Source organism: Poromitra crassiceps (assembly GCF_964638095.1).
Source record: "Poromitra crassiceps genome assembly, chromosome: 15".
NCBI lineage: Eukaryota > Metazoa > Chordata > Actinopteri > Beryciformes > Melamphaidae > Poromitra > Poromitra crassiceps.
Window position 1 is genome coordinate 13,426,633 of NC_139634.1, and position 112,500 is coordinate 13,539,132.

Below are 112,500 nucleotides of genomic sequence, written 5' to 3' on the forward strand. Positions count from 1 at the left end.
TTGCCTTAAATGGACATGCATGTGAAGCTAAGCTCAATGATGTACGAGTTGAGTTCTATTTAAAATTGTTCACCTTAATTGGTATGAACATTATCTCACACACGCATGCACGCACGCACACACACACACACACACGCGCACACACACACACACACACACACACACACACACACACACACACACACACACACACACACACACACACACAGTATGGTGTTGCTGTTACATACAGTGAGGTACAGCTGAATGAATAGCTTGAGCCCAGGGGAGATGATAAAAGAGAGACATATGAAGACGGGAGAGGGACTGATAAAGGGGGATCTATCAGAAGAGGAGAAGTTGTGGAGAGAGACTGGAGGGAGTGGAAGAGAGAGAGTATGTTCTAGTCAAAGCTAGTCAAAGCCCAGAGACACTGAAGCAAGCGAAATAAAATCTCAGCAGAGCTTGTTGAGATCACGGGGCACGGTGGCTCAGTGGTAGCGCTGTCGCCTCACAGTCAGAAGGTCCTGAGTTCGATTCTCGCCTGGGACACTGTGGGCGCTGTGGTTGTGTTCCCCCCCATATCTTCAGTGCCTACTGCCCAGGTGGGGTATCTCGTCGTAAGGGCCTTTCTCTCTGTGTGGAGTTTGCATGTTCTCCCCGTGCTCCCCCAGGGGGTTCCTCCGTATATAACCCCCCCACTAAAAACATGCAGAAGATCAGATCGTCATTGTCATCCGACCAGTGACGACAACATCCGAAGTGGGTCCCCGGGCGCTGTACGAGAAAGCGACCACTGCTCCTGGCCTGCCACCCGGAGGAAAGGACATGCCTGGATGGGTTAAATGCAGAGGACACTTTTCACCGGCCACCGTCAGCATGAGTGTGTTGTGGCCGCATGCATGTGTTGTGGTGTTCGTGTGACAATAAAAGACGGGGCTTGTCCCGTTACGAGAGAGAGTTTATCATTGCGTCCAGAAGAGAAACGGACAGAGTTTGACTCCTGTTCTTTCCTTTTATAGGCCCTTCTCAGATCCTCTCCTCCTCTCCCATCAGTATAATCATATGGGATATGTTCATATAAGAACAACAAAAACAAATGCACCCTTACATAGAGATCATTTGAGGGCCTCCAGATCACAACCTATCCATTAGAATACTGTATTACTGACAGAAGTGAGTTCTACAGTAAACGTATTGACGTAGTTATAATCAAGTACATGGTATCCGCGTGGTCTTGAAAAGTATTAATAGTTGATCAATCAATTTAGGGAAAGTAAGTGAAAAGAAACACATGACATTTCAAGCTTTTCTCTCTGCCAAAGCATTTCTATGTTGACCAGCCCACTACTACTGATGTCCCCGGGGTCCTAGTGCCAGCCTACAAATCCCATATTTTTTGTATTATTATTTTTGTTGGGGTGGGGGGAGGGGGTGGATATCCGAATTCCAAAAATAGAATCCCAAAATAGAAAACGGAATACCTCCCCAATGATGAGAATATTCGAGGCCAGTCCTAAACATCACACATAGAGGGAAACACAGTCAAACCTCCAATAATGTCAGAAGCCTGTATTTACACCATCACTGGGCATTGATAAGCCTTATTGTTGACACGGAGATCTGAATTAATTAGTTGACTAAGCTTATTGAATGCTATTTAACTCAGCAGTGTTGCCACTGTCAATTCTGTGGTGCTTTGGGTTCATTGTTTAGTTTTGGTTCCTCATCAGTCCATGTTTTGAACCCAAATATGGTTATAATACACATGGCAGTACTAAAAATGTTTATCTTAGGTTACTTTATCATATTTAAACATTCAATATTACACAGAGAAAACACTGTGACAGGTTCTCAGTGACCGCAGGTGGACCTTCAGACTTTGGTCAAATGTAGAGACAGTCACTGATAAACTGATGTTACAGTTTAGCCTCATTACAATTGAACTAAACATCATTCAAACGTGGACTGCATCATCACTCAGTATTAAACACTCTTTGATACACAGGCTGGAAGTGACCAGTCAACCCTGATTCCTTCCTGGAACAAAGGTCATAATGGGGCAACCTGCCTGCCAGCCTTTTTCCAGGCAGGCACCTCGAATGCATGGTCCCACACAGCACACTGTAATACAAGCTCTGTCAACCTCCTTCTCTCTTCTGCTTTAGCACAGGTGCTTTCATCCAGACGCTTCAGGTCATGTTTACGTCTCTATTTGCAAAGTTAACGTGTTTTTGTTTTGGTGTGTGTTTCTCTAGTATAATTGAACGGACCATCAGAGCTGCAGTGGAGCAGCACTTCTTTGACTTTAAGACCTCCATCGACCAAGACCTCAGCAACTACGACAGCCAGGGGTGAGAGTACACACATATAAACTACGACAGCCAGGGGTGAGAGTACACACACATAAACTACGACAGCCAGGGGTGAGAGTACACACATATAAACTACCACAGCCAGGGGTGAGAGTACACACATATAAACTACAACAGCCAGGGGTGAGAGTACACACATATAAACTACCACAGCCAGGGGTGAGAGTACACACATATAAACTACGACAGCCAGGGGTGAGAGTACACACATATAAACTACGACAGCCAGGGGTGAGAGTACACACATATAAACTACAACAGCCAGGGGTGAGAGTACACACATATAAACTACAACAGCCAGGGGTGAGAGTACACACATATAAACTACCACAGCCAGGGGTGAGAGTACACACATATAAACTACAACAGCCAGGGGTGAGAGTACACACATATAAACTACCACAGCCAGGGGTGAGAGTACACACATATAAACTACGACAGCCAGGGGTGAGAGTACACACATATAAACTACGACAGCCAGGGGTGAGAGTACACACATATAAACTACAACAGCCAGGGGTGAGAGTACACACATATAAACTACCACAGCCAGGGGTGAGAGTACACACGTATAAACTACGACAGCCAGGGGTGAGAGTACACACATATAAACTACGACAGCCAGGGGTGAGAGTACACACATATAAACTACAACAGCCAGGGGTGAGAGTACACACATATAAACTACGACAGCCAGGGGTGAGAGTACACACATATAAACTACCACAGCCAGGGGTGAGAGTACACACATATAAACTACGACAGCCAGGGGTGAGAGTACACACATATAAACTACGACAGCCAGGGGTGAGAGTACACACATATAAACTACCACAGCCAGGGGTGAGAGTACACACGTATAAACTACGACAGCCAGGGGTGAGAGTACACACATATAAACTACAACAGCCAGGGGTGAGAGTACACACATATAAACTACGACAGCCAGGGGTGAGAGTACACACATATAAACTACGACAGCCAGGGGTGAGAGTACACACACATAAACTATGACAGCCAGGGGTGAGAGTACACACATATAAACTACAACAGCCAGGGGTGAGAGTACACACATATAAACTACGACAGCCAGGGGTGAGAGTACACACATATAAACTACAACAGCCAGGGGTGAGAGTACACACACATAAACTACGACAGCCAGGGGTGAGAGTACACACATATAAACTACCACAGCCAGGGGTGAGAGTACACACGTATAAACTACGACAGCCAGGGGTGAGAGTACACACATATAAACTACCACAGCCAGGGGTGAGAGTACCCACATAGAACCTCTCAGCATGACTTTTATACCCTCTGCAAAACTTTACAATCGCAAAAACAAGCCGTTGCATTCCACTTTTCCTCCGTGTGTGCGCCTCCTGGTAGAAACATGCGATGCAAATTCCTTCGTGGTCAAAGCGGCGTTGGATATTTTTAAAAGAAACATATTTGCCATAGTGAACATTGTGCACAAAGCCATGTGTCCAGCCAGACGATTCAGGTTCCCAGTAAACATGATGACAGCGGCCATGTTAACGAGCATACATGTCGAGGAGGCAACAGCTGCTCTTGCGGGTCGTGAATACAAGCGCGTCGCTCCCCACAGGGACGCCACCTTGACTAAATAAGATCTCCAGGTGCTGGCTGACATTTGTGGGTGTCAGACTTTGAGGAGCCATTACACAATAACACATTTTATACGACATGTATAATGCTAAAATGGGAAGCTTTATGGACGCTCTATGCTTGAGCGGTTGTACTGGGCAGATTCCAGCCAGCTTTAAATGTGCGTAACTTTGTCGGTGTGAAAGCAAGGCGGTGCTGGAAAACATATGTGCTCAGTCAACTTTCCCTGGATTTAAATTAGAAATGTTGGAAAGCTAACTTTTGGCACTCTGAGAAAAGGGATTGTGAACAAGAAGACCAGTAATCTATAATCAGTACGGTTACAAACACCCTAAATTTGAAGCAGACAATCTGTACTTTAACTTGATAGAAATTGTGTTACCGTAAAACTTCAAATAAATGCCCGGGCGTTAAGTTGCCAAAAATCGTTTCCAGACCCGGCATTTATACGAGACCGGCGTTTAATTCTTTTTGCCCAGCAAAGATTGGAAAGTATCAAACTGCTTATTTAAACCAGTATCATAGTACTTAGTACACACAAGAAGGTAGGTACAGGCAGTTTTGAACATGCCTAGTATTGTGGAGTACAGATTGGAACAAACTACAACAATTGTCCTTCATCATCATCAACACCATCATCGTCGTCGTCCAACTAATAGTACGCTACCAGTTCATTGCTCTCGTCTTCTCCCTCTGCCAAACAGCCATACTGTATTTCAAACGAGTAACATTAGCCTACCGCTCACATTCAGTTGTTTGTGTTTCATTGTAAAGAAGCAGTTTGATTATAGCAACGTTATACCGGTAGTAACGTTAACATTTGCAGGCAGCAGCTAACGTTAGCTAACCAAGCTAACCAAGCAGCACTATCAGACAATACAGTGTTGTGTATTTGTTTTCTGCACTGTAACTGTTTAAGTTAAATGTAGTTATGTGTGTGTTTTCTCAGGGTTGATCCCAGTGACCCTCCAGCCCAAGGTTGCCATGGAGACGAGGAGCAACAAACAGACCCTGATGACAGCCCCTGCTCCACGGACGGAGAGACCCCACTCACACAGCTTGAACAGCATACACAGCCCAGCCAGAAAGACACACAGGTCAGTGTGAGACACACACACACACACACACACACACACACACACACACACACACACACACACACACACACACACACCAGTTATTGTGTGGACTAGCAGCATATTTCCCATAGCTGACCTCCTTCCTGTCTCAGTGTATCAGTCCATTGGAGGCTGAATGTGTGATATTATCAGCACAGTCTATCATTGTTCTGCTCTGATTGCTACAATAGCTGGAATTCTACTGGGGTATGAAGGAGAGACAATGACCTGCCTGTTTCTCTTTCTCTCTCTCTCTCACACACACACACACACACTGACACACACACTGACACACACACACACACACATGTGCGCGCACACCCATGCTTATGCACCCAGACCTACAAATGCGGCCATGCAGAGAAACACTCATAAGGACACAAACAACTGTCAGTGAACACACTGACACACACGCTGCCATTTGCTGTCAATAACGTATGGTGATAAAAAAAGATGACTTCATGCATCCCACACTATCACTTCCTTGCAGATTAGATTATTGGACTAACAAACTGTTTTATTATCATTATTGTTATTATGATTATTATGATTATTATTATTATTGCTTTGGTGTTTTACTCAACGTACACAAACCGCAATATTAAAGACACTCAATATAGACTGCGGCTTATAATGCGGCCTATAATCAAACCTACCAGTCCAAAAGAAGAAGAGCCACATCTGTGTCCCTTCTCAGTTCCTGTTGCACTTGGACATTCATTTATCTAAAATATTTGATAATTTAAAAGGAAGAAAAACGTAAGAACCACAAACCACAAAAAAAACACACACATAACATACAAAATACATACACAAACAGATTCAGTCAGAACATAACCCCCCTCCCTCTATATGAATATTGTGAATAAAATATAGTTTGTTTATACCTCATTCTGTTCTTTATAGGTCTACTTAGTGTTAGACCAACAGATGGGCCACACTGTTTGAAAGGAGGGAGGATTGTAGTGGGAGCACTGGGGTCTCAGGTGTGATAGTGTGGCACTGACAAATGTTTCACATGGCTCACGGGTCATGTAGGAGGGGCCCTTAGCAGAACTTTGCTTCGGGCCCCAGGGAGGTTCAGTACCGACTCAGTGGGGGTGTCTGGGGGGAAGAGGGGACCCTCTCTGTCACCTCCTAACAAAATCAAACTGGGTCAATGTCTTGAAATAGATTACCCAGGGTCTGAAGAAGGACAGCAGCACCTGTGCACCACCACAACACACACACACAAAATCAGCGGACCGTGTAGGGACACCATGTCTTTTCTGTGTTGACTGAAATCAGCAGATCATGTAGGGACACCATGTCTTTTCTGTGTTGTCAGCTGAAAGGTGCTGATCCATAGAGAAAGGGTGGCCATGTCACGTAGGGTGGTGATGTGTTGTTGCTATGCGTACGTTGTATGTTCACACTGACCTATTTACACATAGTCATCATAGCCCCTCCCCTCCCTGTGGATGACTGCAGCAGTAGAATCATTACACCTGGAGTCTAACAACCTTGAAGCCCGCTCACCTTTAGTGTCAAGCCTAGACTGTGAGCTTCTTATCTGAGACCAGGAGATCCACTCATAGTAGATCAATGCAGAATAGGTAGAATAGCTGCAGGATAAAGCTTTGTAGATATGGGAGTGATCTGACTACGATCAGGCATTCTTTTCTTTTTCTTTTACACAGAATGAGTGATAATGCCAGACGATGAACTGTCATTGTACATACTTTTCTCTAGCTTGACAGTTGTGTGAGTGTGTCATGTGACCATCTACCATGGCTACTACTATAGCCCTACTGCACCATTAGTGCTACCACTAGAAGCCAAGCGAATGTTTAGGCAATGTTTAAAAAAGACAAAGAAAACAAATCCTTAATTCACGTAGGAACTAAAAACTTTGTAAAGTATATATTAACAAGGAGAAAACTGAACTCTATTCTTTCTTTTGAAGGCCATCCTTTGTATAATGTATTTAATGCCCTGCGCAGTTTGTTTAGTAATATGCTTTTGATGCCTCGGTGCTCTACTGAGCGATTTAGAAGATCTTTTGTTCCTGCTTCTGTCAAATTCTTTAATGAACACTGCTAGCTCTGCATTGTGAGGCTCTCTCTCTTTCTACTGTATTATTGTTATTGTGCTGTATGTTACTGTTTCTTGTTTGTAATGTATCTGTACTCGCTCTGGTGGCAAACCATGTTTCCCCTCGGGGATTAAGAATAAACACCATACCATACCATACCATACCATATTTTATCTTTGCAAAGAGAGTAAGGATGCACCCTTCACACCAGATTCCATATTTAGGGATGCATTTCATTCTAGTCGGCTGCTAGACTGCCTTGCTTTAGTCTGTTTTGTTTTATTGTTTCTTATTCTCATTCATTAGAAACAGGAAAACTGACTTTGAGATGTTGGTATGCTTTCTCCCAGGATGCAGTGGGCTCTGGCGCCGCCCTAGAGGAGAGCTTGGGAATGGACCTGGACACCGAAGCCCTCATAGACGCTGAGAACAACATCAACACTGCCAGGTGAGCTCTGTTTGATTGATTGGCTCTTTATTGTTTGCTTCCAAGCGTTGTGCCAGTTAGTTCAGTTTCAACTGACAGAAAGAACACAGAAGATAGGTTACTGGGTCAAGGCTCATTTGAGTCCAATGGTTCAGAGTTCAATTCAAAAAAGAAAAGATGGACTTCATTAGACTAGCTAGATAGCTGCATGTTAGTCTCATTAGACTAGCTAGATAGCTGCATGTTAGTCTCATTAGACTAGCTAGATAGCTGCATGTTAGTCTCATTAGACTAGCTAGATAGCTGCATGTTAGTCTCATTAGACTAGCTAGATAGCTGCATGTTAGTCGTTTTCAGCAATGTGGAGAGAGGACTTTATCCCTGTAATAGAACATCAGATCAGGTGACACCTCATGTTTACCAATCGCTTCCACATGCTGTCTCAACCATGGCTTGTTTTTACACTACATCTGAAACAGGTCTTTGTTCTCTCTCTCTCTCTCACACACACACGCACACGCACACACACACACACACACACACACACACACACACACACACACACACACACACACACACACATGCTCTCTCTCACTCACACACACACACACACACACACACACACTCATTGACACTAGAGACTGGTACACTTTACACTCTCGTCATATCATGCCTCCAGCTTGTGATCGGTAACAACTAGGGATGTTCATTTTGAAAATTTTCCAAAATCGATAATCGGTGAATATTAACGATCAATTATCGATCATCGATTTTATTAATACTTAGAAAATTTTCAATTTTTTCAATTTTTTTTTTTTTTTTTTTTTTTACAAAATGAATGCCTATGGCAGAAAATACGAAAGACAACGTGTTCTCCTCAATGAACTCTTTATTTCAATGTGTCTCCTCTCCAACACTGCTGTCCCCGGCGCATGCCGGTGTGAATTTCCCATGTTTAAAACAGTTTTGTTGGCACAAAGGCCCGTGCCCAGCCAGAAAACTAGAGACTATATGAAGCTTCACCTCACGTTAGTCGGCTGTGCAATGGAGTGGGGCGAGGAGGAACGAATTCCACCCAAACCTAGTCAAAAAAAAAAAAAAATTTTTTTTTTTTTTTTTTTTTTAATAATTAAAAAATCGATCCAAATGCCACAGGATCGATTCCAATCCTTAACGATCGATTATCGATTTTCGATAATTGATGAACATCCCTAGTAACAACCAGTTAATTGTCCGTTAATGCCCCGTGGTCAATGTTGCACGGGAAGCGTAATTGTGAACATGGTTCAGAGTCAGCCAAAAAGCCTTTTCACACCAGAGCAAAAGTTCATCACGAGGATAAGATGCAATAAAGCCAGCTCAACATGGGAAGAAATTAATTTGATAGCCACTATGCAAGCAGTGCCATCGTGAATAAGTGGAATCGAATTATTTGTATAAGATTGATCTTGAATTATCCCTGTGGGCAAATTGGGCTGTTTGTGCAGTAAACAACAGTCTCAGTGCTGCTTTTCTTCTGCTGGAGGTTTTAGATGGGCTCCTGAGTAAGACTGCAGGATTATAAAATCACAACTGTTTTGTTGGTTGTTAAAAATGATCAAGGGTGCTACGGTGCCAAAGCCTGCCCAGGTCCCTGAGGTATAAAGTCAGCTGACCTGCAGTAAACAAACACGCCACTGCAGTATCAGCTCCAATCAAAACATTACATGTTGCAAGACTTGCCTGCACCACAGCAGCTACCTAACTCAGTGCTGGGTATGTGAGGAAAACGTTGAACATTGATGTCCCCTTGTAGGACATATTGTTGTTGTATATTTGATATTTCTTATCTCTGTGTTTGTAGACAGGACAGCCAACCCTGTGACAACATGGAACAGACTGACATCCTAAGCTGTGTAAGTAGCAATATGTGTGCATATAAATTACAACATATTTCCACAACTAAGTACAATGCTTTCTTGTTGTTCTTTCCCCTTAAAAGAGAGTTGTGATTATATATTTTTAAAAAAATCATTGGAGCACACCTGCTTGGAAATTGAAAAGTTTAGAAGCACAGCAAAGTGATTTAAGCACCTGATCTGTGGAAATATTTGGCAATTCTAATCCTCGAAATTTCACATTACACATTTTGTTCTTTTTTTCAATTCTGTAGTAGCATGACTAAAGGAAGCTACTAAAATGGCAGAACTGTAGATTCTGTCTTACGCTTATTTTTGCCTGTCTGTCTCTTCCTTTTTGTCCCTCCTTTGTCCCTTCTGTCCTCTGTCTCTCTCTCTTCCTCCCTCCTGCAGGACTCTGGGCCGTGCCAGTGTGATCAGAACGCCAACACCAGCAGTGAGAACAACAGGAACCACCTGTCACCATGCCAACAGAATACTGGCCACACCCCCCACCTCCAGCTCTTCCCCGACAACCAGTGGGAAGGTAGATACCCCCCATTCATCCCAGCATCTACAAAAATAATGTGAAAATAGTTTCAGATACATACATCGATACATCCAATACAAACAGCTGAGGATGCCCTGTGCACAGCAGTGCTTCTGTCCTGCATGAATCAAAATGAAGCAAAATAGATCTTCCAGCGCACACCAGGATAGGACGGACACTTATTCTTATTTGGTTACATTTAAAAACAAATAAAAATAAGTTTCCTTTCCTGGTGTGAGCTGGAAGATTTATTTGGCTTCACAATAAAAATAGTTAGTTAGTTAGTTAGTTAGTTAGTTAGTTAGTTAGTTAGTTAGTTAGTTAGTTAGTAGTATATTAACTATTGGAAGCCCCTGTGTTTTTGGGTAACTGAAAAAGAGATAGAGTTAAACTTACAGTCTAATGTTGATATTATTTCACCCGCAATACTGTCAATACTGTCAATATATTGACATATGTTGAGGACAGATTTGTTTCTGCATTTAAAGGCTAATAATAGCCTAAGGCAATTAATAAAGGACCAATTATTTTCTGATTATCTTGAAAAAGAATATTAATGTCCTTGAATAGAGTATATTAAGGCTAACAGGTCATCAATATTTCATCTAGTAATAAATTCAGACTTTTAATTAATACTTAAGTATAGTCTTCACTCATAAGCAACTATTACTTTACTAATGAGGCGTGAGGGATATAAAGGACTAAAGGGAAATTACACCAAAATAGACTTCCAGGCTGCTAGTATGACACATTATACATTCAAAATGATCTGTGTGTTATATTAGTTTTTGTGTTATCCCAGCGACATGTGTATTCATCAAACTGTATTGTCTGAGATTGTTGGAAGAAAACTGTTCAACTCTGTTGAATATCTAGTTTTCAAATAGAGCCAACCAGGGTGGGAATTTCATCATTTTAGGGCACAAGGCCACGTGCCAGGGCACAAAGGCCATTGCTCTATTGACATCATGAAGAGTGATTTTAATGAAATGTGTGTTAAAATGATCCAATCACACATCCTTTGCACAGGGCAGCTACATTAAACTGAGACCACTGATGCTTTTAAAGCAACTGACAGTAGCAGGCTGCTAGCAGGGCACTGCCAAGGTGGCCTTAGAGATCTCAGGGCATCATGGCCAGAGGGAGGGGCAACGGAGGCCATGGCCTGATGGCCTCTGTGTAATTCCCACCCTGGAGCCAACACACCCGCACACAGTGAATGAAAGCTGATGAGTGGAGTTGTTAGGAATGATTCACTTGGACCTCACAGCAAGTCTTCTCCTCTATTCTCTCTATCTCTCTCTCTTCTCCTTCTCTTCCCCCTGTCTTCCTCCATTTGAACAGCATCACCCCCCTCCCATCTCCACCCTCCCCCCATAGACTTCTCATGCATGCACCTGCAAAAGGACGGCCCAGGTAAGTACTACGTGACATCTACCCTCCCATCCACCTATCTATCTATCTACAGTATCTACTGTATCTATCTATCTATCTATCTATCTATCTATCTATCTATCTATCTATTAGCTATATATCTATCTATCTATCATCCATCTCCCTCATATAGGATCGTGGGGAAGAATCATCAAGCCACTCCTCTTTTCTCTGAATACATTTTTCCAACTTCTCTCTCTCTCTCGTCTCCCTCTCTAGGCCACGCCCCTTTCTCGTTCTCCATCTCTATCTTCTTGAATCTTCCCTCGCTCTCTCTTTCTTCCACCCCTCCCTCCTCCCTCCCCCCTTCCCCCGACTCAGCTTGTTAGCATAGTGCTGACGGCCATGATGCTGTTAATCAGGCTAAGAGGGAGTCAGAGGGATACAGACGAAGAGACTGAGTGTGTTGCTGAATGCCTTAGCCCCCCTCCCAGACAACTTGCTGCTTGTCTGTGTGTGTGTGTGTGTGTGTGTGTGTGTGTGTGTGTGTGTGTGTGTTAACCCCTTTCACACCACGGGTCCAACCAGGGTTATCCCAAGGGGTTTTGGGGATTTGGGGTATGAACGGGGTTGCCTGACCCGGGTTGGTGACCCACCTCGAGAGGTGGGTTAGACCAGGCTCTGACCAGGGTTCAATGCAATATGAATGGCACCACCCGAGTTTCTATTTGTTATGCTAATAGCCGATGCTAAATGTTCTGTGTTTCTCCCGGGTTGTGACCCGCGGGTCCTATCTGAAGTGTCCTCACCAGGGATTAACCCGTGTTGACTGACTTGGTGTGAATTGACGGAAGGGTTGAACATGGGTCAAATGACTCTGGTCCAACAGTGCTCGTTGGTCTGAAAGTCGTGTGTGTGTCTCATTCATATGTGCTTACCACACATGCATGGCAGTGATGGTGGTGATTCAAGTTCTCTTTTCTCTCCCCTGTCCCTCTTCTCTCTCTCTCTCTCTCTCTCTCTCTCTCTCTCTCTCTCTCTCTCTCTCTCTCTCTCTCTCTCCTCCTCCAGACCCCGTCCGGGCCTACAAGTCGTGGCAGCATGACAGCGAGGGAGGGGAGGCTCAGCTGTCACCCCTGGCTGGCCGCATGGTCTCTCTGCTGCCCCCGGAGGAGGGGGAGGAGGAGGAGGGGGGTGAGGAGGGGCAGGACGCCTCCCCCTCCTCCTCCCGGGCCCACCCTCACCTTTTGGCCCGACGCTTCCTGGACTTTGGAGCACACGGCGCCCAGCGCTTCCTCCAGCAGGACCCCGACGCCACCTCCCCCACCAAAGCCCAGAGGTAAGGGGGAGGTGACCCCGCTCATGTGTTTAAGGGTGTGATCGGACTAGAGCCGGGCGATAAATCGATTTGATCAATTAAGTCAAATTGTGACACTGTGACAGGGACTGGTGTTTTGGGTAACAAGTAGCCCAAGGTAGGTGTGTGTGTGTGTGTGTGTGTGTGTGTGTGTGTCTGTGTCTGTGTGTGTCTGTGTGTGTCTGTGTGTGTGTGTGTCTGTGTATATATATATATAGCAGAAGAAGGTGCTGATTGTAAGCTTTCAAATGATGACATACATTGAAATCTGAAAGTAGTTGAAGAAGAAAGTCTGTCTGTTGTAGTTATTGAAAGACTAAAATCATAGATTGGATGTGTTGTGGAAGAATCTTTTAAATGTTGAGGCCGTAACGCTCAGCCCTATATCAAACCTGCAGTGTGTTTCCTTTGGTTCAACCACATCAAAACTTTTACTTTCACGCATTTTTGTACTTGGTTTGGTTCACACTGTCCAGTTACAACCAAACCAGGACTTGTAAACAAAAGTCACATGAACTCACAAGTAACTTGTTCATTGCATTTTGGTAACTTGCCATCTTTTAGGTTTTAGTACCGGGGAGTCAAAAGAAATCCAAATATATTTGATAAGGTTAATCATTTTTACAAGACACGTGTAGATGCTTTCTGTTCATATGTACTGTATATATGGCCTTCTGCAGACCTTATAATGTGAAAACAATGCACACTCTGCACATCATCTAGGCTATTTATGTAGTAAATGTTGTGTGATGTTCTTTCTTCTTTGCATGCCTTCAGTTTAAGTGGCTGTAAATAGTATTTTCTTTTGAGGCTTATCGGGTGATTCACATGGGGTGTACCCTCTGCTGCCCCCTGCAGGCCGCGGCGAGCATCATGTGGCTCCAAAGAGGCGATGAGAGGAGGAGATTCAGCTCACCACCAGCTCACCAAGAAGCTGCAGCACCTCAAGAAGAAGATCAAGCAGTTTGAAGAGCAGTTTGAGAAGGAGAGGAACTACAAGGTAAAGAATATATATATATATATATATACACACACACACACAAACACACACACACACACACACACAGTATATACGTATATGTATATATTATCTCTTTTTCTAGCTCACAGCATTCTATTATCTATCCATCCATGTTTAGTGCTTTCACTTTACACTAGCTCATAATAGCAGTGTTCAACATTACGGTCAGAGGAGCTTTGCTTGGCTAATATATTTTCACAATTGATTATAATTAATAATAATTGATTAGATTTATATAGCGCCTTTCTAGGCACTCAAAGCGCTTCACATATCAAGGGGGGGGGGGAACTCAACTCATCCACCACCGATGTGTAGCACCCACCTGGGTGATCTGAAGGATGGTGGTCACTCACAGGAACACAGGAGAAGAGCACCTCCTACTGGTCCTCTACTGAGGATTGGTCGACCTCTTCACTGAAAAGCCCCTCTCTTCTCTACCCCCACCCTCCCCTCCTCTCTTCTCTCCAGCCCTCTCATGGAGACAAGGCAGCTAACCCCAAAGTCCTCAAGTGGATGACTGACCTCACCAAGATCCGCAAGCAGATGAAAGGTAGGCGCACTCTGTATGTGTGTATCCTGTGTGAGTGTGTATGAGAGGGAGAGACCGTGTGTGTGTGTGTGTGTGTGTGCGCGCTTGTGTGTCCAGGTTAGAGTGCCTGTGTGCCATCCTGTTCCATGTTGGACAGCTTGACTCTCCCCACTCCAAACCTTTGACCTTTGTCAAAGCACCAACATTGCATGCGTGCTGGTATAACACACACACACACACATGCGCGCGCGCGCGAGGCTCCCACCCTTCACTGTGCTGGTGCGTCCTTGTGAACCCACGTTTATTGCCTTAGGGGTGCGTTCAGCAAGGTAAAACGTTGCATAATATTACTTCCTGTTATCCGGGCGTCTGAGGTCTTCGAAGGGTTCCAGGAATTTAAAGTTTTGTTTTTGCAAGTGGGAAATGTTATGGAAATTTGTGCGTGATTTTCTTTTTCTTTTCCCCCCAGCCTGTGATCTTTAGTCGCCCCTTTTTGCCCAAACAGCCAGTCGGCTGGTGCATGTCTCCGAGATTTCAACAGAATGTGAAATATGATATAGGAGATTTAAACTGTGCACTCTGTTGTGCGACTTATAATGTGCATACTGAACAAACCCTGTTCCATTAGCTCGCCCTCTCCATATGTGAGGTGACGGTCTCTCTCCTTTACGGAGAACGCAGTGGCCTCTCTCTCTCTGCTCTCTCTCTCTCTCTGCTCTCTCTCTCTCTCTCTGCTCTCTCTCTCTATCTCTGCTCTCTCTCTCTCTGTTTCAAAACAAACAAATTAAAAAACAACAATAACGCGAGCACCCGCTCTCCTCCTTCCTCCCTCCTCCTCCCGCCCACCCGCCGATTGATTGATTGACCGATCGGCCAACCAGGACGCCAGCACCATCTTTTCCCCAGAAGCACGCTGAGGCACCAGGCTTTGCTCCATTCATACAGACGCCACCACGCTCCCCATTTCCCCTCCTCCTCCTCCTCCACCTGCCCACCCCCCCATCACACACTCACCCCCCCGCACCTCCCCCACTCAGGCCTGTGCTCTAGACAGTATCACCTCAGTAAGTACCAAGCCCTCAGTAAGTAGAACACGTATACGCTACCTTACTGTGACGGTAACACTTTACCAACTGATCACTCATTCACAATGACCTTATTCTAATATGTATATTCACCTTGGCAAATGCAGTGCTTAAAAGGGCTCTTTAAGTACGTAGTGAAAAGGAATAACGTCACAATATAATAAGAACACTTTGTTTATATAGCACCCTTCATACATCGAATGCAATTCAATGTGCTTCACAGTAAATAAAGGGGAGAGAAAAATTCAGGTGAAATATGGATATATATGAAATATTTTTTGATGTGTGCTTTTGCACAGGGCGGGTAATGACACTGGAATAAGATCATTGCAGAGTAAAGTGATACCTCATCTACCAACTATTACAGCCACTAGCAGAAGGGATGTCATTGTCTATTCTAGTATTTCTAGGACTGCGACCGTCAGACTTCCTCTGGCTCTTCATCATTATTAAAACTCTATTTTTCAACCGACCACTGTTAGGAGAATATGTTGTGTTTACTGTGTTTAGAGTTTGACTTTGTGGGTGGTGGTGTTGTGGTTGTGTTTTCGTGCAGTGTGTTTGTGTGTGTGTGTGTGTGTGTGTGTGTGTGTGTGTGTGTGTGTGTGTGTGTGTGTGTGTGTGTGTGTGTGTGTGTGTGCTCGCTCTCTGGGCATGTTCCCTCCCTCCATGCATTGTTATTGGCTCATCTTCACCATGGCAGCTGTCCATCAGACTCCTGGCCATCCGTTGGCGGATGTTTTGGGACAATGTCAGACTCAAGTTTGTCTCTCGCTTCGTCTATTTCCCCCCCTTCCTCCCCTCTCTCTCTTCCTCTAAACACTTTCCCCCTTTCGTTCTCATCCTCTATCCCCGTCCCGCTGTCTCTTATTGTTTCCTCCATCTCTCCTCATCGCTCCCTCGCTCCCTCGTTCTTTCCCTCTCCAGATGCCAAACACGAGCTGGGCCCGCAGGCCCGTCCCCGCAGCAACACTCTGCCCAAGAGCTTCGGCTCCACGCTGGACCACAGCGGCGCCCACGACGCGGCGGGCGAGGTCAAAGGTCAACGTCCCACCAGGGAGGATACACTGGATCTGATCCAGCGCCGCGTCAAAGGGAAAAGGCAAGAGGACGGCTGGCCCGATGACATCAAGGTTAGTCCCACGGTTCTGTTTGACTTCACACTGAGACTAGTCTGACTCACTGGAAGCAGGCTGCAGGGATAAGCTCTCCCATTGGCTCCGACCATTTCAGTCGGAATGAAGGCAAATCCCTTTCCGCTCCCTGCGTGTCGCTCTCAAATGCCTCAGCCGCTGTGAAACAATGCTAGCTAGCAACCTAAAATGTCGAGTTTTGACAAAGATTTGGATCGTGCAATAAAGCAGGCCTGCTTGCTACTTTCGCTGGATGGTTGTAAAGATAAACAGAGGCTTTTTTCCCCAGTAGGCTAGACCAGAGTGTGCTGGTACAGCGCCAAACGGAGATAGTCTGGCAAGCGAGATTACACTGAGACTGGATCCGGACCCGACTTTGAATCGCAAGATTGGCATTGACAGTGTTTTGTCATATTCGTCATGTCATAAATTGTCAGCTCTACATTGACTTTGGCACAAGTCACTACTGTGCAACTGTACATTGTTACATGTCACTACTGTGCGACTGTACACTTGTTACATGTCACTACTGTGCGTTGTACCACATTGTTACATGCCAGCTGCACAAGTTGTTAGGATAGAGAGCAGAAGAGTTCAGAAAGGGTTCGATTACTACTCTCTGTGTATGTAGAAAATGACCAAGGAGCAGTTGTCCACTGAGAAGACGGTCCTTCAGAAGAACCTGCTGCACTACGAAGGCCTGCATGGTCGACCCGTAAGTCTCCACCACCTGCCTTTGATCCCAGTTAGTATCGTTGTCATTTATATTACCTTCACTTAAACTCAAAGAAATCATTGAGGGCTGGCCCTAATTTACAATGATGTATATAAATGATCAAAGATACAAGACAAAAGAAAACAAGCAATTAAACAAGTGTATAAGTACAGTTGATAAAGAAAAATCGATTAAGACAAGTATATAGGACAGGTAATAAAATATGCAAGATATCAAAAGAATAAATTAATAAAACAAATCAATTAAAACAAGTGCAAATAGAAGTTAAGTGGTTAGTGACCATTGATTTAAGATACCCAAGGGATACTAAAGTATACATTTTTATGGTCATTTATGCTACAAATCCCCTTGTAATCCCCCATTCAAACCTGTTCTAACTCTCTCTCTCTCTCTCTCTCTCTCTCTCTCCCCTCTCTCCCTCATCTCTTGCTGTTTCCCAGGTGACCAGAGAGGAGCGTCTGGTGGTGAAGCCTCTTTATGATCGCTACAGATTGGTGAAACAGATGCTCACTAGAGTCAGCATCACACCTATTGTTGTACGTATACAACACGCACACGCGCACACACACACACACACACACACACACACACACACACACACACACACACACACACACACACACACACACACACACACACACACACACACACACACAGGAACACTCACTGAAAGGACATTATAACCACACACCTTATATAATGTTTATACCACACACAAATAGCAACTATACACAAGATACCAACACATTTACTCTGGTTAGTATCACTCTGTTTAAATGCATATTAAACACACAGACACAGCTTTCTCTCAATAATAACCTGTCCTCCCTCTCCCAGGTGTCCCCCTCCAGTAAGAGGCGGAGCCAGATCCTGCAGCCAATCATCGAGGGGGAAACGTCCCATTTCTGCGATGAGATCAAGGAAGAGGAGGAGGAGGAGGCGGGGAAACCCGGAGGAGAGGAGGAGAGCCGAGAGGAGGAGAGGAAGGGGGAGGGGGAGGAGGAGGAGAGCAGTGGGGGCGAGGTGCAGAGTTCAGAGGTCATCATGGCCTTTGACGGGCCAATGAGGAGCCAGAACCAGCCAGACAGCCAGACGGGCGGGCCCATGAGAGCCAAGCTGGAGGAGGGCTCAGGGAAACTGGCCCTGGACCTGAGGCTGTCCAGCTCCAATGCCTCGTCGATGTGAGAACACACACAGACAGACAGACACACACACACACACACACACACACACACACACAGAGTGGATCAGTATCACAGATAGATAGCATCCTCTTAAAGGAGAATACCGGTATCATTTAGAGTTATAGCCTATTTACTACACATAAATACAATTACATAAATCCCACTGATGACATCAGTGATGTCATAAATTCACTCACACACACACACACACACACAAAGTCATTAGAGAGACTGAGGGAGAGTGAGGGAGAGAGAGAGGGAGACATTGTGTGCGCACCGGCCGAGCAGTGGCCGAGCTGCGAGCTGCAGGGCCAGCTTGGCGAGCTGCAGGACAGGCGAGCCCACGCAGAATTATCCCTAGGCTGAGTTTGCAGCCTAGGTATAATTCAAAACTATTTTATTGATCTATTTACCTCAGATGAAGCCAGAAACAAACAAAAGAAAACAGAAATACACGGCACGTCTGCCCGTATCTGTTTTCCGGGTAGATAGTCCTGCCTGGGGGACTTCAGACGGAGGTAGGGGAGGAGCTTCGAGGTTTGAGCGACAGTTTGAGGGCGAATGGCTTTACGAGACTTACAAGACCGTTTGAATGCTGAAGGGAGGAAAACCAAATCCTGATACCTCCAACTATACTGACTGTGTGCAACCTAGACGATCAAATCCTGATACCTCCAACTATACTGACTGTGTGCAACCTAGACGATCAAATCCTGATACCTCCAACTATACTGACTGTGTGCAACCTAGACGATCAAATCCTGATACCTCCAACTATACTGACTGTGTGCAACCTAGACGATCAAATCCTGATACCTCCAACTATACTGACTGTGTGCAACCTAGACGATCAAATCCTGATACCTCCAACTATACTGACTGTGTGCAACCTAGACGATCAAATCCTGATACCTCCAACTATACTGACTGTGTGCAACCTAGACGATCAAATCCTGATACCTCCAACTATACTGACTGTGTGCAACCTAGACGATCAAATCCTGATACCTCCAACTATACTGACTGTGTGCAACCTAGACGATCAAATCCTGATACCTCCAACTATACTGACTGTGCAACCTAGACGATCAAATCCTGATACCTCCAACTATACTGACTGTGTGCAACCTAGACCATCAAATCCTGATACCTCCAACTATACTGACTGTGCAACCTAGACGATCAAATCCTGATACCTCCAACTATACTGACTGTGCAACCTAGACCATCAAATCCTGATACCTCCAACTATACTGACTGTGCAACCTAGACCATCAAATCCTCATACCTCCAACTATACTGACTGTGTGCACCTGATACCTCCAACTATACTGACTGTGTGCAACCTAGACGATCCAACTATACTGACTGTGTGCACCTGATACCTCCAACTATACTGACTGTGTGCAACCTAGACGATCCAACTATACTGACTGTGTGCACCTGATACCTCCAACTATACTGACTGTGTGCAACCTAGACGATCCAACTATACTGACTGTGTGCAACCTAAACGATCAAATCCTGATACCTCCAACTATACTGACTGTGTGCAACCTAGACGATCAAATCCTGATACCTCCAACTATACTGACTGTGTGCAACCTAGACCATCAAATCCTGATACCTCCAACTATACTGACTGTGTGCAACCTAGACAATCAAATCCTCATACCTCCAACTATACTGACTGTGCAACCTAGACAATCAAATCCTGATACCTCCAACTATACTGACTGTGCAACCTAGACGATCAAATCCTGATACCTCCAACTATACTGACTGTGCAACCTAGACCATCAAATCCTCATACCTCCAACTATACTGACTGTGTGCACCTGATACCTCCAACTATACTGACTGTGTGCAACCTAGACGATCCAACTATACTGACTGTGTGCACCTGATACCTCCAACTATACTGACTGTGTGCAACCTAGACGATCCAACTATACTGACTGTGTGCAACCTAGACGATCAAATCCTGATACCTCCAACTATACTGACTGTGTGGACGATCGGCACAAACAAAAAGTACAACACTGGAGTGATCCGTTAAGAATGTCATCTTGTTAACACGTCACTGCACTTACAGCCTGAGTTAATGCACACACTCACTCACACACTCACACACACTCACACACACACTCACACACACACACACTCACACACACACACTCACACACACACACACACACACACACTCACACACACTCACACACACACACACACTCACACACTCACACATGCGTTACAGCCTGAGTTAATGCACACACTCACACACTCACACATGCACTTACAGCCTGAGTTAATGCACACACTCACACACACACTCACACATGCGTCTCTAATCTGTTATCAGCTGAGGACTTAAGTACATCCAGGCCACATCACGTGACCATGATCCTTCCTGCTCACAGCAACTCACATCCGCTCCTTTGTACCTCAGAGATGATGATGTCACAGCTTTTTTTTAAGTGTTTCTTAAACTCTGCTTCAAGACCAAAATGATTCCTGCATGACGCCTAAAAGTGTCTTGCTACTACAGTCAGGATTCAGAACATGTTTGATATCTAAAGCCCAGCCAAACTGGATGAAGCTGATGTATACAGTACACTGAGTACAGTGCAATGGGGTGTCATCAAATGGATTTGGGGTGTATTTCCCCTTTGAGCTGAATGTTCTATTAGTAGTGTTAACGACTCGGTTCCTCATGTACCAGGCCAGAGCTGCTGGAACAGCTGTGGAAGGCCAGAGCGGAGAAGAAGAAGCTGAGGAAGACCATCAGAGAGTTTGAAGAAGATTTCTATCAGCATAACGGCAGGTAGGTGGACCGGTTAATCGGTTTGACTATTAACCGCGATTTAAAACGTCACGGTTATATAACCGCAGAGGCTCCGCTACACTGAGTGTTTTGTTGTCACAACAGTACGTCAGTTTAAACTCCTGTGCGGCGCAAACTGCGCTGGAACGAGAGGAACCTGTCTCTCTCGCTTCGTTTCAGCACGGACTATTTAGCCGGTGCACCAAACACAGGCAGCTGCATGTGTCCCAGTAGTAGCCAGTCTGTAGCCTACCATAACAAAAATGTGAAATAAGCATCGGTTTACCGTATCGGTTATCGGCCCGAGGAGAATATTTATCGGTTAGCGTATCAGCTGTAAAAATCCATATCGTCCATCCCTAATTTTGGTTACTGTATTATTTGTCTTCCGAAAGGCAGCAACTGTTAAAATTGTGGGGGAAATACAATAAAACCTCTATTTAAAGAATGCTCATGTGATTTATATACGTCTATAATAATAATCGTGAAACCGTGATAATCGTGTTTTTTTTTTCTCAGACTATAATCGCACATCAAAATTTAGAATCGTTGCATCCCGAGTTGAGAGCAGAGAAAACACTATTGCAGCTGCAGCAGCACCTCCAGGCTCCTAGCTAGTCAGCCTACACATGACGCCTTCAGGGTGCCTCGATTAAGTCTGCACGTCTGCACGATACCGTGAAATTTTTGTCCCAAGGTTATCATACCGTCAAAAACTCATACCGGCACATCCCTAGATACCATTTATTATATCGCAAATCGCAAAATATTGTCCACAATAATCGCAACCTGTGCAAATGTGTCACATAATGTCACTTGTAAATAGGGTGCGCCAGTCAGTAATTGCGTGAAACACCAGCTGTCGATCCAGACGGGACTGAAACTGCTGTAAGGAATCAGAGTTCACTCAAAATACAGTAGGTCATTTCTGCTGGAATGTTGACCAGGGTGTCTGGAGGAAATCACACACATGTTTCTTCCAGGTGAGATCAATTTAATATAAAAACTCATTTTCTCTGTCTCCCTCCTCTCTCCTGCAGAAATGTTCAGAAGGAGGACCGGGTGCCGATGCTGGAGGAGTACAGGGAGTACAAGAGGATCAAGTCCAAGCTCCGCCTCCTGGAAGTCCTTATCAGCAAACAGGATTCCTCCAAGTCCATCTAGACCCACCCCCCCGCACCTCTCCCCCTATCAGATATCATTACAACTCTGAGGACCCGCCCATCCAGGAAGTCCTTCAGCCGGTCGGACGTCATTACAGCCGGAAGGGTCGGCCCGCCTAGGAAAACCGCCAGCCAGTGAGATTCATTATCTGTACAGGACACACCCCATCCAGGAAGTCCTCCGCCATGTGACATCATGACCACCGCTCGTAATGCTGCGTTCATGTTGTATGGGAAACACGATCAGAATGACTTGTTGCTTAAAAGTAATGGTTTTAAATTAATTTTGAAGCCGTCACAATGCCATGATTGAAGTTTTTCGTAGATGTCGGTTTTGTTATTGGTTCGTTTCATATTTTACACGTGTGCGTTTTGAATTCACGCTTTTCCAGCAAACCAAACAATGACAAAGTGAAAAGTCCAGCAAGTAGCCGTGGCATTTTTAACATGGTATCACAAAATGACTTGTTTTTTGTAGTTGTTTTTTCAAAATCGTTTTATTTGAAACAAATGCATCGTTCCCTACACTTGAGTGCGGGTATTTTGCAGTGTTGGTGATCCATCGCCAAAACCCCCCAGTTTCCAAGTAGGAAGTGTATTATCTACCGCCTTTCCCGTGTGACACGAACGCAGCATTACCCCTGGCTATGCATTACATCACTCGACCCCGCCCCAATTTCCCCACAACCACCCAATCCCCAGAGCTCTCTTCCGGAGTGGCAGCGGCCGCAACCAATCTCACCGCTGCCTGGCCATCATCGAAAACCGCGGCAGTCGCTAACGAATAAGGCCACTGCATCTGAAGAGGAATCATCGTAGTCTTCTTCATCGTCATCCTCCCACCAACTACACTCAACACTTTGCACTTGTCTTTACATGTCTCATACTCTTCCATTGAAAGAAAAATTTGACTTTTTTTTTGTCTCACAGAACTTTTTCTTTTGTCGTCAATCTTATTTATGGATGCTGTTCCAGTGTTGTTGTTTTTCTCCCTCATGCTGAGGAATCTTATAGGACAACTTTGAGGACTGACAGTTTCTTCATTCTAACTGAATTGTTTCGTTTTTTTCATGGACGTCGCACTGTGTGGAAAGTCCTGCATCCCCTTCCTTCTACAACAGACGAGATTGGTCGAGCCGGGTTTCCCCTTTTCCCGAGGCGACCGGCGATTTTAATCTGTCGGACTTTCAGAGCGTCGTTAATTCACTGAACTCCATTCGACATCCTCACGTCCGGACGCTTCACCTTCTGACTGATTTTAAGATTAACTCGCAAGGTTTAAAAAAAAAAAGACAACAAAAAAGAAGCGTTTATGTGTATGTATTCTTGTTCAATCGATATATACATATGTTTGTTTGTGAGACACTACTATGTCCATGTTTTTTCTTGAATGAAAAAGAGTAACTTGTTTCAAGGGAAAAGAGAGAAAGATCCTTGTAATGCTGTCAATGCGATGATATTCACTGTTTGACCTTTGATTCGTTCTGAAAGGAAACTGATGGATTTAATCAGTTCAGGACTGGTTCAGATTTTTTTTATTTCTTGATTTTGTCGTGTTTCTATTCTTTGGTTGGTTTTCTTTCTATTGTAGAGATTTGTCAGTGAAGCCTATACTAGGTTGGCAAACTGTAGTATTTCCTGTATTCTCCCTCCCTAATTCTCTGCAATAAGGCTGGACTCAATTTCCCATGAGCCTCTTAACACTGAGGCTTTCTAGTGGAACATGGATATGAAGCGCTCGTGCTGCCTTCAGGTGCTCCTCGTAAGCTCTGACTTCTGACTTTGTAAGTCATAAATACAAGTTGTTACACAATCAAGTGCTTTTTATCAGAAACGATAGCAGAATGGACTGTTGGATGGAAAGGAACGTTGGGTGTCATAGAAAGCCCAACGTTTCCAGTTACCATTTCGTTCGTGTGCTTTCTACTTGCCATTATGATATTTCCGACAGCACATGAAGGCAGCGTTGGCCAGAGGGACGCTCATGGGAAACAGAGTCCTGGACTCAGATCAGCATTATAAACAGATGTAGTCATTGCTGTTGCGTTTGCTTGGCACTACTGCTGCACTGTTGCTCCGCCCCCAACAGGAATCATTTGGGAAAACTGCAGTAGTTGTGGGAAGGATGACTGTTTTATTTGATTTTGTTCTTTGCTTCTGTTGTTTGTTTGCGAGTTCAGGTGCTGAGTAGTGTGTGGGAGGTGTTCAGGTGCTGAGTAGTGTGTGGGAGGTGTTCAGGTGCTGAGTAGTGTGTGGGAGGTGCTGAGGGCTTACTGAGGGTACAACAGGTGCTTCTTATGGTTAAATGTGCAGTATCCTAAACACCACTGAAAACCTGCATGGCCAAAGTCTTCATCAGCGGCTCTTGGCGGTCGATGATCGATGTTTGATTGTATCTCTAACGGCTGTCTCGTTCGGCTAAGTTGCCGAACTGTGTCTCATAAACGGAAAATAACTTTTCTCATGCTTCAATCGCTCACGTGGAAGTATTGTGATCCTCCGGTGTTTTGTTTTTTTCCGGTGTTGGTCCTGATATTTTACCGGTGGATCTTTTCCGACGGTTTCGAGGACAGCTGGAAGGAAGCGCTCGCCGCTGACTGCCGGTCAGTGCTGAGTCGGCGAGGTTAGGGAAACTCCTGAGCGAGACAGTGTGGCAAGCGAGACGAGGGAAACGCAGATGTTAAAGAGGAGTCTCGTTCTTTCTCTCTCATAGAATCCCTCCATCCAGTCTGACAGTCTCCCTTTTTTTTTTAAATGCAAAAAATATCTTTATTACATAGAACTTGTTCAGATGAACACAAAACATTCAAACTGCTGCTCTGTAAGACTTCGCCATCTGGGTCGTTTGGGCCTTTTTCTTCCCACGGCCAGATATCTTCAGTCAGTAGGAGTATTTTTCAGCTCTTGACAGCTTGATCAGAGAACAGTCTTGACAGTCTTCTATTCTCATGGCTGCACGGTCCAGTGTGAGTTCCAGCACAGTTGCAGCATGCCGCCTGTTTGTGTCTTCATTCTTCTTCCTAGAAGCCATGACACCTTGTGTCAGACAGGAGTGTAGAGGGAGGCGTGTGATGTCGAGTCTAACTGAGATTTGGCAGGTGAGCAGTGGGTGAGTTTTCTGTAGGCCGGTAGACAAATCAGTCATGTTGTTGCCCTGGCTGGGAGCGGGGTGTCCCTGCTAGGATTAAAGAGGCTAGGGTGGGAGAAGCTGTCAGTCACACCGATTACATACTGACCGCAGGCCTCTGTCAGTCAATGAGGATGGGTTGAAAACAATGCTACGTGTATGTCTGTATGAGAAAGAGATCGCGCGTGTGTGTCTATGCTTGTAAACAGTTTGGCGCGTGTAGCGATGGTAAAGGAGGATGGGGTTTGATGTAAAGAAATGTTATTTGCACAGCATTCAGAGAATGCAGTCCTTTTTGTGTTTGTCAGTTTTATTTCTAAATAAAGCACTACTTCTATACAAATATAAATATATAAATATATACATAGATATATACACCTGAAGGAATGAATGTCAGAAATGTTTAAATTATTTCAAACAAACACGTTTGGCCCCCTTTGTTTCATTATATCTGTGACGCCCTGAGAATGTGTTTCTTTTTTTAATGCTATTACTATCATTACCATTATTTTGTATGATGATATAATATTGACACCAATAATCCCTTTTGTATCTACTCACTAAACCCCTGTAAAAACAGCCGTAGTCGTTAGTCTGGCACTGTGTTGGCTAATCAGACCTAAACCTGCTTGGTTATTTTTGTTTTGTTCTGTGTAATATAAGCTAATTCTAGATGCAGTACTGTAGTAAAGCTTGCATGGCAAAAAGAGAACATAATAGTACGAATAACATGATGTATTGTTTCTTTCTATTATTTGTGCCATGAAGAAGAAGCAATAATAAAAATTTGCGTGGAGGTTACAGTATCTAGTATTGGGTGTTGGTGATGTTGGGTGGGATCAGACTGTGTGTGGGCGGGTGGGGGGGGGGGGGGTTACATTCAAGTTATGATGATGAATGGTAAATCTATAGATTGTTCTGTTTTCAGTCTAGCAGCCTGACACACACGACATCTAGCTGACCCAAACAAATTACTGGCAAATAGTTCAGTAATGTGGGTCAACTTCTTACTAATGGCAACAACCACCAAACTCAATGAATGTTGTGTCCTCAATATGTTCTAAATGAGAGAGAAAAAAGTCTTATGAGGGGAACATTTTGAAAATCGCCTAAATATGATCCTACCAAAACACTCTAGGTCAGGGAGCTGCAACCTTTTTGATATGAAGTGCCATTTTAAATTGTGCTTGTCAATCAGTGTGCCACACCAAGATAATGATGAATGACTCGCACATCAAAATGTAATGTTATTCCTTCCTAAATCAGGACAACACAGCATGGTCCGACCTTCACTTTCTTCTGCGCTGGCATTTTTCATCTGCTTTCTGCTGCCCAGAGCCATGTATATAGGATATTTACGGTAGTGACCCACTCTCTGCCTCTGATTGGTTGCCTTCCATTGGAGCAGCAGAGCAATCGAGAGTGGCGTTGACTGCAGTCGATTGTGCAAAATGTAGTATGCCGTTATGGTCACTGACGCATTTTTGCCAGATCCCCATCACCATTAGAAAAAAGTAATTACATTGCTTTCATAGTCATGTTAAATCGCACCTGCAACACCTGCAGCCCCCAATATACCTACTACTATCAAGGGATGATACTTTTAAAAGCTAAGAAAAACCAATGTTAATATAGCCTATGCGTTTTACTACTTACATTTATGCATAAAGTGATATCCACTTACCATAAATAATCTGTATTATGCATAAAGTGATGTAACAGGTAGATGATCCCTGGTAGGTTGTGTGACACGCCCCCTCACAGGGAACTGCAGGTAATTGCCAACCAGCAGCAAGCCAGCAACACACCTGAATCTCATTCCCCTCATCATAGGGAGAGTATTTAAGGCTGAAAATCTATTCTGCTCATTCTTGTCTCTGCTTGGGCCATGGCTGGCATGCTCCCTCTCTCCCCGTGTGTCTCCACGTGTGTACAGCAAAAGGTAAGCCTAGTAGCATGCTATCTGAGGACATTGATGATAGTAACTCCCAAATATTTCGCTGATGGGTTCGCCTCATTAGGTTTGCAGCCTGGACCTGGCTCCCTTGTTAAACTGACTGAATGGGGAGCAAGGTAAATAGTTTTTGTTTTCTTGGTTTTAATAGTTTTATCATTGACTAATGGCTAGCCCCGTCGTCGGAACTCTTTCGGCTAGCTATGCTAGCTACCCTAGAAAGCTAGTTCCGACGAGGGGGCTAATTACTAATGGCTATCCTCAAATAGGGACGATCCAGTGAAGCCAAGCCCTGAGTTTACTTCAGAGGAGAATTCCCCCCTGACCGACTCCTGTTAGGTGTTATTTGATGCACCAGAGGTATTTTCCTTTCTTTTGAATTTCATAACCGCGTAATGGTTTGAGAGTCAGACCTTAAGTTGTATTTTTGTTTCTTTATGCAGGTTATCGGCCCTGCTGTTTTGCCTTTGTTATATTTATCATTTAGTTGTTCTGCTGTAAGTGCCTGGCATGGCATCGCCATTATAGAGCTTTGTTAACTACGCTCTGGGTTAGGAAACCCTTTGTCAAGTTTGTTACTTTTTGTTTCATTCATTTCCTTTGGCGTCAAACCAGCTGTACTGTACTACAACTAGGTATTGAGGAGTGTGGTGGTGGGGATTGGCAGCATAGGGGGTCCCTTCCCTAATCACAGCACGTTCTAGTTAAATGTGCACGAAACACTTGTTCACCTTTTTGCAGTGAGTTTGCAGTGACAGTGACCCAGACACAAACACGTGTGGTGCTGCTTCGTCGTCGGCCTTTTAGCTAAGCCTCCCCTAGTCTCCTTCTCCTCATCAATCCCCCTGTCCTGTTGGTATAGTATGCGACCTAGCCTTTTAGGATACATTTTCTACTTTTGATATCGTTAAATTTTAATATAACAAATCTTAAAAAAACTTTATTGTAATTACAAAATAAATTGTTAACCCATTTCCCCCCTCTACCACAGCTTCCAGTATTCCTTTATTACAGGCAAATTTTTCATAAATCAACATTTGTGTGAGCTTGAAACCACGTCGTCTTGTCTCTTTACAATTGTAATGTGTGCTTTATACAAAGTGTATTGCATTGAACTTTATTTCCTGGGGTGCAATTCCCTAGGTGGCGTAGTTGGTCATTCAAGGTACTAAGAAGCTTTGATACCTTGAATGACCAACTACGCCACCTAGGGAATTGCACCCCAGGAAATAAAGTTCAATGCAATACACTTTGTATAAAGCACAGCACACATTACAATTGTAAAGACACAAGACGACGTGGTTTCAAGCTCACACAAATGTTGATTTATGAAAAATTTGCCTATAAGAAAGGAATACTGGAAGCTGTGGTAGAGGGGGGAATGGGTTAACAATTTATTTTGTAATTACAATAAAGTTTTTTTTAAGATTTGTTATATTAAAATTTAACGATATCAAAAGTAGAAAATGTATCCTAAAAGGCTAGGTCGCATACTATACCGACAGGGGGATTGATGAGGAGAAGGAGACTAGGGGGAGGCTTAGCTAAAAGGCCGACGACGAAGCAGCACCACACGTGTTTGTGTCTGGGTCACTCTCACTGCAAACTCACTGCAAAAAGGTGAACAAGTGTTTCGTGCACATTTAACTAGAACGTGCTGTGATTAGGGAAGGGGCCCCTATGATACCAATCCCCACCACCACACACCTTGATACCTAGTTTGTAGTACAGTACAGCTGGTTTGACGCCAAAGGAAATGAATGAAACAAAGTAACAAACTTGACAAAGGGTTTCCTAACCCAGAGCGTAGTTAACAAAGCTCTATAATGGCGATGCCATGCCAGGCACTTAAAGCAGAACAACTAAATGATAAATATAACAAAGGCAAAACAGCAGGGGCGATAACCTGCATAAAGAAACAAAAATACAACTTACAAGGCTGACTCTCAAACCATTATGCCGTTCTGAAATTCAAAACAAAGGCAAAACCTCTGGTGCATCAAGTAACGCCTAAAAGGAGTCTGTCGGGGGGGGTTATTCTCCACTGGAGAAGTGGGCTTGGCTCACTGGATCGTCCCTATTGCATGATAGCACTAGTCGGTGATAAATGTTAAAACCAAGAAAACAAACTATTTACCTTGGTCACCATTATCAATTTAACAAGGGGTCCAGGCTGCAAACCTGAGGGGGAACGGAAATATTGGGAGTTACTATCAATGTCCTCAAATAGCATGCTACTAGGCTTACCTTTTGCTATAGGCTACACACTAGGAGAGAGCATGACCAAAGCAGAGACAAGAATGAGCAGAGAAATTAGATATTTCTTATATCAGCTGTCAGTCCTACCAGACATGTTTCGACGGTAACACTTCTGCTTCATCAGAGGAGTCACTAAATGGAGATGTGTATTAACAGCTGATTGTTTATTGAGGATGATGGTCCATTTGACAGGACGACCATGCCCCCCCCGCTGTCTGTTCACTGTTTGAGAAGGGCACTCGTGTTGGAAAGCCCCCGCATCCCGGTTCATCATCTTCTGGGCTCTTTCTAATCTTCACTGTCTCCATAATCCAGCGCTGATGTCTCTTGTTTTCGGTGCAGATGACTTTAGCTTTAGCCCAGTCCATGATGTGATTCTCTTTTGCAATGGTCCTTGATAGCTGATTTGAGGTTCTCTTGTAGGGCCTGTTCTTTTATTGCTCATGTGTCTTTTTGTAGTTTCTTTTTCACATTCCTTTGCGTTCTTTTTTGCGAATGCTGAATGATCATCCTGTTTCCCCAATGTATGATTTGTTGCAAGAGTGACATGTTATTTCGTATGACCTTGCATTGGTCGATTTGTCTTTCGGGTGCACTAATAGTTGTCAGTTTCCTGTGTGGTTTTACTGGTGTACTGATGTGATGTTTTTTCATGGCTCTTTGGATGCGCTCTGTAATGCCTCTGATGTATGGTAATGTGACTGTGCCTTTGTTTATGATTTTGTTTTCCTGTCTGGGTTTGTTCTGTTTTACCTGGCCTTTTTCTATGGCCCATTTTGGATATTGGCAGGTTGTGAGTGCATCTTGGAACAACACATCCAAGATGCACTCACAACCTGAACCTGCCAATATCCAAAATGGGCCAGAGAAAAAGGAAAACGACGGGTAAAACAGAAAAACACACCCAGACAGGAAAAAAGAAACAGGAAAACAAAGGCGCAGTCACATTAGCATACATCAGAGGCATTAAAGAGCCATGAAAAAACATATCGGTACACCAGTAAAACCACACAGGAAACTCAACAACTATTAGTGCACCCGAAAGACAAATGGACCAAAGCAACGTCGTATACGAAATACCATGTCACTCTTGCAATAAAGCATACATTGGGGTAACAGGATGATCATTCAGCATTCGCAAAAAAGTACACCAAAAGGAATGTGAAAAAAACTACTAAAAGACAGACCGGAGCAATAAAAGAACGGACCCTACAAGAGAACCTCAAATCAGCTATCACGGACCATTGCAAAAGAGAATCACATCATGGACTGGGATGAGGCCAAAGTCATCTGCACCGAAAACAGACATCAGCGCTGGATTATGGAGGTAGTGGAGATTAGAAAGCGAGCCCAGAAGACTATGAACCGGGACGAGGGGGCTTTCATGCTTTCCAACACCTGGAGCGCCCTTCTCAAACACAGAACTGACAGCGGGGGGCGTGGTCGTCCTGTCAAATCTGACAGGACCATCATGCCTTGGTAAACAACTCAGCTGTTAAGACAAGTCACACACCATCTAGTGACGCCTCTGATGAAGACGGAAGTGTTACCGTCGAAACACAAATCTGTCTGATATATAAGAAATCTAATTTCTGAGTTCTAGTCAATGGTAAAACTATTAAAACCAACAAAACAAACGATTTACCTTGGTCCCCATTCAGTCAGTTTAACAAGGGAGCCAGGTCCAGGCTGCAAACCTATAATGAGGCGAACTGATCGATCAGTGAAATATTTGAGTTACTATCATTAATGTCCTCAAATAGCATGCTACTAGGCTTACCTTTTGCTGTACACACCGGGAGAGAGCATGCCATGACCCAAGCAGAGACAAGAATGAGCAGAACAGATTTTCAGCCTTAAATACTCTCCCTATGATGAGGGGGGAATGGGACTCAGGTGTGTTGCTGGCTTGCTGCTGGTTGGCAATTACCTGCAGTTCCCTGTGAGGGGGCGTGTCACACAACCTAGCAGGGATCATCTACCTGTTACATATATTATGCAGTTAAAAAAATAGATTTCATATGTTGCCAAGCTAGCGGAAAGATGTGCTATCATTTCAGAGAAATAGCCTAATGGGGGGGGGAAATACCAGGCTCTGCATCTAAATATTCTGAACTGCAGTTACTGTGAACACAGTAGGCTACCAACAAGATCTTAATTATCCAACAATTGTAAGAAAAAATAACCAGGCCATGGAAAACTATAAATGACACCTATGGCCACACCACAATTTGGAGATTTGGGGGTTGAGCCTCAGTGAAAGCTTGGACTTTGAAGAACTTCTCGAGTGAAGAATGAAAAGCTCTGACGGAAATGACTTGGACGTTGTGAGACTCAGTGGCTCAGAGTTTGGCAGCTGCATGACAGTTTTGAGGTTGAGGGTTTGAGCCTCAGGCAGTTAGTTATGAAAATGGACACACAAAAGCTCAGAGAACAAGTGTGACACAGTGGCTCAGAGTTGGATTACTGCCCAGCTCAAGAGGGCCTGGGCCGGTTGCACAAAACACCCCGAGTTCAGATTTAAGTCTGAGTTAAGGTTTCCATAAAATAAAATCGGTGGCACAAAACACTCTTAAAGTGGTAATGGAAGATTTCAGTTTTGTTCTCTTGGGTGACACCTATTGGCAATTAGTGGTAATTGCAGGTGAGATCCAAACTGTTATGTGACATTACTCAGTTTGTTCGGCCATATTAACCACCCGTAATGCTAGCAGAGACCGGAAAAAAGTAGCTTGTTATCCTACTTCACACAAGAGTTGGCAGGAACATACAGACTGAGTCTATTGTGTTAGCTCCGCCCACCCTGTGTCACCACAGACACCAAGTTCAATGGGCTTCCATCAATGGGCCATAGGCTCAATCACCATTGTGTTAAGTCACTATCAGATAGTGACTTAACACACATTTATTTAGATGAAAATCTTCTGTATTATCACTGCAAGTCTTCTCCATAAGGTTACACATTTTAAGGAAACCATAAGAGGAAGATTTAAGGGTGTTTACCGATTATAATATAATCAATATTATTTGATGGAAACCTTAACTCAGACTTTAAGGAAAATCTTAACTGAAGGCGTTTTGTGCAACCGGCCCCAGGTCCGCCCCCCGACTTCCACAGAGATACACTATGAGCAGGGGATGAGAGAGGAAACCACAGACTGCTGAACTTTTACAGAAATTTCAAATAGTTTGGGTGATGCCTTGAATGACATAACTCAGTACATTTTGAAAGTAACTTACTTTGTGAGGAATCAACCCGGTGATCACAAGCAGACTTCTCTAATCACTGGGTCATTGCTGCTGTAAAACGACAACACTCAACTCAAATAACTGAAGACAATAGAATAAAGACCCAAAACATCACTGAATCATTAGAAACTTTGTTCTATATAATTTAATATCTACAATAGAGGGAAACCTTTAGAAAACATCTCACTGACCTTACTGATAGTAATACTCAATATACAAGATTATATCACATCATTTCTATACAAGTTGCCTACTATCGTCTTGCATACTTCAACATTACTCTGAGTGGGACCCATAAAAATAGATTTTGGCTTGAAATGTGCTTCATATTAGCTTGAAATACATTAAAAGAAGTTCTAACTACTGCAAGATATAACCAATTAAGTCTTTGAAATTAAATATTCAAACATTGTTTTTGCAAGAATTGGCAAAGGGAAATTGCGGCTGTCGTATGAAAACCCAGTAACTCCAACATCTGTGTTTTCTATGTGAAATGAAATGGTCCCAGGATAATTGATGTGCTTCAGTCATGTTTAGTCCATGAGCCTGGAGGCAAAGACACCCATTGAAAATCCATTGAACAAAAACAACAGGAAGTAATAGGACGACGGAAGGAACAAACTGCATTCTTGAGAAACTGACTTCAGGAGATGTGAGGCTGGCGTCTGACAGCAGCAACGTACACATCACTAGTTTCCCCCACAGAGCAGATTGTGCAGGTCAACTTGTTTAACTCAGAAATAAGCAGCAAATCTGTCCAACATGTACATCAGGAGAACAGCAAGTCGGTGTTCAAACTGGTTCCATTCCAAATTCATATTTCTTATGAAGAAATGTTTTGTTGTATTGCTGTTCTAATTTATAGCATGCAAAATGGTCATTAATGGAAAAAAGGCTTTGATAAATCTGATGAATCTGGCTGAAATAAGATATAATACTACTGATATGCTGATGGAATGATGGATAATTATATAATTTGAGATTTAGTTTTGTTGTCTTCTATTGATGTGATTGCTGCGTTGCATAATTGCACTAAGTCAAATTCCACGTTTGTAAACCTACTTACTGTGGCTATTAAAGTGAATCTTGAATCTTAACTGATATCAGGATTAGTGTTGTAATGCACTAGAGTAATGTTATTGTTTTTCAGAGTATTACAAGTATTTTATCATCACCTGGCGTTAATAATTCAATATTTCTAATACGGTACACAGGGAGTCTCGTCATTTTGTCAACTATGTGCTTGAGTTGCCTTGAGGTAAATAAATAACCATTTGTTTTTTATTCCACAGAAAATACTGCAAAAGGTTTTCCTTCCATACTTTATATTTTTCAACTTCTTGTTTTTTCTCTCTACAACCCAGTCAGCTGTCCTAAAATTCCACAGTAAAAAAAAAACTACATGTAGTGTTAAATATTTTTACATGACTAGAAACATAATTCTGCTCATAGTTACACATTTCTTTAGCTAAGATATGTCAGATACGCTAGGGTGAATTCTGTTTAAATGAGCCATTATTAGTTTAGTTGTACAATTATTTGTTTAACATGTGACTAAAATTTGATACATTTGTTTTAGAGATTCATAATGTGTTTACATGCACACAAATAAACCGTTCATCGGATTTCTAGAGTTACCTGATTATCAAGTGGTCATGTAAACGGCATCCTTTACCAGATAAAGGCCGTTATCGGTTTATTGTGTGCATGTAAACACAGATGGATGGACTTGAAAATTTAGTTTAAAATGAAGGTGAGTTAAAAAAAAAAAAAAAAAGTAGGCTTGCAGCAACTCGTAGTTTAGTAGCGGTAATAAATTCGATACGCGACTAAAGGTTACTGTTGTGGCTGTCAACATTTACGGTAGTTAAGTAAACAGCAAAACCTTGATATTTCAAATTGAGAGACAACTCAATAAAACTGCACTAAAATTATAAGCGTAATTACAATCAAATAAATACATTACAATTAGCCTCATCTGCTACTGTTTTACATTTAGAAAGTTCTTATGATGAAGGCGTGAGCAGATATACAGTACGTAGCCATTATAATGTCTTGGTCATTCACATTAAAGGCTTTTAACATGGAAAGACTTGGACTTTGTGTCTCCCTGTGTTCAGACACGGATCACACAGATCCCCAGATCTGAAGTGCTGCTACAACTTTGTACACGGGCTGATTTGAAGGAGCACCAGCTACCGAATGCTTCCTCCTCGTTAACCGCAGACTTGAGGGGAAATGTTTTTAGGCCGACTGTTCATGTTCCTGTCCATCCCACCACCTTGTTACATTTGTACAAAGAAGTTGGCTGTGAATGTGGTTCACTTCACACTGACTGAGCAGAACACAAGTTCAACTCTGTGACCTTAAAGTCTGACGGAGGATGTGCTGCTCACTTCTGAGTCAAAAATAAAACTGAGTCGATTGTGCCATCATCAGCGTCCTGAACAGACAGTTGACAAGGACAAGGATTTTCCAAGGAATCTCCCCGTTCAGGTCATTCTGTCCCTTCAGGAGACGGCAGCCTTTTGGTGACGAGACGGGAAGATAACTTCATACAAACTATCCCAAAGTGCCAACTGCTTAATTTGAACAACTTCAGACAAAGAACCACAAGTCTGTATAGTTTGTTTTGAAAATGTTCATACTAATGTCATAATTTCTACAGTTAATCCAAATCATGAGGCGCGGATACCGATAGTGTATAATAACCTAAAAGTATGCAAGCTCTGCCTTTAACTATGAATGTGCACAACCCCAACCTTCACAAACCAGGTTATCTCCTATGCACCTCTAGATTCAAGAACTCAAAATACCAATTGGTTTGAAACACGCAAATCTACGGTATTCAAAAGAAATGTGGAAAACGCTATCCATCTAAAAACTTGAAATCTAGTGTACGATTCTTTGTCAGAAGGCTTCAAAATGACTGCTGCATAAGTTTGCAAGATGGTTGGTAGATGAGAGGCGAGGTTGGCTCAGCACGGCTTTCATAAGAAAGCATCTACAGTATATATCTTTTCTTCATAGAACCAAAGCTGGAGATGAGAACTTCCACTTGATATGAAGCAAAGTTGTGACCCAAAACCATGGGGGGGGGGGGGAAAGAGAGATCCACTATCCCAGTGGATCAAGCCACTCGCTTGGACAATGATCAGTTTGTTATTCAGAGATAATAATAATAATAAAACATAACTCTACTTTATCGCTGTCATTCAAAGTTAGTATCATAGGCGAGGTCTACCTCACCAGCTTATTGGCCCCCGTTATGTTTGATCTAGCCTGGCTCCAGACCTTCGAAGCCACGCCCACTCCACAGTAATTCTGTTCATTACAGCTAGCACATTTTTACAGATTCTGATGAGACTATTTGGCGTAGTGAGCGAGTCGAGCCAGATTATGTAATGGAGACCGACCGAGAACGAATGAAGTAACCGTCAGCTGACAGCGGCTTAGTGATCCAGTCCGTCTGGCAGACAGAAAGCCAGCCGGTCAGTCGGCGAGACGGGCAGACGGCCACCGGGCCAGTCAGTCAGTCAGATGGTCAGACAGTCAGTCAGTCAGTCAGATGGTCAGTGTGGCAGACAGCCAGCCTGCCGGTTGGCATCAGTCAGTGCATGACATGTGTACAGTGCATCAGTAGTGTGTCCACAGCAGTCATCAAATCCCCCGTCCCTGACGCCATGGCAGTTGGTTCTCAACCTCTGAGGGGCTTCGCAAGCAGTAAAAAAGACACGAGGATACCCAGAGAGTGTGCAGAACGCTGAAATGGGCCTTCAATGGTTCGTCTTTGATTTCCCTTTTTACTCTATTGTACATGAAGCCGCAACTATTTACAATAAAAAAAACATTTTATCTACAAAATATTAAATATGATAGTAAATTTGCATAATATATATTTTTTTACGTTCTTTTAAATAATCTTGGAACCACCAGAATCATCTTGCATCCGGGCCCCCGGGTTGAGAACCAGCGCTCTCTGGCAGCCGTGGCATATGGCTGACCTCTGACCTCGTAGTGCTTCTGTCACGCCACAGACTTTCACCAGGCTGACGGCTCAAACTGCTGCTAGTTGGCGTTTGAATCAGTCCACAGCTTGGTCAAGTTCTCAAAGTGAATTGTGTGTCAATGTTGCATCCAAACCCAAATCAAGTTGAGCAACTAGTCCGGAAGCCTGTTCACGCTCCGTGGACCGTGGACCATGGCGAGTCTGTCGATTTGGCAATTTGGCTTCCGCGGCACACCATGGCTTCCTCATTCGTTGACAGGGATGAGGCAAGAGATGAGGCTGTTGCCAGTAGCTAATTACATGCTAGCGTTGCAGCATTTCCTGACTATTAGCACTGCAGCTAGCAACCAGTTAGCTTAAGTGGACAAGCGGTGAGGCTGGTAGCTGTTTAAAAACGGTTGAGTCAGGTGATGCCCATGTCTGTATCCTGGTGGACTTTATGTCAGCTGATACAGCTGCTTGCTACGTCCGTTGGCATCTGAAAACATTCTATCTGAGAAGAGAGATTTTAGAAGCCCGCTACCCCGTCTCAGCCCGGGGCTAGTGCAAAAAAACGCCCTTGCTAGTCAGAATTTTGCCAGGTTCTAAATGGAAATGGCTTGGAGATAGCAGCTAAATTAACGTTGGGTTCGTGCAAGAAACCCGTCAATCGCTGTCCTCGACTGCGTCAGCGGAAGATTGAGAGCGTTCTGTCCGTTTGGCCAGTGTTTATTTCAGACGTTACGTGTCCGTTTGGCTGTTCAGACGTCAGCGTGTGCCTCGCTGAGTCTGCCTGTCGCAGGAGAGCTGGCGCTGTGGGGGGGCTTTGGTCACAACGGCTTGTCAATCACTGCTACTCCTGTAGGATGGAGGGAGAGAGAGAGAGACAGATATATAAACAAGAGTTCCCTTCCCACGCCTTTTCACTGATGAAATTCCAAAACTTTTCCATGACCATTTTCAAACTTCCAAGACCAAATTTGAATGAGACTGGATTCAAAAGTAACCACCAACTACACTAAGTTCAAGCAATAGGAATATAATTATTTTAACCAACAATTTAAAATCAAAGATAACACGCTCACCTCCTTACTTTATAGCAGACTATGTAAACTGGGTGCTGGATCCCAAAAAACAAAGTCTAAATAAAAAAACGAGTGTAATGGCAATTACACGCTGAAGAAGGGCTTTGGCTCAAAATGTCCATTGTGTGGCAATAAATCTTTAAACTTGGAGTGCTGTCCTTTTCGTTTTTTGAACCAACAATTTTTTCCTCCAAAAGTCTAGACTGTTGTGGAGCCACATTTGACAGCAGTCAAGAGAAGGGGGCGGGAGAGGGGGAATCACAAATACTAACGTTATCATTTTTCATAACTTTTCCATTAGGTTGAGCAGTGTGCGGGATCTTCTTCCTTCAAGACTCAACTGATACTTTGCAACACACCTGCACCAGAGGGAATTGGATGTGCGAATATGTCCTTTAAAAAAATATTTATATAGTGCCAAATTACAACAAGGGTTATCTCAAGGCGCTACTAGATACTATTAAGATAGTATTTTAAAACGCCATTACTTTTCCAAGTTTTCAAGCGGTGGGTGTGAGTGTTACCGGCGTAGCTGCGTCCGTTGCTCATGTTGGTGGGGATGAGGCTCCACTTGTCTGTGGCCGAGTTGTAGAACTCCACAGAGGAGAGGTTACAGGAGCCGTCGTCTCCTCCAATCACGTACAGCAGCCCATTAATGGCACAGACACCTGGAGGGGAGAGATACACACATACTGTACAAACTGTACATTTCAAAACTCCATACTATCTAGACCTTTCTATGAATTTTATGACTGGTTTTTAATTGTGATATACTGAAAGCCGCTGGGCAATATGCCTGTCAACAAGCGCATAACAATAAATGGCTGCAGATTGTGGTTAGGGATGTAACGATCACCGGTTTTAATGATAATAGTGATAACATTCCTTACGATAACCGTACCGTTTCAAATTTTGATTACCGTGATTACCGTGGTACCATGACGACATTGCTTTGAAAAACTTTGGAGAAATGATTTCAGTGAGTGTATCAATCCTTTTTGGGTCTGAGAGTTTTCAATATAAAAGGTTGTAAAATAATTTCAGTGAATCTCTCAGTACTTTTTGAAAATTTTCAGCAATTTTTTACGATAACCGTGATCATTTTGCTCACGATAATCGTGGTGTGAAATTTTCATACCGTTACATCTCTAATTGTGGTTATAAAACTACAGAGTTGTAATTCCCTCTACCAAGGAGGTTATGTTTTCAGTGCGTCTGTCTGTCTGTCTGTCTGTCTGTCTGTCTGATTACGGAAAACCACAGGGCTGATTTTCATGAAACTTGGTGGGAGGGTGTAGCATTGGAAGGAAGAATTAAGAATTAAATTTGGAAGTGGATCTGATCTGACTTACAACATTTGCACCATAGCAGACTGAACAGCATCGGCATTCATGGAGGTCTGCGCGCTCCAAGTGCCCTTCTAGTTTTCCTCATAATATTCCAGATTTGTGTAATTCCCGAGCTTTTCAACCCTCTCCTGGAGGAAGGAGCGTGTTTGTGTAAACTGGAAGGTGTGCCTGATAAAGTGGATGCTGAGAGTCTGTCTGCCTGTTTTTCCGGCTGGTTTTCTGACCTGCGTTGCGTCGGCACATGTTCATGTCACACACCAGCCTCCAGGTGTTGGCCTGCGTGTCGTACACCTCCACACTCTTCCTCACCAGAGGCCCGTCGTGACCTCCGGCCGCGTACAGCTGTCCGGCCAGCACACCCACACCTGGACCCACAGAGAAGGGCAGGAAGACACAAACACACTGAGTTTCATCTCTTTCATCTTTACTAGAACACTGTGGCAAAATCAGTGGTTTTGATATCTGTTGCATGCCTGTCAATTCAAGAAATATTGGAATTTTTAAAAAGCCATTTCCATGTCTTCCGCAGTTTGACTGGATTGAGTTTTGCGCTGACTGCGTCTCTCCGTCTATTCCAAAACTCTTCCTACTTCACCACTCTAATTTAACTATTCCAATCCACACATATACTCCATGTGGAGGTGATGCAGAAGAATGGAATTTCAGCTTGCACAACACATTTTGTTAAACTACTTGGACATTCCACGAATTTGGTATTGAATAATCCAATCTTGATCAGTGGGATTGAAATAGAAACTGTCATGGTGTTTCTAGTATCTGTAGGCTATGTGCTGTTTTACATCACACTTGGCAAAAAAAAACAATATTTCCACTGTGGTATAATAAGTGTCCTTCTGTTCACTGTCTCTGTGGAAAGTAGACAAGCGACTACAATGCCAGTACAGTGGATGTCCACAAGGCGGTGCTGTTGCTGCATTGGAAATTGTTGGCTCAATCATCAACATAATAAAAAAACAGCATTTATAAAAGGTACATCCAATAATAAATCAGAGTAGTATCTTATGCTCATATAATTATGTAAAAACACTAGCTACAAACAAGGTTGGATTTCTCTTCTGCACTGTGTGTATAATAAGTGTGTGTGTTCGTACCTGCCCCACTGCGTCGTGTGCTCATGTCAGCTACGTAGCACCACTGGTTGCTGACCGGGTCGTATTCTTCCACTGTGCTGAGACACTGACGTGACGCGCCGTCATAACCTCCCACTGCATACAGCTTACCTACAACACACACACAAACACAGAGAGAGAGAGAGAGACACACACACACACACACACACACACACACACACACACACAAAAATATATAAAAGGTCAATACGAGTGCCACAAAGTTGAGACTCTTTTAAAGTCAATTTAATCTACTTTAAACTGATTGAAATGTAATCTACTTTAAATTGATTGTCATTTAATCTACTTTAAACTGACTGACTATTTAAAATGGTAGTCACAACAAAATTGCATACACAGCGTAACCCAGTCTCGGACAAACACAAACACACTTCTGTCTTACCGTCAACAACCCCGACTCCAACACTGCTGCGTCGGGTGTTCATGGGGGCTACATAGACCCACTCATTGCTCTTATAACTGTAGGCTTCAACTGTAGAGAGACCTGGGAGAGAGAGAGGGAGATTCAGAGACAAATAGAAAGGTAAAGGAGGACATCAAAGACTCTGTGTGTGCTTCTGCATTGTTCAGTGTGTGTGTGTGTGTGTGTGTGTGTGTGTGTTTGGGCGTGTGTGTGCTGCGCGCACGTGTGAACTAACAGTGTGTGTCCAGCTGGCAGGAGCTCTGAATAGTGTTCACCCTCCGGTCTGAGGGACGGCCCAAACACACCAGACGCGTATCCGACGCTGAAGCAACACTGAAGTAACGCCTCACGGAGGCAGTTTCATTTCGGCGTCCTTGTTAACCGGGGAGAACGATCACACCGGCCGCAGCACGTTGCCTCGCCCTCACGACGCATGCAGTGAGTTTCGCCGTCGGGTCTATTTTTGACGTGTGATGCAAGTGGCCACGTGCAGCCAGGCATGAATGTCCTCCCTGTCTCATTCAGACTCCATTATCCCGATGTCGGCTATTCAAATATGCTGCAATACTGTTAATGTGGTCAAAATAATGACTGAAGAGACTGGCAGAATCCTGAGTCGAGGACAGCTCTACAAGAAACCAAGCCATTTATCCCTAAATAACCCCTGCAGTGCTCAGTGGTCACCAGTAGGAGGCAGTGGCTGTACTGGGAGGCTTCCAGGTGTGAATCTGTGTGACCATAAGGGAAGGCAAGGTTGGGTTTAGCTCAGTAAATCCTCTCTTGGCTGTGGAAAAAAAAGAGGATGCTCTGCAGCAGAACGGGGAGGGGCCTTACACATTTTCAACTTCCTTTTCATTGCATTTCCACACATTTCTTGAGTGGATTTGAAGATTTTGGTCTGTGTTTGATACAAGGCATGCCAACTGTCCCTTTGCAATATGAGATGATTCTTCAAATAAGCAAACAAAAAAGTTTGGTTGTTCACTATTGTGCCTATTTCTAGTCATTTTGTAATGAGAATATATCACAAATGAACTTTTTTGCTTTATTTTTTAAGTTAATATCAATACAAATTCATTCTGAGGGCGGACATATGCTTGTTTTTAACCACACATTCGCATGAGGGCTGCCTCGCGTTTCCTGAGTCCATTTGGAGTGTATGCGTAGCGTTAATTTGGATAGGATGTGCACGACCAACACTCCAAACGGACACAGGATATACGTGTGAAAACACATAGGCAACAGCAAGTATCTTTCTGGCTTCAAAGATGGAAGAGTTAAAAACACAGCAGCAATGAGCAGAGGTGGTGGTGGTGGTGGACCAAAACATATACGGTATATTAAATTAAAATCCCACATTTTGTATGTTTGTTTAATGTTTGCTTAACACATTCACTGCCAGACGTTTTTTTTTTACTGTAGTTAGCTTCTGCCAGAGGGGTTTTTTGAGGATTCTGGCTCATCTTTCAAGACCCGAGGATTCTTTTCTGCTAAGATTTTGTGAACACACAATATCTCAAAAGAACTAATAGAATGTGTGCTTTCTCTGTCTAAAAGAGTTAGTTTGTAGAGTTAGTAGTTATGTAAGCATTAGCAGTTGAATACAGCATGGTTTCAGCGTCAGAAAAATTATTCAGAGATAAACGGCTTTTTGTGAAATTCGATAGAACAGTCACTTTAACCATTCATTTTTGGCATCAGTAAGACGTCAGACATCTAAACAATAGTTTTGAACAGTAATTTCCTCCATAACAGCAGGAAACCCCCCTCTGCTTCCAACTCCTCCCTCCGTGGGCGTTCTTCTTGGCTGCAGCGGCCGTCACAAGCTTGTCACCAGTCTCACTGCTTTGCTGCTGCTGCTGCCTGTCTGCGCGGCCGCTGTTTGAGGAAGTCTGGATGGACTCGCTCGCTTCTTGGAGTTTTGGTTGAGAGCTTTGATGAAGCTTTTGCGATTCTGGTCATATTTATGCTGCGTGTTTCAAAGTGTGTTCCACCTGTAATCTATTATGCAAATTTGCAATCCCGCATCGCCAGCAATCAGCGCGAAAACGAAAGCGTTTTCCCCCATCCATTTTCATGAGAATGGCTGCTTTTTGCTTGCCTTCCTCTAGTCAGGAGAGCACTGTCGCCACTTAGTGGGTCGGTGGAATGGGTTGTAAACGTTCGGTGGCTCCAATAATTATATAAGAGATGTAAAAGGGTTAGATGCACATCCCACGGTCAAAAAAAAAAAAATCATTTTTTTGACGGAGTAATACGTCAGTGGCAGTCAACCATTGGATTTTTTTTGACGGAGTAATACGTCGTTGGCAGTGAACGTGTTAAAAATGATTAGGATGATAACCATTTTAACTCTACTTGTGCAGGCCTATGGTATGCGTGTGTGTGTACCTATGCTTCCATTGAAGCCGCCCACAGCGTACAGTAAATCGGCCAGTACAGCGGCCCCTAGCGTGCTGCGTCTCTCCTGCATGCTGGAGGCGGTGCTCCAGTGGTCCTTCACTCCGTCGTACATGTCCACCGTCCGCTCCCGCAGAGAGCTGTTGAACCCCCCCACGGCAAACACCCGGCCCGCCATGGACACCACACCTGAGAAACAGACAGAACCACCAGAGGCTTCAAGCATCTGATAGTGTACTAACAGCCAAATAATGGGATCATGTGTTAAAATGTGTTATGAATAGAATAGAACTTTAATTGCCACACGACCAGGGCCGGTGGTATTTGTTATGCAAGTAAATGGGTTGAAAATTAGGTTCAACCAGTGTTTTTGAAGGCCACTACAGATACTGATTTAAGTTGCTGACAGCTGATACTCAAAATATTTAAATTTTACAATATTGAAAATGGAAAAATATGAAATTATCAGGAATTTACTATATTAGAAGATCAGTTGGAGGACATTTATCTGGCAAGTCGTTACATTTTTCAACTAATTTACCAGGACAATTTATTTCATTTTGACAAGTTACTACATTATCAAGGTTACTTGGTAACACCTGTCTTCCTGGACATTGTACCTGCCTAACTACATACCACCCACCCACACCCACCTGCCCGGCAGCGTCTGGAAGGCAGGTCTGCTACTTGGTACCAGCGGTCTTCCTGGAAGTCGTAACACTCTACACTGCGGATCGCCTTAGGAGCCTGGCCCCCCACCACAATCATCACCTACACACAAACACACACAGTTAGTGAGTTCAAATGAAAAAGGGAGTTGAAGGAAGTTAATTCACAACAGAGAAAATAAAAAAATCACACCCAGGTGCTGAAGTAAGTGGTGCAGGTTTCGACTCGGACACTTCGCCCCCCACTCCCCTCTCCTCTTCCACACATTTTTTAAACTGTGCATGCCTGCGTGTTTGTTTCACCGGCTTTGAACCGTTATCGACCTCGAGACGCGCTCTTGGAGATATCGGCCGCAGAGTTTCTGCCTTCTCTCCAATACAATGGAACTGGATGGCACTCGGCTTGTGGTGCTCAAATTGCCAAAGAAATACATTTTAAAAACTCAACAGCAATGTCTCTTTCCAGAAATCATGACCCCGTTACTCAAGATAATCCACAGACCTCGTTATGAGCAGTTTCCTGGATGAACTATTTTCTTTTGACCGAACTACACCTGTTAGCTGCTACATGAAACTGCTCACAACAAAGTGAGCGAACTTTGTGTTCAGCAAGATAATCTTGGAAAATGAGGACCACTTCTATGATTTTCGAAGCGTAAAAACTTTTTTTTAAACGCAATTTTCAATAACGCTTCAAGTCCTAAAATTGGTCCACATTTCTGAAGATTATCTTGCTGAACACAAAGTTTGCTGTTTCATAAAGTTTTGTTAACCACAGACCTTATTTCATGCATTTACACCAAATTTCCAGACAAAAATCCCATTGACTTTTACACGTAGGAACCAGGAAGTGCAGGGACTTCTGGGCAAGCCAGCCTTCAAAAATATGTCATCGCTGCGGTACTCTATAGCAGTGTGTATGACTGCCTGTGTCTCTACCTGATGCTGTCTTTTTGAGGTGGAAGTGCTGTGTGTAAATCCTGGACAGAGTGACACGTCTGCATAGCTTGACACTCTCAGCTTTGTGGAAGAACTGGAGTGTGCGTGTGTACCTGTGTGTATCTTGGGTATGCTGGTGACAGGGTGTCTCCTCTGTGAGATGACGATGATGATGTGTGTGTGCATGTGTACTAGAGCCCGACCGATATATCGGTTCGCCGATATTGGCCGATTACTGATATATCGTATCGGCCGATATGGTGCGCCGATATTGCAGATGTTTTGTTGTTGTTATAGACAGCATGTTGTGTATATTTGGTATTTTTTCTTAACTACCGTATTTGTTCTATTTCTTGTGTTTTTGTATTTCTAGTTATTTATAATTATTAAATTCCCAGTTAAGTTTACCGTTTCATTGCATTGAGTTTATTAATAAGCTGTAAAATATCCTACCTACATTACATATTTCAATTCATGTCAACTCATATCTTTGTCAAGTGTTTGAGATTTGAGGGTTGCTGATGTGGTGCCTCCTCTGGTCGTTAAGGGCGCCTGTTCGGAGGGAGGGGAACTGGTTGGAATAGCGTGATCCTCCCACGTGCTATGTCCTACCGCTGAAGCTTCCCCTGTCAGGTGAAAAGAAGCGGCTGGCTAACTGCCCATGTCTCGGAGGAAGCATGGAGCCAGTTGTAGCTCTCCCCAGATCGGCAGAGGGTGGAGCAGCAACCAGGATAAATAAATTAAAAATTAGCACTAATGGGGGATCAATGGGGGAAGAATATCAGCTGATATATCGATATCTGAATTGTTTTACTCCCTAATATCGGTCTCGGCATCGGCCTCAGAAACCCAGTATGGGTCGGGCTCTAATGTGTACGGTACCTTGGGGATGCTGATAGGAGTGCGTGGCCGGGTCCTGTCTGTCTTGATGAGGTGGCGCTGGTCAGCTGGCAGTAGGTGGTATTTCATGGCTTCTATTAGAAAATCCTTACAGGTGTTGTTGTTCTTTATCAAAGCCTCTTCCTCCACGATCTGAAACAGCAACAGCATTTCAGAATCGCAACACAACAATTAGTCACTTTGGTGAGGGGACACATTTACAACTATTTGTCGTGACATAGGTAGATACAAGGACACGCGGTGGAAGGTAGATACAAGGACATGCGGTGGAAGGTAGATACAAGGACACGCGGTGGAAGGTAGATACAAGGACACGCGGTGGAAGGTAGATACAAGGGCACGCGGTGGAAGGTAGATACAAGGACACGTGGTGGAAGGTAGATACAAGGACACGCGGTGGAAGGTAGATACAAGGACACGCGGTGGAAGGTAGATACAAGGACACGTGGTGGAAGGTAGATACAAGGACACGCGGTGGAAGGTAGATACAAGGACACGCGGTGGAAGGTAGATACAAGGACACGTGGTGGAAGGTAGATACAAGGACACGCGGTGGAAGGTAGATACAAGGGCACGCGGTGGAAGGTAGATACAAGGACACGCGGTGGAAGGTAGATACAAGGACACGCGGTGGAAGGTAGATACAAGGGCACGCGGTGGAAGGTAGATACAAGGACACGTGGTGGAAGGTAGATACAAGGACACGCGGTGGAAGGTAGATACAAGGACACGCGGTGGAAGGTAGATACAAGGACACGTGGTGGAAGGTAGATACAAGGACACGCGGTGGAAGGTAGATACAAGGACACGTGGTGGAAGGGGGCATTGGCACCTACAGTGCCAAACATACAATAAACAGATTTTTGTTTTAGATCAATTTCAGGTGCTGTGGTGCATTAACTCATTCACCGCCAAAGACGTCTTTGACGTGTTATCAGAAATAGCCCTCCCCGCCAATGACGTGTTTGACGTGTTTTTGTTTTTATGAGTGCAGCGCATAGTTGAAACACTTACCCAGCCTGTGACATAGTTTCGGGTCCCTAACCTCAAAGTCAAGCCGACAGCACGTTATCAAACACATACCGCAGCTGTTGTTTGAAATTAGGAAGGTGGAAAGGAGGAGAAACGCGCTTCCTTGTTGCAGAGGAGAAACGCCATTGAAATGCCCCCTCGCCGCGCTGCAGAGCTGATCAACTTGCTGCAGAGCAGCGGACATCGAAACCGCGGTAGTCAAACCCGTGACCAACATGATCGATCCTGGTCCCTGGACCCCGTTCCTATGTGCCAGCCTTGCTGCAGGGCGAACCTGGATTGCCTAGTCAAACCCATGACGAACATGATCGATCCGGTTCCAGCAGCGCCTGGTCCCAAAGCCAAGCCGCGGACCCGTTCCTGTGTCGTGTCGCAGCATTCGTCCCAGCGAGAGGAGGAAAATGAGCAGCAGAGGAGGCAAAACGCTGATGGGGAAGGAGGGGGAAGGAGGTGCGATCTAGCAGCAGCTGTGGAGAGAACTCTCTCTCTGTGTGTGTGTGTGTGTGTGTGTGTGTGTGTGTGTGTGTGTGTGTGTGTGTGCGTGTGTGTCTGTGTCTGTGTGTGTCTGTCTGTCTGTCTGTCTGTGTGTCTGTCTGTACACTCACTCACACTGAGCAAACTGTATTGTTGAATGTAAAAAAAGCACTTCATATATATATATATATATATATATATATATATATATATATATATTTTTTTTTGTCATTTGTGTCATAATGAATAATATTTACATGTCTGATGTCAATACAGTTCAAAATAAAAGAATTGAGAGCGAGTTCTGCCTGATATTGTGTGCTGTGTACATAAATGCCATTTTCTGCAATTTCTTTTCTCAGAGAGACCTTTTGGGTGAAAACAGGGTGTATATAAATGGCTATAAGTAGAGTACAGAACATGCTAAAAGCTCACTTTTTTTTCCCTGGTGAACCCAGAGACGTACATCTTCATTTTGAGGTATTGCAAATCACTCTGGTGCTAATAGATAATTTACTGTGGGTCTTGAAAGATGACCAACAATTATGAAAATCTTTGGCCTGTGCTAAATATTGGCAGTCCTAAACTGGCGGTGAATGAGTTAAGCATTAAGCTAGCAATTCATCCCTCACATTTCCCATCAATGTACAGGAGGAGACCAACCATTTATTTGGTGAACATGTACAATTTACTGTATGCCTGTATGGTCTACTGTCTTTTACAAAGTAGATGGAAGTATCAGAGGTTGCTTACTTGCACCAGGTAGTCCCTGGACAGTAGCAGAGAGAGAGGTTGCTTACCTGAACCAGGTAGTCCCTGGACAGTAGCAGAGAGGTTGCTTACCTGAACCAGGTAGTCCCTGGACAGTAGCAGAGAGAGAGGTTGCTTACCTGAACCAGGTAGTCCCTGGACAGTAGCAGAGAGAGGTTGCTTACCTGACCAGGTAGTCCCTGGACAGTAGCAGAGAGAGAGGTTGCTTACCTGAACCAGGTAGTCCCTGGACAGTAGCAGAGAGAGAGGTTGCTTACCTGAACCAGGCAGTCCCTGGACAGTAGCAGAGAGAGAGGTTGCTTACCTGAACCAGGTAGTCCCTGGACAGTAGCAGAGAGGTTGCTTACCTGAACCAGGTAGTCCCTGGACAGTAGCAGAGAGAGAGGTTGCTTACCTGAACCAGGTAGTCCCTGGACAGTAGCAGAGAGAGAGGTTGCTTACCTGAACCAGGTAGTCCCTGGACAGTAGCAGAGAGGTTGCTTACCTGAACCAGGTAGTCCCTGGACAGTAGCGGCAGCCTGACATGCTCCATCAGTTTGGGCATATACTCCAGACGAGCCTCCTTATCATGTTTGATCCACAATATCATTGCCTCAAACACCTGTCAGACAGACAGACAGAGAGAGAGAGAGTCACCCCTCTGGAACAAGCTGGCTGCCAGAGCCATGGAACCAGACAGTAGTCGTGTTTCCATTACCGTCAGAAATGCGCAAAATCTAAATATCGCAATAGAAATTGGGTAATGGAAACACGTAAATTTCGAAAAAGCTCCCAAATATCGCAAAACGTTTTTGCGCTCTCATGAGGTGGTTTTTCAGACGTGTCGATATAGCAGTTTATCGCAAAAGTGTAATGGAAACACATTTTCCGCATTTGCACGTCATGTGACCCATCTTCTCCTTTGGAAAATGAAAGGAAATGAGGGAGAAAGGGTTTGATAAACCGTGGCAAAACCTTCGCAGCAAGTGGAAAACTTTGAAGCAACGCTACCTAGCAGAAAGACGTGTTGTGCAAAAGCGGAGCCGGAAAATAGATCATGTTTAATTGGAGAAATCGATCCATGCCTGTGTGCGCGCATTTGGCACAGCGGCGAGATGATCGGCGGGATGAAAAGCACACCGGTGCGGTGCTGTTGACTGAAGTGATTAATACATTACACACGTTTCAGGTACAATGTTATAATTATAATACACGATATTCTGACTATTGCACCATATCAGCCTTTCCCCCCCCCCTCCATCTCTAAAATGGGACAAGTTGTAGGCTACCTTTTTTCCTCTGCCTGTCGCGCTCACTGCATTCACCGCAGCCCGCAACATGTTCTTTTGAATTGATAATCAGGCTCGTTTATATGCGTTGTAACTTCATGTTGTGATTTGCATTGACCATTGGTTGGATTTGAGCATGCAGGGGACGGGATATGGGGCAGATCCGCGTGCGTAATCACTGTGGCAGCTGCTGGTAACGGGAATTGCGAAACTCAACTTCAATGGAAACGCCTACAAGTCGCAATTGTACATTGTCGAAGTTGTAGAAATATCGCAATTATTTTGCGAAAAACTGTAATGGAAACACAGCTAGTGTCTCGGTGTGATGAGGACTAAGGACGTGGAAGGAAAACAACCGCACTATATTTTTTTCTGTGGCTGGTAAGTTTGGTCTCCGCTGTTGATATTTGTTTGATGTACAGCTTGTGTGTGTGTGTGTGTGTGTCTTACCTTCTCCTCAGTGGACACTGTGAGTTTGTCACTGGAGATGAGGCTGCACACCTGCTGCAGAGAAAGGCCCAGGAACTCCTCCCCCTGCACCACCTCACAGAAATGCTGCTCTGGGAAACGCAGACGCACAAGATTACACCCACACAATAAACAGCCACACGCACGCACACGTTTCCATAAGCTTTTTCTTTCTGGACATGTAGCATTTTGTTTTTGCATTTGTCACTGTTTTCCTAAGGATGGCAAACACAAATTCTGAAGAAACTGAATGAATGGTGCATGAAAGATTCATGCTACACACACGGATGAGCTAGGGCCTGGCGCTCACCGGCGTATGCGTGGGCCTGGTTGAGGAGCTGTGTGCAGGTGTGCAGGTCGGCAAAGGCCCTGATGCCCAGACAGTTGGAGTGGTGAAGCTGCGACTGCAGGAACTCACAGCAGACCTGACGAACGTCCATGAGCTGCAGGAGGCTGGCTGCTGGCAGGAGAACCTGCAAAGACCAGACACACACACACGAGAAGATGAACTCCAAACGGATTTCTTTGGTAAAATAACACAACATAATAATTAATAAAATAACATAATGCTACTTCCATTTTTTCACAAGCCAAACAGTCTTCAATGGTAGAGTCAATTCATTTACCATGCACAGTCCAAATATTTAGGATGCATTTGTTGTCTGGTGATAATTTTGCACTCTGTAGCCACTGGCCAGAAAGTGGGTTAGCCATTTACCCAGCCAACCATCCTCCTTGTGAAAAGCTCAGGACCTAAAAGTCAGTCAGTCAGTTAAGTCAGCCGATAAATCAGCCAAACAACCGACCTGTCAAGCAATGACACAGCCAGACAGCTACTGTAGACAACAGCCAGACAGCTACTGTAGACAGCAGCCAGACAGCTCCTGTAGACAGCAGCCAGACAGCCAATCATCCAGGCCAGCCAACAATCTAGCCTGAAGCCATTCTGCCAGGCAGTTTGTCCATCATATTCAGTCAGTCAGGCAGTAAGTCTGTCAGCCTCAGCCATCTACGCAGTCAGGCAGAAAGTGTGTTGCTGCTAACAGACAATGGTGCAATTTGCTACATCTGTACACAGCAGCCTAACTAGGTTAGCAAGACAGACAGGAGTGTGTCCGTGCCTCTCTCTCTCTCTCACACACACACACACTGTACACACACTCGCTCGCCCTGTGAGTGTGCAGTATTACACTCTGTTCTCTATGTTTAGCTGCCCTCAGTGGAGCCTTATGTCTTCTAACAGAGAGCGTTAGGATGACTCGGACTCTGCTTTTAGCAGCTGTGACACACACACACACACACACACACACACACACACACACACACACACACACACACACACACACACACACACACACACACACACACACACACACACACACAAGAGCAGCACAAAGAGTGCACATACTGTACACTAAAAACACTATAGAGAGGCAAAGTGACCGCCTACTTCCTGCTTCAGCACTGTACCAGAGATTTTCATCCGCCATTTATTTTCCCATACACATTTCGTAAAATGCGTACACAAATATTTTTACTGGTTCAAACCAAACGGTACAGATATATTTAGAAACAGGAGAGACCGCATAACATTTCACTGGGACCAAACGTTAAAAAAAAATGCGGGTTTAAAGAAAAAAAAAATGTTTTTTTAAGTTTTGGTCCGAGTGAAATGTTCTATGGTCTCTCCTGATTATAGCGTTAGCTGAACCGTTTGGTTCGACGAAGTACAACTATTTTATAAGCATTTTACGAAATGTCTATGGGAAAATAAATGGCGGATGAAAATCTCTGGTACAGTGCTGAAGCAGGAAGTGACGTTCCACTTTGCCTCTCTATTAAAACAACACAGTGCACAACGTACTTTACACAGCACTTGCTGTGAACACAGTTCACAATTCAAAGAAAGTGAGTGGTCTTTCACCGAATATGGCCACTACTCCCTACACACACACACACACACACAACGAGCCAATCAGGCAGGCACGTTGCTAACAGTGGGAGGATTTCCTGCCTCTATCCATGCACACTTCCTGAGCTAATAATGAGAGGAAGTATCCTGCCTGCAGCTCCATCCCACTGCACTTCATCAGGCTCCAGGCAGCCCCGGGCCAGAGCCATCCAGCTACCAAGAGGTATCTCAGCTGAAGGCAACAAGGCCCTGGTCCTGTACTGTACAGCAGTTGTTCTCAACCTTTTTGTTGTTGTATGAACTTCTTGAGCCGTTTTGCCAAGCCAATAGAGACACTGCGTAACGCGTCATCATTCAGAAACCACGCCCAAGACGGGGGAAAACACAAACTCCTGTCCAATCCTGGCATTCTCCTACTGTATGTCACGTGCATGGTTGCGTGTTGCACCAAAAGATCGTATATACGGAAGATGAACACTCCAACTTACTTCTTGACAGCTAGATCCACATTTTTCTGCTCGCCAATTCTCAATGGCTTCCTTGTTTTGCTCAGGAGTACAAAAGAACTTTAACTGGCGATTGTTTACATTTGTTTTCTGCGCAGCCCACCACACAACAGCTTTTAGCTATGTTTAATTCAAGGAAAATGACGCTGGTGTGTGGAAATGAACGGAGCTCTTCCCCCGTGATGGGCGTGGCCTATTACATGCAGTGTCTCTATAGTACCCCCTCACTCATGCGTGTTCTTTGCGCTGTAGAGAAAACCCTGTAGCTGCGCTGGATCCACGAACGTACAAGTAAAAATCCATACGTAATATATTTGTCACCCCGGTGTTTGGGGGGGGTTAGCCTCTGTTTCTGTCTTTTGTAACCGGCAGGCTGCCCTGAACATCGATCCAGAGCGACAACAGTTGGACGTTTGAGCCATTTATCCATATTTTGCTAGCTAGTTGGATGGTGCGCAAACTTGAGATGCGTGAACATGACCTCTTCACAGAGTAGTGTAACAGTTGACACCTGCCAGGGGCAGAGCATGTACCACCAGCAACGGCATGAAATGACTTGGAATATTTTGTTTGATCATTTTGGAAATCAATCTGAATCAGAATCACTTATTGCCACAGTAGGTAATCGGATTACAATATGAGGAATTTAACATGGATTACTTAAGATAGAAACTGATGCATTGCTGCCCTGCCCACTGCTGTCTTGCATATTGTATTTTAAATGTACCATTGCTGTGTTGTTTACTGTTTGTTATATTGTTGTGTCTTGTAAACCCATGTGGGTTGGGCACCTAGAGTGCATGACACGTAAATAGATAAATACATTAAATCATTAACTTGGTGTAAGTATGCAGCCACACACATCAGCGGTCGCATCAATAGTCAGAAGAAAAATATAAAAGATAAAATCACAAAGAAATGCAGTCCAATATATAAAATAATATACACACAAATTAGAAGGACTTGAGCGACAGTCCAAAATTGTAATCCCCCATCTTTCCATGTACCACCTGCAAGCTGCTCAAGTACCCCTAAGGGTACACGTACCACTGGTTGGGAATCTTCATATTTATTATCCACAGAACACTTCACCACTCATGTACATATTGTATATATTTACTCGATTTGATTGCACTTGCAACTTTGTGATTGTCTTTAGTTATCTTCCTACTTCTTATCTCTGTATATTGATGTGACCGCTACGCTGCATACAGACACTAAGACAAATTCCTCGTATGTAACTTGCATACTGTGGCAATAAAAGTGATTCTGATTGTGATTCTGAATCACTGTTGTACAGTAACCACAAAGCACGGCTCACACCACGGCCAGTTTAGACGTCCTCCTCAGACAGGTTCCCCTCAGTGCTTTTCTCACAAAGAAGGTTCAACAGTCTGGCTTCACAAAAACAAAACAAAGCAGACAAACTGGTTTCACAAAGGTGCTTATCGACTCTCTCCATCAGCCCACGGTCTGCTACTAGAGTGCAGTGCTGATATCAAAGAGAGTTGTACAGTTTGTAACCATATAGCCAATACCATGCAACAACAGGGACAGATAGAGAGAAAAGAGGAAGAAACTATATTGATCATTGTTGTTACAGCAGCATTGGAAATAAAATGAAAGAATATGCAATAAAAATAATAGAAAAGAATAACATAGGGTAAGGCTAATGAAACAACAAAAGCAAATATACTATAAATAATTTTAGGGTTATGTAGTAAACGTGCTGCTGCTGCTGCTTTCAACCTGCCAAACAGACTCTAAAAGTGGAAAAGAAATGGAATACTAACATTAATGTTCTCTAAAGAACAAACTATGATGAATAAATACAAATAGTACAAAAAACACAGAATTGGGGAGAAAATGGGGGGGAATCTGGAAAAAAGGTAAATGTCCTAATTAAAGGTTAAGAAATAAATATGTTATCAAATGTTTTGCCAGAGAGATACAACATAGCTCAAGTGAGTGGAGGGGATGATTTAGATTTTTGTTATTTTAATTTTACTCTTTCACATAAATTTCTAATCCACTTTGTTAGAAACTTACTTTGTCCAAAAACCCAAAATACTGTAAATATTTGAACTAATGTTGCAGCGCTAGAAATGTCCAAAAAAGTAGGGGTATTCTCACAATTAAATTAAAAGTTGATTCTCGATTTAAAACGATTCCTGATTCAAAATCGATACTCGATTCAGTACAAAGAGGGACTTTGAGTTGAGTTTGACGTCCTGATGGCTCACCTGGTAGAACACATACCATAAAGGCTTAGTCCTTCATGCAGCTGACCCGGGTTTGAATCCGACCCGTGGTCCTTTGCCGCATGTCATCCTCTCTCTCTACCCACCTTTCCTGTCTGCCTACTGTCCTATCAAATGAAGGCAAAATGCCCCAAAAAATAATCAAACAAAAACGCTCTTCCAAAAAAAAGAGTTGAGAATCGATTTATGTAAGAATCACGATTCTTATTTGAATCGATTTTTTTGTGACAACCTCAGCAAAAAGGCTTGAAAACGTTTTCTATCCACTGTCTGTATCCACTCGATTGTCTCCCACTTGTGGATTTTGGTGGGGTTGGTTGTTCATATATTAACAGCAACATGTCATGTTAGTAATGTGACTTTGCTCTGGTTGAGATGAAGCCAGGGAGCAGAGACAAGGTCTGTGCTCACAACAAGGTCAAGACAGGCTTCCTCCACAACGACACGGATGTTCTGGAAGCACAGGAGGAGGAGTGCTTACGAGAACATTACGTCAGGCAGAGCCAGTGTTGTGCAGCTCTGGTCCCCGGGCGGGCAGACACAGACACAGACACAGGAGCTGTTGACTTCCTGAAAAGTCCACTCAGCCTTCCAGCAGAGGCAGGGGACCGGAAGTGGTGCAGAAAGAGAAAGGCCAGCAGCTGGACTAACACACACAAAGCCCTGCAGGAGGTGTGGCCAGCAGTTGGCAATGCACTCACCAAGGCCAAGTACTGTTCCTAATAATAAAGTACTGAGTACTCAGTACTTTATTAGGAACACTGTGTTCCTAATAAAGTACTCTGTACTAATACTGGATAGGTAATCACCTTATGCAGCCCCGCCCACTTGACCCATTGTATCACGACTTCCTGTTCAAAACGCTGGCTGTTTTACCTGCTCAAACTAGTCTGACTCACCTGGTCAAACCTAGTTTGACTCACATTATGAGTCAGACTAGGTTTATGAGTGACAGGAAGTGTAAATACAATCTGAACATGCGATTGTATTTACACTTTCCTGTTAGTCTCTGAAGCCAGACGGTCTCTTCTGCATAAGGTGAATTATAGGTATCAGCTGCTAAAGTGACATCGGCCTCAAGGTTGGACATGTTGCATTCTGAGGTGATTTTCTGCTCACCACAGTGTAATGAGGTTATTCAAGATTCAAGACTGAATACATGTAGTGCCATGATGTCAACATAGTTGATAGGAATTTGTTTTGGTTCACTCTCAGACAAAGACAGTGCAGCAGCACACAATATACAAACAACAAACATCAAACACACACAAACACACAAACGAACACACACACACACACACACACACACACACACACACACACACACACACACAGTATCCAGCAGCATCGTATTCAGCAGAAAGTGCATACATACAGTTTAAAGTGTTATAGGTAATACATAATAATGATGCAGTACAAATTCAGATGCCTTATGGCTTGGAGCCTTATGGCTTGGAGGTAGGTGCTATCTATGAAGCCGTTTCTGAAATACTCAAACCAGCACGTCTGGCACCATAAACCATGCATGCTATGGTCTTTTTGTGTGTGGCCATTCTGATGTTTGATGTAAACTTGAACTGGAGCTGCTGACCTGTATCTGCATGATCTTATCTGAGTGACTTTCTGTCAGCTCCACAACCAGTCTGGCCTTTTTTCCTCTGGCCTCTCTCATCAACAAGGTGTTTCTGTCCACAGAAGATGTTTTCCCCACACTGTCAGTATGCTGGCAGCGTGGGCTACAGACGCCACATTCAGGCGAGTCAGTCTGGGGGAGCGGATACTGAGGGACGATTACTGGCATATGTGAGCCCGCATAGCGGGTGAGGCTGGGTGCGTGCGTGTAGCGCCGCGCGCGATCTGCGTCTGCGAGCCCTCACGGGGAAACCAACAATGGACAATATTGTGACTGGAAAACTCGACAAAGTTGGACCGGAAGCACCCGCAACTGTAATGGCGGTGACTGATGCCGCTGACAAGTTTGCATCCCTGAACACTTGTGTTAAAGGAATAAGCCACCACAGTGACATGAAAACTGAACAAAACAAAGTAAAAACAGGACCTCCTTCTCCATCCTCCTCCTTTTTTGTGGCACTTTTTTAGACAAAGTGGAAAGAGGCAAGAACGATTGGGAAATTGGGATCACGTTTACATGCTATGCAGGGCCAGAATCAATCAACCTCCTTGTTCAATGGTGTCCAACACACACACAGCACACAACACACACACACACACACACACACACACACACACACACACACACACACACACACACACACACACACACACACACACACACACACACACACACACACACACACACACACACACACACACACACACACACACACACACACACACACACACCTGGACGTTGTCCTCTGTCACGTCTATCTCGGCTGTGTAGATGTAGTCGACCAGTATCCTCAGCGTTCGCCCATCCACCTCTCTGATCTCCACCTGCTGGGCTTTGCTCTCGCTCATATCACCTGCACGCGCACACAGCATAAACAGAAAAATAATAAAAAAAATTTTTTTTTGCTGGGTCCAAAATTAATAATAATTAATTAACTTTTTGTCCACTGGCCAAATGCCTAGGGAATGTTCAAATTTTCCCTGCCACTCAATAGATTATCATTGGGTTTTTTGGCTGACGGAAGTGAGACAAATGTCCCAGCCACTTGGCATACTTTAACAGCAATTGCCTGGTGGCTGGTGCTAATTTTGGACCCTGGTCACTCACACACACACACTCACACACTCTCTCTCTCACACACACACACACACACACACACAAACAAAACAACAGTGCCTGTGTGTGTCCGTGTGTACCTGTGAACATGGCACAGAAGTAGGGGCTGCAGGAGGCCAGGACCACCCGGTGTGCCGGCACCTCGACGCTCCCCGCCACCAGCTGCACGTCACACAGCAGCTTTTTACTGTAGGAGGAGGGACAGAGATGAAGGGTGCTTTCACACTGGGGACCCGCGAGCGGAACCGAGCACACTTTGTCCCCAAACTGACTCCAGGTGCGGTTCGGTTCATGAGTGTGATGGTTGCGTTCCGTGCCCGGGCGCAGAACAGCGAACCGTGACGGGGTCCACTCCAAAAGGTGGTCTGGGGAACACTTTGGCGTGCCCGGGACACTTGCGAATGTGAACGCCAACCGTACTGAACCACATAGACAACACATGGGCGAGGATTAATGCTGCACGATTTGGGGGAAAGGTGCAATTAGCGATTATGGTGGACAATATTGCGATTTGCGATTGTGATTGCGATATAATAAACAAATGGTATCTAGGGATGTGCCGGCATGAGTTTTTGACGGTATGATAATAAAATACCACGGTTTCACGTATCACAGACTAAAATACATGAAATATATTACAATTTAAAATATATTAAAACTAAATAAATAAAGCAAAAACTGCACTGTGTTACAGCACATAGAAGATTCAGACTGCAAAGTTAGTTACATGTCTGTCCAGTAATACACCCCGTTTATTTCTTTTGTAGCGACAGATGGCCTTAAAAGCCACACTCACGTGACGCTTCTTGAGAGAGAGGTGAGGTAACGTGCATCTGCAGACTTTATCGAGGGACCATGAAGGCGTCATGTGACAGGCTAGTTAAAAGTCTGGATGTGCTGCTGCAAGCAGCAGCTGCGACAGTGTTTTCTCTGCTATCAACCTTGTTAATCTCTCGCTATATTCTTCATCACAGCGGGTCATTACCCACTGTGCACTTAATCGTGCACTAGTTCTGTATACTGTAAGCACCTGCAGCTCTCTCCTTATTTTACTGACGTTCTCACTAATCACACGGCTGTTTACATGCGTTTCTTTACGGCTAGCTAGTTATTAGCATAGCTCGCAGTTAACGATCATGAATGTTCTCTCTCTCCCTCTCGGTAAGATGTAACCTTGCTGCGCATAACATTACTTATTTGCGGGAGTGCATGGGAGAAGTCTCCCGCTAGTGTTGATGCCCAGTGTGAATGGCAGAGAAACGCGTGTTTGCTGCGTCGCGTGTAACATTTAGAGGCACACACACACACACACACACACACACACACACACACACACACACACACACACACACACACACACACACACACACACACACACACACACACACACACACACACACACACACTCAAAAGACGTGAACATAATAATCGCACACTTTTGCGGTTATGTAATGGCACGTGCTGACATCGCGATTGCGATTAGATTAATCGTGCAGCACTAGCGAGGATACACTCCAGCCGTAGTTGGTGACGCAAGCCTACTCTGCAAGTGGTCTGTTGCGTTCCCGAGCACGGAAGACATTTGGTGATGTGAAAGGCAAGCTGACCAGCGGGGGGAGAGGGGAGCAATCGTACTCAGGCACGGAATGGAAGGAACGCAATCATTCCCAATGTGAAAGCACCTTCAAACTGTATTTATTCAAGCGTCTGCAGCATCAACAATGCAACAACGATAAGCAACGTAAAAACAAACATGCACATAAGGAGGCAGGAAAAAGTGAAGCAAAGTTGTGACAGGGCAGAAGGAGGATGGGAGCCAGCAGCAGCAAATCCAATTGGGGGGTTTATGATTGATTGGGACAATTAAAAGGCAACATTCACCCTTTGGCTACTCAATGGATCTGTGACATTCCAGCAGTTATTCTGTGTTGTAACTAACTAACTCTAACTTAAGTATGAATGTATCTGAATGTACAACAACATGATCTGTTTCTTGCCACCCTATCGCTGCTCTGTAATTTGTGTGTCTTATGTGATTTGTATTGAATTGTATTGTTTTATTGATGTAATCAGGGCGTCATTGGAAAAGAGAGCTTGCTCTCAATTGACTTTCCTGAATAAATAAAGGTGAAATGAAAAAAGTGTGTATTGCAGCTGCATTGCATTCTGGTTTAATGTGTAGAAATGGCTCCATCCCCAATAGCTGCTTTCACAGTGTTCAAGTGTTTGGTGGTGGACTTGTCCTTTAAATAATAGAATGGTTCGATTCAGAACAGGCCGGAGTAATTCACTGCTGCACTGCCATCTTGGGCCTAGCCAGGGTTGACTGTTGTGTATACATTATGACTACTACAAGCTCTTCACTCACTCACACACCCAAAAAATGCTACCAATGTGAGCAGCCACAAGAACATGGAAGTTCTACTGATGAAAATGTGATGCAGTCAAAAGGTGCATCTTCTTCTGTCAGTGATGCAATCACTCTCACTCACACACACACACACACACACACACACCTCCTCAGGTCGTTCATCATCTGGAAAGCCTTCCTCATGTGCGTCTGGTTGAAGGTGTGCATCCCTCCGTCCACGGTGTCCTCCTCCGACTCGCCCGTACTGTTTGGCTGTGGCGAGCCCGTCGTGGCCAGACGACTGGTAAGACACGAGAGGCAGTGTCTGGATTATTGGGGACAGCGGTGAGCGTACAATTAAAAAGTGTAGCCTACTTCCTGCTTTATCATGGTCATCTGATTTTGCTTGGTGTCATCATAGCCTATTCATAGGTATGTGGATGTTGCAGTCGGGCCCGCACACCAGAAACAGCACAGTACAGATTTCAAACACCTTTTGTAAACATCTAAAATGTTAATCCAATGTGGATTTTCATCAAGTAAAAATTGATATAGCTCGATGTCACTTGATATTAAACATAGGGAGTAGGGTTGGCACCATGGACGATGGACCCCCATCGACCTCTGACCCTTCTACATCCGACCATCATGATCATCTGTTCGAATTCAAATTTGGCAGATTTAATAATAAAAAAGGCTAACTCCACTCAACCGCGACACACGAGGGACGCACGGGCGGCATTAAACAAGCGGCAAAGCGTACCTTATCCCCAGTTCAGAGAAGCGGTAAAGCGGAGAGGAAGAGAAGATAAGCAGAAGTCGGTTGTGTTGTGAAAATGTTAAGAAAGAAGAAACTTCACGTTCTTTCCTGTTTTCAACCCAATGTGAGTAATGTTACAGGTCTTCAACTGTGAATTCAACTCGCCTGTTTCCAGGAACTCTCTCCATTACATAGGCTGCCTGCTGCTGTGTTTCTATCTCTCCTTAACGTAACCTAATGTTAGGTTCAAAACTGAGCCCACACAAATCTAACATTTCACGCAGGAATATCATTTTTAACACCCCCAAACATACTACTGGCTTCCATAGGGAGATTATAATCGGACGTCGGAGACGGGTAGGAGAGCGTTTTAACCACTTGATAGCCCCAATTCCGGATACTAACGTAACGTTATGTGACACTGTTTTGGAGAGGAACGGAGGAACATACGGGGCTAGGACTTCCCCCTGATAAGTAGGCTTTTGTTTTCATATGGAGGAATGAGACGCAAGAAAAGAAACAGACCGCCGGTTATTGAAATCCATTTTAAATCCTCACCCAGGAGAAGAGGTTTTAAACAAAATGAGTTCTACATTAAGCTTGAACCAAATGTCATCTTTCATTCCCTCTCTGCGATGACTTCTTCATAGGTGGCTGGAAGGAAACAATGGGACCCACCACGACTGAGATTGTAAAGGGACAATTGCAGCTGTATGACAATTACAAACCATGGGGATGTTTGGAATGTTAATTCATAAGCACGGGGCTCCACAAATAAAGACACATGCTTTAGCATTCATCACTTTATAGCCGTGCTTCTCCCAGTTCAGAGAAAGTTTACTTCCCTACTTAGTGTGGCCTAAAGTCAGAAATGTTGTCTTTTGCCATCCTGGGCTAGGTGGTGGTGAGGGGGGAGAAATGGCTTTAATCGCATATAAAAAGATACTGCAAAGGCCAAAGGGCTATCTGCACCCCGATGGAAGTGATTTAATCAATGGGTGTGAAGGCGAATGCAGTGAACAGCCCCACAGGTCGTTATCATGCTCATTTCCCAACAAAGTTATTCGTTCAAATAAGGGAGGAAAACAGTATAGTTTACCAGTTCACCATCGCAACTATAGCCCATTGACGTTAGCCAATATCAATACACTGTCAGCCTCCACTAACGTTACTAGTCTATCTGCTGTTTAGCTTTAGAACAGCTATTTTATTTACAAGTAGTCAAAGTCTAACGTTCATATTTTGTTGCTGCAGTTTCTGTCCTAGTCTTTGTTTTGAGTTTGCTGTACGTGAAGTCAGCTGGCTAGCTCTTAGCATTGCTAACCATCCAACTTCACTGCTAGCATCACCTAATGATAACTGCCTGACAGCTGTCACTGTTCGCTGAATACAAATACATTATGGAGGCATTACAAAGTGCTCTATCATCTGATAATAAGCAACTTTTGACTGCTGCATGGTGGCTACATGTCAGCTTGGAGTTTGGTTAGCAACTGACTAACGTTACATCAGCTAATGTTAGTTGTAGCCAACAAGGCTACCGGGGCTAGTAAACAATGCTAGCTAGCTTCAGTTGGCGTGCTAGGAGAAAGCGCTCTCACTGGTTGCCTTGGGTTTATGGCCAGTAACACATGTGGGTAAAATATTATCCAACAGATGTAGGTTAGTGGTAGCAGCATGAATCACAGCTTTACGCAATAATCCCTACTGCTCAGACTCACCCCAACGATACACCGTCCATCGTCACGGAATCGGATGCTACACCATGCATGAGCGCAATCTAGTTCAGACAAAGATTGTCTATTACAGCAATGACTCGCTAAGGGGAGGGAAAGTCCTACCTTCCGTTCTACTCTGAGGAAGGGGCGTTACACATAATCAGAATATATGTGGATTTGGACTGGTGCAGACTCAATCTAGATATATTCTACAGACCATTGACTATATTAAATAGGTGCAGACCTGAAGCAACGTGATTTTTCTCAGTACTAAATTTTCCAGCCCAAATAAGCCATTCAATTTCCGGGGGACCCTGAATAGGGATGTATCGACCCTTTTCACAGCAACCGTTTTGAGGCATATTTTGCAGTGGTAAAGCAGGAGGTGAAGCAGGTGTAACCAATACCAGTAATGATGGTTCCATTCCATTAGGTCCTCCAGTGCCACGGCCCACATTAATGTTATTGGTTACACCTGCTTTACTTCCTGTTTTACCACTTCAAATCGGTTGCTGTGAAAAGTTCCAAGCATGTCTATTTGTTGGGACGAGTTCTGAAATTGCAACTAAGTAAATACATAGCTATTATGCCTACTTTGCTCATTAACATTCAAGTATGTTGTGGAGTTTGTCACATGGCACTAAGAACATGTAAAAAAAAAAAAAAAAGTATAGGCCGTCATTCATATTTCACCCGATTAAAAAAGTGGGGGGAAACGATTGTAAAGCAGGATCCAAAAGTCCAATTTATTTGCATCATAGGCAAAACAAAAGTCTCAAAAAATGACAGAACACATGAGGCCAGTGCATGGAGAGCAGACTCTAGGGCTAGGCGTTACTGTACTCAGAAATAGCGACAGAGTGAGAGCTCTTGGTTTCTTCAACAGATTTTCTTTGTAGATTAGGCAGTTGATCCCAATTGTACTCATTGGTTGTGAGATTTGATTAGGAAAGATGTCGGTCAGTTCAAGAATGTTATGACTGGATAAGATATAAGTACATAGACATTTTAACATTAGCTGGCTGTGATCTTATTAAAATAAAACAGATGCTCTAACAGTAAAAAATAATGCAAACGGTAGAGCTGTATTTTTTTTTTCTATGGCCCAATTTGCTGCTACAAGGGAACGAGTTTGATGAGTCTTGAAAATCTTATTATTTATGATCCATTAACTGAATATCTTAAATGGGGTTAACTATATTAAGATATAAAAGCCCATGATCTGGGTCAATAATAGCTCCTCAAGAACCACGAGGTGTAGGCCTAATTCCAGGTTTGTTTTTCCCCCTCACAGTGCAGAGCTGACAAAACATGTAATGTAACATTTTTGTATAGCCCTATATATTTAAACATCTACTCGGATTGGGTTCCTAATCAAGTCAATGTAATTGACATATTGAAAGTGTCCCTTTCTTAAATAAATTATGTTAACTATAATTTAGATGTCACAAACCACGAAAATGCAGCAACAAAATACGCTAACTGAGAACAAGAAACGAGATGGAGAAAACAGGGTTCTTCCGGGGAGACAAGGAGCTGCAACCGCTGAGTAAACTAGTCTGATCCTAAAAAAATAAATAATCAAAAGCTTCCCCTCAGTCCCTCTGCCTCCCACAGCATGGGCAGGCAAATTTCAGCCTGTATAAAATGGCCGATGAGGAAATGGGGGATGGGGAAAGATTTAGAAGCAATACTCCCGCCTAGTGGTACCTTTTATTAAAGTAATTCACAGCATAGCTGTATTTAATGGATAAATTATTCAATACAAATTAATCTGTCAAGTGAAGAAAAGGTGCAAAGCACAATACCCCTGCAAATAGAAAATACTGTTTATAAACTGTTGAAATGAGCCGGTCATATACCCAGAATTAAGTGAATGCGAGATCAGAGGTTGATTTTCAAAACATTAAAAACTTTAATAATAAAAGCAGGAAGAGTAAAACATAGGGGTGAACTGAACATGAATTCCACAAACATTTTTATCTCAACTGCGAAGTATTAAGCAAAAGCATGGGCGGGACGGGAAAAAATAAAATAGGTCAATTTACAAAAAAAATAAAAATAAGCAGTTATCAAAATAATCAGTGACATTTCTCGAACTTAATACGTTGTCACGAAATCTTAAGATCAAGAAACTCAAGCAACCAAAAACCCAAGTCTCACTGCTACCAACTCCATTGATACCCTGAGTTCACGATGCAAAAACAACACATATCTGGCTGGCTTGCAAAGACAAACAATTCCATACTTAAATTTTGAAGCAGTGACTGACAATGATTGCGATTTTACATCAAAATAAAATAAGGTAACCCCCCAGACATAACAAAAGTACATTTCAGCAAAGTTTAATTATTGGGAGTAAAGTCCGTATCCGTAATGTCTGTTGAATGTGTGAGGACGACAGATGGGGGTAGAGGGGTTTCAGGACAGTCCCATTCATTTTATGTGGGTGATGGGCGCTTCTCCCTCCGTTGGAAATCAACAAAGACCGCCCCACCCCCCACCCGGGCCGGTGTGTGATGTGTGTGTAAATTCAGTTCGATGTAATCAGATTTTTCCTCTCCCCCCATGGACATTGCAAAAACTCAAAAAGGAAGCTAGTTAATAGCCTCCATATCCTCCACCACCACCCCTGCCGCCGTATGAGCCGCCACCGCCGCCGCCCCCTCTAGCGTAAGGAGCCGCGCTCCTCTGTTGGGAGTAGCCGCCGGTCTTCATGGCACCGTAACCGGAGGATTGCTGTCCATAGTCTCCCCCAAAGTCACTGTACCCGTTGCCGTATGAGCCTCCCATCTGGCTGTAGCCGCCGCCACCACCATACCCCCCCTGGCCGTAGCCGCCATTACCGTATCCTCCGCTATAGCCGCCATCACTGTAGCCACCGCCGTAGCTACCACCGCCATAGCCGCCTCCGTAGCCTCCACCTCTCCCGCCACCATAGCCGTTGTAAGACATGCCGCCGCCTCTTCCCCCGCGGCCTCTGCCTCCCCGGCCGCCGCCGGCCTGCATCTCCTGCTTGGTCAGGGCTTTCTTCACCTCCACTTTGTGTCCGTTGACGGTGTGGAACTTCATCAGCACGGCCTTGTCGGCGGAGTCGTTGTCCTCGAAGTAGACAAAGCCGAAGCCTCTCTTCCTGCCGGTCTCTTTGTCGGAGATGACTTCTACCTTCTCCACCAGGCCGTACTGGGAGAAATAATCGGTCAGGTGGTCACCCTCGATGTCGTCTTTCAACCCGCCGACGAAGATCTTCTTGACTTTGGCCAGGGCTTCTGGCCTGTTAGCATCTTCCCGGGCCACGGCCCTCTTCACCTCCACGCTGTTGCCATCTACGACATGTGGCCTAGCGGCCATTGCTGCGTCGGCCTCCTCGGTTGACGAGTAGGTTACAAAGCCGAAACAGCGGGAGCGCTGCAGCTGCTGGTTCAGAACCACCACGCAGTCGGTCAGCGAACCGAACTGCTCAAAATGCTGGCGGAGGCCATCGTCGGTGGTCTCCACGTTCAGTCCCCCGACAAAAAGCTTGCAAAGTTGGTTCGTCATGATTGAACTCGGACTGAGAAAGAAACACTGCTAAGCTCTGTCCCTCTTCTTCTTCAATGGAGAAATGGGATGGGCCGTCCCCTTGACTCTTGCCTGCGTATTACATACGTGGCTAGCGCTGATTGGTTGTCTCGAAACCAACTCCACCCACATTGACGTTCAAACGATTATGCTGCCTTCATATCCTATCGGAAATGTCTTAATACCGTTGTTCTGATTCCCGTGTAGTTATGTACAGTTTTTCAGAGACGTGCCTTGAGGGAGAAACAGGGAGGCGCATGGGAGCTATGGCAAAAGTGATGCATACTGGCTAATCAATCAATCAAACAAACAAACAAATTGATGCGCATTTCTCAATTTTGTGATGTAGCAACAAATGCTTGATACAGCACAGGCAGGTTTTCATTCCCGCCAAAGACCACACCAGGTGATTTCACTGATTAGCTCCGGTCTCTGGTTAAAGGTTAATGAAATCACCTGGTGTAGTCATTGGCGGGAATGAAAACCTGCCATGGCACGTTGCTGCCATGTGCCTGTCATATTTATTTACGAGATCCGATCCCGGAAGAAACATTTAGGGCAAGCACCTGAAGGCAGCATTAGACATGATTGCCAAGAAAACTGCTTTTACATAACATCTCACATGTTAAATGACTATAGTATATGGGAATGGATTATGCTTAGTAGTTCAGTATTTTATAGCATGCTGATTACTTTTGCCACATCAAAATTACAGTGATCACCCGACTCTGCAGGGCCATCGATATCAACAGTCTAAAAGCTTACATCGTGCATCATGTAAGATTTCAGTTGATCATTTCATAACAGCTCGCACTGCCCAGAATTACTCAAGACATTCAACATACATCACTATGTGCAATGTTCATCTGCAGTTTTAATTTCGAAGTATAAACCATTTGGCCTTCCAGTCATCTTAATCCTTCTTAGTCAATTTATGTATTGTATTTCATGCTTCTTTTTTTATACAATTTCCAAATTTCTGAAGACGTGGAATTGCCAAAGAATGTTCCCATATATTTCCAGACCTATGTACCGGTAGTAAACATGTGCAAGGGCGTGGGGTGCAACACACACACACACACACACACACAAACTACACTACCAAAACATTACCCCCAGTTGCTTTGACAGCTCGTCTGTTGTCTCTCTGGGCAAAGTGCCCTCTTACCTTGCAGTCTGCACACTTGTCGGTCATTAAACACTTTGTGCATTCTGAAGGTATGGGTAAGGTGGGTCAGATGGAGCAACCTCAACATATCAGAATCCTATTTGCTTCAAAAAGTCAGCGGTTATTGTTTTAAAAGATAAAGTTTGATGAGAATCGGCTAGTTGTCTCAGACCTGACACCCGACACATGCGCACTGGCATAATTTACTCTTCTAAAGACATTTTAGCCACAGCCCCCAAACGCATGACAGCAAAGATAGTCAGAAAGATGGCAGATGTGACACATTGCTCAAATTGCCAACAACCTTTTGGGGGGGAAAGGCCCAAAAGGGTCAAATCGGCGCAAACTTCAACATGCACTAGCCCAGAACTTCAAAATTCGTTTTTCCAGCAGTATCACCAAATTATGCCAGTGCACATGCATCAGGTGTCTGGCCCCAGACAAATAGCGGATTCTTGTCAAACCTCTTTTAGAACAATAACAACTAACTTCTTGAAGCAACTATGATTCTGATATGTTAAGGTTGTTCCATCTGACGCTGCCCATACCTTCAGAATGCAGAAATAACGTGCTATTGTGCCCCATACAGATTTGCAGAAGTAATCAGACTGTAAGGTAAGAGGGCGCTTTGAACAGAGTCAACAGAGAAGCTGTCAAAGCGTCTGAGCGTAAACCAAAACACTGCAAACATGTCTAGAAAATCAAATAATTCATTCAAAACCCTAGCATGTTCTCTTCTCACAGGAACATTGTGTTTCGTCAACATTTCATAGAAAATAATAACATGGTATTACAGAAACTGCATTACTTAACGTGTCAGTTCTACCTTTACCATATTCCTTCAGTGACATAATTGTAAAGGCTGTACTCTATTTGCAGTAGGAAATTACTGCAAGAGACCAACAAAAATCTGTAATATACTGTAGCTGCTGGTTACAAGTTGCGTCAAAATAAAACACAAACAGAAAAGGGCACAGAAGACAAAAGAAAAATACAGTACTTTCTTTTATATACCCAGTCTTCTGCATTTTGCTGCCCTTTTTACAGTATATGGTCATGCAATTGAAAGATCCTCGATACCTGAGTACTGTAAGACCCTTTTTTACATTGAATAGAAGTCATTCAAATTCTCATCTTTGGAGGGAAAAAATATTTCAATGAATGAAACAGAAACCCTGTATCAAAATACATAATAATATAAAAAAATATATACTTGTGATGTTAAGATTACATATGGAGAGAAACTGGCTGTAAAGCATTACAAATATATATATATTAAGGTTAAGATTGTATTTTTAATGCCCTAAAGCAGAAGACCTACTTTTAGTCAAATTTACATTCTGGCTGACTTGATGCTGGTTCAGTAAATGCTGGAAAGTCATCTCAATCTCATCCGAGAGATGTTTTTATTTCTTCTTTTCTGTTGGCATATTCCATCATCTGGGTTCCATTGGACACAATGTAAAGGCAATTTAAAGTAATTAACCAGAAAGTCAGATTTCAGCCTCTGGGAAGCACTGGTTTCAGGTGGGGTGCTATTTATATCGCATGCCATTCACAACTTGATCCGATAAATACCATCTTTTAATTTAGACAGAAGAAAAAGACAGTAGTTTGTGGATATTACTGGCTTTTTGGGGCAATCTAAAAGGGGCTTAAATCTCTCCAACTTACACTAGACGGGAATCCTGTGATTGGTGTATAAATTCAATCAGTTGTTTCTAAATAGCAATACAATATAGACGGTTTTTACTTGACAACAAAAACATTCTAAATTGAACCCCCGCTCACTTCCTGTTGCAGTGTTTGCTATGGACATAAAAGAAAAAGAAACATTCAAGTGCAGGACTGACCATTCCGTGAAAACCGTCTGAGCGGCGAAAACAAAAGTAACAATGTCGAGTGAATATTTCTGCAGTTTGCCGAATGCTGAGAAAAAGGAAGTGCTGTGGGGTTGCGCTCTGGTGAGAACCGTCTATACAGGGGTGGCCAACCTGAGGCTCTCATGCTCTTTGCTCGTTCTTATGCGGCTCTTTGCTCGTTCTTATTCAAATTGTGTGTGTTTTTAACACACTGCCTGTTACAGGCCATGCTTTGTGTGTGTGTGTTTTTAACACACTGCCTGTTACAAGCCATGCTTTGTGTGTGTGTGTTTTTAACACACTACCTGTTACAGGCCATGCTTTGTGTGTGTGTGTGTTTTTAACACACTGCCTGTTACAGGCCATTCTTTGTGTGTGTGTGTGTGTGTGTGTGTGTGTGTGTGTGTGTTTTAACACACTACAGTACCTGTTACAGGCCATGCTTTGTGTGTGTGTGTGTGTGTGTGTGTGTAACTGTGTATGTGTATTTTAACACACTACAGTACCTGTTACAGGCCATGCTTTGTGTGTGCGTGTTTTTAACACACTGCCTGTTACAGGCCATGCTTGTGTATACCACCGTTTCAGTGTGAGAGCCAACCACTTCAAACCAATCATAAACCTTGATAACAGACTCACTTTTTCCAAAAAAAATGTGCCAAGCTCTGAGACAGTAACACTTGCATCATATCAAGTAGCGTGCTACATTGCCTGTGCTAAAAAGCCAGCGTAGGGTTATGGTTTGGGTTACGGTTAAATAGCAAAAAAGTTAGTGACTTGCAAGTTGACTATGAACACACGTGAACCGCGGTCTCTGATGTGTTTTATGCCTCCTAGTACAAACAGTGATGAGAACAGCCTGATATACATGTGGCTCTTTGCAGTGTCAAGGCCATTCTGTGGGCTCATATAGTCTCTGACTGGGTGGCCACCCCTGATATAGGACATATTGTGTTTCAATATACAGTGTGAACTGAGGTGCACTTCAACTTGAGCCTACAAGTTAGCTTCAGGACATGAGGTTATGTGGGGCGTCTGGGTAGTGTAGAGATACAAGCACTCGCCTAAGGGAGACCTGGGTTCAATTCAGCGGTACTGAATCCGGCTTGGTCAGACGTTCCTAGACACACAATTGACCATGTCTATGGGTGGGAACCCGGTGGGGTGTGTGTCCACGTCGCTGCACTAGTGCCTCCTCTGATCAGTCGGGCGCCTGTTCAGGGGAGGGGAACTGGGGGGGGGGGGGGGGGGGGGGGGCTTTCCATGCGCTGCGTCCTGCCGGTGAAACTCTGCACATGTATCGGAGGAAGCATGTGCTAGTCTACCACTCTACACTGAATAAGCAGACGCTGCTTTTTAAAGAGTCAAATGCGAGTACTTTTCAAGCACTTTCAGAGCACTGAGAGCAGATGGTCGCCCTGATGACGCGGAGTGAAGCAGAGCTGAACGGAAAAATGCTCCCTTTTGACACATCACATTTTTTCACTTCACGAGAAGCAAATTATAACTTTCAAATATAAATTTGCCCCAAAGGAAATTCAAATCACATTTTAATTAACGATTGTGCCTTTAACAAGTCAATTCTATCAATCCTGTGAGCGGCACCGGAAAAAATATTTGTCCAATGTCCATTTAAATATCGAGTTTGAACGCTGCTAAATGTAGGAAAACAGGCCAGAGTGGTGACTGGGCATCTGTCCTCACATTCAGCTCCACACTGTGTGATACAAGCTCAGCGGCAGCAGACAGGAGCCAGACTGTCAGACGCAAGCGGGAGTGAAATGCTGACTTGTGCAGATTGGACTTGATCTGTAGCCACTATCCAAAGATGAATATCAATACAATTAAAATGCAGTGATGATCAGGGATGCACAAGTCATTTTTTTCAAGTCCAAGTCAAGTCTCTTATGGTTGTAATGAGTGTTTTATCATCTGTAAACATGTTTGCCAACCCTCCATAGGAGCTAGTTGACTTTCAATGTCAACTAGCATGTCAGTCACATTATGACTGACATGTCAGGTGCCTGATCAAGTTTAATGTGGTCGATCCAGCATCCTTTATTTTGATAGAGCAGAAGTTGCATTTAGCAATTGTTGTTGTTTGGGCCTTATGTGAAGTTATTATAGCCAAAGGTTAATATGACAAATTCCAGGGAAGAAGAAAAAAGCAGGGGGGGGGCTAAGCTTGTTCTGATTCTGAGCAATTTAATTATAATCACTTTGATAAACAAAACTGGTAAAAAAAATAAGAGTGTTCTGTGGTTCAATCGAATTTCAATGACTTTTTAAGCACTGTTAAAAAATGGGCTATGTTCAAGGTCATCCAAGCACTTTGTCTGAACCCTGTGATAACCTTGCTCCACACCAACATGAGGCGAAGAAACATGTGATAGTATAGCGCAGTGTTGTAGTTCAAGTCACTATAGACCCTTTTAATGTTTGTCAACAGCGATGATGTACTTTGTGGGCGGAGCCAGACTGGTTACAGGAGGTTACAACTAGCAGTTCAGCTGTCACAGAAATATGGAAGATCCCAACGCCTCCTCCACATATTTTAAAGCTTCACCAGCAACAGACAGGTTACCTTACACAAATAAGCAAACTCTTTCAATGGTGTGAGGTTTCTTGACCCGTACTCACTGTCAGGATGGGTCTAGGATCCAATACATCGCCAAAGTTGCAGTGCCGGACATCCTCATATTCCTAGTGGGAATGTCCAGCGTATATACGCATATGGCACAAGACGTTTTTTTCCTGTATTCCCGGGGATCTCTCTCGTTTCGGCTTGAGTTCCTCAGAGTTTTGGATACTGCGATGCATGCGCAACTAACCCTGTGACGTCCACATGTAGCACATGTAGGTGGAACACATGCCTGGCATTGCACAAAATTGAATAATGTCAATATGAATATAGCTATCAATATCTTATGTCAAATTATTAGGGCCTATTACAAAAAAACAAAAAGTTCCAACTTCCGAGTCTGAATGTATGAATGTTCGAGTCAAAGTCATCAGGACTCAAGTCCAAGTCGAGTCACGAGTCGTGAAAATGTGTCGAGGAATCCTGAAGATAAATCCAATACCTTTTTAAGACCTTTTTGAAGGCTTTTTCCAATATGTTAAAGCCCCATTCAGCAACTTTTCCAAGTTTCGCTATTGGGGAAACAGCACCCTCTGGGTGCATTAGTATTGGTATCGCCGTTCACTTCAAAGTCAACAAAACACAGCGCCATGTACATGTACATGTTGTGACATTGGGTACTCACCACGTGAAATAATAATCCATAGTTATGTGAAACGTCATTTTCGTAGCAAATACACACCGAGTTACTTCCTTGTTTTCCTGAACACAGCGCTGTACAGTGCATGCGCGGTATGCCGCTCATGCTGTCTCCGGGACGCCGGCACAAAAATGCTTAGTGCCAGGAGAGGCCTTTGGAGGGCGCTGTGGGACCAATAGAGGTGACATTCTCCCTCTTAGAATACACTGGACCATCTTCAATGACTAGAAAGCTGTTATATTAAGGTGAAAAAGTGACTGATTGGGGCTTTAAGACCTCATTGCCACGTTGACCACATCAGCGATAGAGGGGTGTAAATCACAAGTTTCACACAATACGATATAGATTATTTGGACAATGATGCATTATTTGCCGATATCACAAAGTCTGCCACCATATGATTTAGATTCAATTCAGGGGTATGCGATCGATATGAGACAAAATTGCATGACTTTTCCAAAACTTTAAAGGATTTGACCAATTTCATGACTTTTGCAGGCATGGTTCCAACCATCTTAAACATCAACCTTTTCAAGGACTTTCCAGACCCAATTCCCTCAAATTCAACATGGCATAAATTGAGACACGGCTCACAGTCAATTTCTGAGAATATTTATAACTAGGCGATTCCTAGGCTCACCCGCTACACGGGCTCGCCCGCCCTGCAGCTCACAAAATGTTATTGCCCTTAAAGGAACACTCCGCCCATTTTCAACCAGCTTTGTATCATTAGAACATCAGTAGTATATCAGAAAACTGTAAACGGTTTTGAAGTCTGTCATTTAATTTGACAGTTATTGAGTGTTAAAGTGTAACTCAAATTAATAACTCATTAACTCAAATCAACTCTCAATAACTGTCAAACTAGATGCATGACTTCAAAACCGTCATCTAGTTTGACAGTTATTGAGAGTTGATTTGAGTTAGAGTTATTAATTTGAGTTAGTGTGGACCAGTGATGTCACTGGTCCACACTTTAACACTCAATAACTGTCAAATTAAATGAGACTTCAAAACAGTTTTCTGATATACTACTGGGGCCGGTTGCACCAACTGGTCTTAACTATGCCTGGTCGTAACTCCTACGTCGGTCTTAGTTAAGACCATGGACTTACGCCTGTTGCACCAACACGGCTTATGTCTGGTCTTAACTATGCTGGTCGTAGCAATGCGCGTCCATGTGAATTGCCAGGGAATGCACCCTGATTGGATGATGTTGCAAAAAATGTGCCTCGCGACCTGCTTGGAGCACTGTGCCACTACGCTCTCTCAGCCACTACTGTAAAACACCCTCCCTCCTCCCATCCTCCCTCGCTCCGGGGGAAAAATGGCGGCTATTGAGCAGACAGTCAGTCTGAATGAAATTGAATGTAACGTTCCCAATTCTATGTATTAACTTCTAAAAAACTAACGCCAACATTTTGGAAGGCGGGTTAGGTTAACTAGTTAGTTATAATCTAACGTCGTGCTTTCAAAGACGGCGAACTGGCGGTGTTACGACGATGACGGTCAAAAAGGTCTCCGCGGAGATCTCTGTTACAGGCAGGCTCTACGCCTCCTCCTGACGAGGCGTAGGAGTTATGCCTGGTCTTAGTGAAAATAAGGCTTAAGTCGTCTTGGTGCAACCGGCGTAGCTGTTAGGTCGTAAAGTTACGACCAACTTAGCTTAAGACCAGTGTAAGACCAGTTGGTGCAACCGGCCCCTGATGTTCTAATGTTACAAAGCTGGTTGAAAATGGGCAGTGTTCCTTACATGCACGCGGGTGTGTGTGCCCCTTACGTTTACATCATCAGTCTTATGACATCACTGATGACATCATCAGTGACTTGACGTCAATGACATCAGTGATGTCACAATGCTGATGTCACTGATGACATCATCAGTGATGTCACAATGGGCAATTGCTCAAGTGACATCACTTATGGAACAGAGCCCACATTGCCAAATTATAATAGATATAGAGGAATCCGCTTATATTGATCAAAAAGCTTGGTCCCAAATCATTCTATACACATGCTGTGTAAATAAGTCGCTTATAGTGATCAATACTCCGCTTACAATGATCATTTTGGGCCCCAGCTGATAACAATGGAAAAAAGGTTTGAAACTACAGTAATTGTATTTATTTATTTTTACTTACAAACAGCCAAAAATGAGCCAACAAGATACAGCAGCGATACTCGCGAGATCGCGGCATCTGTCTGTGGAGAGATGGCAGCGTCTATGTGAGACAGCTGTGCTTGAAACAGCTGGAGGCCTAACTTAAGTGTATGGATTTTTAAATTCAAATAACATTCCTTTACTTTATATGCACTGTAGTCATGTAATACATATACAAATGTCAATTAGATGGTAATCTGCATGAGAAATAAAGAGAAAGATTTTGTTTTAATGCTCATCCGCTTATAGTATCAATTTGAGCCGTCCCAAGGTGATCACTATAAGAGTGCACTGTATATAGATAGATGAGAACTAGCAGGCTTTACAGAAGCTCACAGAAAAAGAGGTTTGAACGTGTGAAGAGAAAACCTCTCCACTGTGCTGTTTCATGTCAAGTAAAACAAATCTAAAGAACCTCAATTGCCTATTCTTGCACAAAATACAGTTAGGACATTGGACACAATACTCATCATTTTGGCTCTGCACACAATCACAATGGACTTGAAATGAAACAAGGTGTACTTAAACTGCAGACTTCCAGCTTTAACTTGAGGGCATTTACATCCAAATCAGGTGACCGGTGTAGGAATTTCATTACATTTTAAAGTAATTGGACAATCATCCAATGAGTTCTGAAACATTTGGCTGATTATGAGCAAATATTGCCCGAAACACTTCAGAATTCATCCTGCTGCTGTTATCAGCAGTCACATCATCAATAAATACAAGGGGTTCTATAGAGAGGCAAAGTGGAACGTCACTTCCTGCTTCAGCACTGTACCTGAGAATTTCATCCGTCATTTATTTTCCCATAGACATTTAGTAAAAATGCTTATAAAATAGTTTCACTTCGTCGAACCAAACGGTTCAGCTAACGCTATAATTGGGAGAGAACATAGAACATTTAACTCGGACCAAAACAAAAAAAAACATTGAAAAAATATTTTCTTTAAACCCACACTTTTTTTTGTTTTGGTCCCGGTGAAATGTTATGCGATCTCTCCTGTTTCTAAATATATCTGTATTGTTTGTTTTGAACCAGTAAAACTATTTTTATACGCATTTTACGAAATGTGTATGGGAAAATAAATGGTGGATGAAAATCCCTGGTACAGTGGTAAAGCAGGAAGTAGGCGGTCACTTTGCCTCTCTATGGACAGCCATACATGCCCATGCGTGGCCAATTGGATGATTATGTTAGTTTGTCCAATTACTTTTGGTCCCTTCAAATGTAATGCAATCTCTACACCGTTCACCTGATTTAGATGTAAATACCCTCTTATTAAAGTCTGCAGTTAAAGCGCATCTTGATTGTTTCATTTCAAGTCCATTGTGGTGGTGCAGTGGTTCTCAAATGGGGGTCCAGGGACCCCCAGCAAAAAGGGGGGTAATTTATTTTCGCTATAATTCCATTCATAAGTAACACAATGACTATTTTGGTCATGTTTTATACACTTTCTGTAATAAAACATCTAAAAGCATCATTCTTATTATCATATGGGGGACCGTGGGACAAAATCCTATCAAATGGGGGTCCGTGGTCTAATCTTTGTCAGTTTAGGGGTCCTTCATTTGAAGAAAATCGAGAACCACTGGTGTAGGCATACAGAGCCAAAATGATGAAGATTGTGTATAATGTCGAAATATATATGGACCTAACTATATAAATGCAAGCGCTTTTCATGGCCCATGTCCATTTTCAAAGTTTTAAGGCCTTCATTTTTTTTACCTCAAATTCAAACTCCTCCCAGGCCTGGAAAACGAGATTTTGACAGTCTATGGATTTTCCAGGTTCTCCATGACCACGGGAACCCTCGTTTTTCATTGACATGTCTGGAAGAGCTCAGAAACTAAATGGTCAAATTATGTTTTAGTTGTTTTTTGTGATTTGATATAAATGTAACCGATCGGGTTAGTCTCAAATAGATCGCACACCCCAGAAGTGAATCGAATCAAAATCATATTGTAGCGGACTGTTTTATCAGGAAATACTGTATCGTCATCAAAAGAATCAATATATCATTGTATCATTGAAACTTAGGATTCCCACACCTGTTGATATTGCAACAGATGGCTATTTGTGCCTTCACAATATATTCATATTTTTAATAAAATCATCAGTATGTGCATATAACTATAAATGGGTAACAGCAAATAACAGAACACCTCAACGTATGGTATGTTCAGAAAAGTACATCACTTTACTGTAATGCAGCCTTTAGAACCAGGAAAGACACTTCTGCGACATCACCATATCCAAAATCGAAGATACCCAGTCTCATGATGAAATCGATATATTGCCCAGCCCTACTCAAACGTTTCAAAATTCAAACCAAGGTGACTCAAACACCTGGCCCAGGTGACCTGGGTAAATTGTATCGCCACTTCTGTGGAAACTCTGCTCCTTCTGCATCCTACGGACTCACTCCTCGAAAATCCGTCCAGCCTTGCAATCACCAACACCACAATGATAATCTTTAGTGCGACGCTTCCTGTTCATCGTTATTCAACTCCTTTATGAAAGCCATTACCAGGGAACTAGAATGGAAACATGCTACAACATTAACCTCCTCTTCAAACGTTTGAAAGTAACACAACAGTAAGTCTTTGTATAAATATATTTATTTTTGATTTATTTTAAAAAAATAGCAACATGTCCGGCGTTTCCACGTTCTCCATACTACAGGATGATCAGAAACTGTCAAGCCCGTCTAGCCTAAAAAAAGGATAAGAGAATAAAATGTAGTAAAATGCACACCACCGCCAACACAATACAAAGCTTCACATACAAGTAGTTCTTTGTCAGATTGTACCTAAATGTGCCATGCTGGATGTCCCCAAGCATCAAGTTCAAACAAAGTTTAATTTAAAAAAAATATGTAATTGTTCATATCTTTTGTGTACTTTTATAATCAGATTTACACACGAACCTCGCCAAATGTTAATTTAAAATTCATGGTTATTTCAGCTCCATTTTAAGCCGCTGGTGTGACAATGCTTGTGGAAAGCCCAGCAATGTAAGCCCATAAAATCCTTTGATTTAGAGCCACATTTCCTCTGGAGCACAGCTCCCATGCCAACACAGACATAACATAGAAATAGTGTTAAATTGATCATTTTAAGCCTTGCTCTGGTATAAAATGCTGATCTTAGCAATTACCGTTGGATTTGCTCAGTTTAAAAAGAGCAAAAGCAGGTCCGACATACACCTTCACCATTTAAAAAATACAAACTTCACAGTATTGTGGAGAAAGTGAGATTACAGCCTGTAGTATTTGGTATTTATAGTATTTGTCTGCATTTGGATGCTCGCCCCCCGTTTTATTTCAGTTGGTTTGGGCAACTGAACGTGGACATTCACTGGGACATCACAGACTGCTCATTGATTCCTCTGAGATCAACGACTTTGATTCCCCTCTTCACCTAAAAGCAATACGTCTGAAAGCTCATACTCAGCCACAAGAGGCAGAGTTCATAGCTTTTTAACGGGGACGGGGGGGGGGGTCCAAAAATGTACCACCATCACTTGTGTAGTATGACCTTTCAGATATAAACCTTGGGTTAGGGTTATCATAGTACAGATTGATCACACTGGGGAATCCATCCTGGAATCTGACATCACCTGAGGGGGAGAAGGAGCGACCATCTCACCGGTCCCCCCGTCGGCGTGGAGACACACACCCCACCGGGGTGTGATGTCCTGGCACCCTGGCACCCAGGTTACCATAGCAACCTGGAGGGGAGATGGGAGAGAAACAGAATGAAAAACTGTGCAGTTGGAAGGTTTCCTGGAGGAGACGCCAATTTATCGTTCCATTTTGTTTCATTTAATGGCGGAACAAAACTTGGGTCCCTCCGCCCACTTAAAAATTTATTAAGAAAGGACCAAATTGAGTAGAACCCCCATTATTTAATATTAGCTAAATTAGACTTATTTAAAGCTATGAGTCAGAAAAGTAAAAAGTTGTTCCTTTAAGATAAAACATGGTACACTTGTGCACCATCTCAAGAGAAATCCCATACATGGTTGACCAACACATAGTGAAGACAGGTTGATTTACATACCTAGTTTGCTGGATGTGGATATCCTAAAGAGATATTTCAGACTCCTATCACAATCGACCCCAGGTAATCAACAGGGTCCTGATGTACAACAAACAACAAACTGCTGCTACGGCTATTTTGGCTGGGATAGCCTACTGGGATACGAGTAAGAACACCTAAATGTAGGAATAATCAAAGATAAATATCAGAGCCCCCATGTCCACATAAAGATATGTATTCAAGAAAGAACATAAAGGTTAGAGATGAACAATGTCCACAAATTACTTTTAAAAACAAGGCAAAACCCTACAAAGCCTCCATGCATTGGCTGTGTGTAGACTACAACCGTTGTCCATTTCACCCACCTGAGAGTAGGGCATTTAACAGTGGGAAAGATGCCATGTAACTAATGTTCAACATGATGAAGTCACTTATAAAAACCTGTGGAACTTAAGGCAGCCTTGTTAAATAAGTAAAATAACTAAGCTAAGTTTGTATAACGTTTTATTTAAAATGAACATACATTATGCAAGTGTTTTTTAACAATAGTATAGTAGTAAGTTTTGATCTCCAGACATTAAAGTATACAATATACATGAGATACTGCTACAAATAAATGGAAAAGATGAACAATATAAGTAAATAATTGGACACTACGTCTATGCGTGGTGGGAATTCAACACTATTTTACACAACATAATGGGGCAAGAACAAGGAAACTGCTTGGATACTGCAGTACCACTTTCTCGCCTTTACGATTACGTAGTGAATAATTATACAAATGCAGGTAACTTTAGTTCAGTGTGACATAGCTGATAAATCCAAATCCACAACACATGCGTTCTCAACCCCATACATTGAAACCACACTATTACTCCAGGAAAACAAAACCTAATTGCTTAAAATGCAAGAAAAAGAGGAACAATAACTCCATTCCAACAAAACAATCCTACATCGAAGTTTCAACAAAAACTGGCGTACGCAAATAAAAAATAATAAGAATATCCACCTGTATAAACGACAGCTACAGCCCTCGACGTGGGGAAATAAAATAAAACGATTCACTGTATATCCACTGTATATACTTATTCGTTATTTTTCTTTTGAACGTGTCCTAGTAGTACGGCAGTTGCTCGTGTAATTCAGGCTTTCTGGGAAGTGCTCTTCCTACCTGTTTGGGTTTTTGAGGGTTGATTTGGGGGGTTCACAGTGTCCACCTTTCTGCCGTAGGTGGATTTTTCGGCAGACGCCCCATTCATTACCGAATTTGAGTTTGACTTTCAGATGCGGAGGTATGGCCGAGGGTGTATGGAGATCTTCGTTTTCAGTCCATTATCATAGCTGCAGATGGGGTTTAGTAGCTGCCATAGCCCCCTCCTCTCTGGTAGCCACCACCGCCACCCCCTCGGGTGTAGGGAGCGGCGCTCCTCTGAGCACCGTAGCCGCCGGCAGAGGGGGCTTTCATCGGGCCATAACCAGAGGTCTGCTGGGCGTAACCACTGCCGAAGTCACTGTAGCCGTTTCCACCACCATAACCTCCCATCTGGTCATAGGCGCCTGCATAGCCCCCGCCATATCCTCCTCCTCCATAGCCTCCGGCTCCGCCATACCCGCCGCCATAACCACCTCCGTATCCGCCGCCTCCGTAGCCGCCATCACTGCCGCCATAGCTGTTGTAGCCTCCTCTGCCGCCTCCGAAGCCATTTTGATTTCCTCTCATGCCCCTCATCCCCCCTCTGCCTCCCCGCATCATGCCGCCACCGGACCGGTTCGATGCCTGCATCTCCTGCTTGGTCAGGGCTTTCTTCACCTCGACCTTGTGTCCCTTGACGGTGTGGAACTTCATCACCACGGCCTTGTCGGCGGAGTCGTTGTCGGTGAAGTGGACAAAGCCGAATCCCCTCTTCCTTCCGCTCTCCTTCTCCGAGATGACTTCGGCCTTCTCGATTTCGCCGAACTGGGAGAAATACTCGGTGATGTGCTCCTCCTCGATGTCGTCTTTCAGTCCCCCAACGAAGATCTTCTTCACCTTGGCGAGGGCCTCTGGTTTATTGGCGTCTTCTCTCGCCACGGCTCTCTTCAGCTCGACCGTGGTGCCGTCGACGACATGTGGCCTAGCCGCCATTGCCGCGTCGGCCTCCTCGCCCGTCGAGTAGGTGACAAAGCCGAAACAACGGGAGCGCTGGAGCTGCTTGTTCACGACGACGACGCAGTCAGTGAGTTTACCGAACTGCTCGAAGTGCTTGCGGAGCCCCTCGTCATCGGTGTCCACGTTCAGTCCACCGACGAAAAGTTTGCAAAGTTGGTCACTCATTTTTTATAAGGATTCGTTGGCCGTTACCGGAGCGAGAATGAGCTAAGATGGAAGGTGGTGGGGGAGGAGGAACGCAGCTTGTATTTATAACACAAGACGACGTGTCACGTTGTGTGACGTCAGAAAAGCGTCGACACCTCTTCCGCTTCCGTTTGGGTGCCAAAGCAGCACAAAGTTGCAAACACATAACCCACACATAACATAAATATCACAAATAACTGTATACATAATTTTTTGTTTACACTGCATTTCCATGTATGTTTTGACTTTTTTTTAAACCAATAACATTAATGATAGTGCAGCATTCCATTTAGGTGTTCCAGTGCCAGGGCCATCATTAATGCATTAACACAATTAACATAGCCTAATGCTTTTGGTTCAGTGTAGGACATTTTTAAAATATTTTGGGGGCAACTTTTGCACCATTGTCAAAAGACTGGGGCATTTACAAAATTTTGGGGGCACTTAAAAAAAAGTAATTAGTGCATAATGTTGCTAAGGCCTAGTGCAGGGATACTCAACTTGCTTTGCCCGGGGGCCACTTTCGTGAAATGATAGGAGGCCAGGGGCCAGTTAATAAACAAACAATATCAATTTTTCTGTTGCAGATTGTAGGTTTTTGGGGTGTCAGTCGGAGTTTAGTCTGACAATGTTGTGCACACCGGATAGTTAGTTAGGTTAAGTAGTACATACATAAGTGCCTGGGTAGCGAGTAGACGGCGGTAGGCCTATTTGACAATTTAGCTGGAGCTCAGTCAAACTTTATTTCACTCTGTTGCATGCCGCATCTGGCCCCCCGGCCGCATATTGAGTATCACTGGCCTAGTGCCCTAGGGTGAACAACTATAGAGCCCTGCAACCTGAGGGGGACCGGCCCAACTCTAGGGCTGGGATAGGGCTGATTTTTAGATCACTAGTTAGGGCCTGGGCCAGGCCCGGGCCTGCCATTTCTTTCAATCTTTTTTAGCATTTGAACTGACACAATGTGGAGTTCAAAGTGTTTTAATGTACTTTTTTGTATAGTGTTGATTTGATAACACATAACAGGATGTGAGCTGCCAGAACCGCAAGATCTGTACAACCAACGGTGCCTCAGGAGGTCCCTGAAGATCATCAAAGACACAAACCACCCCCACAACAGTCTGTTCTCCCTGCTACCCTCAGGGAGGAGATACAGGGTCCCAAGAGCACGCACAAATCGCTTGAGGGACAGTTTCTTCTCACAGGCCACAAGACTCCTTAACATATACAAATAGTGTAGTAGCCGTACTGTACCACACTGCAGCTGCTACCATCACGTATGACTAATGTTCAATAGTATGTTTAATTAGGTATATGCTATTTGCACCTAACAGAATGTTATTATGTTTAATTATGTTTAAAGTATGTTCATGCCATTTGCACATATGTGCAGTGAATACGCCACTGTCTGTGGTGTGTCTTACTGCTTTATTGCTTGTTGCCTCTTGTTTTTATTTTTTTTGCACTATGTTGTAACGGAGTCTACAGCACAAGAATTTCACATGTGATACTTGTACTACGGAGTGACAATAAAAATCTTGAATCTTGAATAGGCTATTCAAAATTGATCAAACACATTTTAGGTTTGGGGGGAGGGGACAAGCCGTAGGGCTCCCATCGGGCTCGAAACATGTAGGGCTCGGGCCAGGCTAGGCCCTAGATTTGAGGCCCGTGCAGGACTCTATGAACAACAGCGCTGTTAGTGTTAGTGTGTTAAATTGAATGGAAATCTAAATCTTGGGGGCAATTTTTGTCCCTGGATCATGTTTTTTAGGGGCATTCTGAGATTTCTTGGGGGCATTTTTGACCTTGCCCCTGGCTAAATTCCTACACTGTTTTGGTTACACCTCAGTTCTAGTATGAAGTTACCTGGCCAGCAGCTACTTCAAATCATTTCCACTGGGATCTGAAACTGCAGAATCCGTTTGACCCCTACATTGATAGGGGTTATTTCCCCCAACAGAGCCTGTGGCAGCAGCATGGCCATAAGACAAAGGTTGTTGCAGAAGGCACGTGAGCTGGCTGATTTGTGTATGAATGGGATAAGTGTCTCTCACCAGAGACAGATGCTGTTAGCATCAGATAGCTAGGAGGATAAAAGTGTCTCTCACCAGAGACAGATGCTGTTAGCATCAGATAGCTTGGAGGGGGAAGGGGGCATTGAGACAGGAGGTGCCAACAGTATCAATAAGGAACCTCCAATCTAATCAGCTCCATTGTTGGTGTGCAAAATAGTTGTGAGGATCACACACGCTATTTCTAAACCGGTTTAGGGATTTTTCAACTACTTAGGTTACGTAATTCTCTACCTTTTTCATATCAAGCCAAGGACCACAGGGCCACATAACCTACCCCCAAATCTGAGAATATGTATTTTGTTAGATATGATTTTGTCCAGAAACCCATGAATATCTGTATTGTATGTAGAGAAATAACAACTGACACTATGAACAACATAGTAATTCTACATTCTCTAGAGCAGTGGTTCTCAACGTAGGGTCCGGGGCCCACCAGGGGTCCTTGAGGGGGTTACAGGGGTCCCCAGCAAATTGAATTCACTTCACCATTATTTAATTTACAAGAAGGGATCAACACTAGACACAATAAAATAAAATAAAGTTGCCATTTCTAAAGCAAGGTGCTAATTTTGCCTTGCTCATTTATTGCTGTGAAATCCACATTCTCCATTGGGAAAGTTAACAGTAATGTAAATCTGTGCCCTTCTCACACATGAATTTCACTCAGACTAGAACATGGCCTACACAGCATCATGCCACCCTGTGGAGGCTTCAGGTGAGAGACAAATCCACCCAGGAACATTTCCATGTGAACAGAATGAATGGTCAGGGTGTTTGTGTACCCTGATGTGGCCACACCCAGTGGAGCACACGCAACACTGAGCAACAGTGAACATGAACCACCCACAGAGCACAAAGGTGTTGGATACAAAGAAAGAACGAGTGGAATCAAATGTCACTGAAATCTTTATGAGGTATCTTGCTCATGAAGCGATCTATTCCACCAACACAAACATGCATGGTCAGTATTCAGAACAGTCGGGTCCTTACAGATACAGCTCCAATAGAGGCAACTTTTGGTTTATTAATGAACAGCAGATGGAAGAAACGGTAGACCAAAAGGTTGACGCTGAACTGCATTTCTTGATTGCTTTGTATCAGTGTTTTAGGGTTTTATATTCATGACTCGAGGGTTATTTGTGCATTAGTTGTCATTATTTTAATTGGAGTGCCAAGCTCAATTCCCACCTCCTGATTTGAGTGTATGTTGCTCTTTATCTCTTCACTGTGTCATAAAGGGTAAGTTGAGGCATGTATTAGCCGGCTAACCTTTTCCTTCCGGATTAGCGGGAAAAGGCAGGTAGAACAAACCCAGGCCAGTCCAGCTTTCTATCCTGCCTGGCATGCAGCAAGGAGGGAGCGAGGATTTCGAAGCAGTGGCTTACTTGCCTGCTTACTAAATAAACCCTGCAGAGGGTTGTTGACGCAAACAGATTTTAAAATAAGCAGCAGAGTACAAAATTGAGGAAAAAATGTCAGCACAATCCTTCTCTTTATTGTAATGTTCATTGTTGAAAAAATATGTATGAAATTAAAGACACAGACAGTCATCGGGTAATGTTGGATCGACTTCAATCACTCTGTCTAAACAGAATAAATATCCTGGGTTCATTACAATGAACCCACTATTTTCGGTTGGCTGAGGGAGAGAAATTAAAATGCCAAACCTCACACACAACCAAGGAAGACCACTTGTTCGTTAAAAAAAAACATCAGAGATGGTAATCTATTGTATTGCGTAAGCATCGTTATGGTAGTAAGTACACCATAAGTTATGGTAGTAAGTACACCATAAGTTGACATTACCAAGTTCACCAGCAAACCTAAACACTTTCTCCCCGAGAAGAGAACAACTTATGCCAAATTGTCAGTTGACTTCAGGATGCTGTAGGCTATACCATAGGTCACAAGATGCCAAGAAGACTTGTTCAAATCACAGAAGAACCCTCTTCAAAGGTTTATCATCGTCATCATTACTTGTCAACAAAACAAACCCCCTGAATCTGTACACGAGGATGATCAACTCTCATCTAGTATTTACATTTTAAAAAAGGAGCCTACGGTGGCCCACGAGCGGCTCCAGTTTCACAGTCAGAGGGGGAATGAAACGCACCAACACCCCTCCCCCCTCCCACAACAAAGCCACACAACTAAAACATGGCTACAGAACTAAGGATGTCCACTGCGTGCATCATAGGAAGATATACCAGTCAGCCATGTTTGTTCTGAACAAACACAAAGGGCCCAAGCTGTGATTTTAACTGTTCATTTAGTTAATGGAGTAATACTGACTTAATACAGTCCTGCCACACACTACTAAAGGAACAGAAGTAACTATCATTTAAAAGAAAAGGTCACCTCAAGTCACCTCGACAAATTTCTGTTTCTTGTAATAAAATCAAACATCTACGTTTTTCTCCCCACCCGTTCTTTTCTCTAGTCTCTGATCTTCAGAGTGACGACCTGAAAGGGGACAATAGTCTGTGTGCTTGAATGGATGGGACCAAACATCTTGCTTTCTACCCACATAAGACAGAGCCTGAAAGGAGAGGAGACCAGTTTGTGTGAGACAGAAAGGACAGGGGACACGGGGGTAGGATCAGCAGTTGGCTGGCTCTTTGAGAGGATTTCAGCTCAATCATGTACTGGGAGGGGGGAGGGGGGTTGTAGGGATGTGTCAGGCATGTGTGTGTGGGGGAGGGGGAGGTGTCGATTCACAGCTCCACAGGCGGCTTTATCACTAGACCGGGTCACAGGTGGCGAACGAGGGGCCATATCCAATCATGGCGATGCTCACATCACATGACCTGATGTACAGATCACATGATGTAGACCTTCTCAGCCTGAGACAGATCACATGATGTAGACCTTCTCAGCCTGACCGATCACATGATGTAGACCTTCTCAGCCTGAGAGAAGTTGAAGACTTCTTTGGTTCTGGGGCAGATCACTTTGTCATCTTGGCGGATGGAAAGAAGGGACTGAAAGAGAGAGCGAGAGAGAAAAAGATTGGGAATTGAGCCTTTGTGGCTACCACATTGAACACTTTTAAAGCGGTAACACTGGCAGAAAGAGCTCATATTCTTCTCTCTAGTTCATGTTGTGCTGTAAAACTCACATTGTAGCCATAGACGTATCCATTGGGCAGCATCATAGGGGAGTTGTTTTCATTCATGACCTCTCCAGAGATCTTACAGACCAGTCTGGAGTTGGCGCAGTGGGCCATGGGTAGCGGCTGGGCCAACTTGTTCAGGGACTTACTGCACACTGGGCAGTCTGGGTTCTTAGAAGTACCATCCTCCTTGTAGCACTGACTGTGGCACAAGGGTTAAGGAAAGTGACGGTGTCATTTTTCAATGTTAAAAGTGATTAAGGAACCCGGTTCTTTTCATTTCATGCAGCCAGCCTGTTTTCTATCCTCGACAGTGGGAGCACACACGTGGATCAAGAGGCAGCAGACTTTTAGCCACTGAAATACCTCTGGGCACAAAATTAATTTTCTGATACAAGTCTTCCTATCCAGCCGTCTTTGTTTTTGTTTTGTTTCAATATCTTATTTCCATTTTTTTTAGAACTACCGTATATGAACAAGACAAACAGGCTCAGACACAGGAAAAGAAAGTAAGAAAAATGCAGCATGAACATTCAACATTACCAACGTGGTGCTACCAGCCGTACAAGGGTTTATGTGCTTGTAGGAGATAACGTACAAGGGATCCCACGCAAGGGGGTCCATAAGATACCAGCTGGGCGAGCCATCGGTCAACCCTGTGTTTAACATAAACTTTGTAATAATATATTCTTTTTAAATGTGTTGCAAAGTGCACATCAGGGCTCTAGCTCATCCTGGGGACGATAAAAATAGGGTTGGGGAGGATATGAATGTATTTGGGGACGAATTTGGAACAAAAGTTGAAAAACAACTGCTAACGTTAAAATGAATAGCGATGAAAAATAAGCTGTTTTGTGTAGCACATACAGTACTTATTAAACCCCCTTGATAACATACACACACAGTGTTGCCAACTTGGCGACTTTATCAATAGACGTAACTTTTCAGAACCCCCTGGTGACTTTCAAAAGTGACTAGCAAAAAAGCGGGCAACTTTTTCTGACCATGGGAAACATTGTTAAGGTGTTGAACTGTAAAGTATTTGTCAATAAATTGGTATGACTGATGTTGGTTTTCTCTACTTGCTTGTCTAATCCAGAGGGGTCACAGTGCTTCCCACACACAGCATCTCCGCTGACAGCAGGGTCTGTAGGATAGGGTCCACATCATCATACATAAACACGCCTACATATATTATAGTATTATGGATATTAGGATGATGTTCTATTTATGTTAAAGGTCACTTTGGATGGTTTTAACTCATGATATTGTAGAAAAACAAAGATTTTAATTTTGGGACGCCCCACATAATTTTGGGACGGCATAGATTGTATGTCAGATTCAGGGAGGACGGTGGTGCACACAGAGGCGCACCTACCATTATACAGGTAATGCAGTTGCATTGGGGCCCGCAACAGTTTAGAGACTCCTCCTCTCTCTTTTTTTGCAGTCCATCAGTCATTCACCAAATAAATAATACAATCTTTAGTTGAAATTGGCTAAGTGGGTGATGTCTGTGGGCTCGGTGTGGTTCAGTCACGATTGTGCACGATTGTGATGTCATCAGTGATGATGATTCTTCTTCTGCAGTGTTTTATGGCAGCTGGCATCCTTTATGTTGCATTACCACCGCCTTCTGGATTTACCCATCCGCTGTTTGACTACATTCGGTCCCTGGTCCATAAGTGATGTCATCAGTAGCCAACTTTCACACACAAATCGCGAACAAATGAACAAATGAACGAATTCATTCAACAACCAAACATCGCCGATGTACGCCAGCCAACGACCGTCGGTCGTTAAGGATCAAACTGATAAAACACGAAAGTGTTGTCCACATGCAGCATGGTAACAAGGCTTTCAATATTCATCCGATCGACTTTATGGATCACAGATGCACCATCATGTAGCCTATTAGGTACAAGGCTAATTCTTATCTTTTGGTTCCAGTTTTTTGTAAAGCAAATTATTCCCATGAAGTAGCCTAATTAGCATCCGTTCTGAAAGACGACGCCTGCATATCAAACAGCTGCAGTCTGCATAACGTTCGTCGGGGGAATAGTATATAGGCTCTCATAGGATCTCATTTTCCGTGCATTTTCCGGCTTTCAAGGCCGGTGTGAAAGCGGCTAGTGACTTGGGCAATTGTGATGTCAGTGATGATGTCATCAGTGATGTCACTTGAGCAATTGTGATGTCATCAGTGATGTCACTTGAGCAATTGTTGTGATGTCATCAGTGATGTCACTTAACTTAACTTACTTAAAATTGGCTAAGTGGGCTCTGTGGTGGTGGTGTCTGTCTGTATCTGGCAGTGTCAGCCCTTGTTCACACAGGACGCTGAACGTAATGCTGCCTACACACTAGAGGATTTTCAAATCTTAACCGATTTTAAAAACATGAGAGACCACAGACATAAGGACAATTTCATCAGATTTTAACATTAAAATCGCCTGAACGCACACACTAGACGATTCGGCCAGACTGCGAGACCACACACCAGCCGTTTGAAGTACAGACTCAAAGCGATTCCAGCAACTAGACTGTAGGCTGTTTATATCCCACAAAACCGCAATTTTTCCCCACAGACAACAGCAGATGGCTCTCTAAACATGCACCGAGCGGCGGGTCCACTTCAAGCAGGCGGACACCCTCGCAAAATGAGCTAAAACAACGTCCTGTCTGAGAGCTCATATTACAGCATATCCGCTCGCTTGAAGCAAACAAACCGCTCCGCTCGGCACATGTTTGGAGAGCCATCCGCCGCTGTCCGTGTCCACCCTGTTTTAAGCTGCTGTGAGGATGCTGGGGAGAGAGGAGCTACATGGCTCTGCTGTTGCTCGTTTGTTGTGAGCGCTGCATTAACATCCGGGTATGACGCGTCGACGCGTCCCGGTCTGCTCGCTCTCATTGGCTATTGCGGGTTCCGTCGGGAGACAGCCATCGTAAATATCAAACATGTTTGATATGCCCGATTCGAGATCGGGCAGGCTCCGTCCGATTCAATCAATAATTTATTGACACCAGACACTTGACAATTATTTTGACAAAAAATCGGTTGAGACTAGCCTCGAATCGGGCCACGCCCCCCCGAGGGAAATCGGGCATTAAATCGGGCCTTTTATCCTCTAGTGTGTGGGAAGCATAAGCAGAACTGAAGCTTGAGTCAGGCACAAGCTGATCTGACGCCTAACCGTTCACACAAGAAGCCTTCTTTTCCTCTCAGCGCCTCCTCGGCGCGCCTTGAACCCGCCCACAACTCCCATTGACTTCATGCCTGGCAACTTCAAGCTTCACGCGTCACGCCTGGAAAATGACTGAATCCTGAACGATCGCTCCAGCGCGGCTTCAACGTGGGGCTGGTGTGAACGGTCTCACTTGTCAACAAGGATGCCGAAATGAAACTATGTGGCTTCAGCGTGGCTTCGGCGTATAGTCTATCTGTCAGTGACCTTGACTGTTTCAATCTTAGGGCTCCCTGCGCTCTCCTATCACACTGCTTCCGAACATACAGGACAGGCATTGTCTGGACTTCCCTAAACAGTGATCCCAGCTGTGCTCAGCCTCAGACTTCTCCTGAGTACATTGACCCTTAATAACCCTATCCTGTCTGTCAGTGAAATCTATTCTAAGAGGATATAAAATGTACAGAAAGCGTGCCGTCACCGAATATCTTTTCATCTGTTATGGTGCTCCGACACTGTGACCATCTTGCATTGGGGCCCAGCGCTGACTCGTTACTCCCCTGGGTGCACATAACGTTATTACAGTATAATGCAAGTTTTAGAAATTAAACATACCGGTAGTATGAACAGTGGCATAGTGTTTTGTTGCAGTTGACAATACTGCATGGTAGTAGTTTTCATATTTCTTCGTTATTTTTTCTTGGCTTAGACCTAAAATCACAGTTCTAATACGTGACTTTCCTCCCTTCTTTTGTTTTGACATTAGATGTTTTAATAGCACATTGTTTTTTATACTCCCTCCTGCACAAACTTTCTTTTTTATAATCTCTTCACTGTTTCAACGGCTTGCATTAGAAACCTTGTGAACGATGAACACGGATTAATCCAAAGCTTTGAAACAAGCTGAGCTAACGTTAGCAACAGCGCGGCTTGCAGCCCTCGAGCACCGTCAAATTCCGTTTGGGGAAACAGTGATTTTAACGTGAAGTTGCTTTATTCAGCATTTTGACTTGTAATTAGAGAGTCTGTTTGTTTTGGGAGAGGAGGAGACGTCTGCGGGTATCGGCTCCCGGTAAAAACCTTGTCAACAATGAACACTGAGGGAATCCTAATCTCATAAAACGGCTCGCATAATTCCACGCAACTGCATGACGTAATGACGCCCTGTCTTCTGTTATTGTTTTGAGTGTGAGACCCCTAGCAGCAGAAAACGACATATTGTACGTTTAAGTGAGGAGATGTAAAATCATAAAATGATTCAGGTGAAAGAAAGTGGCCGTGTGTAAACAGAGTGAGGCAGGATACGGCGTCTTGATGGCGGAGAGGCCAGCCTGCAGGGTGATGGTGAAGACAGAGTTGTTTCCCAGCTGGTGCAGTCTGTAGTTGTCATAACGGAACTGCTGAATCAGCATCTTCCAGCGTGCTGGGTCCAACAGGTCCTGAGGAACAGAGAGAGATCAAGGGAGACTGACTGTTGTGCCTAAAGCAGAGTAAAGACGAAGGAAATATGTGGCTTAAACAGCAGTGTGAAAGGTTCCACCTCAGAAAGTTGACCCTGTAAAAGGACTGCAGTCAAGAGCAGGAATGTGCATTCCTTTTGGTGTGTGCAAACATTGACAAAGCCTAAAGCAGATATATGGGCAAAAAACAATCACCTACATCACTTTCTGCTGTCTAAGGTAATATTTGCATACATTTAGCAATCACGGTGGCAGTGAGGGCAGAGATTCTTAAAATCGGCTTCTGCCACACTTTCAAACAGCTGGTACAAATGTTGTCATACTAGTTTAGTTTGGTCTGTCTTCCTCTATTGTAGAAACAGCTCGATGCTTTTTGAAGTGATTCTGCACGCGTGTCATGTTGCCATGGCTACGGCAACTCTGTTCCACCTATCTTACATAAGACTTTACTTGAAGTTTTCCCCACACTGGGCTTTTGAGTGGCTTTAATAATGGCATACTGTAAAATGCTACTGACAGCAGCAAGGAGAGGAAGGGTAGATGGGAGTGCAGGGTGTTTTCTTGACAACAGAAGCCCTCTAGTGGCTGGTATATGACTATGGCACTTACTCAGAATAAGCTCAAATTCCACTCTGTTAAAAGTATTTTAACGTTGCATTTCAGTATAAAAAAGAAATACAAAAGTCGACCCGATTGCATGAATATATATATATATATATATATATATATATATATATATATATATATATATACATATATACATATATACATACATACAGGTACATACATATATATGTGTGTATATATATATATATATGTATATATATATATATTCATGCAATCGGTGTCGACTTTTGTATTTCTTTTTTATACTGAAATGCAATGTTAAAATACTTTTATATATATATATATACATATATATATATATTAGGGGTGTCAAAATTAATCGTATAATCGATGCGGACGTGTGAATCTAATCGAATCGTTGACAGATGAATCGTTTATGTTTAAATTTCTGTTGACATTCCGATTTTAAAGCACTTTCTAAGTAAAAAAGGGACTTGATATTTATCTGACTACTACTAATTGATGAAAAAGTAGCCATGTGCAGTAATAATACAGAAAATTGAGGATTTGATACTTGGAGCTGCAACACTTTGAGCTGTATCGAGATGCATCGTGGAATCGAATCGAAATCGTTGACAGATGAATCGTAATCGAATCGAATCGTGAGGCCAGTGAAGATTCACAGCCCTAATATATATACAGGTATATATACAGTATATTTTTAATGACCCATCCACAGTCTGGAGCGCTATGTTGTCCACCATGTTGAACACAGAATGTAAATGCATCTACTGATGGCATGTGAAGGTGTCGGCCCATAGAGAAGTATATCTGCGTACACTGCTCTGTCCCAGGTGTGACTGGTGGTGACCTGAGTCATTCCCATGTATGAGGCTTGGTGTGAATAGTCCCACACAGTACACACAGACCCAGATCCCAGATGAGCATTCTGTAATAGCCCTGGGTCGTGTGTGTCAAAGAGAAATCAGTAATTATCACAAAATTGCACACACACAAGAGCGGGGGGGGTTACCTTATAAGGTGAGATGTGTGTGTCTGAGGGGAAGGCCAGCATGCCCATCACTTGCCGAACCTCATCCAACTGTCCACCCTCTGCCTGGCTGAAGTGCTTCCTTGCATGTCTGACACACGCACACGGACACACGCGCACGCACACGCGCGCACACACACACACACACACACACACACACACACACACACACACACACACACACACACACACACACACACGCACACACACACACACACACACACAAACACTTTTCAGGTCATCATAATAAATGCCCAAAGCGCATGTCTGCAGCTCCCACAGCAACAGATGAAGTATGAACCAGCCCTTGAAGGTGAGCCATTTACATGATATCCTTATTGAGGTCATAAATAATAAATAAATAATAATTCAGTCACCTGTGTGTGTGTGTGTGTGTGTGTGTGTGTGTGTGTGTGTGTGTGTGTGTGTGTGTGTGTGTGTGTGTGTGTGTGTTCTATGCCCCCTACCTGACAGCGTCCATGCGTTTGTTTTGTCTGATGAGCTCAATAAACTCCTGGATTCTCAGACTGAACTCAAGACAACTCTGCAAAGAAAACAAGACAAAAGTTAGTTGATGCACCATTGAAGTGCTGCAAAAATCCTCATATCGTATATAGGTTTCCTTGATTCCTCAAAAGCTGAGTGTCTGCAGATTTGAGGCATCTGCTGAACCCAGGCCCTGTTCGAACCTGGTATTACTAAGTACAGGTGTGAATGCACCTAAGACGCAGATCCGATCGCTCAGACCACATTCGGAGGTGGTTTGGGCCGCATGTGGCCATATTTTTATGTGTGTGTACGCAATGTGTCCTGGGCCACATTGAAGGACCGCCTACTCATCTGACGTCCTCTGCGCAAGTGGAAGTACGTACTCATTTACGCACCAATGGCATCATATAAACAAGATGAAGCCGGAAAGCTGGAAATACAGCTGTATTCTTTTGATCTCACGCGCAAATGTCTTTGCAAAATTCTTCTTTTTATTTCCGGCAGACTAGCCACAGTTCAGTGCGTCGCTGCCTCAAGCCGGTAAAAAAACAACTTTGCATTAAGGTCTTTGCAAACGGAAATGATGTAGGTGTTTATTTGCATATAGAACGGGAAAGTGAGAGCCGATCACGTGTGGTCACTTGAGACGCATGGAGACGCATTCTAATGCCAGGTGTGAACTGACACACTTAGCTGTCCACTTGTGATCAGATCACCCAAGACGCATGTTAATGCCACGCCTGGACAGGGCCCTACCTTCATCTTGCGGAGGCGGGACTTGTTGTCATGGCACCAGGCGAGGCAAGTGGCCGTCTCCTGCCTCTCCAGAGACTCCTCCACTTCCTTGGCGGTCAGGAACATCTCAATGTTCACCAGATCCTAACATAAACACAGGAGAGAGAACGTGCTCATGGAGTGTTAGGGCCATATTTAACCCATAAAGCTTCACAGATATACCTCATAGTCATTTGATTGATTGATTGATTTATTTGAGGAAGTTGACAATTTTATTTGAGGGGAAACTGAGGAGCAATGTCTCAAATGTCATGCAAGTGGAACTGTGAACCCACAAAACAAAATCTGGTACAAATTGCAGTTCTCCCATGGTGCTTGAATTAAAGCAGGGAGGCGAACAAAAGGTCAAATTCAGCAACACTTGTGGCCCATTTCCACCGCTGGTATCAGCGCGGCCCCGCCCAGCTCGTCTCGCTTTTTTGTCTCATTCCACCGATCAAAAACCTGGACAGCCGGGTTGAGTCGGGGTTGAGTTGGGGTTGAGTCGGGGTTGAGTCATGCTAGTTTTGGTCCCTGCTTTGTTGAGGTTCCAGCGCTGTGAACCCGGTACCATACAGTGACGTGAAAACACTGCAGACGCCTGATTGGTCAGGCAGAATCGTGTTTACTGTATCTACTGACAATGCTGGATACCAGTTTAGTGGGGCTTACCTTCTCTTTTGTTATTTCCATTCCATCAGTCTTTTGTGTTGCTGCCTTCAGCTCTGGTGAAATAAAATCGATCTCCTTGCTCAGCTTTAACATGATGGCGGTTTTCAATTGTTTTGAGAGAGAAAAAGTCAGCTCCTCGGAAAGCCCTTTGTAGTTGTGTGCTGCGTCGGCTCCGCTAGGCTGGAGGCGGGGGTTTAGTGAAGCCGCGCTCTTGCCTGGTGAGTTGCCGCCGGCGTAGAGGCTTCCCTTCTCCCTGTAGTGCAACTCCCGTCCCCCGCGCAGCGAATGCATGTGCGTTTGAGTAACAACAAAGTGATATCCATTCTCCTGCCCATGTACACTGTAGGTCATTTAGAGGCACCAGTATTTCATAACCAGTTTAAAAGTTCTGTGTATGGATTTAATTTTAACGTTATACGTTATAGCCTACTATGCGCTATGGGCGGAGGGCAGATATGCGGTCGCTATGACGACCAGGTGTGGGCAGAGGCGAGTAAACTTGCTATGGAAACAGAGTCTATATCAAGTAGAGACGAGTAAGACCAGATTAAGTAGAGCTGTACTGCACTGTTATATGTGGTGGAAATGAGCCATTGGTGAACTGTGTAGCTACATAGCTACATAGATACGAACAAAAAAAGTCATCGCTTTTACCGGGAATTCTTGGTGTCAAAGCGGTTCGACTCAAAAACCTGAACCTGACTGATTTAAAGACAACTCTTCAAAGATCCCACACGCGCACACACCTACCTCTATACCACTCTGCCTGGCCAGTTTAACAGCTGTGTTGTAGTAGCCGCAGCGCAGCAGATGCTCCACCATCATGCGGTCCATGCGTTTCTTCTTCCACAGGTTGACTGAAGCCGGCTGGTCGCTGCTGTGCTCCTTCAAGTGTTCGATGCGACGCTTACACAGCTTGGCGCTCTCATCTTCTGCTTGGATGGACTCAGCAGCCTACAGGGGACGCGCACACGCACGCACGCGCACGCACACACACACACACACACACACACACACACACACACACACACACACACACACACACACAGGTTAGTGCATTCAAAATAAAAAGCTGACCATGCAACATGTGAAGGAGCAACAGGAATGCAAGTTGAAGTTGCAATGGCTGTTCAAAGGAGTGATGTAATTTATTTGTTAGGATTATATTTTTTTTTTCTGCTAAATGTATTCTATGGATGAGTTTCTGTTTCAAAATGCACAAATATGTAATAAAATGAATCCACTAATTAAGGGATTTTCAAAGCCTGAGACTGTGGGCCTCCCCTCACTCAGACAAAGCACCGCCCCCACCCCCATCACCATTATTTGATCCCATTGCCACTCAAACAAACAAATTGAGCCCAGATAGTTTGACATTGCTGTTGACATAGTTCAGACTACACCAAATATAGAAAGTGTCTGTCTGAAGGCATTTATTTGTCTCACAGTAAACGTCCCCAAAAGTACTGTATCTCTGAACTATCTCTTTAACCAAATCACACACATTTAGGCTATTTTATGTGATCTCCTTTGATAACTAATAATTTTTCACTTTCGTTCACTGAGCCTCCCCTGAAACTGTTTGGAGCCCCCCTGCGGAGGCCCACCTCCCACTATTTGAAAACCTCTGGTCTAATGCGTTTGAAAAAGAACATCTTGTAAGGACAAAGGGCAAAGAGGGGGCAGTCTGCAGACCGTTCAGGCTGGACATGTCACAGAGTAGCTGCTGAAAAACACTGAGGGGAAAAAACTGTTTTGGAACTTCAATCCCTCTTGTTAGAAAGACAAGAACCAGCCAGGCAGCATTCCACCACCGGCAAACACAATCCACCAAGGCCACGGCAATATAGCAGGACACCACAGCCACAGTGAGGCGCTATTTTCACTAGTTGTGTGAATAGTGTCGCTGGCTCTAGCTGAAAAGAGATTGTTTCTAGAAAAGGCATTTTCTGTGGCTCAGTACCACTGGACAGGGTTCCCACTGCCCCTTGAAATCCTCAAAGGTCTGTGAATTTGGGAAGAAAAATCAAGGGTAGTATGTCTCCACATGTTTCTGCTGTGCTGTGTTAGCCTTCAAGAGACCACATAGCCTTGACGCGAGACCCTCAGACTCAGCCTTCATTCCTCATTCTGAGTCTCGACGTTGCTGCCCGCTAGGGAGCTGCAGGCTACACTAAAATGGTTGTATGCTACATAACATGTTAGCAATCACAATAAAACAGTACCTACCTCTCGCACAAGGTTGTTATCTGAAGTTTCACATAATCAGTATTCCCAAATATTGCGTCGTTTCTAAGCAGCTTTTGGTTCTATCAAAGCCTTTATTTTTTTGCATTGAGTGATACACGTTACTAAAACACTCATTATATCATATTATATCAGGAGTGTTGTTTATTTTGTGTTCACAATAGTGATCTCAATGATTATTTGGTTAGGTCAGAGCTATGGAATATTAAATCATCCATCTTTGCTCACTACACCTGCCTTTCTTACCCAAGGTGTGCATAAACTATAGGTTAAGAACTTATTTTTTTAAATACAAAAATGTGAAATTATTATCGGTTATCGTATCAGTTATCAGACAGGAGAAGCAGATATTTATCGGTTATCGTATTGGGTGGAAAAAACAACAACCCCAAAGTATATACCGGTAAATGCCCCTATCTGAAGAACATAAGGGGGGAATTCCCCCCTATTTTGCAAAATGAATTTCAGGCCCTGTGTTATGTAGCGTACGGCCATTTTAGGGGAGCCTGCAGCTCCCTAGGAGGCAGCAAATCAATGTTGAGGCTCGGAATTAAGAATGAAGGCTGAGTCTCCTGTCGAGACTAGAGAGCACATACTGTAGTCTGCCTGCTCTGCCATCACACAACATGTCTCCTGTAGAGACTAGAGACTAGAGAGCACATACTGTAGTCTGCCTGCTCTGCCATCACACAACATGTCTCCTGTAGAGACTAGAGACTAGAGAGCACATACTGTAGTCTGCCTGCTCTGCCATCACACAACATGTCTCCTGTAGAGACTAGAGACTAGAGAGCACATACTGTAGTCTGCCTGTTCTGCCATCACACAAGATGTCTCCTGTAGAGACTAGAGACTAGAGAGCACATACTGTAGTCTGCCTGCTCTGCCATCACACAACATGTCTCCTGTAGAGACTAGAGACTAGAGAGCACATATTGTAGTCTGCCTGCTCTGCCATCACACAACATGTCTCCTGTAGAGACTAGAGACTAGAGAGCACATATTGTAGTCTGCCTGCTCTGCCATCACACAACATGTCTCCTGTAGAGACTAGAGACTAGAGAGCACATATTGTAGTCTGCCTGCTCTGCCATCACACAACATGTCTCCTGTAGAGACTAGAGAGCACATACTGTAGTCTGCCTGCTCTGCCATCACACAACATGTCTCCTGTAGAGACTAGAGACTAGAGAGCACATACTGTAGTCTGCCTGCTCTGTCATCACACAACATGTCTCCTGTAGAGACTAGAGATCACATATTGTAGTCTGCCTGCTCTGTCATCACACAACATGTCTCCTGTAGAGACTAGAGAGCACATACTGTAGTCTGGCTGCTCTGCCATCACACAACATGTCTCCTGTAGAGACTAGAGAGCACATACTGTAGTCTGCCTGCTCTGCCATCACACAACATGTCTCCTGTAGAGACTAGAGACTAGAGAGCACATACTGTAGTCTGCCTGCTCTGCCATCACACAACATGTCTCCTGTAGAGACTAGAGACTAGAGAGCACATACTGTAGTCTGCCTGCTCTGCCATCACACAACATGTCTCCTGTAGAGACTAGAGACTAGAGAGCACATACTGTAGTCTGCCTGCTCTGCCATCACACAACATGTCTCCTGTCGAGACTAGAGACTAGAGAGCACATACTGTAGTCTGCCTGCTCTGCCATCACACAACATGTCTCCTGTCGAGACTAGAGACTAGAGAGCACATACTGTAGTCTGCCTGCTCTGCCATCACACAACATGTCTCCTGTAGAGACTAGAGACTAGAGAGCACATACTGTAGTCTGCCTGCTCTGCCATCACACAACATGTCTCCTGTAGAGACTAGAGAGCACATACTGTAGTCTGCCTGCTCTGCCATCACACAACACATCTCCTGTAGAGACTAGAGACTAGAGAGCACATACTGTAGTCTGCCTGCTCTGCCATCACACAACATGTCTCCTGTAGAGACTAGAGACTAGAGAGCACATACTGTAGTCTGCCTGCTCTGCCATCACACAACATGTCTCCTGTAGAGACTAGAGACTAGAGAGCACATACTGTAGTCTGCCTGCTCTGCCATCACACAACACATCTCCTGTAGAGACTAGAGAGCACATACTGTAGTCTGCCTGCTCTGCCATCACACAACACATCTCCTGTAGAGACTAGAGACTAGAGAGCACATACTGTAGTCTGCCTGCTCTGCCATCACACAACACGTCTCCTGTAGAGACTAGAGACTAGAGAGCACATACTGTAGTCTGCCTGCTCTGCCATCACACAACACAGCACAGTTGAGAAGTGTTCACACATTCAAGCCTCTCTTTATAATTGTCTGTGAGCTTCTGCTAGTTCTCATCATAAAAATTTGTATTGGTTTAACAGTAATTCACCTTGATCCATGTCTCAAAAACTATGCCATGTTGGGTCCTTGAATTTGGGGAAAAGGTCCTCGAAGGTCCTTGAATTTGATGTTGAGGAAGGTGTGGGAACCCTGACTGGATGACCCCCCCCCCCCCCACTACTGTAGATAGAGTGTATGTGATTGTAGGATTTTCCCACAATACTGAACACCCAAGTGGTCGCCCAATATGATTTTGGTAAATGACAGAATGTATTGTTGTATGTATGATCCCCCTCCCCTCCAGAGCTCTGTGACATAGCTGAGCTGAGCGAGTGGGAGGATGTGGGGGAGCCAGCCAGCCAGATTATTATTATATAGATCAGTGATCCTCACTATTTCTTCGATGAGAGCCGCACTGGCAGGACAAAGTCAATAGGAGAGCCACTTTTACCACAAAACACCAAAAGCCACCCCAACCAAGCACATCTGCCTAGCATTTTTTTATGTTTTATTGTTTTCCACACACACACACACACACACACATATGCTTTCAGGCCTGGAGGGATTTCGAAATGTACCCGACCGCAACGGTGGGGGCCGTCGCTGGCGACGCTAAAGTTTTAGCTAACCTGTTCGCATCTATGTTCGCAATGGCATCCCAAGTATCATCATACTATTATGGGATGCGATGCGAACAGTTGTATTATGGGATGTGCGTTTCCCAGGCAACGACACACGTTGACACGTTTTGGAACAGCACTGCACGCTGGCACAATACTACTAAAAGCAAAAAAATGCTTATTGTTTTGAATGATTTGGCACCTTCTATTACTGTCAACACCAGTATTGTTGTATTGTAATAATATGCCATAAAGGTTTATTGAAATTTTGGGGAGAGCAGGGGGGGATCAATTATTTTTTTTTTTTTTTGTGCAATTTCTTAGAGCCGCCAACTAAAGCTTCGAGAGACGCCAGCGTCTCGCGAGCCGCGCAATGAGGAACTAGGATATAGATAGTAGATGTGAATGACCAAGCGAGCAAACATCGTGCAGTTTCGGTTTTTCCAAATGAAGCTCAAACCTGCTCCATGTGTCAGCCGAGCCGACAGGCGACGTGTTGCTTGATTGAAACGCCGGCTTTGCTCTATTTCAAAGCTTTGCGCAGCATACAACCTTCAAAACAGAGCCTTTTTGGACACGAGGGTCGTCCTGCTTCCCAGTACTATTGGACATCGCTAGGTGCCTTTGATTTCACATTTATACTCAGCGTTTCTGAGAACGATTCACGTGCAGACGGCAGACTGGAACTGCAAATGTCATCACCAAATCCAAGCAGTGTTAAGTCAGTCAGTATAAAACAGAAACTAATGGCAATTAAATAAAGTAATAACCTTAATGATGCACTCACTATACTGTATGATCAACCCCACATGGGGAATAGTGAGTGAGTGAGTGAGTGAATGAGTGAACCATTCCAAACGGGGCTACAGTGTGTGGAAATGTGGGTGAATGCGTCTCCACAGACCTTCCTCTTGAGGGCGCTGAGTTTCTCCACCACGCCGTCCAGCAGTGACACCACCGAGTCGACCACGGGGAAGCTGCTCAGCGTCTTCTCCAGCTCGGCCACCACCATGGTCACGTGACTCGTCTCCCGGTCGATGTTCTTCTGGGCCGCCCTGAAACGCTTGTTCAGAGTCTCGTAGGGAACCTGAGGAGACAGACAGAGGCACGCTGCGTTAGCCTCGCCGTGTTAGCCTCACCGTGTTAGCCTCGCTGTGCCAGCCGTTCAGGTTTAAGCACGAGCAAAACAAAAAAAACGAACACATGCAGCTTGGTACACTTGTTCACAGCCTGCTAGGGGAACTAGCACCACAGACGGACATGGAAATGATCTCTGGTCTATTGACCATTGAGGTTGCGCCATAGCAAAAGGGGAAGTTTCTATCTATGAACTTCTTGTCTTGTAGGGAAATATACAACACATGTGAGCAACACAGAGAGAAACACACCAGCTAGAACAGGAAATCAAGAGTGATTAATTGTCAATCAGGATAACAAAAACAAATTCCCTATCAAACACAATAAAGAATAAGACTGGATTTTCTTTGATCAAACCCCCCCCCCCCCCCCACCCCAACATGTGACCGAAATGAGATACCAATCATCAGCAGTATGCTGCTCTATAATCCCCTGTGTACTGCCTTTTATCAGCCCGTTTCATTATACCATCCCCACTGCTTCTGATATGACTCTACTAATTACCAGACTCATTTCTTGAAATTCTGCAGCAAGTGGAACCCGAGGACTACTCAACAGGAACAAATGAAGGCAGGAAGCAGAAGACTGGGGCTTACAGTCAGTCATGTTTCTCCTGCTACTGGAGCATTAGATGATTTAATCACGGTTACATTTCATTTCACCATGTGCTACGTTAATAAGCATGTACTGCAGCTCTCATTTGTGATGTACAAAATGGAATATTCATCCTTATTTCAACAAGATACAGTTCATCTTAAAAGATTGAACAAATTGCTGTTTAAGTTTCACACAATTATTCCCTGCAATACCAACCACCTCTTATTCAGATACAAACAAAGCTTCTGTTCTGAGTAATTAAAAAATGTCATTGTGAGTCGAACAATCGGGATTTCAAACATGGAGGGTTATTTGTCTTTTACAGACTTTCACAGCGCAGAGTTTCCGATCAAAACGATGTTTTGGAAAGACATGTTCCTCCAGCGAGATGAGCTTACAGACACACACGGACACAAAAACACAACAATCTAAACAAAGAGTGAGCACTCGGTTTGTACATTTAGCCTGCGACACGTAGCAAACAAGTCATCACAAAACTCAGTACAAAAATGATCAATTAGCTATCATCAGATACGCAACTTCTGAAATGGTCAAATCTCTGACAATCAATCTCATCCGTGTCAGAGAGAGGCCAAATAACACCAACAGCAGACTTCCTTCCCACAGGTTAAGTAAGGCTTCGTGACCACAGAGACTTGTAAAACTGTTTTGATATCTGTATTCAACAAGATCTAAGGATCATCATCGGTCATCTCCCAGTTGTCTCAAACCAAACACGGCTGTACTTTTCTCCTTTGTTTGGACAACAGTGCTCACAAGACGATTTCGACAGATGCCTGTACACACACAGTGTACACTAGATGCTGATGTGACCTTTTGTACAGTGGTTTCCTCTGTGAAATACTGCGTACCTACAGTGCATCAGGAGAGCTTTGATCCAGCGAGAGGATGTTTTTCTCTTTTAAGTTAGAGCCAAGTAACTATCAGAGATGAGAGGGGAAATTATGCAAGTGTGTCAGGCAACACATTGACTTCCACGATAGAACGAGGAATCTTCTTGCTTGGCTAGAATTTGGGAAAGCCAGCTCTGTTGTTGAATACAGGGCCAGAACGTGCTCTCTGAACAGCTGTGATTGCATTAGTGAACCTTTACTACAGTGTCCTGTTGCTAGAAACAAGAGAGAAGAGCTTATTCTTCCCCAGAAGAAGCGTATGTCGGTACAGTATTAAAATTCAAGACATTATTTATTTTCCAGGTCCACAAAACCAGGCCCCGGCATTTTGTCTCTTGATAGCAACATCAAGATCTGGGCTTGACATTACCACTTACCTGCTGGCCAAACAGTGTTTTCTCCGTGCTCTGGGCAAATAAATATAGATTTTTTTTTAGTGGCCCACTTGGCCAGTGACCAAAAAAGTATAATTTGTAGGGTGTGAAACTGAAAAGATGGCCTCGCTCACAGGCCAGAATGCTGGCTGTGGTTAGGGCATGATGTGGCAAAAAAGCCCAGTGTTTTATGAAGAGAATTTCCTGTAAAATGCAGAAAAGTGAATAGAATAAGGGTTGAGACAACTAACATTACATCATTCGCATTACATTACGTCTACCAACAGTTTGTTGATCATTTATAACACGTTTAATGTAAGAAAGTTGGCTCACACATCAGCTCAGCTATAATATAGGCTATTTATTGATAATGTGCATTTTGAGAGACAAATTATTCCCTTTAATTCTGAAACATGACTTATCAATTATGCATGATATTGCCATGTGTAATATAAACCCGATTTAGCGATATGCCACTTTTCAGTGTATCATTATAATGGAAAACATGTAAACATCTATTATGCATATTTGATAGGCTAAGAGTGTGTTGCTGCTAGCAGTCTTTATTCATGATGGATTTATTTTGCAGGGAGCCAGCTCTGTTTATGGGACAGAAGGTGAACAGATGTATAGGGTTTGACCCGCACCACAATAACGCTCATAACTCAATAATAATAACAATAATAGTAATAAAAATAAGAATAATAAATAATAGGAATAAGTAACTGTAACAGTGTTTCCCCTACAATTGTACCTTTATGGCATAGTAAAATACAACAAAACGTATATTTGTGTTGACAGTAATATAAAGAGCACTCAATAACGCCAAATATATGGCCAATATGAAAGCAAATGTAAATTGCAGACCGGACCACCTGCTGCATCATCTGACGGAAGCTGACCGCGCCAATATGCCATCCCGCATCACATCGGTTTAGGTTTTGTTTTCGGTGGGTACCACCAGGCCTGAAAAAAATTCTAGGGGAAACACTCAATAATAATAATATAATAAATACCACATTATCTCAAAGTGCCAGCATCAAAATATACTACTGATAGTTTCAGTGTTTGTGGCGGTTTAAAAAAACAATTGCCATATTGACCGGATGTGGACCACCGAAGATAGTCTTCAGGATCGTTCATGTTGGGAATTAGTTTGTGTTAAATTAAGAAAGACTTACATTTTGTGCTAGAGTTGATCTTAAGAATCCTTGTGCCTTCAGTAAATCCAGCAGTAGAAGGCCATAACATACATATTTTGAGGCATGCAGTTGGACAGCTTCACCAGTATGTGTCATAAAAATGCAATTGTGTTTTTATTCCTTATTATATTAAAAAAATATGATCATCAATTATTTCCCACCCAGTTGTGGAGCCTCATTCATACTGATATCAATTTTGCCAATCACTATTGCTTCAAAATGGTGCCCATCATGAGCCATCATCTTTACTGCAGCACCCAAGCACAGGCACACACACATGCTAAACCCATAGCCAGCTATCAAATGGCCTTCTGAACATAGAAAAGCGTTGCATCACCACAAACACTGAAATAAACGTTATTCACGTGTCATGACGACATTACACCATTAATAACCACACAAAGCCCACATTACAGTATATTTGCTACTCACACCTTGCTTATATCACGACGCTTCTTATGACGGTGGGCCACGGCAAACAACACGTAAAATCGACTCGTCTTTAACAATGGTGTCGCAGTATGTGGAATGGAGGTAGAGTGCGGGTGTGCGGTGGATTCTCTCGCTGGCCATTTTGAAGTGCAGGGAGGCAGGCAGGAGCAATGTGATGACACTGCGCTAACTCCCCTGTCTGACAGCATACAACACGTATATCCCCCAGCCGTGGCTCACGGATTTCAACCGATCAACATAACAATGCAAACGATATAGCGTTAGCTAAATGACTGGCAAGCCTGACGTTACATATTTGGTAGGCTATTGATTATCTGTGACAAATACGGTGGCTATAGCCATAGCCTATGTTGGAGCTAGCAGGCCAAACACGTCTGCATGTCATTTCTTTGACGTCGTGCCTGCTTGGGCACGGGATGATCAACCATGTCGCGGCATTATCAATGTTGATGTTTGTTTGACAACGTTAACGTTAGCTCTCTCTTTTTTTTAGAGACTGTTGAGTGTCCAGGGCTGCCTGTTGGCGTTCAGTGTGTTCCAACAATATGGAGGAAAAAAACAAATCAAGTTGTCATTTAACGTTAGCTAACGGTAACGTTAATTTACGTCTAATGCAAAACAGCTGACGTTACCTTGGCTTTAACAGGCTTGTGAACGCTAACGTTAGCTCTGTTACTCTCGACTACGGTTAGCATAACGTTAGCTGTCAGGTAGCCAGCTAACTAACGTTAGCCAACAGCTAATCTCTGTGAGCCAACTGATCGTTTTCTAATGCAAGGTATAGTTATGTTATTCTGACGTTAGCAACGTTCTCGAGTGCCTGCTATCTGTCAAAGCTAGTTCGGCTAACGTTAGCCTCCCTGTCAAGTTGCTGGACTCGCTATCTTTATCAACTAAAAATCACGATTTTCCAGATTATATCAAACGTATTGTGTGGTTTGATAACAATAGAATAATTCGAATTTCACCATCTGTCAGTTGCTATATGTGTACCTTCAGAGTGGGATATTCTTGGACTTTGAGAGCCATGGAGAGTTGAGAAGCTGTCTCCTGCACCGCCATCTTGGTTTTGTGGTTTTCTTGTGGTTTGTTTTTTTCTGTCACTGTGGAATGGCTTTGTTGCTCACTACCGCCACCTGGCGAGATGGTGTCAGCATTGACGGTTTAAAAGGTCAAGAGGAGTGGACGGCCGCAGAGCGAGCCGTGTGACCGGTGCGATCTTTGAGAAACTATTGGAAATCGAAAGTGGACAAGTGCACCCAGTCAGAGGCTTGAGCAGGACGCATCAAAGTGAAAGTATTCGTTGGTTCGAGCGAGGTAAGGTGAAGGCGCAGCCGCTTTCTTTACAGTCAACTTAATGCAATGTTGTAGAGAAGTAAAGGTTAACTTACACCGTTCTAAACGTTAACAGAGGCAGCTAGAGCTTGTGCAAAATTAGTCCTTTTCAATGTTTTCAAATATACAAAACGAAAGAACACAAATGTCGCCATGGAATGATCCTGAAATTAAATCAAAGAGCATAATCAATCAATGATTCAATTAGTCAACATCATTTAGCTTAATTATTTTTTCTTGTCTCCCTCAGGGGGCTGCTGTTGATCATCCATGTCGAGCACAGGTGAGTTACTTGAGAGGGTTGTCAATCAAATCAAAGTTTACAGACAGCTTTAGCATGTCTTTGCAGAACTGATTACACTTCAGATAGACCTGGGTAACCTAATTCTTAGTGTAAAACTTCAAAAGGATTGTGATAATTAATTTCAGCTGTCAGTAGCCTATCAGACAGGATGGATGACAGACATGTCCACAAAACTAGATTATTAGAGATGATTAGAAATTAGAGAACAGATCATATAAAACTACATAAAGGGGACTTGGCTGTAGCTGCATTTTCCAAAACATATACTGTATGTAAGGAACTAAACACATGATGAAGAGGGAGGGTTGATATGTGATACGATGACAGGCATCATTACTATAATATTACAAGTGAAAAATAAAATCATAAACAAATTGTTTATTCCATTAGAAATTAAATAACTGATGGAACACAAGACTGATGCACATTCAAATAAGTACAGAGATGCACATAACAGAGCATAGGCTGACAAGGACAAACACTGAGTATAAAACAGGAGTGGCCATTCACTCTGGTGTTTTGATACACACACACACACACACACACACACACACACACACACACACACACACACACACACACACACACACACACACACACACACACACACACACACACACACACACACACACACACAACCCCACCTTCTTTCTCCATATCATGCCTGTCCACATTTCTTTTCCTGTGTGAATAACAGAACCCTCCCCCCAGCCCCGGTGAATGATATTGCCATTGGCTGCTTTCCAGAGGCAGGCCATGCTGATTGGCTGGGACAGACTGTAATCGCCTGGGATTGGCTTGTACTCTACTGCACCCCCCCCCCCCCCCCCCCCAGCTTTGGAACATAGTGGAGCAAGAGGATACACACAGAGAGGAAGGTGATGCAAGGTTTGTGATGCATTTTTGGCCCCATATCGAGTGCTTCCTGTGTGCGATATTTTTTTCCCCATGATGGCGAAGGCATGACCCGCCCCTCTCTGCCTATGATTGGCTAACTGCACTCGGCTGCTCTCGCCTGCTTCCCAGGTGAGCCAGAAGTCATCTCAAACGAGCCTAATATATAAATTACTTTCATTCAATATCACGATGCTGCGGGGGGGGAAGTAGGCTACTTCCAAGCATTATTACTATAACTAGATAGGCTATTAGTGGTGTGTTTGCTGGACAGCTAACATTCATACTTTATTAAAATGACTATGCAGTCAGTTTCTGCTGAGGATATAAGGGTCATCTAAGCATTTGTTCATAACGTGAGCAGCAGGTGCAAAACAATCATTAAATCAACAAGCAGGAGATGGCAGATGGCAGCATATAGAATCAAAATGTTACGTGTGAGATCTTACTTTATTATATTAAACGTTACAATTGCAACCGTATAACTGAGTTATTTAGGCCTACTTAGCATATTGCGCAGGCATATGAATGTGTATTTTTTCTTGTCATTCTAAATTTCATCCCCTTGTTTCCTCTGATTCATATTTTAATTCAAATACGCTACATGTCATTCTTGTTACAATGAGCTGAATTAGTTCAGTGTAAATGACCCTTTATATCACCCTTGATCAATTCTCTGTCTATAGGCTACAACATACGTGCACTGCCAAGAGTAGCGGCAGCATTATAAACCATAGATATATGACTATATTAAAAACATAAACACACTGGCATCTTTCATGCAGGCTAGCAAGCGTAACTGCTGTTTGTCTGACTCACTGAGTCTGACGGTCTGACCACAGACTGTAGAAGGAGATGTAATGCAGGATAGCCAAGCGAATGTGTTTGGATGGAAGTTTGACGCTAGGCCAATCAGATCAGAGAGGGGTGGGTTATGCCTTCGCATAGCCTTCGCCATCATCCGAAAGAAAATATCGCTTCCTCTGTGTGTGTGTGTGTGTGTGTGTGTGTGTGTGTGTGTCAGTTTAAAGACAGATTAAAACAGTTCTGCTATCAAACTTCATATTAGCTGGACTCGAAAAGTTTTATTTTGTTCTTTGACCTTTATTTAGACAGGTAATCTCATTGAGACACAGGGTCTCATTCTCAAGAGACACCTGAGAGACAACAGCAGCAGACAGGACATTCAATGCAGAGATGAGATAGAACACAAATCATAAAAGCTTATTTCAAAACAGTGTCAAAGTGGGGGGTTTTTGTGTGTATTTTTCCTTTAAAGGCGCGTGGACAGTTGTTGAGGGATTTCCTGATTTTCCCAGCTACAGCAGGGATTTAAGTTGCCAACGTTCCCATCACAAACTAGCTTCTTTGAGGCTGCATACAGGTAGGCTACATTCTACTGAGGACTTACAGTAGTCGCTGTCCTCAATATGTAGGCTAACTAACTCCTGTGACACTCTCTAGCCTACTTCTCCTCTCCGTGTCGCTTTTCTGTTTCCAACCTGCTCCTCCCTCTTTCCCTCTCTCCCTTTTATCATTCTACCTGCTGTACCTGCTCTCCCCATTCCCTGTCTCCTCTCTCCTCCTGTGTTACATCCTTCATGCCTCAGGTATGTCTCCTCCTATAGTACATTGCATTGCTCAGTCTCTCTCCACATTCTTCTGCAGCTCACTGTCACTATCCATAAATCCAATTTACTGTGTGTGTGTGTGTGTGTGTGTGTGTGTGTGTGTCCGTGTGAGTGTGTGGATCTCTAGCTGTGTTTGTGCACTTGTGTGTGTGTGTGTGTGTGTGTGTGTGTGTGTGTGTGTGTGTGTGTGTGTGTGTGTGTGTGTGTGTGTGTGCGTGCGTGCGTGCGTGTGCTTGACTGCAGCTGCGTATTTTACATCACGTGTATCTGCTCAGTGCTCATGCTTTTGTACCTGTATCACGTCGTGTGCATTTGTTTGGCATGTGTCTGCTTGTATCAACAACACGATCAATACTCAAGATTCACTTTCATAGCCACAGTCAGTGGGATTTAGTCACAAGGAATTTGACTTAGTGCAAATCTGCAGTGCAGTGGTCACATCAACAGTAGAAGACAAAGCAATACAGAAAAACACAAATTATAAAGTGCAAAATATAAAGTCATTTAAAGTAGCATGGTGTATGTGTGTGTGGGGGAGGGGGGGGGGGGGGTGGCATGGCCGTAGCCACGGTTTGAGAAATACAGAGGTCGTTTTAGCACGGCGTGGGGGGTCCGGGGGCCCGGTTCGAAAATTTGGTCCATTTTAAAGTAAAATGCTTCAATCTGGTGCACTTTGAGAGCAAAATGAAGAGGCTAGATCTATAAAGAACTACAGACATCATATTAGATTAATATCCTCTTTACAGGTGCTGTTGCTTTACAATGATACAAAAAATAAATGTCTCCCCACATAATATATATTCTGCATACAGGTCACATATGGCAGAATACTGCTCAATTAAATACAATGGCCAATCTACACAAACATCACTTACAGGGGAGTTACTTACCCATTCACTTCAATAGAACTGTCCCCAAAGTCTAGCCCCAATCTAGCCCCAATGCAAAATTTGAACGTTGTGGTGAGTTATGTCTCTTCCTTCTATATAGCACACAGTGAGGAAGCATTTCTGATCAACTATGTCATATATCATGTTATTTATGAGGGCCTAAAACATCAATGACAGATGAATAGATCTGGGGGCCGGGGCTATTTTTAATTAAAAAATTTATTTGAGAAAATACCGAGGTCATGACCTCGGTGTTCCTCAATGGTAGCTACGGGCCTGCGTGGGGGGGGGGGGTAGGATAATGTCCATGGGATAATGCCCGTGAGGGAGGACCCCGGCCCGTTACTGACCCGGTTGTGCACAGGGGGCAGTTGGGTAGAAACTATCCCTGTGTCGAGAGGTTCTGGTACTGCCAGACATCAGTGTTCTGCCAAGGGGGAGGGCCTTAAAGAGTTTATGACCTGGGTGGGAGGGGTCGGCCGTGATTTTCCCAGACCCCTCAGCCTCCGCCTCTGTGTCCAGAAGCTTGTATCCTTGTGTGTGTGTGTGTGTGTGTGTGTGTGTGTGTGTGTGTGTGTGCGCGTGTGTGCGCATGTGTGTGTATGCGTGCATGCGCGTGTGTGTGTGTGTGTGTGTGTGTCAGCTCTTGCTGGCTGTCAGTATGGATAAGGCCAGCGGTTGGGAGGCGTTAGTCGGGGCTGCACCTCGCCCGGCCTCCGCCTGGTGGATCTGCTGAGAAGAAGCCGAACCATTAGACACGCTGCAGTGACTACAGAGAGAGAGAGAGAGAGAGAGAGAGAGAGAGGGGGGAGGTTGGTATGAGGGGTGAGGGAGATGGAGGTGGAGAGAGAGGGAGAGAGAGATGTGGGAATGGGGAGGTCGGAAATACAGTTGAGAGGAAGAGATACAGTATATGTGAGGGAGAAGATAGGGGAGATAGACAGATGAGGTGAGGGGTGAAGGGAGGGTAGAGAAATGATGGAGGACAGAAAAAAAGAGAGGGAGACGGGAGGAAAATAGAGAGGAGAGGAGAGAGGGAGAAGAAAGGAGATATGGCAAGATGGAGAGGGAGAGAGAGAGAGATGTACGTGTTCATCTCCTCCAGCTCAGTGTGCCCACATGCAAAACTTAAATAAACACATTATAAAGCAGTGCAATCTTTCCATCTCTCCTCTCCTCATCCCTCCCTCACTCTATCTATCCCCCTTCCACTCCTTGTCTTCCTTCATCACATATTCTACAGATCATTACATGTTCTTGCCTCCTGAGGAACACCGTTGTTGTCGTCTCTCCTTCCCTCTCCCTCTCTGTTTCTCTCCCTCCCTCTGTTTCTCCCCCTCTCCCTCCCTCTGTTTCTCCCTCTCTCTTTCTCTCCCTCTCTCTTTCTCTCCACCTCTCTCTAGTTCTCTTCCCTCTCTCCTCTTCCTCTGCTCTTTCTAATGCAGGTCCAGATAGCATGTCTCTGCATCCTCTCTGTCCTTGTTTAGAAGCAGAGGATCTGTTTTGTAGGCGGCATCAGCCTTGTCAACTCAATATTTATATTTATGGCTTCTCCCATTGCTGACTGGAGATTTTTCCGGTTGAATTGTGTAGGAGCAGCCATGAACTCAATCACTCAAGGACGATACGTGATACATTTTATACTTTTCTCTTCTGGAGATGTATACATATATATTTTATCATGCATATCTGATTGGTGCAATAAAACTCAATGTGCAATAACTGCTAAAACTGCAATTTGTGCAAAAATAATCAAATAATCCACACTGTTACAGATGGTTATTTTACTACTGGAACTAATGCACCTTACTGTTTTATTATTATTACTCTATTATTACACTATTCTAACTTCTTATATGGTACTTATAAGGACTGTAGGGGAAGACACATATTTTTGACACTTTATTGTATATAACCAACTTCTATTTTATAGTTTTATTGTCTATTCCTATTCTTCTTTTAATGTCTCTATGTTTATAATTTTCAGCAACTGTAGCACTCAATTGCTACATTATTATTCTGATTCTGATTCTGATCTGGTTTTCGACCTTGCTGCATACATTTGCATATTAATGAGGAATAACTTTATTCAAACTGCTGTAACTCAGGATAATTCAGGTTATTTTCAACCTGGGCCGTATTTTCCTCGATTAGAACTAGGAAAATAAAGCTTGAAAATAACCAGAATGATCCTTTAATGTTCTAAGATACAGAGTTCATGTTAATATCATCCATGGGTTATGTGAAGACAAGCATGTTCACATATAAATATGCTAATTGGAACATGAATTAGCATCATTAATGACCTCATTAGCATAGCTGGTTATGAGTATTATGTCTGGTGTAATATGTCATGATTATTATGGTGGGACATAAATGTTTTTAAAGGTGATCATTAAGGTGTGTGGCTGGATGAATCCTGCCAGAACCTTCTCTCTTGTTTTCACTGCTCCCCCCTCCGGCCCAATTTTTGTTTTGTTTCTGCTTTATTAATTTTATTATTATTATTTGTTGTTGTTGTTGTTGTTGTTGTTGTTGTTGTTGTTGTTGTTATTATTTACCAGCGTCTGAAAAAATATGAATGGTGGTGAATGGAGAGATACGTTACTTGTTTTGATCCCGTTTGAATTACGCCACGGGGAACACATGTCAATTTTGTCAATTTAAAAGATAACTATGCATGACAAGAAAGTCGCAGTTTGTCCTGAAACTGAAACATAAGGTTTAGTTTTGTCAATCGAACTACATCTCTTGTGTCGCACAATATATGTCACACATACATCAACAACATGGACTGGCGGGAGATACTGTATGTCATTTATGCGACTGGTTGTGTCTTTCTGATTTATAACTTATAGTGCCACAGTTTGACCAAAAACTGAGATTTTCTTGAAGTTATCTTTTACATTGACAAACATGATATGTGTACCGTGTCGCACAATTCAATTCAAAAGTAATGAGATTACAGAATACAGTTTCTGAAAAAATCAAATGTTGAGTACTTGTTGGATTACTCTGAAACATATTTGAAGGGAAAAGGGCACTTAGATTTGGAGATTATATAAACATCTGGCAATAAAGAGTCAACAAAAAGTTTGACACATCGTTACAAGATAAGATGAATCATCCACATGTTGTTTTTCCCTCAAATATTCAAATATATTCAGCTGCCATTTTGGCCCAGTCTGTCAGACCCAAACACATTTAAATACACTGAACCATGATTGGAATTCAATTCTGCCAGTTGGTAATCAGTTCAGTCCTTCTGTGGTGGCTTTTACACTTGTATTTCTACATGTTGTTTATTCCAAAACAACGGCAAACATTATGGATAGCCACTTATCCACCTTGTCAGTTATGTGTTGTGCTTGTTATGTACCGGTATATGCAAATATTAGTTCAAGTATTTCTTTGAAAATGGAATACAAATACTTTCAGCAGCTTTGGCTCCATATGAACTGTAGATCATTTTTGGAAACTCATTGTTCAAATACATTATTTAATACAGTCTATCTGCTGATTTTAATTGTTATTAGTGACTGCATTACCTTGATTATTTGGATGTTTGAATGCACTGATT

General features: G+C 43.6%; 4 protein-coding genes and 1 pseudogene across 8 annotated transcripts in view; 1 reads left to right on the top strand and 4 right to left on the bottom strand.

The window, feature by feature from the left end:
* fam13b (family with sequence similarity 13 member B) overlaps positions 1-26,353 on the top strand; it is an 82,273-nt gene extending 55,920 nt beyond the window's left edge. Inside the window, exons 8-22 of one of the 2 annotated variants that reach the window (XM_083651389.1) lie at positions 2,238-2,333; positions 4,936-5,083; positions 7,529-7,626; positions 9,449-9,500; positions 9,897-10,029; positions 12,478-12,745; positions 13,622-13,763; positions 14,253-14,334; positions 15,195-15,377; positions 16,326-16,531; positions 17,163-17,246; positions 17,708-17,803; positions 18,105-18,448; positions 21,174-21,275; positions 22,316-26,353. In XM_083651389.1, coding sequence (XP_083507515.1) covers positions 2,238-2,333; positions 4,936-5,083; positions 7,529-7,626; positions 9,449-9,500; positions 9,897-10,029; positions 12,478-12,745; positions 13,622-13,763; positions 14,253-14,334; positions 15,195-15,377; positions 16,326-16,531; positions 17,163-17,246; positions 17,708-17,803; positions 18,105-18,448; positions 21,174-21,275; positions 22,316-22,439 — 2,158 coding nt within the window. In that variant the 3' untranslated portion in view covers positions 22,440-26,353. The remainder of the gene's footprint in view (positions 1-2,237; positions 2,334-4,935; positions 5,084-7,528; positions 7,627-9,448; positions 9,501-9,896; positions 10,030-12,477; positions 12,746-13,621; positions 13,764-14,252; positions 14,335-15,194; positions 15,378-16,325; positions 16,532-17,162; positions 17,247-17,707; positions 17,804-18,104; positions 18,449-21,173; positions 21,276-22,315) is intronic. The other variant, XM_083651390.1, reaches the window with a different exon arrangement.
* Positions 26,354-36,599: 10,246 nt separating this feature from the next.
* klhl3 (kelch-like family member 3) lies at positions 36,600-62,232 on the bottom strand (the record flags this gene model as incomplete). The annotated part of the gene is made up of 15 exons (XM_083651746.1): positions 36,600-36,739; positions 38,625-38,768; positions 39,674-39,814; positions 40,562-40,690; positions 40,983-41,084; positions 43,395-43,592; positions 44,057-44,174; positions 45,893-46,042; positions 48,672-48,788; positions 49,906-50,015; positions 50,234-50,396; positions 56,967-57,088; positions 57,432-57,538; positions 59,868-60,026; positions 62,183-62,232. The coding sequence occupies 15 exons, from the start codon at positions 62,230-62,232 to the stop codon at positions 36,600-36,602; spliced, it is 1,950 nt and encodes a 649-aa protein (XP_083507872.1).
* A 1,838-nt stretch (positions 62,233-64,070) lies between these two features.
* Positions 64,071-65,789, bottom strand: LOC310790262 (heterogeneous nuclear ribonucleoprotein A0-like). The gene has a single exon (XM_083651930.1). The coding sequence runs from the start codon at positions 65,717-65,719 to the stop codon at positions 64,781-64,783; it is 939 nt and encodes a 312-aa protein (XP_083508056.1). The 5' UTR covers positions 65,720-65,789; the 3' UTR covers positions 64,071-64,780.
* Positions 65,790-76,814: 11,025 nt separating this feature from the next.
* On the bottom strand, positions 76,815-80,612 carry LOC310790745 (heterogeneous nuclear ribonucleoprotein A0 pseudogene; annotated as a pseudogene). Of its 2 annotated transcripts, XR_014553927.1 has the most exons (4): positions 79,428-80,612; positions 78,278-78,432; positions 77,835-77,945; positions 76,815-76,928 (listed from the first exon to the last, which is right to left on the bottom strand). The product of XR_014553927.1 is annotated as a heterogeneous nuclear ribonucleoprotein A0 pseudogene (transcript). The 2 variants fall into 2 exon arrangements; XR_014553926.1 differs by lacking the exon at positions 78,278-78,432.
* Positions 80,613-84,144: 3,532 nt separating this feature from the next.
* On the bottom strand, positions 84,145-104,946 carry maea (macrophage erythroblast attacher, E3 ubiquitin ligase). 2 transcript variants are annotated; one of them, XM_083651957.1, is made up of 9 exons: positions 104,860-104,946; positions 100,094-100,276; positions 94,730-94,933; positions 93,290-93,412; positions 92,512-92,588; positions 92,027-92,135; positions 90,272-90,405; positions 85,788-85,983; positions 84,145-85,650 (listed from the first exon to the last, which is right to left on the bottom strand). In XM_083651957.1, the coding sequence occupies exons 1-9, from the start codon at positions 104,926-104,928 to the stop codon at positions 85,555-85,557; spliced, it is 1,191 nt and encodes a 396-aa protein (XP_083508083.1). In that variant the 5' UTR covers positions 104,929-104,946; the 3' UTR covers positions 84,145-85,554. The 2 variants fall into 2 exon arrangements, with proteins under 2 accessions (XP_083508083.1, XP_083508082.1); XM_083651956.1 differs by lacking the exon at positions 104,860-104,946 and adding an exon at positions 103,848-103,972.
* Between the last annotated feature and the right edge of the window lie 7,554 nt (positions 104,947-112,500).

What these genes read in the sequence shown, in the direction of transcription:
- LOC310790262 (XM_083651930.1), bottom strand. Translation starts at nt 65,719, where the DNA reads ATGACGAACCAACTTTGCAAGCTTTTTGTCGGGGGACTGAACGTGGAG.
- maea (XM_083651957.1), bottom strand. Translation starts at nt 104,928, where the DNA reads ATGGCGGTGCAGGAGACAGCTTCTCAACTCTCCATGGCTCTCAAAGTC. An exon ending in AAGAATATCCCACTCTGAAG is followed by an intron (nt 100,277 to 104,859) that starts GTACACATATAG and finishes CTGTCTCCTCAG; the next exon opens with GTTCCCTACGAGACTCTGAA. An exon ending in CCCGCCTCCGCAAGATGAAG is followed by an intron (nt 92,589 to 93,289) that starts GTAGGGCCCTGT and finishes TTTTCTTTGCAG; the next exon opens with AGTTGTCTTGAGTTCAGTCT.